This window comes from Solanum lycopersicum, chromosome 8 (genome assembly GCF_036512215.1).
Source record: "Solanum lycopersicum chromosome 8, SLM_r2.1".
Classification (NCBI taxonomy): Eukaryota; Viridiplantae; Streptophyta; class Magnoliopsida; order Solanales; family Solanaceae; genus Solanum; species Solanum lycopersicum.
Window position 1 is genome coordinate 59485652 of NC_090807.1, and position 117977 is coordinate 59603628.

The 117977-nt window shown below is 32.4% G+C and overlaps 13 protein-coding genes and 1 pseudogene across 23 annotated transcripts; 9 read left to right on the forward strand and 5 right to left on the reverse strand.

Moving 5' to 3' along the window:
* Window positions 1–979: 979 nt before the first annotated feature.
* On the reverse strand, window positions 980–2612 carry LOC101264239 (pathogenesis-related protein PRB1-3). Its single transcript, XM_004245380.5, has 2 exons — window positions 2246–2612; window positions 980–1483 (listed from the first exon to the last, which is right to left on the reverse strand). Exons 1-2 carry the CDS (start codon window positions 2495–2497, stop codon window positions 1190–1192), a joined length of 546 nt encoding a protein of 181 aa, XP_004245428.1. The 5' UTR covers window positions 2498–2612; the 3' UTR covers window positions 980–1189.
* Window positions 2613–5152: 2540 nt separating this feature from the next.
* LOC101246165 (uncharacterized) lies at window positions 5153–12295 on the reverse strand. The gene is made up of 4 exons (XM_004245251.5): window positions 10804–12295; window positions 7693–7772; window positions 5793–6057; window positions 5153–5699 (listed from the first exon to the last, which is right to left on the reverse strand). The coding sequence occupies exons 1-4, from the start codon at window positions 11558–11560 to the stop codon at window positions 5428–5430; spliced, it is 1374 nt and encodes a 457-aa protein (XP_004245299.1). The 5' UTR covers window positions 11561–12295; the 3' UTR covers window positions 5153–5427.
* A 4517-nt stretch (window positions 12296–16812) lies between these two features.
* Window positions 16813–30599, forward strand: LOC101246457 (pentatricopeptide repeat-containing protein At5g10690). Of its 4 annotated transcripts, none has more exons than XM_004245252.5 (12): window positions 16813–17217; window positions 18155–18337; window positions 18448–18580; window positions 20519–20616; window positions 20733–20894; window positions 20996–21064; window positions 21434–21569; window positions 24464–24696; window positions 26351–26428; window positions 27499–27567; window positions 28527–28703; window positions 30029–30599. In XM_004245252.5, the coding sequence occupies exons 1-12, from the start codon at window positions 16933–16935 to the stop codon at window positions 30302–30304; spliced, it is 1899 nt and encodes a 632-aa protein (XP_004245300.1). In that variant the 5' UTR covers window positions 16813–16932; the 3' UTR covers window positions 30305–30599. The 4 variants fall into 4 exon arrangements, with proteins under 4 accessions (XP_004245300.1, XP_010325188.1, XP_010325187.1 ...); XM_010326885.4 differs by having other exon boundaries at window positions 16817–17244; XM_010326887.2 differs by having other exon boundaries at window positions 16925–17217; window positions 18222–18337.
* A 726-nt stretch (window positions 30600–31325) lies between these two features.
* On the reverse strand, window positions 31326–33767 carry LOC101264542 (cell wall protein DAN4). Its single transcript, XM_004245381.5, has 2 exons — window positions 33638–33767; window positions 31326–32752 (listed from the first exon to the last, which is right to left on the reverse strand). The coding sequence occupies exon 2, from the start codon at window positions 32717–32719 to the stop codon at window positions 31457–31459; it is 1263 nt and encodes a 420-aa protein (XP_004245429.1). The 5' UTR covers window positions 32720–32752; window positions 33638–33767; the 3' UTR covers window positions 31326–31456.
* A 4710-nt stretch (window positions 33768–38477) lies between these two features.
* LOC101246744 (delta-aminolevulinic acid dehydratase, chloroplastic) lies at window positions 38478–49538 on the forward strand. Of its 3 annotated transcripts, none has more exons than XM_004245253.5 (13): window positions 38478–38680; window positions 39442–39767; window positions 40884–40995; window positions 41068–41141; window positions 43257–43325; window positions 43408–43491; window positions 43592–43661; window positions 45504–45559; window positions 46907–47028; window positions 47471–47542; window positions 47638–47719; window positions 47811–47888; window positions 48960–49538. In XM_004245253.5, the coding sequence occupies exons 2-13, from the start codon at window positions 39462–39464 to the stop codon at window positions 49125–49127; spliced, it is 1293 nt and encodes a 430-aa protein (XP_004245301.1). In that variant the 5' UTR covers window positions 38478–38680; window positions 39442–39461; the 3' UTR covers window positions 49128–49538. The 3 variants fall into 3 exon arrangements, 2 of the variants coding, with proteins under 2 accessions (XP_004245301.1, XP_010325190.1); XR_011211240.1 differs by having other exon boundaries at window positions 38540–38680; window positions 47811–48862; window positions 48936–49538; XM_010326888.4 differs by having other exon boundaries at window positions 38680–38787.
* A 1473-nt stretch (window positions 49539–51011) lies between these two features.
* LOC101247048 (peroxidase 45-like) lies at window positions 51012–53008 on the forward strand. The gene is made up of 4 exons (XM_004245254.5): window positions 51012–51895; window positions 52001–52201; window positions 52283–52448; window positions 52524–53008. Exons 1-4 carry the CDS (start codon window positions 51668–51670, stop codon window positions 52937–52939), a joined length of 1011 nt encoding a protein of 336 aa, XP_004245302.1. The 5' UTR covers window positions 51012–51667; the 3' UTR covers window positions 52940–53008.
* Window positions 53009–53184: 176 nt separating this feature from the next.
* LOC101247350 (ubiquitin carboxyl-terminal hydrolase 18) lies at window positions 53185–63081 on the reverse strand. The gene is made up of 11 exons (XM_004245255.5): window positions 62389–63081; window positions 60626–60788; window positions 60459–60547; window positions 60277–60362; window positions 60019–60181; window positions 59753–59876; window positions 58701–58858; window positions 57723–57807; window positions 56472–56684; window positions 55089–55150; window positions 53185–54971 (listed from the first exon to the last, which is right to left on the reverse strand). The coding sequence occupies exons 1-11, from the start codon at window positions 62646–62648 to the stop codon at window positions 54041–54043; spliced, it is 2334 nt and encodes a 777-aa protein (XP_004245303.1). The 5' UTR covers window positions 62649–63081; the 3' UTR covers window positions 53185–54040.
* A 7058-nt stretch (window positions 63082–70139) lies between these two features.
* LOC101247643 (beta-1,3-galactosyltransferase 7) lies at window positions 70140–75697 on the forward strand. The gene is made up of 11 exons (XM_004245256.4): window positions 70140–70867; window positions 71105–71213; window positions 71322–71368; window positions 71610–71821; window positions 71907–71970; window positions 73704–73776; window positions 73857–73977; window positions 74089–74176; window positions 74285–74410; window positions 74997–75106; window positions 75193–75697. Exons 1-11 carry the CDS (start codon window positions 70776–70778, stop codon window positions 75339–75341), a joined length of 1191 nt encoding a protein of 396 aa, XP_004245304.1. The 5' UTR covers window positions 70140–70775; the 3' UTR covers window positions 75342–75697.
* Window positions 75698–77377: 1680 nt separating this feature from the next.
* Window positions 77378–78655, forward strand: LOC101264848 (mitogen-activated protein kinase kinase kinase 20-like; annotated as a pseudogene).
* A 7937-nt stretch (window positions 78656–86592) lies between these two features.
* On the forward strand, window positions 86593–90079 carry LOC101247946 (uncharacterized protein At4g14342). Its single transcript, XM_004245257.5, has 4 exons — window positions 86593–86706; window positions 87045–87130; window positions 87255–87378; window positions 89720–90079. The coding sequence occupies exons 1-4, from the start codon at window positions 86701–86703 to the stop codon at window positions 89765–89767; spliced, it is 264 nt and encodes an 87-aa protein (XP_004245305.1). The 5' UTR covers window positions 86593–86700; the 3' UTR covers window positions 89768–90079.
* A 2321-nt stretch (window positions 90080–92400) lies between these two features.
* LOC101265156 (mitogen-activated protein kinase kinase kinase 20-like) lies at window positions 92401–93716 on the reverse strand. The gene has a single exon (XM_004245383.5). The coding sequence runs from the start codon at window positions 93621–93623 to the stop codon at window positions 92661–92663; it is 963 nt and encodes a 320-aa protein (XP_004245431.1). The 5' UTR covers window positions 93624–93716; the 3' UTR covers window positions 92401–92660.
* A 1285-nt stretch (window positions 93717–95001) lies between these two features.
* Window positions 95002–97806, forward strand: LOC101248224 (exocyst complex component EXO70I-like). 2 transcript variants are annotated; one of them, XM_010326890.4, is made up of 2 exons: window positions 95002–95260; window positions 95446–97806. In XM_010326890.4, exon 2 carries the CDS (start codon window positions 95584–95586, stop codon window positions 97597–97599), a length of 2016 nt encoding a protein of 671 aa, XP_010325192.1. In that variant the 5' UTR covers window positions 95002–95260; window positions 95446–95583; the 3' UTR covers window positions 97600–97806. The 2 variants fall into 2 exon arrangements, with proteins under 2 accessions (XP_010325192.1, XP_010325191.1); XM_010326889.4 differs by having other exon boundaries at window positions 95117–95260; window positions 95381–97806.
* Window positions 97807–100652: 2846 nt separating this feature from the next.
* Window positions 100653–105468, forward strand: LOC101248505 (trifunctional UDP-glucose 4,6-dehydratase/UDP-4-keto-6-deoxy-D-glucose 3,5-epimerase/UDP-4-keto-L-rhamnose-reductase RHM1). Of its 2 annotated transcripts, XM_019215074.3 has the most exons (4): window positions 100722–100860; window positions 101627–103177; window positions 103263–103675; window positions 105179–105468. In XM_019215074.3, the coding sequence occupies exons 2-4, from the start codon at window positions 101657–101659 to the stop codon at window positions 105273–105275; spliced, it is 2031 nt and encodes a 676-aa protein (XP_019070619.1). In that variant the 5' UTR covers window positions 100722–100860; window positions 101627–101656; the 3' UTR covers window positions 105276–105468. The 2 variants fall into 2 exon arrangements, with proteins under 2 accessions (XP_069144277.1, XP_019070619.1); XM_069288176.1 differs by lacking the exon at window positions 105179–105468 and having other exon boundaries at window positions 100653–100860; window positions 103263–103876.
* Window positions 105469–110358: 4890 nt separating this feature from the next.
* On the forward strand, window positions 110359–115467 carry LOC101248804 (serine/arginine-rich splicing factor RSZ22A). 4 transcript variants are annotated; one of them, XM_004245259.5, is made up of 6 exons: window positions 110359–110555; window positions 111492–111599; window positions 113126–113214; window positions 113405–113630; window positions 113761–113871; window positions 114066–114372. In XM_004245259.5, the coding sequence occupies exons 2-6, from the start codon at window positions 111511–111513 to the stop codon at window positions 114100–114102; spliced, it is 552 nt and encodes a 183-aa protein (XP_004245307.1). In that variant the 5' UTR covers window positions 110359–110555; window positions 111492–111510; the 3' UTR covers window positions 114103–114372. The 4 variants fall into 4 exon arrangements, with proteins under 4 accessions (XP_004245307.1, XP_010325197.1, XP_010325195.1 ...); XM_010326895.4 differs by having other exon boundaries at window positions 110381–110555; window positions 111495–111599; XM_010326893.4 differs by having other exon boundaries at window positions 110385–110555; window positions 113758–113871; window positions 114066–115467.
* The last annotated feature ends 2510 nt before the right edge of the window (window positions 115468–117977 follow it).

Genomic DNA, 117977 nt, shown 5'->3' on the forward strand with positions numbered 1-117977 from the left:
ATTAATAAACTATAAAAGGATTGTATAGAATAGTATACTCCTCCTCTAAACGAATTTTTAATACTTTTTACTGCAATTAAGTCTTAAAAATTTGCCAAGCATGGAAGCAAACAATAAATTTGTGTTGTAAAAAGTAATTTACAATTCGTTTCATTGTGATAGTATTTTGAAAATATAATGAAAAGGAAATACGACTTGTAGTAATTGAAATTGAGATTGAAATACAACGTGAACACAATAAATACTTACTTCAATTGAAATACATAAGTGACATTCTTGATATATTATTATGTACAAACTTGTATATATATACAATGTGATGTGGAAATATATAATGTGACACACTGATCATTTAACTATGTACTACTTCAGAAGATTATGCACTCGAAAACTTAATATAAGTGTCTCTTTTTTTTTTACGTGATACACATGTAAGATACAAAATTATCATGTAAGGTGTTATGTGAAATAAATTTGTTGGTTTATTCAATTTTATATAAATATAAATATTTATTTGTGCACACCAAATATTAAACCTTTCCTTGTTTAAATTGAAAATCCTCCATTTTCTAAGAAATCTCAAAAATCTTTCAGAAGATCTAACTCTGTCATGCCAATAATAAATGGGCATTGAACAACATCCAAGGAAGAACTCGTAAGAGGCTAAGAGCCTTACCTCAACAAACTCAATCGTACGTATAGCATATTTGTAAAAATTTAGTTGTTGCTGTCAGTGGCGGAGCCAGAATTAAAAATAAGAAAGTTTAAAATTCATAGTAATAGACACACGTAATAGCTGAAGGAGGTTCGACATCTACTATATATACATAAAATATTATTTTAACCATATATATATATAGTATAATTTTCCATCGAAGGGATGAACCCCCTTGTACCAAGGTGGCTCCGCCCCTAGCCGCTACATGTATATATTTCTAAAGCGTTTAGCGACATTGGTTCTAATGATACTTTACTAATGTTGATAAAGACTTTAACACTCTTTATTAATGTCAATATTTAATATCACCAAAAGTTATTTTTGTTGTAGTGTATACAGATAAATAGAACTTCTCCTCAATTCTACCAATGAGGGCGTTTCACCTAATTCCCCACATTTCCCAATTCACATTATTATGTACATTTCTCAACACAAACCCAACAATCATTGAATGAGATTCTAAATGTTGTGTTAGAAGGGCTTTTCTCCTTCTACATTACCATGAGGATCATAGTTGCAACTAATCAAAGTATCTCCTGTTTTGCATAGAACTTTTGCACACCCAACTCTTGTGCTTTGTTTCCAAATAATTTGTGTATAATGCAAGCATTGCTCATTTTTCTTGCAAGAATTGCTCTTATAATCATAATAAGGTCTTTCTTTCGCCCACATCGTCACAGCATCGCTTGGCTTCCAATCCTTTCCGCTCCCCCAAAAGAGGTTCTCCCCGTAGTCGCCACGAGAATGAACCAACTCACAACTCACCTGCAAAGCAATGAGTTCAACTGAATTCAATATTTTTACACCAAAAAACAAATATATATATATATACGAAAAGTTTTAGAAAATGTTAAGTTAGTCAATAACTTTAAGGTAATAGGAGAGAAGTTAATAAACATAGTAAATATAGTAAGTAACACAATGGACTAGATTCTCACTCTAAGTCAGTATTAATAATTTGAAAAAACGATAGACGTCTGATGTCTAATGTATTTGCTAGTTTTTTCCTATGTGATAGACTCATAGACTTTATTTTATTTACATTATAGCAAAATGAGATAATATTTGCCTACATTTATTTATTCATGATTGACTACTGGCATAATACATAAACATGATCCGGATGATAAATTATGACTTTTAACTTTGGTGTGTACAAGTAGACACTTAAATTTGTATAAAATTGAACAAATAAACACATTCGTCCTACATGACCTCCTACAAGGCAGTTTTGTGTCCAAGGTGGCGTCCTACGGGTACTATACAACGTAGAACACATAATGTATACTTGTTTAATTTTATACTAGTTTAAATGTCTACTTGTGCAAATTCAAAGTTGAAACACATATTTGTCTGTTGAAACCAAGTGAAGGGTCATATTTATGTTTTATGCCTTGAGTATTCTATTATATTTTTTTATGCATGTAAGATTTTAGAAATATCATTTCGTTCCTCTTGTCACTAATGTTACTATATTAGAGTATGAACTAATCAAATTTAAATTTTGAATCCACATTCTTTACTCACCTGTCGTTGGTGTCCCCACCAGCTTGCGTAATTTGCTAATTTATTGCTCCATTTGAGTGGTGGAAGTCCAAGTTTTGCTCTAGCTTTGTTGTGGGGGTTAAGGTATTGTTTGATTATGTTGCTTGGGGTAGTTGTCAAAAGGTGTCTAGAGGACAAATGTTGATGGGAAGAAGAAGAGAATGAAGTTTGGACTATGCAAAGGAGAAGGAAAATACTAAGTTTTCCTAAGAGTCTTGGTTGCAAATATGCCATTTTGGGGAGTTTTGTGGTAAGTGGGAGGAGGAGGTTTTGTATGGGTGGATGAGTGAATCTAATGGTTTATATAGGTGACAAGTTGCAACTTTTTTTAGTTGTTGCAAATTTGTTTTATAGACTATATGTTATAATGATAATAATAATAATATAGTTTGAGTTTTTGATTGGAAAAAGACAATGCATAAATGAATATTTAAATTTAATCTCAGCAGGTAATTAAACACACAATAACAAAAATGATCATTAGCGGCAATTAAGAAAATATGTATTTTTTGCGACAATTGATATTCTTTGTATATGTCCCTAAAGCCTTTAGCGACGTTAGTTCTAATGGCACTTACCTAATGTCAATAAAGACTTTAGCACTTTTTATTAATGTCAATATTTAATGTCGATAAAAATTGTTTTGATTGTAATGACACTTTAACTTGAAGAGTGCACTAGATACACCTTAATTAGTGTCAACTAGCAACTAAATATTTCAACTTATTCCTATTATGTCCTGAAGACACCTAATGCTAACGTGACACATAAATTTTTAAAATGCCTATATAATTATTTTATAAATTAAAATATTCGATTAACAAAGTATAAATGAAATAAGATATATAAACATACATACTCAAATTTGAATATCTATATATTGATTATACCCTAAAAACTTAATTTATTACGGTTTATAAATAACATCTAAATTAATTGAATCATGAAGAATGAAACATAGAGTCATCAATAATGTTAAAGCACTTTGACTTATTTATCATGACAGAATATTAATGTAGGAATAAAATGCACATGGTATAACATAGATTATGCACATCTTACTTTAATAATAAATAGAGTTCAGAATTCTGACAATATTTGTTATTAATATAATAACATTTATAAGTGCATATTACTTTTATAGTATAAGAGAAAAAGTAATACAGGTGGTGAAGGAATCATATCACATGAGGGTGAGGTGGAAAATCACGTTAATGAATGTGAAAAAATGCAAAACTTCAGAAAATTGTTCCAATCATTGGCATGTGACCAACAAACTCTGCTACCCACTTTAACTAAGAAAAATATTTTACTTATAAAAAAATTCCACTTCTAATTATCATATAAAATCATTGTGTGCCATAATTTATCTAATTATTGTTGTAGGAGAATATCTAATGAATAGTTAAGTAAAGTACTAATAATATAGTTCGTTTGGTAATCATTTTATAAAATTTATGTCTTGATAACACATTTTTCTAAAAGAAATTGGATGCAAGTTTCAATTTCATGAACCCCATTTCAGTACGATGTGCAATATTATCATCAATTTCTTTATTTTCTCAAATTATTGATTCAAGATACTTGTAACTTTCTCTCTTGAGGATGACTTGTGTATCAATCCTCACTTTCACATTTGTATTACCTCGTTGAACATGCATCTCTGAATACTCTATTGTAACCTGCTCAACCTGATTTAGACTCCTTAAAGTATGTCTTCAAACCTTTATCATGTTATTAATTTCGTTGAGTGTCTCATCAATCAATACTATATAATCTACAAATAACATATATCATGGAACATTACAAGGCCCAAAAGTGGCCCAAATTTAGGAATGGCAGTGGGGCGGGGCGAATGAGAGGCGGGTTTATGGCTGTGTGGAGCGGAGCGGATTTAAGGTTATGTGGGGTGGGCAAATACGGGACAGGTTGTTGGTACATGTAATTTTACATGAATTCAAGCTTAATTTTAACATTTTACATTTAATATAGAGTGATGGAGTATTATTTATTAAGATAATTTCATTAAAGCTACTAAAATATTTAAGATAATAAATGAAAACTGTTCATTAAAAAATAATACAATTTCTTGCGTGTTTTCTAATTGACCTCTAGAAATTAAAATTTTAAGTCACTATCCTATTAAATTAATACAACTTAATTAAACAATGAATTTATTTTTATGAATTTTATTTTTACTATCAAGCATTACTAGAAAAAGAAAATATCAAAAAAATTATGTGGGGCAGGAGGTATATGCAGGGCGGAGTGGGGCGGGTTGAAAATGAAAAGTGTTACTATGCGGGATGAATTAAATATTTTACGGGTTAAGCTCAACCCGCACCGCCCATCCTACCGTACACCGCCCCATTACCATTCCTAACTGATTAAAAAAAATAAACAAAATGGGGCATTGTCCTAAATCAGAAAAGGAAAGAAATCTAGAAACAACAAGAAACTCTCTTCAACTCCAATGACCATCTTTTTCAGATACTTAGTTTGGACGAATTATTGACCCGCTCATTTATTACCTTAACATATTAAAAATTGTGTTTAAATGGATTATTAACCTGCTCATTCATTACCTTAACATGTTAAAAATTGTATTGATATTCTCATGAGAAATCCTATCAAAATATTTTTAAAGAACATTTTTTTCTTAATAAGATATGTACTCATAATAAAGAGAGAAAAAAAACTTACTAGGTACTAAAATTTTAAGTTTGATAAAAATTAAGTTGGATTTTATCTTAACCTATTATCTAACCCATTTTGACCCAAGCTAATTTGTGTTGGATTGAATCTTGACCTGATTATCACCCGCCCAATTGTCATCCCTATTCCTAGTTTATGACAGAGAAATGCTCTCCAACCAGATCTTTGACTCCATTTGTACATGAATAAACTTATACATTCATGGATGAAGTAGAACAAAAGGTTATGAGTAAAAGATCAAAAAGAATTCTCTATACAAGCACAAGAGTTGGTAAAACAAAGGAAGACTTTGCTGTTACATCCATCGCATTTCAAAGTGCATGCATCTCGCGAAAAGGAGAAATCTTACCAAGCCAGAACTAATGCCAAAATTGATTCATGTTGGAGAAAGATATGAAGGAAGGAGCAGAAAACAGCTGCAGTTTTTAGATTTGCCTACCACTTTCATCTCAGTATAGTCTCAAGTAACCTCCCCTTTCATTTCTTTCCCTAACGCCAGTACTTCTTCTAAGGAAGGATCTCCGGTTGAGAGACCAGTTTCTTTTCATGTCTCGCCTTCTCTTCCAAGCCATTAAATGACTATAAAGTGCTGGAAAAAGGAAGCAGAGGAGAACCAACAGCAGCAGAACCACACACAGCATCATAACATTGCGGAACCCTTCCTTCAACTCAGGTTCTCTTTGGTTGGTCCAAGGAACACCTCCAACATTCATCCCAAACACTACAATAGTAGCAGACAATGTAGAGACGTCAGATGCTTTTAAACTATGAAATGGCAAAAATAATTTTTGACTTTATGAAACAAGTTCCTTACCTCCAGTTACTACCGACAAGGGAAGAAAGACAATGGAGAGGAAGGAAAGATAGTAAAGTTTTTTATTTATCTGCTCAGACTGCCAACTGTCGAGACCTGCCTGAATTGCTGTGACACGATTGGCGATAAATCCAACGTTCTCCTTCAGTCTTCTCAGCCGACCAATTAACTCTTCAAGTGAGTTGATGTCATCGCTGGCAAACCAGCCTTTTGAAGAACATTTCTCCTTGACTCTTGGAAATACTTGCTCCCCATGTGCAATCACCTGCAACAAGAGTGATTAAGATTAAATATGTCTTTCAAATCTAAAGATAATACATCTCAAATCATATGAAAACTTCATGAATAGGAGAAATTAACACAATATCGTATAAGGAATTTTACTGCCAATTGCATGACCAAAATGAGCAAGCTAGGTACTTTTTTTTTTGAGATGGATGAACGAAGTACGCTTTGATTAAACTATTGCCTTCCTTAATGGAACTAAATCAAGAAAAACGACAATAAATACAGGAAACGTGAGAAGATAAAATAGTTCATGCTCGGAAACCTACAGAAGTCTTTGGCTCATAGCAAGATGCTTAGTCTTTCCGTCCTCTTACATAAGTTCAAAAGAACTGACTTTTTTCGTCATGGCAAACTGCAGTCAAGAATGTCATTCTTCTATTGCCCTACAAGATATGACATTTGGGCCTAACTGAACTCCAAAAACCAGCTCTTACGGATAGGATTGTCCAAGTCCAGATAAGAAATCAGCCCGTTCCCCAACCGATGTGAGCCTCTAACTCACTCTAACACCCTCTGCATGCCGAGAACACCAAAGGGAGCATGGACGACATAACATTGAGTCCCAAACAGGAAGGGACCTGGCTGACACCATGTAAGATATGGTACTTGAGCCTGAGTCAAAACCAAAAGTTATCTCCTGAAGGGAGAAAGGAGACCACCAGTGTTCCTAACCATGTTGAACCCTAACCCACTCTTACAGGAATAAATCACTGGTATGCTGCTCAACAAGCAAGGAGTGGCATGCACATAGCAAAAGAAATAAAACCTAATATCATGAATATACTTTGCCTCTTATCTCCTCATCTTCAGAATGCATTTGCGCCACTTATTCTTTTTGTGATTCTTCATGCAACACTTATATTCTGTACTTGGATTTTCTTTCATTTGATTGTGTTTGATCAATATGTAAGGAATGGTGAAGAAGGAAACTAAAGAAAAAGGAAATGGAGCATCAAGAAAACAATGTACAACAGAACACCTATATTTGAATAGAATCTGCAACAAAAGCTTCGAGTATAAAGAAGTGATCACACTTGGGAGAAGAAACTGGAAACAATCAAACCTACCTCTTTTACTTCTACTCATCTATTTCTCACCCTTGACTTTATCAAGTACTAGCTTTGGAAGGTTTGTAATGTCTTTCTTCTGTTCCTTAAACATAAATCCACTTTACCATCCCAGGTTCAAGGAACCTGACAACGATCCTCATCCCCTTCACCCACCCACCACGCTTAGAAGTATCAACATGAAATTAGTTGTTTAATACGAGTAAAAATTTCTTAAACAACGGAAAATGCAATAAACAAAGAAAATGAACAAAAATGCATGAACGAATGCAAGAATCTAGAGTACTAGACAAAAAGCAGTAGGAAAACAGAGAGGGTTATATTAAACCAATCCAAACTTAAATCTTTTCAATAATTGTTAACAGCTAACAAAACGTAGAACATTTTTGTGCTAGTTAAGAAAATGTACTACTCTTTTTAATCATAACTAAGTCCACCTTTTTGTAATTGAAAATAAATTATTAATGAAAGTAAATGCAAACAGGAAGAAAAAGCTACTCCTTTCTTTCCCCTTCATGTCAGATTGATAGGAAAAGTAGAAGTACCTGGAGGAGGCGCTGCAGGTCAAGATGCATCTTCGGAAATCTTCTATCATCCAGCAATTGTTTCTTTAAAGCAAAACCTCCTGCAGCCAAAGAAGAAAAGAAGTCATTCATAATCTACAATAAATTTAAACAAAATTAATAAAATATGAAAGACGGCTTTAGGAATTAAATACATCAGCAATTTTTTTCAGCAAAAAGCATCACAAACCCACAAAATCAAAGCAAATAGAACATGTAATTCTGGAATAATGGTGCATTTGTGCATTGGGGGTGAGAGAGTAAAATGAAGAAGCAAATTCATGAGTGATTTAGAATCTACATTTTAGGAAGTAATGGTGATATTTCCTAGTCACCTTTAGTTGATATAGTAAACCCACCCACCCACCCACCCAAAACTATTGCACTCAGGAGCCAAACAGTGTCTCGATCTCATTTTTGCTCCCTTGGTAATTCTAACCCCCATCCTTGGTTAGAGGTGAAGAGTCTTTACCACTAGGCTATCCCTCATAATGTAATTCAGGAAAACTTTTTATGTTTGTTTAACTCAATAAAAATTCTAGTCTCCTGATCCCAATATATATATGCACTGGTATTTGATTTTTTTTACTCCTACTGCACATATGAATGTGCAAGTAGCTTCCAAATAGAATTAAAATGAGGGCCGATATTTGAAACAGGGATTACTTCAACAAGTTTAACATGGAGTGTCCATCAAACTGAATCATTCATCATGATGACCGGCATCACTAGTTGACAATATTCTGTCAGGTTACAAATATTCCCTGGACCTTGTGCCATGGAATGTGTTTTTTTATCTCCAAACGCAGAATCAAATGATAAATTTCATATTACACAAAAGGAAAAGAAAATCAGAAAAATGAAACAATCTTTAGCTCTAGTCAAGTTGTCTGCAGAAAAAAATACTACAAATGTCAAAATACTTAATTTTTTTTGTAAATTGGTCAAGACAATTAATTTCATGCGTGCTTACAAATTTAATTTGTGAATAGATTAAATCACAAATTACTTTTCTGATCAGCTCCAACACTATCTGCACACATAGTTTCACATTAGCAACCGACAACATTTATAACTTGACGGAAACAAAACAAATTCTAGAAAAATCTCTTATTATTTCGAGATAAATTAAGAGTGTCGTCTTCTCCTTGTTTGCCTACTGACCTCTTTCATCTACTTTGGTCCTCCTTCCAAACTATTCCAATTGTTCTCTCTTCTAACAGTACCCAAACATCTCTACCATTTCATTTTTATCCTCATTAAATGATTAAAGAACAAAGAGCTTCAAGTTTTGGAGACAACATACAAAGTTGAGATAGTTAGTCCTAAGCTATCAAGGCCAAAAGACCTAAAACAAAATATAGATGAAGGTGGAGAGAAGTATTTGTCATAGAAGTCCAAACAACAGGAATAAACCAGGAAAAAAAAAGGAGTGAAAGAGACGTAAAGTGGGAAACATAGAATTATCCAAATGAAATTATATAAGCATCATCGAGGAACACCATAGGTGTCATAAACTTAAATCACAATATTTGGGAGTTATAGACATAAAAGGCATAGAATAGTTATGGGTGTTAATAGAAGTGGAAGTTATGGAGATGAAAAATTGTAAGTTATAATGGTGCATCAACTTTTTAAAATATATAAAACGAATGAAGAAACAACATATACAAACACAACAAAAAGGCACAAGTTTAAACAACAACAACATATATTTTTCATATAAGTGTTAATTTGCAACAAAATATCAATAGTAAACAACGATAAGATGAAACTATCATGTCATTAGCCTTTAATTAGGATCATCATATCCAACGTAATTATTTGAAATATGTTGATCTATCTACTTTCTAAGGTTAATTTCGAACCATTACCGTTGTGTTTGACCTTGGTGATATCAATGAAATAAGTAAGCATTTTTTATTAACCAGATAACTAACCAGCGTATAGTGCTTGAGAATGAAAAAAAAGAACCTTTATGTCATGACTAGAGATCCCACTACCTTCGTCCAACTTCAGACGTCAAGAAATCGGGAGGACAAAAATATGATTTAAAAAAAGGTAGAAAGAAGATAACATCGAAACCATTCCTGGAAGTAAACTATCAGATCTTGAAATTCCAAAGCAGTTGTATCTGCTTGGAGAATTAAGGTGATAATAGATGCATAATCATAGAATTCATCACAGGAAACAGCAAATTTTCAAACCAATAGTCTCATAGCCAATAGCTACTTAACTAAACATTGACTACATGTTTTTCAGTCACTTTATAAAAAGCCTAGATGGCTGCAGATTAATAGCTGCAAATTAATGGCTGCAAATTAAGATGTCAACCAAACTGGATCATACAAGTCTGAAATTATAAACACAAATTGGTTGGGTATACCAAAAATACTCGACTACAAAATATAGATAAAACATATCGTCTAAGCAATTATTTTCACTACTTTTATTGCGTACAGTTGTAGTAAACCAGGTATAAGAGTTACTTTCAAGTCTCAATAAGATTCCTCAAGAGGAGAGGGAAAAAACTTCTTGACATACATTGACTACTCCTTACATAGCTTCGCTAACAGAGAAATAAAACATCCAATCAATTCATCTCTTCAACATAAATTTCATTTCACAGATGACTCTTAAAACAAGCCAGCACCAAAACACTGTCGAGCAAACAGCATGCATGAATTGCTCCGCATATACGGTAACATACATAAGCACAAGACTTAAACATATTTTAAGAAGCAACCTTTACAAACACATGCAAAATTCATGACCCCATAAAAGATAATTGCAGAGAATAACTTCCACTAAAAAGGAAGGAGTTATAGAATATGAAGTGTCTAAAAATGCAACATCTCAAAAACTACTGTATTTTCATTAATTTTTTTCCTTGAGTAACCGCTTTCCCCCTTTAATTGAGTAAATACCTAGGCACTTTTTGATTTTCTAAATTAAGAAACCTAAAATTAATGAGGAAAAAGCAAAAACAGAAGGGAAAAAAAAGTGTTCACTTGGCCAATGAGAGGTTCCAACTGCCAAGTCACCTTGTCTATGACCACAAATATATAGAAAGATAGGAAGGGAGAGATATACCTTTGTCAATTTCCAGTTCCATTGAGTCCAACTCAATCTCCAGCTTCGTCACAACATCTTGAAGGTGATCCACATGTGTATCTATGATGTGAACAACCAAATTAGACACAGATTTAGGTACAGGATTATCACCTTCCTCAGAATGATTCATCATCAATAGAAAATCAAGAACATGCTCCCTGATTACAGTCCCACCCCTTTCCTTCATTTCTCCGCCAACAGAACTTGGACTTTCCACAATGGGAACCTCTGAGAGAAGGGACTGATTTACCGGGGAGAAACCCAATCTCGGAACACGGCCTAATGACACAGTGATCACTGAATTCTCGGTAACTCTTGCTGCAATTCTAAATGTAAATTTGCTGGATGCAGGGCCAGGTGAATTAACTCGAAACACAAGAGCCCCATCTACATGTCCACAAAAGGGTCCATTGCTAACAAGTGACAAAATGTCTTGAAGCTTCATAGGAGGACAGAGTACATCAATAAGATATTGTGCAGACTCTGAGAGTCTCTGGTTCCACTTTGGAAGCTCAACATGGTACCAACAAAATTCTTTGCCTCTACCCTCTGTTAAATCCCATTCCTTATTAAAATAATTCCCTTCTCCATCAAAGATATAAGCTTTTTGCCTCACAGCACCAGAATATCTGGAGTTACTGTAACCATTGTCTCTACTATGCACCCGCGAGATCGTTTCTCTATCCATTTCATCACCTTCTCCTTCTATAATTGGATCTTTGTGACTAAGATCCATTACTCCTTACCCAACTTGTTTAATCTAGCTAATAATGACACAACTCTCTATAACCAAAACAATATTCAACGTGGATACCGACTTACACTCCCTGAAATTTCCGACTTTATATACATTTTTCCCAGAAACAATTCCAAAACAAAGAACTAAACCAACAATAATGACCCAAATGAAGATAGGCAGAAATGTAGATAACTCATGAAAACAGCACTATCAGGTTTTCCCCAAAGAAGGAAAAATCAGGCAAACCACATTAAGAATCCATGCAAATTTAGAATTCAATCTCATCACAGGCTCACCCCAATATATCATTATCCCATTGCATCAATAATCTGAGAATAAATTACATACACCCTCAAAAGTCAAAAGCTTCACCTTGTTAAAGATATCCTCAATAAAAGACACACAACACAATCAAACACAACTATTCTTCAAATCCAAGCTAATTGGGGTCACCCAAAAACACATCTGTTTGAAAAATGAAGAGTATAGGCCCAAACAAATTAATTTCTGCTCGATTCTTGGAAAAAACAATCAAGAATTGACAAAAAAGATTAGCGGAGAAAATAAGAAAGAATCAATTGGTCAGATAAAGGCAATGACTTTTCAAAATATTGGGAAGTTTCCTCGAAAGTTCTTGTTGCACCTGCGATTGTCAGTTGAATTTTTTAACATTTTCTTGATTATTTTTAAGATAAGAGTTGTCCAGTAATGGTATGTCCACCAACCCAAAATATAAAATTTGTAAAACAGAGAAGAAAATACCGCATTTGTAGCCTGTGTTCCATAGAATGCGGTTGCTGAATTTTCTGCTTCCTCTTGTAATGCTGAAAAGGAAGTTACAGCGGATTTATTGAATAGGATGGATGTGGTGGCACACATAGGTTAGGTTGTTGAGGTTTTTCGTTTCGATTCGAGTTTTAGATATAAAAACTTTTTGTTAAAGAGCGATAAAATTATTATTTTTTCATTCGATTCGAGTGCTGGTTGTAAAAGAATTCTTAATAGAAAAGATTTTCTCAAATGAAATCTCAAGTATATGTCAAATTTTAATGTGACTATTAAACACCTAACGAAAATCAAAAAGTAGTAGAGAATTAAAAAATTAATGCAACTCATAAATTATCTATCCTTATTATTTTCAAGATTATTATGGATAAATAGAATAATATTTACAAAATTATAATTGATAGGGAACTAGCATCTGAAATTGGTAGGTAACTAATATCTACTTTCTCTCATGATGATCAAGGATATTATATATTTTTATATTTATATATAAATTTAAAAATAATTAATAAATTTAATTAAGAATTTTAAGCTTATTGTTTTCTTTCGTTATCTACACATATTAAAATTGGCAAGTTCATAAAAACTGCATAAACTAGACTTTACAAGATTGAATATTTAATCGTTTATTTTTATCCAGTTATTAATAACTTTATTATTTTAGATAATAATTGATAGAATGAAGTATGAACGCTTATAACAAATCCTATTAATATAAAGAAATATCGACCTACTTTTATCATTCACATAAAGATAATCAGAGTTTTTACGAAAAAAATTTATTAATGAAAAAAGATATTTAACGGATAAAAAATATTAAACTAAGTGCTTGTAACTCTTTTATAAAAGTCTCAATCAATTAATTATTTTGAAGATTTTTTATAATTATTTATGTGATATTATTTAATTAGACATTAATTTTTTTTAAAAAGAATCTACGATTTGAAACAAATCTAAAACAAAACAATTTGACAATAATTAATGACAAAATAATATCTAATCACTGGCCTCTATTTCTTGGCATGTTTTTTGTGCAATTTGATGGGACCTAAAAAGCATCTAGGTTTTAGATTTTTTACTTTTGCGTGTACATGAATGACAAAGTACTGTTATTTTATGGGAAAAAAATAATTTAACTAGATTCTGATTCTTAAGTGTTTTTGGTGTAATATTTAATAAAAAAGTTTTATGTATATATTTAGCGTTTGTTTGAATTGATTTAAAAATTATTTTTAATTTAAAAATAAAAAGTAGAGGAAATTTATATTTTTGGTTTTAAATTTATTTTTAAGTCATTTAAAATTTGTATCAAAGGGACAAAAATGGCTCAGGAAGAAAATCAATCAAAGTTTTGTTTTAAGCCTTTAAATTATTTCATTGTAACAAATAAGTAGTAAAAAATAAAACTATTATTATGAACTAATACGAATAAAAATTCAAGCACGAATAACAAAAAAATACTAATATGATGTGATGATTGGAGATGCCAAATAGCAATTTCATGAACAAGAACGAAAAAAATTGAACAAAATAAGATATATACAAATATAAAGATTTAAGGAGTCAACGCTATTTTTATGCAACTATAATTCTAATTGATAAAGGAGATTTTGAGTTTTATACTAATTCTAAAAATATTAATAAAAAAAGACTATTAGATTTTGAATATATTAAACTTAAACTATAATTCTAATTAATAGAAGAGATTTTGAATTTTATATTAATTATAAAAAAAATTGTTAAATTTTAAATGAGAGTATGTATATTTTTAATGAAGGGATCTATTGCTTTGAATTCAAAACAAACACTAAATAATTTGAAAATAATAATAATCAAAACATGAATTTTGAAAAAAAACATTCCTTCCCTGGGAATGGAGAACCCATGACATTGGGCACGGAATATGTGGCAGCTGCTATTTGCGCTAGGCGATTTCTTTTACAAGGGATGTCCTTTCAATTATTTTATCCGTTATATATATGTGTATATATATATATATTGATATAATTGATAAAAAAATTTGATTAAGTCGTAAAGTTTTACGTGACACACTTTGGGTATGCCTAGATCTGCCCCACAGCCCAAGTGATCCAACTATTAAGATTTCACACTCTGTATATGTCTAAAATGTCTGATATAATTATTATTCTTTCCGTCTCATTTTACATGAGGTAACTTGATTTCGCATAAGTTTTAAAAAGAAAGGAAGACTTCTAAAATTCATGTTCTAAAATGAATGATATAAATTTATGTGTTTATTCATTCAAAGAATATAAATACTCCCTCCGTCCGAAATTGTTTGTCATGTTGTGCTTATAGAAAGTCAATTTAACTAATTTTCAAAGGTAAATTAGATCACATTAATTCGATATTTTAAACAAAAAAATTAGATATTCTAAAACTATATGGAAAATACTATAAATTACATTTTTTGCATATTAATATGATGAAAATAATTCTATTTTAAAATGTTAGTCAAAGTTTTTATAGTTTGACTTTAAAAATAGAAACCATGACAAACAAAAATAGAAACTATGACAAACAAAACCGGACAGAGAAAGTATTCTAAAACTGAATTATTACTTAAATATAGAAATATGTCATCTTTTAAAACCGATTAAAAAAAAGTAAATCAGAATAATATATATTTTTTAATATATATATATATATGAGTAACATATAATGTCAAATTACTAAATAATGAGAAATATTGATCAAACAAAAACATCCTATAGTAATTGCAACATATAATGAATACAAAGAGGAGAAACGAGTAAAAATCTCAAAAGATCATTTAATTTTGACAATTTATCTGCAAAATTATTGAGATATATTTTATATAAATTAAATCATTCAATTTAAATTTTTATATCAATAAAATCATTCAACTAAATTTATCACTATAAAACTTAAAATTAACATGAAAAAATAAATTCTTTTTAATATCACAATAATAATAATTAAAATAATGAATTCGGAAACTAGTAGGATATTTATTTTATTTCTTGTATTAATTAACATTCCCAAAAGTATACAGACAAGAGTTTGACACATTCAATAGACTGATTTGGAGAAACAAAATAATTTGGATACACTCCATCTTTTATATCAATGTTATTTGTCTTGAGTATTTTTTTTTATAAAAAAATCTATAGGAAAATATTTTCATTAAGTAGGCGTTTAGAGAGATTTTTTTTGTTAAAAAAAAAAAAAGTATTTGAAGTCATACTAGAAACAATAATACGAAAGTTAAAATTGTATTTTAATATCTCAAAATTGACATTTATTTTTTATTGTTTTATTTTATAATGACATAGTAATTTTGAAAAAAATTATTTTATTATTTAAATTATAAACATGATATAAAATTTAATTTATTTTGTTATGCCAAATTTTTTTTAAAAAGTGATAAATTTAATTGAGTGATTTTATTGATATAAAATTTTAAGTTGAGTGTTTTTATTGATACAGATAAAAGTTCAATAGTTTTGCTAGACAAATTTTAAAGTTCAGTGCCTTTTGAAATATTTACTTAGTTATAAACATCATAAACACACTTAAACTTTACACGATTATTAATTTTATTTTTAAATCTTAAAAATCTTTGTTTATTTAATTAATTAAACTTAAATTACTCCCGGTCTTCTAACATTAATAAGATATACTTTAAAATTCTCGACAAATTTAAAAGTGTTTTCAATACTTTTCTTGATTTTTTTATTAAGAGCTCGTTTGGCCATAGTTTTTTCAAATAATATTTAGGGGAAAATTTGGCAAATAATATATGTTCATACAATTTGTTATCATTTGACAAATTTTCAAATAATATTTTTTTCTAGTATTTTGGCTAAATCTCATTATTTGAGATCTTTTGAAAATTGATTTTTTACACCAAACTTTAATCTTTTACGAAAACACCATCTATAGTAGTTGTTTGCGTTATATTACATAATCTTTTTACGTGAACATCAAAGTAGTGATGAAATATTCTCTGAATATGAAAGTGATGATATAATTGTTGAATAAAATGATAAATAGTTAGCTCATGTGCTTTGTCTACTTCATAATGTATGGAATGATGCTTGTTGCACCACTTCAAACTACCACATTGCCTTAGTGTCATGAGTACTTCTTGCTATTTATTGTAATGAAGATCCAATTGATTTGTAATACGAATTTATGGTAAATTTTGATAGTTTAAAAAAACTATGGATAAATCATTTTTTTTTAAAAAAATGAAATATATTTCTTAAATAGATCAAACACATGTCTAGTTAAATTTTACCCAGATAATATTTGTAATATTTTAAAAATATATGACGAAATACCGATAAAGCTACTCATAATGTGTCACATGACATATCAAATATATATCTAAAATTAATTAGTCGAGTAGATAACATTTGTTACGAAACATTAGAAAAGGAATAAGAAAGAAAAAGTAATGGATATGTAGATGATATAAAATATTGGGAATCCTCACTTTACCCGCCAATTGTCCTTCTCTCTTCCACATTATCCATTAACCCCCAATTCCTTCACTCTTCAACCTCCAATTGCTGCCGCCGATCAAATGTGGAGCTATGGTTAATCTGCCAATGGACCAAATGCATCACTTTCAAGCCTTACCTGCTCATATTCATGGAGATATGTCAGTGCTTCTGTTTCCTTTTAGAAAATGCTGGCAGCAACAGAAACAAAACCATTTTCAGAGACCGGCATTGTCTTCTTCTTCCTCGCCGGTCTCCGGCTGTCAGCCCAGAAGGTATTATTTGGGCAGATTCAAAAGACGCTTCCGTTCTGAACCTAATCTAAAACCACTAACTTCCCGCATTGTTGATCTTACTCGCAGAAGGCAACTCCACCAGGTCTCTCTCAGGGTTATTTTCCCTCAAGTTCTGTTCCTACTGCTAAATTAGAATTTTTTTTTAATCGAGACTGCTTAGTAATGTATTATTAGTTTCAAAACAAGGAACATAAATTAACTGAAAATGTCTAGGCATACTACATCATTGATTTAAATTATTGAACTGAAACATAACACATGAGTTATGGTCAAAACATTTGCTTCTTTCGAAGAGTGGATATACGGCTAGTCCAAGTACTAAGAAGAAATGCTTTCACAGTACAAGCACTTCTTAATGCTAGAATTGGTAAGACTTATCATTGTTATGTTGCAGTTCTACCCTGTTGTAGAAACTTTGACAAGCAGCCTACAACACGATAACATCAGCTACTGTTGTTTTCTTCTCTTGTGGTTATGCCTATTTTTGTATTACATACTATCTTCTACTACTCCAAACATTCCTCAAGGTGGCAGATTGTTGTGTGACACTCAGCTGATAATTTGGACAGTTATGTTTGAGATGTCCCAAGGCATTTGAAAGATTTACTGGATAGATGTCCATTACATAAAACATGCATGAAGATCTATCAAAAGTTAAAACTTTTTCCCATAATCAACTTAGAAGGTTTAGAACCTGCGTTACACTAAGGAGTTCTAACCTGTCTTTTAAAATGTTGGCGGTCTTAGCATCTTTACCTCAACTTTTTACTCAGACTTAAATCTACCTGAACCATAATCTTGGGTTTAAATTATTATATTTTTGTAGCTTGAATGTTTGAATTTCTTTTATGAAGCATAAGTAGTGTCTCCTTGCTTTGTAAGCACCTTCATGTACTGACAAGTCACCAAGAAAATGTAAAACAATGCAGTAGTACAAAACTAAATTGAACTGTTATTTTTGAAATGCTTAATTTTTTTACAACTGGTTTTAACTCCCAAAATTGCTCATGGATCTCTAGATTTTTGTGGAAATTGAGATTGCAAAGAAGCGACATGGACAGTTGAACACCATTGTTATGAATGCAGTGATGCAGGCTTGTGTTCATTGTGCTGATATAGAATCTGCCTTGAGGCTCTTTGATGAAATGTCTGGCCCAGAGGGTTGTGGTGTTGATAATATCACTTACGCTACACTTTTAAAGGTATTTGTAACACTGTGGTTTCCATATAATTATTTTAAAAGTTGTAGCCTGTAATAGTGGAAATTGAAGTACTCAACATATCTATGCCTGTTAAATATGTTTCCTGGTAGGGTTTGGGTGATGCCCGAAGAATTGATCAAGCATTTCAATTACTTGAGGCTGTTGAACAAGGTACTGCTGCTGGAAGTCCAAAACTTTCACCTCCCCTTGTTAGAGGTCTGCTGAATTCTCTAATTGAAGCAGGTTAGTTTGTTCTTGGAGTAAATGGAATTCAGGACATGCTTTTATTGTTCTCCGAGATTATATTGCTGGTGAAATATTTGGAGATGTAGGAGTAGGATTAACCCCTTATCGATGTTTGATATCACTACTTAAAGAAGGATGGTAACTCCACGACATCTGAGCTATACAAGTGTAGAGGATTTGTATTACCACATCATATGTTTCTGAATCAATGTTTTTCTTTTTCTGGTTAATTGTTAGATTTTCCTAATTAAAGCTATCAAGTTCAAGTGACATTGTGATTGGAGTTCTTTCGGTAAGTAAGTGAACATATGAATACTGCTGTCCTAAAGATGCACCGGTCCATAGATGTGGAACTATGGCAAGTGAAGGTGTTAAGAGATGGGTAAACCAAAAATTACACAGAAGGAAGTGATCTAGAAAGACCTACAAATGCTTGGTATCAATACAAACTTAGCTAAAGATTGAGCATGATGGAAGTAAAAGATCCATATAGGTGATAACTACTAGTCGAGGATAGGTTTTAGACTTGTTAGAGAACTTCTAATAATAATATTGTTAGAGAATTCATATTTTTTTAAAAATTATTCTTGATAAAAATTATTACTATTATTTATGTGCATATAACTTATTTTTCACTTCTATTTTATTTAGTTTGATGATGATATGTCATGAGCTTAAATGAAAAATAGGGATTCATATAGCCGGCCTCAACTTGGTGGAAAATCAGTTAAGTGATTTCACTGATGATATCAAGGTCATGAGGTGTAGTTGTGGTTGTTGTAAGTAAGTCTAACATTTTGTTGAAATATAGAAGCACACAAATTGTGCTGTAGCTTACATCAGGATCCTTACAAAAAGAAATAGGTTTTGTATCTAGGAACCTTACAACAAAACTTCAGTTCCTATCTACTCTAAACTGAGGGTAAACTAAGAAAATTTTAGAAAGCTACATATACAATATACATACTGCATTTTGCACCAAAATTTTAATCTTCTAAAATATGTGGAAGATTTGGGGTCTTGAAAGTTGGTCTTCTTATCTCTGGATCCTTGTGCAAATTCGTAAATAAATTGTAGGATATGCTCTTTGACTTCTAGGGCACCTTTTTCCGTTTATAGTTTGTCAATGTGGTTATGTCTTCCGAGGATATTGCCCATCTTTTGGAAGAAACTAATTTTTATTACATTACTTTAGTCACAGACACTTAGATTTTTTTGTCTTGGAGATTTCTTCATGTTCTTCCACCTTGTGTAAGTCCATCTCTAGCCCTGCATCCTTGTTCTTTGATAGAATTCTTCTTCCTTCAACTCTCTACTTTCTGCCAGCCCATTTAAATCCAGTAACTCTTGAAGGATGTCATTTTTCTTTTTTGATGATTCCCTAAGGTCTTGTTATTCCATTCCGTTGATTTACTTTGCTGACCTTTTGGCCGAACTGAAATCAGGTCTGTCATTTATTTTTGGAATTGTTTAGTATCTTTACATCAGCTATACATAATTGTTTTTGGTGTAAACAATTATGTAGATGTAGATCAAATCATAGAACTGATTGGAAGCTTTGTAGGTTTTGTTTGGGTCATGGTTGTAACCCTTTTTAATGTCGGCCAGCATTTGAATACTACTTACCAATTGTTAAATAAATAAAATCTGAGATAGTTTTTCTAGCACTAGCCTCATTATAGAATCAAGTATCATGCGAGGGCTTTTCCAGAATGAGATGACTATGAGTTTGTGGAAGAAAATAAAACAAGAGTTTGACTCTTTATCATTCTTTACTTTCTCTACTAACTTGTCATTTTATTTCCCTTCTTTTTTCTTGAATGCTTTCCACACAAATGCCAGGTGGTGCTTAATTATTGGATATAGTTGTTTGTGTCAAGATTTATGTCTTGGCTTACTTAATATACCTCCTTTACTTCTGCCTTTCTAGTGCAGGGGATCTACGCCGTGCTAATGGTCTTCTTGCACGTTATGGTTTTGTATTTCACGAGGGCGGATATCCATCCATCTTGGTCTACAACTTATTGATGAAGGTCTTCTGCTTACCCACAAGTTTAACTTCTGGATTTGTTGGATCTCTGCATTTATCATTCTTTATAAAAAAAATCATACATCAAATTATTTCTCAGAGCCATTTCCTAAATTTCAGGGGTACATAAACACAGGTTGTCCTGAGGTAGCGCTACGTTTGCATGATGAAATACTAAGACATGGACTGAACCTTGACAAGCTCACATATAATACACTAATCCTAGCATGTGTGGAGTCTGAAAAGTTGGATGTTGCAATGCAGTTCTTTGAGGGCATGAAGGTTTCATCTCTGAACTCGAAAGGCCAGTTTAGAGCTCATTATTTGCTCAGATGATGTTGCAAACATTGTTGTAATCTGAACTGTATATTTGAATGGTGCAGGACAGAGCACAAACTGCTGCTGATGATGACATTTTACCAGATGTAGTTACCTACACTACGTTGCTGAAGGTGCGTGTGCATGATGCATTTCGTATACAGTTAAAAATAATCTTTTGTAACCTGTACTGAGATAAATAGGTCTCAGATAGATTGAGCAGTAGTTGAGAGTATGAGATGTTGTGCTATTGATCTTAATTCCTTTTTATTCTTACGAAGTTATATATCTTAATGTATACCATCTTTTCCATCAAAATTCACAGTGTAGTAATTCTTTCACCAGATAAGTATATGGTTTTAACGAAAGAGTATATGGTTTTAACGAAAGAGACTCAATTGAAACTTTGCCAGAAACCTGTTCGCTCTTACATTTGATATGATGAATTAGGTTCTCTACTGTCATTTCTTGTTAGTGTTTAGAATTTCTGCTCCTTTTTGCAGGGTTTTGGTCATGCCCAGGATCTCATTTCAGTTCAAAAGATTTTCATAGAAATGAAATTATCCAACAACTTGCATATTGATCGAGTTGCTTACACTGCAATCATTGATGCCTTCTTGAATTGTGGGACAATAAAAGGTATTCTTTATGCAGATATTACTAAACTTCTACAACTCAGGGTTATGAGGTATATTCAAAAAACTCATGTCAAGTCCAAATAATAATTAACATATGGTGGTTATCACTGGTGAAACTGAAGTAACATTTAACACAACATTGTCCATATTGAATCTTAGCATCTACAGATAAGGGTCTAAAAGGCATGCATACTAATTGCTTCCACAAAAAATTTACTATGTATGTCATGTGAATTCTTCTATCTATGTGCAAGTATATCAGCTTTCTTTGAGTTTCCTCCACTTACAATTTGATAAACTGATTCAGGTCACAAAGACCAAAATGTTCAGTTTGGAGATCAACTTTGAAAGTTAATTGCTAAGTCTTTTTGAAACAAAATTTTTTGATTTAGAAGTGACATATAAACATACCACCGGGGACTATATGCCAATGTTGGGATAATTGTGACATTTGGTGAACATCCTTCTTAGAAATTCCCTAATTCGCCTGAAATTAGTTTTACCAGAGTAGTATGCAATAATATGGACATGAATAAGGCGGAATGGTTACAGAAATTCCATATAACCGACCACAATTTTGTTGGGACAGAGTCATCGTAGTTTTACAGAAATCATGCACAGAGTTCTATTACCACAAATTTTAGCATCGAGAAACTTTCAAGAACTATTTGATAAGTTGGTGGTAGAAGAGAAATTTGTTTGACCTCTCGGTAGGTCCAGTAAAATAGGAACAGTGCCTATCCCTTAAGTCGCCTCAAATATACATTTCTCTATGACAAGTGAAAAATAACAACATACCCAGTATATTCCCACAAGTGGGGTTTGGGGAGGGGGGGGGGTGTCGCGACCTTACCTCTAACTTGTAGGTAGAGAGGACAAGTGAAAATACCAAGACAGAAAATGTAGAAATACAACTAACAAAAGAAAGAAGAGTAGCTTTCCTATTTGACTTTTATGAGTTTACTCCTCCTGTCACTGTCTTACTGGCCAATCTTTCAGTGATCTGTTGAGAGGAGTCCATTATTTGAGTTCAGTGCTTCCCTGGTCTATGTTTTAAATCTTCGAAAGTTGTTTCGCTAAAACATCAGTGCTTGAAAAATGGAACCTTTTCATCATTGTTTTTTCCTATTTGATTTTCTGACAATCAGACCACATTTACGTTTCAGAGTTTCTAAAAGTTAAACCCTGATAGGCTTAGTGGTTTAGAATTCAGATCTGTGTATCAGTATTTAAAAGTTATATAGTCAAATAATGAGCTTTCAGTTTAAGAATCATGGGTTTTAAAGAAAGTAGCTAAAAGGCTGTTAGCTGGCAGATCAGGGAACATGAAATGGGATCTTAAGAACCTTCACAAGAAAGGTTAGACAAACTCCAAATGTTCCATAATGTTAACTTCATATAACATGTCACTGGAAAATGCAGATAGACAATAGATCTACTGTTTATTTGGTGATATCAGTAAGCGATTTCACATTTTTAATTCATTCAGTATCGAGAAAAAGAATTGTGGTAAGGTTTTGATAAATATGTAAAACTTGCTAGAGTGCAGAAAACATTGTTAAGTTTTATTGGCAAGATTCTTTCTACAATGGTTAACTCTGTGACTAGTCTAAAGCATTTATGAGAGTGAGGCTTCTGTCCGCATCAAGATTGTACTTAAGAACAAAACTGTGAGTTCAATTGGGATCTGGGCTGAAATGGAGAGTGTCACCTCTCACACAACAATACATCAGACATTTTTCTTGATCTAGTAATAACAACAATATATCAGACATGTACATGGTGCTTGTTGCTAGGCCTCCTGGCTGTCACAGGTCATCCATTACTATATACAGAAGAAGGTATAAATAAGTCTTGACCACAGTTCTTTCCATTGGCAGGCTGATATCTGGGGACTGTCCCACATAAATAAGTTAACTGAAGTGTTAGTAACACCTTCATAAGAGTGAGGAGAATGTCAGTTCACTGAATTGCCTTATATAATGGAAAAACTAACAATAGCGGGCAACTCTGGTAATACCTCTCATATTGGATATAGATGCAGTCCATTTAAATCTATCATCATTTATAGAATTGAGTGTTGTCCATTTTGAAAGAACTAATAATTGCTTAGGTATTTATTGTTATTGGTATTATGGGTTCATGTAAATCAATTCTGCAATATGTGCCAAATGCCTTTTTTTTTCTAGCGCAGGAAAGAAAAAACCCATAGACTAATGACTATACCTCTAGACTAATGGGAAGTATTCCTAAATTCCTATAACTCTAGACTAATGACTTTTTGTCAGCATTAATTGGTTTATGTGTTCAGATTACCAAACAGATTGATGCACAAACTTACTCTGGCGGAGTGAATTAATCTCTTAATGAAGTATGTTTCTGTAGTATGAGTATGCAGCATATCCATCTCCTATGAAGTTGACATTTTTGTGGGAATTCATACTTCAATGCATAAATCAATGTGCACTGTCGTGTTGTTTAATTCTCTTCCAAGTAGCTTATACGGTATTGTTTTTGCTGATAAGGCTTAAATTCCTCCTTGAATGACTGGACCATCAAGTTGTAAATCCCTTGCTTAATTTATCCGTACTCACTATCCTGAATCTCACTCATGAATATCCGTGTTCTCCTTTGTTTCCTGCATTATAGTTATCCATTTTATATTTTCCGATGCATGGACGACTTCTACAGCGCAACTTGATCAATAATTTCTCTCGTACCATCAAAATTTTGCTTTCGTCATTATAATGTGCAATTTTAACTAATTAAAGAAAAGAGTATGTAAGTTATAACTTATAACTGTGTTGATTATTCTCGCACTGTAATTGTGTTGATGATTTTTCTGCTACCTCCATTGTCACTTTGCATATTAAATATTTGTGCACAATATGATAGGCGCTCTGACTGTGTATGGGGAACTACTAAAGAAAGCTGGAGAAGATTCTAGCTTGAGGCCAAAGCCTCATCTTTTCCTTGCTCTGATGCGTGCTTTTGCTGTTAGAGGAGAGTATGAAATGGTTAAAATACTGCATGGACGCATGTGGCTAGATTCATCTGGAACAATCACCTCTAAAGTTAATGAAGAGGCTGATCATCTCCTAATGGAGGCAGCATTGAGCAATGGACAGGTACTTTTTGCTTACACTTGGACCACGGTGGTAGTCCTAGTACTAAATACTAGATACTACATAATCCGGCCAGTCACGAGTGACATAATATCCTTATCTGCTTGTACACGGATGACTGCTTCATTGAAGTAGCTTTGCCTAACACCTTAGAAGTGCTACTTGCTCGCCTAAGTGACCACTTTCTAACTGCTTTTCACTCCACTGGATGATGGTCTTCCTTTAATGTTTCCAAGCTAACCATAATACATTAGATAGGTGAAGCAGTCAATAGCAGTTTGTCCCAGTGTTGTCAAAAGCTCGTTTAAGGTGCCATAAGTCTTGAAACTCAGCAGTAGAAGCAGTACAAGGGGGTATCTGCAAGCAATCTCTGTGACGGAGAAAGCAAGGGAGGAAAACTCTAACGAAACACTGGGAATTGAAAGCAGGATCTCTGATTCTGGCCAAAAATCAATGATTCCGGCAGAAAATCTGGGAGGGATTATCCTCCTTTCACCTCCACAAAATTCGATTTCTCCAATTTATTTTACCTAGTTTACAATTGATAAAGTAATTTTGTCCACAGCACTTAGTGTAACCTCTTTTCATAAATCAAGAACAATGTCAATGATTTCCACGAATGTGGAACATATATAACAGTCCAGTAAGATGAATTCCAGGGAAAGTGGAACATATATTGTTGTCTAGAGTTACTTGAGCTCTTCGTTATGATAGTGGTAATTCCTTCAGTATTGCAACTTTCAAGATAGTCTGAGATAGCAACTAAATAACAGTAATTTTTTTATCCATCTTCTTTCTGGGCTAAATCAATTTTATTAATTTTCTGACCATCGTGAAGGCATTTTCTAACTTAACCTGAGCAAATAGTGGATCCTATTAACTGGTTTTCTCTTAATGTCTAAACCTGGACTTTTCTACTTAACTTGACCAGATAGTGGATACTATTATCTGGTTATTTCTCTTTATGTCTAAACCCTTTTTGTCATTAAATAATCCATTTTTTCTTTCAAAAATCATGAGTGGTAACCACAAGCAGTTGCTATATTAAGTGTTTGCAGAGGCTCATTTATTTGTTTCGGCATGAATTTATCATTGTTCTTCCTCTATTATACATTCTGGTTTTTATTGAATGACTTTCCGGTTGGTTGCTCAAACTGACATTAAAATACTTTTCTTCTTTTTTGATAATGGTAACTTTTAAAAAGTAGTAACTTTTTAAGCCTTTTGTTTTTTGTTCAATTCTGTGAACTGTCTCATCTAAATGGTTTGATCGTTGAAGAATGATCAGTTTATATATTTTTCTTAGGTCTGCAACATGCCTCTTGTGACCTATTTCTTTCCTTTGAATCAAGCACTTGAAAATATTTTTATTGATGGGTTAGCATAGCAGTGAGACTTGAACTTAGAACCTCTGCTCGTAACGGTATCAAGTTGGCTTGCAACAACCTTGCATCAATATAATTTACATATTTTTATGAGATCAGTCATCTATTCTACTTGTTATATCTCATCTTTAAAGTTTAAATATGTTTCAAAAAGAGCACTCCTCATGTCATGGATCCACCCTATTGTGTATAATTTTTTTATTATAAATACCTTATCTAATTTTTTTCCAATGAGTATCTATGCTAATTGTTGCTCAACTGTCCTTTTTCAGTTGGATTTGGCCCTACAATACATGAAAGGCAATGTTGAGAAATGGAAGCAAATACCATGGGCTAGTCGGGGTGGAATGGTAAGCCTTAGTCTCTAATAATTTCATTTATTTGAGTTCCAATTATACAATATGATATGCTAGATTCAATTTGTGCTTAAGCTTAGCGTTTTTCAACTTCATGAGGCACATGTAGTGCCAACTGCCAAGCTTTCCAAAATAAGGGCTCTAGAAATTGCACTGGGATTTATCCTAGCAATCATATCTATATAGTGGTTGATGGTATTCTACATGTCATCCTTGACAGCTCTCCACATAAAAAAGTAATTTAAGAATTAATAAAATCACAGTAAATCTGTCTGGAGCTGGAACTTTGTTCCCTTGGAATATTTTTGGCCATCACCTCTAACAAATCTATGTTGGGGCCAGTATGAAACTGGTGTTTCCAGCAACCTGTAAGAAGTGACCACTGTGCAACAAGTATGCCATTACTCTTCCCTAGACCCACATCTTGAAACAGGGGAGCAAAATATAACATTTGGAGGTTCACAAAGTTCACGTAGAATTGAGGCAAGATCAGAAACAACTATCCTGATACATTGATTGAGAGGACTTGGAGTCTAAGACTTCCAAGTTCTTCTCAGCCTCATAAGAGAAGCTGAGATATGTCGAAGTGCTAATACACAATACTTTCTCCTCATTCAAGCAGTAGTTTCTTATGCTTTCAGATAGTTTAAGATTAAAAGCTTTTATATCTTAAACACATTAGTTTGCCAATATTGAAGGATCTTCGTTATATTTTTTTGAGCGATTAATCCTCCTGTGATTCCTAGGTATAGAGATTTATCAATTGAATCAGAGATGTTTTTTTTTTCTTTCTAATATTTAGATCTTATGCAGTATCTTAAAATCCATAAGATATATTCACATAACTAGGTAAGAGTGTGTAGATTTCAAGCAAACCAGGCAACCAGAAGCTTAGAGACACCACATAGCTATTTTTTTTTTAGTTCCCTTTCTCTCTCTAGTTTCAGGTGTTCATTCTGTTTGATGTTTCACATGGTACTTGTTTTGATCCTTGGACTTCCTATTCATATCTGTTTCATATCTTTCACGCCACCGACCTATATTGTGGTTTAATGCTATTGCAGGTTGCTCTGCGAATTGAAGCATTACTTGGTTGCAGTGTTTCTATATTTAGTCCTTGCATACTACCACAGGTACACAATCCCATTTTGCACTCTCAGAACCATTGATGTCAACTAATTCCTTTGTTTGCCAGGCAAGCACTGTATTTCTACTTATGGTAGAGATGAGCTTTCAGTACTTCTTCTGTTTCAAATACTCATCAAGATGGTATTTGTAATATTTTCTTTTCTGCTCCGAGACTGAGTTTGTGTGGAGAATTAGGTAAGTGCTCTAAAGATAATAGAAGTTGACCATGTTCAGTCTGATCGTAGTGTTGTTTGGAAAAGTGACTGAGAAGCTATGGAAATATTTCATTAACTTGAGAGGTATCACATGGACCTTGCCTAGAAATACTGCAGAAGTCCTAGCATGTCGGAATAGAGATGGAAATCAGTCTGGACACAAGGAGAGATGGAAGATTGTCCCTGCCTGCATCTGGTGGACAATATGGAGGGAGGGAAATCAGAGATGTTTGGAGAACAAGAGTATCCCTTTCCAAAGCATTAAAATGAATTGCTTAGTGACCTTCTACTTTTGGTGTATTCATACTATTCCCAAGGATCCTGGGGACGTCACCCTATTCTTAGATATTTTATGTGGGGGATAAGTGTTTAGATTCTTTTTGACAAACCCTCTATACTTTTGATGTAATTACTACACGAGTTCACTATTGGTGTACTTCTCTGTTTATAATACCAGTTAACTTTCCAAAAATATGTATATAAACTACTGGTTACTTATATTTTACTATTTTTGCTGTCAATATTTCTCTTTTCTCACTAGAGCTTCTTTCACCTTGTATTCTTTAAACCTGTTTTGAAATATTTTTCTTGAGGGGAGGGTCTATCAGAAACAACCTCTCTGCCTCAACAGGTATGGATAATGTCTGCAGACATCTACCTTCCCTAGACCTCACTTTTGAGATCACGTTTGAGTATACTGTTGTGATACAAACTATTGATAGGACAATTTCGTCTTTTTCCTGGTACAGGTGTCAGTACGCGATACTATTGAGCATATCATGGTTCCATTTACTGAAGCACAGCCTTTGCAAGCTACCCTGAAACTAAAGCAAGTGGTCATGCGTTTCTTCAGGGATTCGACTGTTCCAGTCATAGATGATTGGGGAAGTTGTGTTGGAATACTGCATTGTGAAGACTGCAATGAGGTACTTTATCTTCGACTTCTATGATCTATTTGGCTATCTTTATTCACTGCACGACTCTATTCTGTAGTTTTTCTTGGTGTGCTTCTGAAATATTATACACTCTTCTACCGCTACAACTCTATCTTAGTAATATCTTTATCATTTGGTTACATTGACATTGTATGTTTGAGGTGTTGTAGAGATTATTTATCTATTAGCAGCTTGCTTGGGAATCTTATCCCGGATGTCGAAATCTGATTACTACCATATTCATGCCGATAATAAGATTATATATCCTTAAGAACATAGAGTTTTTAGTGATGAGCTATTGAATTAGCTGTGGGCAGGGATTGAATTAGCTGAAGAGGGGTTTATGTAAATAAGAAAATTTTGGGATTTTAAAAATGTTTTATTAGTACTCTAATTAAAAAAGAGTCCCTCCTACCCAATTTTTAAAACTTGAGTTTTAGACTCTGAAATAAAAGCCACAAAAGGTTCTTTTGATTCAACGTCCTTACTATGTCTCAATTAGCAAGTTATAGGACATGTTTTTCAAGATGGTGCATGGGACCCAGTTACTGCTTAAGTGGCTCCTTTCTGAACGATCCAGTCAATGGCATCCTTGCAGACGGATCAGAGCCTTTCTCTGGATGCTTATAGAACCCAAGACAAGGAATTATCATTGTTCTAACCCAAGGAACTAAGCAGGAAAACAGAAACACCTCTTATTAATTCTGCATTGTTCATCCCTTACACTTTCTCCAACTTCAACGGAGAGGAAATTATGGTCAGTCCTCACAGATGAGGTCAACCTCCTTGTCCCTTGAAAATGACTGGTTGATCCTATCCAGACAGTTTGAAAAAATAGAAGTGAGTCAAGTGACTAAGGTGGGAAGTATTGGTCTTCATTTCAAGCAATTATCAGTCTACCTCACATAGAGATAGAGTTATCTGCTTCTACATGACATCAAACTCCAGAAGACTAGTATATGAGAAAGTTCAATAGTGGATCAGATTACTAAGAGTTAAACTTAAGGACAGCTATCCTAGAGCAAGGACACTGCTATGTGGTTGGCATTTTCTCAGTTCCACGCCTTTGTTCAGGCTGCATGGACTATTTCTCATTCTTCATTCTGTTTCCTGTTCATGTGAAATTGATCTGAACTTGTTATCTCAGAAAAAATGCTCGGGTTCATTGTGAAACGTAAAAGAAAAATAAAAACAGAAACTAATATTCTAAATTCCTGTGTCCATTGCTTTATTGAATAGTTAATTTGGTTGTCTGCTCAGAGATGACACACTTGGGTTGCGGAGTTCTTATAATGTTATTATACCTGTTGTTGCAGCTGGATGCGCCGCTTTCAGCCATGATGAGAAGTCCACCTCCTTCTGTGACAACCTCAACATCCATTGGTCGTGTTATTGATCTAATGCTAGAGAAGAAGTACAAAATGGTTATTGTTGCAAAATACGAAAATGTGCGCGGGATGTTTTACAGCTCCAGTGTAAGGGCTGTCGGAGTTTTTACGTCTGAACAGCTATATAAGCTTGCTCCAACTTCATCAGAGCTAAGTCTTCAATATTCTTCTGCCTGTAGAGAACATATTGAAATTTGTAGGTAGTATACCTCGAGAAAGAAGTTTGCTTGAACTTGCTCTTTTTCCACTGTAGAGTAGGCTATCATTTCTTTTGGGCTGCTGAGTTTTTCGTGTGTCACTTATTGCGTGCTAGATTGCAATACTATTGACTTTGAATGGTTTGACTATCTGTTCAACTTTATATAATGTTGGTGCTGGGCCTGACAAAAATATTCACAGTATATGGAAATTTTGGAGTTGTTGAGACAACTAAAAAACTAAATGTGTACCATCTGTGGGTATGGAAGAGCTTTGACTTTACCAGCATTAATGGAAAACAGGTTCCTCATCGCTCTTTTTAAATGAGATGATCCCAAAATTTAATATGTTATCAGAACATCCATCAGACTATATAATTTGAAAATGAAAAACACTAAAAAGAAGTGGAAAATTCAACTTATGTATTCATTCTATCTCCCTTGTATAATTTTCGTTCTTTTCAAGCACAATTTTGTATTTCTAAATGGTATAAATATTAGTGAAAAACCACTTGTGATGACGGTTTTGCTTTTGTCTTCAATCTTGGTCGAATTATAAACCTAATTTTTAGAACTTCCACTTCTATATCTTGTTCAAATTTCATCAGTTTCTAGTTCACATCCTGAGATTTAATGTACTACCAAGACCAGAAAATTTCTTAAAAGAGCCTACAACTTTTATCGTAAATGGACTTCCCTGTGGTTTTTTAGTGTCTATTGAATAATCAAAACTTGTGTGGCTGCTGCGTTTATTCATGTTATAGCGTGTCTGTTGTAAGTAAAAGAGCTCATGTCATAAATTGCTAATGAAGATCAGACCCCGTTGTAGACAATTAAGCGTGACAATACATGCGATGCAATAGATATATCAGTCAATTACGTGATCAATGACAAGGTAATTGTTTTTCTCATCTTTTCAAGACATTGCATAACAAATTTGTATCTTGCTGCCTTTTTTTTCATAATCATGATATATAAATAGTGTTCAAACTTATAAAAGTAGCATAGAAAATAATTATTGCCCACTATTTCACATCATATATGAAAAATAATTACTATTCCCACTTGAAGAATTCAATGCGGTACAGTATTGCTTTTGGAAAACTACAGTAAGCATACAACAAGAAACGATTCACAAACTAAAACATTAGATGAAAATTCATTTGTGGTCTTGCCGGGAGATGACAGTTTCAAAAGCACCAGCCAGTGCTCTCACTTTGTTCTTCCTTTGCTCCCTAAGTTTGGTTGCAGTCTCTTCAATTACATTATTTGAAACGACAGATTCATTATTCTTACCTTGCACCACGTGATGTAGAGATTTTGATGATGCTACATTCGTATTTTTCACTGGTTCTGCTTCTGTAGTTTCTTCTACACCGACTTCAACTTGCTTGGAACTGAGACTTTCAGTTTCTTCTACTATGGGAGTTTCTTTCTCTTGGTTTGTTTCTTCATCCTCCTCTTTCGATTCCTGATTCTCCTCTGTTGCATTTATAACGGTTTCTTCTTTTTCCTTCTCTGATAAATCAGGCTCATTAGGCTCATTGTTGATTTCTTCTGGTTCTTCAATTTTGGTTTCTGGATTTTCCACTAGTGTGGCTGAATCATCTGGAGCGTTGATGTCCTTCAATTCAGCACTGTTTACATTTTCATTACTAAGCTCTTCAATATGATCCTCTGTGGCTGAATCGTTTTCATTTTCATTGTCATTCTCATGCTCCCCTGCATCAGAATCAGCAATCATTTCGTTGTCACTTATGGTGGTTTCCTTTTCCGTTTCATGAGTTGTTAGTTCTTGATGATCCTCTGGTTCTGACTGTTCACCCTCATGAGAAATGACATTCTGAGCTATATCTGGAGAATTTGCTGTTACTGATGCTTTTGTAGTTGAACCACTAGCACTATCATGCTTCCTGGTTGTGGTTGTGGTCGTCTTTCTTTTGGTCACTGGCCTAGAATTTAGGCCAGCACTGCGTTGTTTGCCAATGGCATCCTTACTAGTCGTAGTTTTTGATAATCTATCCAAAAGGGGTTTCTGGGAAGTGGAAGTCTTGGTTGATAAAGAAGACGATGAACGAGGAATTCTCTCCTTAGGACTAGGGGAAATTCGGGTTTTTGGTGAGGAAGAATGCAGGGGAGGGTTATTATCGAATGATCTCCTTCGAGCTAGATTAGAAGTTTTGGTACTGTGAGTGTTGTGCAGGTCACCTGAAGATGCAGACTTCTTAGCTTGAGTAATTGTTGGTTTGAGGTAGCTAGGAACATTCTTGTTTAAGGAACTAGTGGTTAATGTTGGATCAGTTTGTTTTCTAACAGTTGATGTTGTTTTTGATGTGTTTGTTGTGCTTCTTTGGTGATGTATTGGTGATGTTCCTCTCTTCTCCTTCCCTGCAGGAGCTGGCTCTCTTGCTCTTGTTGCCATTCTTTTTGCTTTTGTCTAGAATAGATTCTATATCTGCAAAACGAAACAGATGTTCAATAATTTTTGGAATCGCCCCACCAAATGGGTTCTGCAGTATGCGATCCGATTTAGTCAAAGTTCCAAAGCAGGCACCAGACAGGGTCCTTTGAAAAACCTATCATATATTTTAAAAGGACCTTTCAAACTTATCTCCTGAATTGGGGCATATGGTTGTCACTCGTCATGCCCCTTAGGCACTTTTGGACGCACTCAAATTCTGAGTCTGCGTTAGCTTGAACTAAAACTTATATATATTAAACGCAAAAATTGTATATAATAGACACATCTTACACAAGTCTTTAAAATAGCTTAGGTAGAGGATTCTTTTTCATTTATTAATTTTGCCCCAATTCATATATAATGGTTATTTTATTGTATCTTCTTTAGTTATTAACCAAAGCTAAAAAAGAGGGCATGCAAGATACAACTTCTACTTTGAGAAATTTATCTATTTACTTTTGCACATTACAAATATAAGTATTAATTGCAACAACAAGAAATTATACTTTTAAGATTACATATCACCACTATATTCAATAATGGAAAAGGGCATCTTTTTCTTTCTTTATTTCTTTCATGCACTTTGATCTAACAAAAAGACTTGTCATAATTCAAACCTTCTCAGTACCTTTAAAACATCAATAATATATTTAGCGTAATCTAACAAATGACTTTTTATTTTTATGAGATAAAGAGACTGTTTTACCAAAGCCTAAACCAATTTTTCAACCATTCCTATTCTAAATAAAGATATAAAAAAACAAATAAATAGTAACTAACAATGTTTTGGGTAAAAGATGTTTCAATTGGTTATTCATTTAGAAAGAAATATCATAAAAATTCATGAAACAAAATGCATAAACAAGGAGAAAAACACACCTTTTTGAATGAAAAGAGATTATGAAAAGCCTTTCATCAATAGGGATCTTTTTGTTTTTCTATTATTTTGGGAAAAACAAACTCAGGTATATGGGAGTAAACGAGCTTAAAACAAGGAAGGAAATGAAAGAAAGGAAGGAGAAAAAATGTTGATTTCAAAGGAAAAATAATATTTCGCGTAAATTATGAACAACCTAAAAAATGTTCAATTTCTCATGACTCACTAAATTTTATCCTAGATCATAATAAAGACATATTTATTTTTTTACGTATTAAAGTAATTTAACTTTATCGACTATAACAATAAATAAGAAACTATTTATAGCAGAAAAGTAATCAATCTCTATCCATTATTCAATTAAAGCAACTGAGGCTATGTATGAATTGCTTAAAAGAAAAACAAATAAGCGAATAATTTTTTGGCATGTGCTAATAATATTTTCTTCTTTTTAGTGTGGTTCGTTCATAATTGTCTTTTGTTCGATAAAATTAGGATAGTAAAGGCGAGGTTCAAACGAGGAAAGGCTTACGGTGGATACCTAGGCACCCAGAGACGAGGAAGGGCGTAGTAATCGACGAAATGCTTCGGGGAGTTGAAAATAAGCATACAAATTAAAAGAGATTTCCGCCTCCGGGCGGGGGTTCCCCGCGGGGCTATTACACGTATTCCCCCCGAGGGTAGCTACAAGCATAAACCGGTTTAATAAATTACGTAGAGTGATTGCTTCCATTACTGACCAGAAAGACACCAAATTCTCCTTTAGGTGCTTCAACTGCGGTATAGGTAGAAGGAGCTGGTACGGAAAAACCTTCTGTATAAGGTTCGAAATGGGGCCTCAACTTTGATTATATTATCGGCGTCAAATGTACCGACGCATCAAAAAATACGGTGAAGCAAACAATAAGAGCTTAAAGCTTCGTACACTAAGAACTCATTTGTTTTTATTAAGATTAAAAGGTCTGAATCTGAATATTAAGATTTACATTAAGATTCAAGTGTTTTGATCTGAATACACATCTAAATATTAAGATGTGGTCTCTAAATCTAAACACTAAATAATTAATGTTGTTTGTTTTTAATATATGAATGTGCATGTAAAATTAACATTAAATTAATAAAATGTCATAAAAATTTCATTTCAACAAAATATATCACTTTTGATAAAAAAAAGTTTTGAAAGTTTTAATAATCATGATTTAGAGTACAATTATTCAAACCTTGATAAACACCAATACACAAACAGTGTTCTTGACACAGTCAATACAATAAAATTATTAATATAAAAAAAACTTAAAAATATTTATGAAAACTTACCAATTCAAGAGGAAAAAAGGGTGTTTGATTGAGAAAAGAAAGAAAGAAAGTTTTTAGTTATGAGATAAAAAAAACACGCCAAAGAAGCAATATTATTATTTGATAACTTATTAAATATTCTTTTAACTATCAAAATAGCTTAAAATACTCTTCTTATTAACTATGACTTTAAAATAAGAAAAATAGGTCATTTTTCCCTTCAATTTTGCCTTAAACTATTTGAAATGAGAATTTTTTTTGGCTCCCCATTCAAAATTCGGATTCTATGCTTTTAAGAGTTAATATCTTAAAAGGTCACTTAACTTTGAGAATTTATATAGTAAAGTTATTAAACTTTATTTTATATCAATAAAATTACTCAATTTTAATATTTGTATCAATAAAATTATTTAACTACATTTATCATTAAAATTGTTAACGTCTTAAACCTAACTAATAGCAGTGAATATGGAGAAGTTTGATAATCAAATTAGTTTGCGCGTTTTTACACGAGATTTTTTTTTCTTTTCGTAGTTATTTTTGAGCCATGTATACATTTATTAATGAAGTTTAATTACAAATTTTTCACTGCAAATAAAACGTGACAACCATAATCATTGTTGTATTCGCTTAATTTATAATTATTATTATTTTATGCACTTAATTTAATAGAATTAACACACTAAATCAACATTTTACCCGTGATATAGATCCAACCCAGGAGCCCTTTATTTGTTCCTTAACTAAATGCATGATTATTAGATTTCGTTGATGTACACTTGACATAAAAAAAAATATACTATTTTGTGATATAAAAAAAATTAATGATAAATTTAGTTAACTAATTTTATTGATACAAAAGTTTAAGTTGAGTTATTTTATTGATACAAAACAAAGTTTAATGATTTTGCTAGAAAAATTCTTAAAATTGAGTGACTTTTTAAGATATTAACTCGTACTTTTAATGGTAAATATTTGAAACTTTTATATGGGAGATTATGTGATTATTATGACTATTTTAAAGAGAAAATGGCCAAAAGTCCCCCTAAGCTTAAATTCCCAACTACACACTTATTCTTTACGGAGGTCCTATCACCCCTGTGAACTTTTTAAATGTAAAATATCTAGCCCCCTATAAATTCACGCTCAGATTTGTATTAGGCAGTGGTCTATATACGCTGCCACGTAATATTTACTCTTTTTTGTAAAAAAAAATTAATAATTCTTTGTATATTTTTTTTTTTGCTTTGTATATTTTATTTATTTTTTGCTTTGTATGACATGTGATGTTGACAATTTATCATAATACAAGCTTTTTCTGCAAATGTGATATATCCTTATGCAAAAATTAATGACTATTTTCACGACTCAAATACTTCTAAATAAAGTTATTTAATGGAGAGTGCGGGGGCTGCGTGCCTTTGAAGTCCTAAAAGCAAAGATTTTGTAGAAATATATTGAAAAAATAGTTTAGAATTAATAAATGATTTGGTCTTAACTAACCACCTTATTTAGAAGGCCAATTATTGATAATTTTTTATTAAAAAGTCATACTAATTGTTTAGTGATTGAAATAATTTTACTCTCCAGGATATACTAAAATTTGCCAAAAATTCCGCTTAGCTTAACGAGAAAAGAACAAATACACCTTCGAACTATCGTAAATGGTATATAGATATCTTTGAAACATTGGTGCCCCTGCTGTCCAAAAGCTAGAGCAAATATGTTCTTTACACTAACTGAAGACTAAATTGGGACACGTGACACAATTTTACCCGTTGATAAATGTCGAATCGGTGGATAAGATTATGATACGTATATGTCCGTTAGTATAAGACTATATATGTTTTAGTTTTTGAATGGCAGCAGCACTAATGTCCCAAAATATGACGGATGATACTTGCATACTGAAAGATGGTCGATTTATTTTACCGAACACCACCCTAGGCAGTCTTACAAACGTCTGTAACACTCAGCCTATTTACACCCACGAAATTGACTAAGTATAGAAATATTTTAACAGCAAAGTTAAACAACAAACAGACTTTACAGGAACTCGTCCCAACCTTTATTAATCTGATAATTAATATAAAGGAAAGCTTCACGAATTTGTCTATGGCTAGAAAACACTCTCCCAACCTTAGACGAATTTTCACCCTTAATAAAATTTCTGCACATGGCAGTTACATGCGGCAGTTACAAATGACACATGTCCGACACTTGTCATCACAGGGTTCAAACTAAGTTTCCAACAGCTATATTTCTAACAGATAAAATCTAATTCAAATTACATTCTTATCTACACGAAATACTAATATTCTAACACTTAGAATATTTCAGTCAGCTTCCAACACTTAGAATATTTTAGCTGTCCTCCAACACTTAGTTTTATTTCAGCAATTCACGCGAACTGCCTTTGTTCTTGCCATTATCAAGTCTTCACAGCTTTGCCTTGTCAAGCCAACACGCTGTCTTGCCAATGACTCTAGCCCGCACGTAAGCCTTGCACGTTCAAGCTGCCTTGCCAACACTCAAGCATCTTGAACTTGTGTTGCACTGTTTTGCCCTCATCCATGTCAAGACCAATGCCTAAGATCTTGACATGTCTGCACGTAGTTAGATCAAATAGTTTACGGGTCTAACACATACCATTTATGATAGTTGGTGGTATATTTATCCTTTTGATGAAGTGACGATTTAGTAAGCATTCACTCTCCCTTCTCAATTTTCATGTGTCAAAAAAAGAAGGGAAAAGGGTCTGATATACCCTCAACTTTGTCATTTAGAGCTGATATACCCCTCGTTATAAAAATGGCTCATATATGCCCTTACCGTTATACAAACGGCTCACATATACCCCTGCCGTTACAAAATGGCTCACATATACCCTTTATTTAACGGAAATTAAAAAATTAGTTTTAAATTTATATTTGTTACTTCTAATTTTTTTAAAAAAAATTATTTAGGGGTATATATGATTCTTTTATCAAAGTTTAAGGTATATTTTAATTTTTTTCATACATAAATTATTTTTTGACTTCTTTTATTATAATTATTTGAGTTTCTTGTTTTTTCTTTCATTCCTTAGTTTTAAAAAAAAATTTAAACTATTTTTTTTGTGTGTATTGTAATTTAATTTCGTATTCGAAGAAAAAATTTGGTCATCTATAATAAGTTTTACAAGAATATTAGTGAAACATAAATAAATTTGATTATCAAAATAATAGTTATAAATTAGTCATTAAAACAAAAAAAGTCAAAAAAAATATGTTTGACAAGAATTAAATTTACTCATATGGGATTATATTTTTTAGAAAAAAATAATAAAAATTTAGATTAAAATTATTATTTTTTTCATTTCCGTTAGAGGAAAAGGGTATATGTGGGCCATTTGTTTACAAGTAGGGGTATATATGAGCCACTTTTATAACGAGGGGTATATCAGCTCTAAATAACAAAGTTGAGGGATATATCAGACCCTTTTCCCAAAAAAAAAAGTTACACCAAAATATTATATAGATTAAAAGAAAATACAATTCAAAGCTTATATTCCAAAATTCAAGATTTTTTTTTTTTCTTATAATAATAGGGTTGGTAACAACTAAAGCAAAGAGGGCCCAACAAGAAGCATACGACATTTGACTCGACAAATTTTTTACATTAAATGACAACTGAAATCTATCTTCTTCTCTGAATTCGCCATCTTATTCATCTTCAGATAAGATTATTCAACTCTCCTTCCTTCAAAGGTAAAATTTTTTGCTCCTCTTTTACTTGGTGTTCTGTAAAATTACTTGAGAAAAATCACATCTTTTGGCTCAATTTTGCTTTTCAATACCTCAAATTGTCAATTCTTGTAATATTAGCTCTTTTGGTTTTACTCTAGTTGATTTATACATTTTGAATTCACTTTGTTTTGCCAATTGATTGAGAAAATTATATGTTAAGCTCAATTATGGTTTGGAATGCTCAAAATCATTTTTTTTTTGGGTAGGTGAGTGGGTGGGTGGTAGGGGTTGTTTCTGTTATTGGGTTTGCTTCAGTTGGAGAGATGAGTTTGAAAGTTCCTATCTTTTTTGGGTTTTATCCAAATAGCTCAAGAAATCATATATTCATCTCCATTGTGCTTACAAATGCTAAAATTTCTAATTTTGTAATGAAAGTGTTTCTAGGTTCTTGTTGTTATTGGTTTTTTTAACAGTATCATTAGATAAAATTTGGGTTTGGGCCAGATTTTTGAGAAAATCACATGGTATGCTCAATTATGTTTTGGAATGCTCAAATTCCAATTTTGTGATGTACTGTTTTTCATATTTTTTTTTGTTATTATGTGTGGATTTGTTGCAGTAAAATGATGCATTTGAAGTTCGTAGCTAAATTATGCTTTGTAAAGCTCAGAATTCCATCTGTAAAATATGATCTTTTCGGGTCTTCGTGTTATGGGATTTTGAGTTGTGTGCATATTATGGGATTTCAAATTGTAATATATGCACTTTCCCTCATATTGTAGTGCTGCTTATCTGAGCAATCATGGCTTCTGCGGCAATGTTGAATGCACCTTGTAATATTGGAGCTGTAAAGTTTGAGGTGAAACTGAAGCCATCGCCAAATTTGTTTTGTGCACGGCCTTCTGTTAAGTTGAATCAAAGGAGGGTGTTAACCATTAGAGCTAGCAAGGAAGGGCATGATAATGGGTCTAGCTCAGGGCCCTTGAGAAAGATGGGGTTGACTGATGAGGAGTGTGAGGCTGCTGTAGTTGCCGGAAATGTACCTGAAGCTCCTCCGGTTCCACCAAAGCCGGCTGCACCTGACGGTACCCCTATTGTGTCTTCACTGGTTAGTTTTCAGACATCATTATTTTTAATTATGCCAATTTTGCCATTTTAGAGATGGCGAGGAAGTGTTAAGTGGACCACCTTTTTCATTAGTTTTGGAGGACTGTTTTGATTGCTTATTGGCTTTGGTTTTGGTGGCATATTCTCTAATCTGCTAAACGTTATTTTCTAATCTCCGTATCAAATTGTTACAGGAATTAGATGTTTCATGAGTCCAGAGTGTTTGATTTGTTTGTAATTGAACTAGCCAGATGTAAGTTGGATACTATGGTGTATTTTACATGTAATATACATTGTTTCTGAATTACAAGTAACTTACCAACTGTCAAAATAGCAGAAGCAGTGGAGAACAAATTGCTCTGACAACTTAGTCATAATTGAGTACAGGCATCTCCATAAATGATAACTAACTTAGGATATTAAAAATGGATTCATCTACTGAATTGAGGCAAAAATTTCATAAAATGCTAGTACTGTATTGGAAGACTGCTTAACTATTGTTGATGGGTGTTATTACATTTGAATTCAAGATTCTTTCAAACATTTATCCAGAGTTCTAGTTACAGAAAGGCGAAAGCCTTATAAAGGAAAGTGATCATACTTTGAGAAAATTACACCGGACTATAAAATCTTGAAATTGACAGATAAGGTCTAACGACAACTTCTTTGAACATCTTTGACTATTCTTATCTGGATGGAGGATGCTGAATGTTGATGCGATACTTGCAAATTACATGATATTTACTTGTAGTGTATTTCTGGTATTTTTAGAACATTGAGGGTCCTTATTCCATTTACACAAGATGATCAGCGATCTTTGTGAGACATCCCTATGATTACTTGACTCTGAAGTGGTGTAGTTAATATTTTATCCTTCAACTTCTAGAAAAAAATATCCTTCAACTTCTACTCTTCTTGTAGGTTGTCAGTGGGTACTACATTTATAATTTTGTAAGTAATAGTGTTAACTTGTTTAGTTTGTATAACTGATAGCATCTTGGTTGAATTGTTGGATGGTATGGTGATAATGCTTTAATATAGACTCAACACTGCATCAGAAGTTGATAGATTGATTTGCTATGTGCCTGTAGCTAATGACTGGATGTTGCTTGTATAGCCAATTAATAGGAGACCACGCCGTAATCGTAGGTCGTCAGCAGCAAGAGCTGCATTCCAGGAAACAAATATAAGCCCTGCAAATCTTGTATATCCACTATTTATTCATGAGGGTGAGTACTTGTCTGAATTCCTCTCTGCTTATAACATGTATCAATCTGTTCTTACGAATCACACACTTGCAGGTGAAGAGGACACACCTATTGGAGCAATGCCTGGATGTTATAGGCTTGGATGGAGGCATGGTCTTGTTGAAGAGGTCGGTGAGCTATCCCTAGGATTCTTTGTCCTCTATAATGTCTTTTTTTAGATCAGAATTTCAGCATTTTGGTTCCTTAATTCAATTCTTCTTTGTCTAATTGATCTTGTCATATAATCCTGCTCCCTGTTCTTCCAAATTTTAGCTGGTGATAATGAAGTATCTGATGCATTTGATCACATAAATAGCGAGCAATGTTCTTTATCAAGTATCTAATGTTTATGATAGGTGGAAGGTAGTTTCGTTTAAGGCAGCCTGACCACCGTAACTCTACTTTGGGCCATAAGTAGCTCTCTCCTTGATTAATTTTGATATGTTGACCTTGTAGCCCTGCTTTGTATTGGTTCACAGTGTATCTAATTGATGATGATGTGCTGCATTGGTCTTGTTGCTATGATTTTGCTATATCTTGAGGGTGATTTGCTTTCCATTGTCCATTTGTTTTCCATTATGTATGTTATTATGACCAGACCAGTATCATTACAATATTGCTAGTATTAATGATAAAAACCATTATCATTACATTATTGCTGGTATCAATGATCAAAGTTTTACCATAGCATTAGGGGTAAAGTGTCTTTCTTGTTTGGTGATCAGTCAACGAAGTCATTCTGGATAAACAAAACGCTATCCTCGTAATTTGTTGTAGGTTTTTATTTTTCAATTTTCGATGTTGTATTTATTGGAGAGGGGTAGAGGGGCAGAGGGGCAGGCCCATTATTCACTTTGTTTTAAACCATGCTCCAAGGGCTAGGGGGATTTCTCTGTTACAAAAAAAAAAGATTTCCTCTTTTTGGGTTGGGAAAATACATCACCGGATTTTAGGCTAAATAAAGACTATGATCATTTGTGGGTACCAGTCACACATGTCAGGATTATCAACGGACATGCCTGTCTAGATTCTGACTGCTCTTGTTTGGCAAAAATAATTAAAATAACGCTGTCAAGAACTCTGCTCTCAGATTCCTCTGAGGCACTCGCGATGTGTAATAAGAGAGGTGTGTGGTCTGGACATATTATTCAGTATTTTAAATATATTCAAGACTTCAATTACAGATACCAGAACAAAGTATAAATTTCGAATTCAGGTCCAATATTCATTGTAACTTTGTTAGGTTGGGTAGGATGAAAGACATTATTTTTTCAAAAGAAAGAAAGACCTGCAAAGAATTCCTTTTCTTTTTTTTCACCAAAACAGTATTTAATTATAATCTTCCAGTGAATAAATCGATCTTTTTTTCCCATCTCAAAAAAGACTGATTTATTCACTGGAAGATGATAGTTAAATTCTGGTTTGGTAAAAAGGAAATCTTTGCAGGTCCTAGGTGCAGGTTTAACTTTTAAGTGTAGATATCAGGAAAAAGGGAAGGACAATAAACAGAGAAAAAGAAAAAGAAAAAGAAATAGAAATGCATACAACAACTATTAAAATTTACTACTACACCTCAATCACAAGCAAATTGGGGGATCAGACAAGCTACCATGTATACTCACGTATATACTTATTTGCTAATGGGTTGAGAATGTATAGGATGCTCTTTTAATTGGAGGAAATTACCTTGGAGGCTAATAAGTACTTTGGCGATAATTGGTACTTTTACAATTCTTTTGTCCATGTTATTGACAGCCTCATGTACAATATTCAAGGAAACCTACATTTACTTGAGTAGAAATCAAACAAAGTACTTGTAAGCTAAAATTAGTTGCTGTAAATCTGTTGTAGCAGAAGTGGAGTCTCCAGTGGATGATACATGGGTAGGCTATTATAGATGGGTCTGTATTGCACTCAATTGCTCATCTGCAGTTGCCGCCTCTGATTGAGAAGTAAATACCAAATGGAACTTGAACATTTCTAGAATTTTACCAGCTTCCAGAATATGATCATTCTTCACACTTACTGTCATATGCTTTTAGAGGGCTCATATAAGTCTTGTCGATGATTTGGTTCCAAGCTTGCTGTCCGTGACACATAATTTTCAGTACTTAACAAAACAACAAATTGGCTTGGTTAAAGATACATCTAGATCATATTTAAGGATTCAACTGCGATCATAGCACCTTTGTAATACTTCTGTGCATTCTTTTGAGCAAGTGGATTTACTTTTTCTTATGCAGGTCGCAAAGGCAAGGGATGTTGGAGTCAACAGCATTGTGCTCTTCCCAAAAGTTCCAGATGCTTTAAAGGTCCTCTTCTAGACTTCTACCAGCATAAATTTCCATGTACCATCTGACTTCAGATTATATAACTTGTTTCCTGCAACTTCAGACCTCTACAGGAGATGAAGCTTACAATGACAATGGATTAGTGCCCCGAACAATACGTTTGCTGAAAGACAAATACCCTGATCTTGTATGTCGATACATATCATCTGGTTTCTTTTATCTGCTTAAACAACTTTTCTGTGGGAAAATCCTGGCGCTTCCTTTTATGTTTGATGCGTTTTCAATAGGTTATCTACACTGATGTTGCTTTGGATCCATATTCATCTGATGGGCATGATGGCATTGTGAGAGAAGATGGTAAGACATAATTTTGTGTTCATACCAGCCTAATGAGAAAACCTTTTATTGCCAAATTACATAAAAATTAAGAAAAAACAGTTCTAATAGATATAATACACATGAACCCATGGAATCCATTCTGTAAATTCTATCTCATATAGCATATCCTATTATTGTAGCTTATGTTTATTATCTCTGTTAACTTTGAATTGATGCTGATGCAATGAGGTAAGTTCTCTTTCTTGGTTATGGTGATAGCTGTTAGTGTACTTCAGTCTTTAGCTTCTTGAATTATTATATGAAGGAGTAAGTTGTCTTGTTTACTGAAATATTTGGATGATGATCTTTTCTTTCATCACTTCGGGTCACCATAAAGCATAAACCGCCAGTAGCAAAATTCCTCTTCAACACAAAACCATTCTTTTTTGTTGAAATCATTTCATCAAACATGAAAACTTCATACATCTTACTTTTGTGACTCCTATTTGTAAGGTAATAACTGATAGCTTTTGAAACTATACTGATTCTTGATGACACTTTATCTCTATCATGGATGCTTCCCTGGATTGCAATCTGAAATATAAATGCAAGTTATATTTATCAAAAGTAATTAAAGCTGCATTTATCATTGCAAATAATTTTACAGAAAATATTTGCTGTGAAGATGAGGAGAAAATAACTTGTATTGGGCTTTTTAAGAGCTTATGATAGATAAACCTTTTTCTTGTTTTCTCTTTCTATGTATTATTTTAAAAATAAAGATATGAACAAAAAAGGCCTTTATTTGGAAAAATTGGGAATGCTTTTAATTCCTGTTGCAGTATAGTAATCTTTGTTTAGCAGCTGTAGGATTCCTAAAGCACCTTATAGTTTTTTTTAATTTTTGGGTAATACCACTCTCAATTAGGAGTATCTATAGTTCTGTTTGATTTAGTTTTAACCTAAAAGGAAACCAACAAACTATGTTGGTTTGATAAATAAACAAACCAAACTAAATCAAATGTTTTTTTTTCAGTTTTTTTTCTTCGATTTTTTAGTCACGTGAAACACAAATTCAATTCACAGCAAAAGGTAAAATCTCTCAAATGTCAATACATGTTTAGAAATAATCAAGCAGATAGATTAACTTATCATCTATTGAAACATCCACATATGGGAAGTTCACCTTGAGACATGATAATTATCCACTTCCAAAACTAATAAAACAAATATACATCCATCTATGCTGCCAAAATTAATTAAACTTAATGATTTAAAAATAATATACAAATCACGCCTAAATGACTTCAATATATGTGAATAGAAAATTCAAGCAAGCATCACGAACATGTTAAGACAAATTTAAAATTTTTTTGTTATTAAAACTATATAAAGTTCTAAAAGAATATCTACCAGATATTTATGTCTGTAGAATTATACAAAATCCAATTGATACAAGTCAATGAACAAGTTTTTTCAGTCAGTTTGGTTTGGTTTTTTAGTAACACCTAACTCTCTTGGAAGTTCTAATACTGCAGTTTGTATGTGTTTGAGAAAGGCTTCCAACAGTTGATACCTTTAGCATGGCCTTAGTTATGAATGTTTGTCAAAGTTTTGTTGGTGACATTTGTACTTGTTTCTCTGTTGTTAATTGTGTATCTCCTCTTTTGCATCAATGGTATTTTATTTTCCATAAAAGGATTAGAATTGGATGAATTTCCTTGTTAATAGAGCTTGAGCGAAGACAAAATGTTTAAAGACGAAGATAACACAAAAATATTTGCCTTTATGTGTTTAATAAAAATGAATGACCACAAATGTACAGAGTTAATGGCTTTTTGAATACTTAAGTTTGGTTTTGGTCTTCTGAAATGGCTGCAGGAGTTATCATGAATGACGAGACTGTGCATCAGTTGTGCAAACAGGCAGTTGCTCAGGTTATCTTCTATTTCATATGATAATGTTTCTTCACAACAGACAAGCTTCCATCGCTGTTTCTACACTTGCTTATATACATATTTCATTTTGAACTTTGTTGAGCTGCACCATTTCGTGTTCTTCGAGAATAATTTCTGTAATGCTGGCTGAGTGTTTGACTTGAGAAGTTGAGATATTATTCTTACTTTTGCAAGTAGTGTGACCTTACCGGGAAAACTATTCACCATGTCATTTTGCTGGATATAGAGATTAGAGGCTGATGGCTAAATATCTAGTTGAAGAACAATTATTATTGATGGTCGCCATCTCTTTCTTTTTATTGTTTTTATTCCTTTCTTTTACCTGCTATTGTTTCTTTTAAGACTGAACATGATTGTAGTCATTATGATTACTAAGTATAGAAGCTTACAATCCCAAAAAGGTTTGATGGCCACCATCTCTTTCTTTTTATTGCTTTTATTCCTTTCATTTACCTACTATTGTTTCTTTTAAGACTGAACATGATTGTAGTCATTATGATTACTAAGTATAGAAGCTTACAATCCCAAAAAGGTTAATTCATCCCAAGTGGGGATACAGCGACATTGGTGGAATAATGCTAGTCATGCAGGAAAACCAGCCTGAGTGGGTGTAATAGGTTGAAGGCAATGGCGCTGAAGATTTGGGTGGGTGGGTAAGGGCATTGTCAGAGAGAAAATTGGGAAATAACACATCATTTAGTTTTATTTTATGCGGCACCACATGTAGTACTGGATGTTACTCAGGAATTAATTTTCAAATAGTATCATGTTAGTAACTCCACAGGGGAGTGTCTGTGTGACTACTACTCTCAAATCTTCAATAACTAGGCCATTAGATTGCAAACTAAGTCATTTTGCAGTTAGTCAAACCAGGTGGTGATGAACACTTCTAGGGTTCTCAATAACTGCTCTTATGTATACTTGTTTGTCTGTGTATCCACAAGAATCTGAACCAACAACTTGCAAGTTCAATATATCAGCATAGAAGCCCAATACGACCTCAAACAACAGAAAAGAAGAAACTAGCTGTTGAAAAACAGTCTTCTAACTTTAAAAAAAAAAAACCGGAGTAACCAAATTACAACACTGAATAATATATCCTAAAATATGATTAAGTTCAGTACTCTTTCCAATTGATGATGCTAGCTCTTGAACTTGGTTTTGTCGTTGTGAATAATGAATATAATGCTTTTCTAAACTAAAGCCAGGTATAAATTAGGTGTCTGTTCATTTTCCCTTTGCTCTTTTATGCTTGCATGCATTTTATTGATAATCTTTTATCAAAATGCAGTGTCTAATCTTGTTATTTCTCTTCTTTTATCTTAGGCCAGAGCAGGAGCAGATGTTGTCAGTCCAAGTGACATGATGGATGGTCGTGTCGGAGCAATTCGAGCAGCTCTTGATGCTGAAGGATTTCAGCATGTGTCAATCATGTCATATACGGCAAAGTAATTTTCAGAACTCATAAGTTCTGTCAATGTAGATATTATATATAAGTCCTGGAAATATTTAGTTGTTTGCAGATAGATTCAGTATTCAATAGATTCAGTATTCAATGAGGCCATTTTTCTATGTTTGTGCTTTACCCCTCTTGTATATTGAGAAGTATATCTTACATCTTAGATCAAAGCCTAAATGGGTTAGCATCATCATATGGTAACTTCTCATTTTATTTTTTAATGTAAGCACTCAGAGGCAGCTAAAGATCTTATTCTTTTCATGTAAGAGAATTTGGTGATCAGTCTCTCCAATGGTTCCGGATATTATTGGTCTAAGAACTTAGAACTCAGAGCTTTGTTTATTTTATTTTTTTGCTTTTATGGATTCTTTAATATTGAAACTCAACTTCCATCTTTTTTTTTTGACTTGTTAGCTTGAATTATATTGCAGGTATGCAAGCTCCTTTTATGGACCTTTCAGAGAGGCTTTAGATTCAAATCCACGTTTTGGAGATAAGAAAACGTACTGAACAACAGGCTATTATTATTTTCCTTTCATCAAATATCATTCATTATGTAGACAAGATGAGTGTCTTTGAACTTGGTTTTCACATGCAGTTATCAGATGAACCCCGCAAATTACAGAGAAGCATTAGTTGAGATGCAAGCAGATGAGTCTGAAGGAGCTGATATTCTTCTTGTTAGTATCACATTTGTTGTTCTGCAGAAATTTGGAAATATACTATTCTTCTAAAGTTGCTGCTGCTTCTTTTTTTTTTTTGGCATATCAGGTTAAACCAGGTTTGCCTTATTTGGATATTATTAGGCTTCTTCGGGATAAATCTCCTTTGCCCATAGCTGCCTATCAGGTACTCAGATGTTCATTTAGTTTGTTTGTCATCATCCTTTTTATAAGTAATCAAAGATTTTATAAATGTTTGCACTAGCCACTGCGAGAAAACATCGCTACTGATTGTGCAGACTTCCTCTTGTATCTAAAATTGCATCAACATCCTGTACAGTAACCAGGTTGCACCAAAAAACTAGCAAAATAATACTGAATATCTTTGTATAAGGCTATGTAAATTTCTCCTATGGCCTTAAAAAGTTCTTTCATTTCTTTCAAGCCAAAAGTCCACCAACTGGCTTGAGGGATGCAATGGAACCCTAGTTTGTTTTTAAGTTTGTGCTTAAGAAGAGTTGCTTCATATTCAGCATTGTCATTTAGATGAGTTGCAATAATAAGTCCAAAAAGTTCACTCAAGGGTTTTGATGCTGCTGTGTGACAGATTTGAGATCTCTTCAATTTACCTGCACGTTATTTTCTTTCTTGAACAATATATTTGTCACGAATTTTGGAATCTGAAACCTTTGTACAGTCTAGACTTGAGCTATTGGTATGCAGAATTTAGGAAGATTTCTGGGGCTCTATGCTCTCAGTATATCTCGTCACCGCTGCACCTAGTTTTCTGACTCTTGCCCATTTGTTTACAAGCACAAGGGACTCTGAGGGTAAAGAAAACTCTTTTTCCTGATAAATGACCCCTTCTTCCAAATAGCTCTAAATGCTTTGCCAAGTGAATGATTAAGAGTTCAAGACTTGTTTTTGCAGAATTGTTGAATCGTTCAGTTCTGTTAAATTTAACAGTTTGACAAAGTAGCACTCTGGTGTATTGAATATAATTGCTAGTGGACTAATTCACACACCATCAAGCATCATAGAGAGCGTCTTTTCATCGTCATGCAAATTGGGAGTTCATTAAACAAAAAAATGGAACTTGTGACATGACATATCCATATTCTTTATATGATACCCTATCATCGTCTTCTTTTACAGTTTCTGGTATCTGAAAACCAATTTCTGCTAATATCCTTCTAGTTTTCGCCTTCATTTCTACACTATAGTCTTCCAACAGTTTCTCGGGTTTCTTTCTTCACAGGTTTCAGGTGAATACTCGATGATCAAAGCAGGTGGGGTTCTAAAAATGATCGATGAAGAAAGGGTTATGATGGAATCATTGATGTGCCTTCGACGAGCTGGTGCTGACATAATTTTGACCTATTTTGCTCTGCAAGCCGGTAGATGCCTGTGTGGAGAGAAGAGGTAAAAGCTAGCCGGATCATAAAGGAATTTGAGACGAAGAAGATTTTCAAGTGAACTTTGTAAACTAGTTGGTGTGAGCTTTGATTTAAAAAAGTAGCAGAACGACTATGTTAGCCGAGGGTCAACGGGAACAAGTCAATCTCTCTACCTCACAAAGGTAGGGTAAGGTGTGCGTACATCCTACCCTCCCCAGATCCCACTTGTGGGACTACACTGGGTATGTTGTTGTAATTGAGTACGTTGTGTCTCTATTTTCTTGTTTACTCAAGCACCAAATTTGTTTAGATTATTTGATGTGAGCTTGATTTAGAGGATTCCCTTTGTAACCATTTTGTTCATTTCCTAGCTCTAACATTTTGAAGTTATTAATGAAAAAAATAAAAATAAAAAGATGAGTAAAAATTGTTTCAACTTACACACATGGTATGTTGTTTTTGTTGTTTTCCCCACACTGGCAGTGCTACCATATTTGGATTAATTTCCCTAAAGTCAATTGTTTACTTTTGTAGGTTGTCATGAAGCTCTACACCTTTAAATTGATATTAGAAATGGACATAGTTCAACACCAAATCACTAGTTCCATAGGCTTTTGTGTTTTGGCTCCTTTCTTCTTTTATTATTGATATATATCATAAATTGGGATGGATCTGACTTTGATATCACGATAGATATGGATTATAAGTGTAATTCAATCCCAAAAGTTGATTCATGAGGTGAGAATTGTTAAGAACACATACGAGAAGATTAAATAATCCATCACCAATTTTTCGAGTTTAATATTGTGAGAAAATAATTTATTCAAAAAAAACATCCTTGTTGACTATGCTTAATTTGTGTGTTATGTATAATTGTCACATGCAGGCACATTAAAGATCACTTTTATAGATTATAGATTGATATTTATTGTTCACTTGTGACAGGCAAACCAGGCCATGAGTGAGATAATACAAACAAAAAACAGGCAAAAAAACTAAGTGCATGCATGTGGTGCCTCACCAATTCATCATGTTGGGACTTTTTTTTTTTTTTAGGTATAGTTTTATTATTTCGATATTTTCGTTTCATCGAGTCTCATTTGAAGGAAAGTACTTTCAATCACAAATTTTGGAGGATTTTTTTATCTTTATTAAAGGGAAGTACTTCCTAACATTTAATTTATGAAAGAATTGTTGTAGTTATCTTTTTAAGTAATTTGATAGTGTCAAATTTCTTTTTTACATTGTCAATATGTAAAATTTAAAAGTTTTAATTTCTTTCGTTTTTCCTGCTTTATTTAATATTCCTGATTTCCAATTACTTTGTTGAAAAGAGAAAGTGGAGGGTAAGGGTAAAATAATAAAACAATGTATAAATGTTAGGTTATTAATTTTTATAAGAGGACGTAGACTATAGTATTTTATTATATTGAATAAAAGTACATTTAGAGACGTGGATTAAAGTAACAATCTTTGAATTATTATAATGAGAAAAATACAAAATTGTGAATAGGATTAATTGATAATATATTACATTTTTAATCCAGAAAAATTGTTCAAGCCCATTCCCCAAATTGTACCTCATGGGATAAAATAATCATGTTAAAGAATAATTATGGTATGATAAGATCACATTAGTTAGTTTGATGTGAGAAGTATAATTTTAATTTTTGAAAAGTATTTTTGCCCTTTAAAATCATAAGAAAAAACTATAAATATCGAGGGAGAAATCAAATACATATACAAGAAGGACTACAACTTTTTAAATTGCAACAGTACTAGAAATTATGTTTAATCAGATCCCAATACTTATACAAGATATCGAGGGAGAAGCTAAAAAAACAAATAAAAACATCAAATTAATGGACAAAACATATATGTCCATATATAGTGTGGTAGTTAGAAAAATGATAATCCCCTTTCTTATGTCATTTTGTAATATTAATTTCTTCTAATTAGTTATTAGTACATCTCAATCTTATGTAAGATTTTCCCACAATTATAAAAAGATAGATGTCAAATCATTTGCCAAACAAGTGTTGGGCAAAAATAAGAGGAAATAAGCTGTCATTTGATGTTTTTATTATATTGGTGCATGCATGTGACTTCTTTAGTGCTTTCTTCATCCCTAGTCACTAACTAACAACTTCCTATATTTGTTTTTGCTTTTTACTACTTTTTTTTAAAAAAAAATGTCAAATTGAATATTTATTTTGTGTTGTCTTTATAACATTCCCAATTCATCTTTTGCTTCTTTGGGGGAATGTTATAAATTTTATTAAAAGATTTGCATGCCATGTTGGAACAAATACAAGATTTAGATTACTTTTTCTTTTACAACACAACAACAAAAATTACTATTAGTAGTTATTGAATTGATGAGAAGGGAAAAAATATCAGTATTTTCACACTTGAATATTTTAATGAAAATTTGTTTATTTTTTCTCAGTGAATTGTTTTGGTGAAAAAATTACTATCTCTTGACAAATTAAATATTAGTGAAATTAATTAGTACTACTATTTATATAAAGTCACACTAAACCTTTCAAAAGAAATTACACAAGAAATAATGGATAGGTTGATCAGTAGTAGTCAGCTTCTTCACTTGATCCTCCTCCTACTCTCTATCATGTCAAATACAAGCTGTATTAATGCTCAGCTCCATCGCGATTTTTATCGGAATTCGTGTCCGAACGTAGAGTCCATCGTCCGATCAGCAGTTGAACAGAAGTACAGACAGACCATTGTTACAGCAGCTGCAACTCTTAGACTCTTCTTCCATGATTGCTTTATTCAGGTATATATAAATAAAAAAGATTCTTGTAACAAACCGTTGTACATGCACCACCCTCCCAGACCTGACTTGTGAGATTATACTGAGTATGTTATAATATACCGTCAGGGTTGTGATGCTTCGATCATACTGAGATCTTCAGGAAATAACACAGCAGAGAAGGACCATCCAGACAATATATCACTTGCTGGAGATGGATATGACACTGTTATTAAAGCTAAAGCTGCAGTTGATAATGTTCCTGCTTGCAAGAACAAAGTATCATGTGCTGATATTTTAGCCATGGCTACTAGAGATGTCGTTGCGTTGGTAAACGATATACTCTTTACTTCTGTTTCTCAGATGTTACTATACTCGAAGACGACTAATCTAGCTATGTATAATGTGTAGGCAGGAGGACCACATTATGCTGTTGAATTAGGAAGAAGGGATGGCAGAGTTTCTTCACAAAATAGTGTACCTAGCAATTTACCTCATTCTGAGTTTCACTTGAAGAAGCTCCTTCCTATGTTCGCGTCTCGCGGTCTCTCTATCAGACATTTGATTGCCCTCTCTGGTACATTACCCATCTCCCTATTTTCTTCTTTCTTCATTGGCAAAAGATACTAAAACATTATCATGATTTACGCAGGAGCACATACCCTAGGATTTTCACATTGCAACCAGTTCTCAAACAGGATATACAGCTTCAACAGTAAACGCAAGGTTGATCCAACAATTAATGAAGTTTATGCTAAGGAACTACAAGAAATGTGCCCACAGAACGCATCTCCTGGAGTAGTTATCCCCTTGGATCCAGATACCCCTCAAGTTTTCGATAACATGTATTTCAAGAATCTTCAGAGGGGGAAAGGGCTGTTCACTTCAGACCAGACACTGTATACTAAAAGAGGATCAAGGAATATAGTCGATTTGTTTGCATCAAACAAGACAGCTTTTGAAAGGGTTTTCATTGCTGCCATGACAAAGCTTGGAAGGTTCGGGGTCAAAACTGGAAATCTTGGTGAAATTCGAAAAGATTGTGCTGTAGTGAACAGAATAGAGTAGATTCTAGGACCATTGTGCATCACTTGTTTCAAATTCCAATAATCTCGCAATAAGGTTTAATCTTGTTAATGAAGATTCGAAGTAGGTAAAAACTGACTTACTTGCAGTCTTCCCTTGCCGCCCCTCACACTAACAACTGCTGCACAATCGCTCAGGAAACTCCCTGAACCCAATGCAACCCAACACAGGAAAAAGAAAGGAAAACACACACGAGGCCTCTCCTCATCACCATGCAAAACTTAAGCTGAGATAGAAAAGATACATTCAATAACCAAATGGACCAGTATAAATGATTCAAACAGTGTTTTCTCAATCTTGGAGAACAAATGACTATATGAGTAAGTTCAGTGAAAGTCGAACCTAAAACGTGTGAAAGATGGCAGACCTGCCAAACGACTTACAACTAGCTGTATACTCCACTTCCATCCCCTTAACCACATCCCACCTCGCAATCTTCTAAACTTTGCTGCTTAATGAGAAGTAAACAAGAATTATCATTCTAAACTACAGCACCCAGTGTAGAACAACGTTAAGAACAAAAGAATTAGCATTTACAACAGATGCTTAGGCACCAATAACAGCATCCGATTAATGGAACTTCTCAAAATTATGGCACTTCTATCCATGCCACAAATGTATTGTGGACAATTCCTTCTCGATAGATGAACCCAGCCAAAAGGACACAAGTTTATCCAAGATTCCTTCAAATATTGAAATCCTGGAAAAAAATTGCAAGCTTGTTCTATTGTGACGAGGAGATATCATGATTTTTTCCAGTTTATTGTCAACATCTGAAGAAGCTCTCTGACAATGTTGAAAGAGAAAGCTATGCAATGCCCCCTTGGTAAAGAATTAGATCTCTAGAAAACTTAAAAAGGGGTTAAATGGGAAAACAATCATAATATATAATTTTGACACAAGTTATCCTCTCTGAATTCTTGTAGTCGCTATCCAAACTTCTTCCTTGACACTTCCGAGGTTCTATTTCAGCTCATCCATAGGATTTCTAAGCCCAGGCACTAGCTATTGCTGATAGCTGATTGAAGACATTCAACAGGGATAGCAGAATCTCCATTCTCAAGGTGACTTGATTCCCCAGATTTACAAATGGTTGGTCTCATTAAGAGAAACTGCAGCTTGTTCAATTGACACATTAGACTCAGAATTTTTTATTTCCACATTAGCATCTTGGTCATCCTTATCGATGTGGATTTCATGAGACAATTCAGGCATCGTACAGGAATTTGTCAGACCATTAAGTGTGCTATTGCAAACTTGCCATGAGACATCTTTCTTGGCACATAGGTTCAATGGACGTTTCCCAAGAAAGCCAGGGGAAAACAGTGGCTTCGATTTTGCTCCAGAGATACTCCCTCCATCTGATTTCAAGACCACATTGCGGATTCCATGAGATGAATTTTTTTCTTTCTGGTTAGCTATGTTTGGCATTTCAGAAGAATTTTTCAACTTCTCATTGTCTGAGATGTCCCCAAATTTTGACGCAGAAGATGAAGCATCCAGAATTTCACCATATGTGGCTACAGAATCCTCCTTAAAAGAAGAATTCAAAAGACAGTCATTTGTGGTTCTTTGACATGGTTCAGTACCATCTTTACTGTCAGAAACAGGGGATATTGTTTCACATTCTTGAATGTCAGCTTCAGCCAAAGAACTAACCCCAAAGGAACTACTGGATACCACTCTAGGGAAAGAAGTTCCTACAGCTCTAATGTATGGTTTAACATCCTGCAGCTCCTGCTGGACATAAGAACTTGCCACAAAATCTACCTCCATTCTGTCCTCGGGGTTGGTCAAGGAGAATAGCTCCTCTTTGGCACCAATTATCTTAGATTCTGAACCATTAAGAGTTGGCGGTGAAAAAGAATCAACAACTGTAGCTGGAGACCCTGTTTCACTGAGACATTCAACATGTTGGTCTGTGGAACCCGGTTTGTTTTCCACTTTAATTGTATCCTGGTCTTCTTTCTGTAAAGGTCCAAGAGGAAATAAGGATGTTCGCCGAGGGTAGATCCTGTCGAAAGCAAACGCGAATCAAGATCATTTGCTTACAAAGGCAATACAACATGTTAAATAGACGTGATATATGTACAGATGACTGATCAATCAGATCATGGTCAAAGCAAGTTACCTGCTATATAAGAGCATGTATGCTCCTTGAGAAAGCACTTCATCCAAATCAACCTTAACCACCTAGTAAAATTTGAAAAATAAGTCGCACGTGAGTATTTGAAGTGATAACTGAAGAAGTATGAAAAGGAAAAATAATTGTCTATACGAAGGAATATCACATTATACTGAGATTATGCTGCTTGAGGTAGAATATCAAATGATGACCTTTATCAAGGCTCATGCACTTTCACATTATTTATTTATTTTGAAATTGGTACTGTTGTATAACACAGCATTGAGGGGTGCTAAAGACCATCAAAAGGCACACAGAACATATTGCAGAAGGGAACAAGACTACGTACTTTACACCAAAAGTAAAAAGATATTAACACAATTCCACTTAACTATTTGTTGCACTCAAGCAACATGAGATTCAATAGCTAAATAGAGAAAATGGAGTCACATCCTCACATACTACATGACAGGGACAATTTCTGAAAGGTGGCACAACAACGGGAGGTGCCAATACCATCTGTTGCTTATACTTTTTGTTTGTGTATACATATATACCCAGGCAAGTTTGTAGTAGCTAAAAACATGGAGTACATTCCAATCAAAAGAATAGAAACAGTATATTTCTCAGATTAGATACATCTACTAAACAACTTTAAATCTCTAAACACAAAATCTAAAGAAGGTAAGTTTCCTAAAGCTTCATTTTTTACTTACAGTACATTATCTTGGGAATGGGCACGTATATGATATGAGAGGGCAGTTTCTAATAACTTTTAGTGCATGCACAAAATACCATAAGCATGTCACCCATCTGACACATGTACATAAAGGTAAATGAAGGAGCCAACAAATAAGACAACTAAGATATGAGAGAACACAACTAGCTGGTAGCCAATATACCTCTTCAAGCTACTCCCCCGTTTAAAAAAGAATGACCCTATTTCCTTTTTTGTCTGTTACAAAAAGAATGACCCCTTTCCTTTATTGGCAACACTTCAGTTTTAACTTTCCATGTGGCATGTTTAAGACCACAAGATTAAAGGGCATTTTGGTACATTTGACATAACTTTAATTTAGAACCACAAGATTAATTGGTCTTCTTTCTTTTCTTAACTCCGTTCCAAGTCAAACTAGGTCATTCTTTTTTAAACGGAGGGAGTAATATTTTTATTATTCAAACAGATCTATTGAGGCAAATGTAGCATTTCACCGCATATAGCAGCTTATTAAATTTTAAAGCTTCAGAGATGTAGTGTAGATTATCAGCACAAAAGAATATAAATGGAAGTCCAACATGCCACATTCAGCAATCAACCAATGTATTTTGTGCATTGGGACGACATACAACAATAAACAAGAGGGTGTAGAGAAAATGAGATGTTTCTACCTTGCAGTCATCGATCCGGTGCCAACTTCCACGAAAATCCTTGATATAGCATATGTAATGGCCGAAAAATGACGCATTCAACATATCCACATGAACAATAACTGCATATAGCTTGTAAATATCATTGCCATCTCCTGTTTCGCTCATGTACGGATGGAGATCTAGTGTTTCAGGGAAAGTCACTCTCTTATTTAATTTGCCAAACCTACCACTCTGCATAGAGATATTGGACATAAATAAACAAAACTAGCAGATTTTGGAGCACAAACACACAGAGTTGCTTCCAAGAATAAAATGGAATTTAGGGGGAGAAGAATGTTAATAGAGAGAAAGATGGTCCATAGTTATTGTAATTTACCCAAGAATAAAACGGTATTAGGGATGAGGAATGTTAATAGCAAGAAAGACAGTCCCTCAGTTATTGTAAATCACCCAAGAATAGAATAGAACTTAGGGGTGAGGAATGTTGAAAGAGAGAGAACATCCCTGATTTATTGCAATTCACTCATCCCACATAAAAAAGCAAATTCTATTTCACAGTTCTAAAAGAGATATAATAACAACAATTAGAAACGCTACACTTAGGGATCAAATTATCCTTTTGCTTTACAAGCTAGGATATGCTTGGTATTCATACAAACTGAGCTAAAGATAGGGCACAATGGAAGAAAAAGATCATCTAGGTGATAGCTACTAGTTGATTAGCATGCATTCGATTGTCATCAACTCTTGGTCAACTCATCAATTCAGAATCTGGTTGTTGCTGGTTGTTGTTCACACTTTTTTTTCTATCTTTCACTTGAAGGATTGAATGGATTCCTTAAACGGTTCAACTCTTTTGAACTAATATTACATAGTTGCCATGTGGTTGGCTATTTGTCTTAAATGAAAAGTTAAAAATGCAGTCCACTATTTGTAGTATTTACATCTGTTATTGGAATATGGCCAAAAGAATCCCACCGGGGAAGAGGACCACCTTGATGTGGGGATGACTTGCTGGAGAGATGAAAATTGGAAATGAAACTTTCTTCTAATACTCTCAAGTGCAGGACTAGTATGACTCACTTTTTTCACTGGAGAGAATAGAGATATAGGTCATTGACCACTAACTAAAGAAGGATAGGTCCTATAAAAAGATCAAGGATCTTTCATTTACATGTTTGGAAAAGAAAAACTTGTTTAAGGGCTATAGTTTATAGTTCACTTAACCATAGATGATTGAAGCACAATAAATAGCAAAATGAAACCAACCTGAAACCTTTTCAAGGCAATTGTTAAGATATTTGGTGCCCTCCTGACCATAAGGCGCTTCCATGCTTTGACATAGTCATTGCATCTGCAAGTTTAACCGCATTTGTTGATTAACGATTAGGTAGCAGTATCAATCAACTGTGCCTTGATTGGTTGTCAACCATCAGCAATTTAACTAGTGAGCTTTAAATAACTCACACATGATAAAATTAAGCATGCCACCCAATAGAATTAATGCATAGGATAAATTGGAAAACTAACATTAAAGTTACTGTCCAACCACAATTTTTGAAATATCTTTTTATGATGTATGTGACAATTATCCTCAAAAACTCTCCAAATAATAACTAAGCCAAAGAAATAGGACAGAAGAGTGACATATGTGAATCAAGATCTAGATGGATCCCTATCTTTATCTCTATCCACGGAGATACCTATCTATATGGCGAGAGATTTATCTATGAATCGGCCTAGACTATCCTCTATCAGGATAGATATGTCCCTCTGAGCGACTAAGCTGATCTTTATATGTTTTGGCCACCTCCCTTTCCGCTCCGAAGAAGAAGGTTTGGATCTTTCAATCTTATATCATGAGGTATGTGACCTATGTTAGGTCCATAAGATACCACAGCCTTAGGTGTTCTATGATTCACCTCTGGATAATGAGTAGGTAGTTCGAACCTTTTTATTTTGATCTTTTTAGTAAACTGATGGGGGGTTGCGGAGCAATAGGTCAAATTACTATACAAAGAAGAGTTGTAAACTATAGAACTTCTTGTTCAAGTAGGAATATTTCGGTTTTAATGTCTGTATTAATCCACCATGCTATTAGATACAGATGAACACAAAAATCTGAGAATGGAATCAATCAGCATTGTAAGGTAAACATAAAACTATACATCATTGCTCAAAGAACACCAAAATGGCACTCCAGACTGTAAAAAGGATGTAATTAATCACTGGCATGGGAAACCTCACCCATCACATTTATACAAGTTATCGCCATCAAGCCATTCTCTAGCAGTGAATTGATCTAAGCACTCCTCCAAAGATTCAGCATCCCCATGAATCTCTACTGTCAGATCCATCATATTTTCAATCTGATTTGAGACATTACTGCATTCTGTACATATGACCTAAAAACAGAAATAACTCATTTAGGAAGAGAAGGAAAGGGAAGAGATCAGAATAATGTAAGAGCGAAAACACATATGCAGCTTGAAATATCAAAAAACACAAAATACTTGGCAGAATACCTAATTATCCCCTTAAACTTGACACCATTTATTCGGTGGATGCCTAAATTATTTGTAGTCCCAATTACACTGGACTTGGCTAGCATTCCATTATTTTAGCCAAATAAGAAAGGTTTAGCCAAAATAATAGGTTCCAAATGTGTATTTCTTTATCTATTTGGTTTAGATGCAGTGGCTATTTATTCCAAACAATTCCTTTTTTTCTGTTTGACACAAATCTGTATTGGCTAGAGCTCCATTATTTTTAGCCAAATAAAAAGTTCGAGCCAGAATAAATAATTCCAACTATGTACTTCTCAATGCAATGACTATTTGTTTCAACTATGCAATTCTTCTTTTTCGGGCCAAATGCCCAAATCGAAGTTTGATCAAACTCCAATATTTTTAGCCAAATAAAAACTCCAGTCTACAATAGAATTCCAACTAATTTCTTTTACCAATTTATACTGAACAATTAATGAAATAAAAAAAAGGTTAAAGATATATTTTATTTTAATGAGAAGTGCAACGTAGCAACATCTGTATATCACTTCCATGGGATGAGATCGTCAAGGCTAAGGGCTATTAAATAACCAAATCTAAATGGGGTAATCAAGACTACAAATAGTTAAGGTGTGCACTGAATAAACGGGGCCAAGTTTAGGTGGGTAATTTGGTTACTAGCAAAATATTTTCATGATGCAATATTTAAAGTATATAGGAAGTGTCAAGTCCTATTATGATACTTTGGATAGTGACATGCTTATGTCTTCTCTTATCATAAATTAAAATTACCTGAGATTGCAGGTGACCACCAAATATGTGCTGAATAAGTGTTGTCTCCTGTGTGTTAGGAGGAACAGCCTTCTCTCCACCAAATTCATCAAGACACACAGACTGCATCATGTCAATAGCAAACCTACAAAAGAACAAATTTTTCATTATTTTATGTACCATAGCTTCTGGACATTAAACACGGCTGATTAAACACTATAGCAGAAAATACATATCAGACTTCCTATAAGATACTCAACAAATTTATTTTCTGAAAAGAAACATACCTCATAAATTCATGCGCATCCTCCTGCTTACCATACCCGAGATTACCACCAATATTAGGCAACCGTGAAAGTATGTTGATTGGTGAGAAGGGCTGCTGACTCCGACTAGCCCGTTCTACATGGTGTTGAAATTCACAAAGGAAGCACCAACCATTCCGCCTACCTGAGGGAAGAGAGGGAAAAAGTGCATAACATAAAGAGCTATTCCAATTACTTCAAAAAAAAGGCAGTAGCTTGTATACTTTCTAAATGGATTACATTCTCTCAGATGGCCTTTTTCCAACAAGTAGGCAACAAGTGGCTTGGTATATGTCAGACATTGCAGAACCACATTAGCGAAGCAACTGCACAAGAACCAAAAATACATTTAAAATACAGATACAAAAGACAGATGGCATATTAAACAATTCTTGGTGGCTGGAGTGTAACTGAGGGAATACCTGTTTCCACAATTAAGGAGCCCACAAGGTGGAAAACCTGGGCTATCCCAGTTAAAGAGTTCCAAGAATTCCTCATATGGGAAAAGAACCTAAACGATTTAACCAAACTTTGGTCAGGTGCTGTGACATAAATGCATAGTTGTGTAATTAACTAAGACGGAGAATACCTTCTTCGAATGGTCTAGAACCTTAGAGGTTCCACTAGCATGAGAGAGTGAAACAGCAGAAGATTTCCTCCCATGCAAAGAACTGCCTTTCCCAGATAACTGTAAATCCTTGCATTTAAATTTGTGCCCTGAGTTCCAATGAGATCTCTGGCAAGCTTCAGAGCTATGAGAGGAAGAAAGAGAGAGAGAGAGAGTAGAACCAATCATTAGTTAACCAACACGGCACTCCAGAGTCCTGACTATATAAGGAAAAGGAAACAAAAGTATGGTCACCCCTGAGGAGTGTTTTAGAAGTGAAACGTGCAAAACAACAAGGTCAAATGGACTTTAAGCGACTAGTACAATACACGTTTTTTTGAAGTGAAGAGCACAAGTTACGTAAAATCACAAAAAGGAAAACGGAAAAATTTCCTTGTACTATACAAAATTGAACTGTCATAAAAAAATCGACCGCACTGATCAAGGTCACAATTGTTTATACTTTGGATATATTCAAATCCTGCCGTTAGAGAAAAATCTTTACCAATATATCGTCACATATTGTGTTTATACCGTAAAATAGAAGATCCTGTTAAAAAGAAAACAGAAGTAACCATTGTGGACACTAATTGATAGAAGTCAAGTTACTTTGTCAAGGGGCTCTATATTACAATTTAGTATAAATAGTAGTATATCAGATGATGCTAGATTGTCAGTTATAAAATTAGACACAATAACTGGTCACTGTTGTCGCCATAGAGAGAAAGGTATTTTATGGAATCCAAAATTAAAATCTTCGTAAAGATATTGATATTGTTGTAGATTGTGTAAACATACAAAAAACCTATTGTCTGGGCTATAGATCCCTGTGTGTGTATATATACATAAAGAGAGAGAGAGAGATGCAATCATAGATCGTATATGTGGCCACAGGAAATTGTGCTGTCAAAGGTGAAAAGAGAGGGAAAAAACAATTAGGCTTGTTGAGGCAATAAGTGCATAGCACAAATAAAGCATCGCTCTAGTGAAGAAATTATGAATACCTAGATGTAGTTCAAAAATAGTAACTATAAACCCAAATAACAATTATATAGACAAAAAAATAACGAAAAAACTAAGTGTAGGTGAATTACTTATAGTTTAGTGCACTCTCTTTTGAGGCAAACACGTACATCCTACTTTGCATCTAACTTGAGGGCTTGAGCACGCCTCAACCGAGCTTTTGACAACAATGCCGAGAAGTTATTTTATATAATTAGGGATCTATATAACAATATAGGAGAAAAAGCAGAAAAGTATAATCGTGCATTTATAACCAACCAAATTGCAGACTCGCAAAAGATTGACCGCTGTGGAGTGTGCACGATAGAACGTATGTGGTTCAAGTACTGTTATTATGAGATTAATAATAATGTACAGATTTTCATATGGTAACTAATAATACTTGAATTGCTATGCAGGGACTAACAGTCTAGTAGTTAATATATATATTCTTATTCCATATTCTTCCCCACATAAACACAATATATCAGCAATGCAGAGCTTAATCCACAAATCAAGTGTTGCAAGTTTTTGTACCAACAACCAATATAGGTTTTAAATTAGTGAAGAACTGTTTTCTTGTTCCAAATGAGGGATTGAAGCTAAGTGTGTGTATATATACAGCTGCCGTCAACACCAATACCACTAGTATTAACAGAAAAAGTAAAAAAAAAAAGTGAGAGAAATTAATAATTGTATAGATATTATCACCACATTGTATTTGTGTTTAGGAATAATCATACCAGTACTTAACCATCTTGCAACGAGAGCATTGTTTTTTGGTGACATTACTGCATACGGCGCAACCTTCCGGCGTTGCCGGGTCCATTCTGCGATCAACAAAACCGGCCGTCGGCGAAGCAGAAGACTCAAAATTAGAGTCGTCGTCAACGACAAAGTACTTAGAAGCGGTGCTCTTAACAAGGTAAACCAGTGTTACTATGACGGCTATGGCCGTCAATACAAATTGCAAGTAGGAATTCAGATCCACTGCTACATGCATTAGAAATTTATACTTTTTCCTACTATGCGAAAAAACACTTTCTTCTTCCTCAGATAACAACGCTCTCTCATAAATTGCAGCCTAGGGTTTCAATTCCTCCATTGATGAATTCGACTAATTTGGGGGAATCTCCTATGGAATTTAAATTTCTGGAAAAAGAAGGAAGGTCTAATTTATAATTTTTTTCCTTTTCTTTTTTTCGATTGTCAAGTAAGCTAATGTGCACCTTCTCAAACCAAAAAAAAAAAAATACTAGCTTTCAATTAGTTTTTTGTTTTGTTTTTTTTTCTTTGTCTCTTCGGAATAGACTCACGATTTATTGTTAAAAATAAAAGAAATTTATTATCCGAGGCTTTACTAAATAGATTTACAATTTTATTATTAAAAATGAAAAAAATTTATTATTCGAGCAACTCCTTTAATTCTCCTATTTTTCTTTTAACTTTGAAGCTAATGAAATAATTTTAATTAAGTATGAATCTTCTTTTTGTTTCCAGAAGTATGTGGCAAGTTTTAATAATTATTTTTTTCTTTGTAAAAAACTAGCATTGTATAGTCTTTGTTTATTCTTTGCAAAATAAAAGTTTTATAAATTGAGCTTTTATGTTTTATTAAAAAAAAAATTAATAGTTTTAGGAGTGTGATTGGTATTGGTTATTGCAAATAAAAGTAATATTCTTTTTATATAAAATGAGCTTTATTTTTATAAAAAAAAAAAAAAATAAGATGTTGATAGTTTTAGGAGTGTGATGCACGGGCCCAATAGCATTCTCAATAATTTTCTTTCATTTGGTTTCTTAATTATAACCTACTCCAAATTCCAATCACTTCAATAATAAAGTAATAAGGGAGAGTTAAAATTACTCTTAAACTATTAAAAATAGTTATATATATTTTTATTTATGTTTGGGAGTGAAATCATACTTGTCGTTTATATTTTGAATCACAAATATTTTTAAGACGTTATCTTTGTCATATGTGCTAATATTATTGTTCACCTAAACAATCTAGCATGACAAAAATATCTTCCTCTCAATTATGTTGTTCTTCCTTGTTCATCTCTATCACAATTTTTTAAAAAAAATTATCAAAAATAGTTCTTTCATTGTTTATGTATGAGATATAACTTGGATTTTGAAATCTCGTTTTCAAAGTGCGTTGAAGTTCATTTGAAATAGTAATTGTGTGTTGAATGATCGAGTTCACTATTTGGATTTTGATGTAATCGAATCTAAGGCTAGAAAATTAATTCTCTAAGTTTAAAGATGTAAAAAGAACTTTTGAAGTCATTGTTTTTGTTAGTGAGAAATTTCTAGTTTTTGTTGGGTTTTTGAAATGCAAAATTTTAAAATAAAATATTTAATTGAATGTTATTAAAAATTGCTTGGATATTGCAATTGAAGATGGAATTTGATATTTAACTGTTGATTTCTTAGTTTGAAGATTGAAATCTCTTATAGTTGAAATTGCTAAAAAATATATGAAAGAGTTCTTAAAACCTTGAAAATCTAATTAAAATTGTTTTTGTGAATTTGTGACCCAAAAATCCAAATAATAATCACAACCTCAAACAAATCTCAATACATTTTAAAATCAAAATTTCAAAGTCCGAACTGATAGAATATGATAGAATCGATAATTCATGTTTTGATGATAGACAAGAAGCACAAATAATCAGTAGCAAATGTACGCAGCAAAAGAAGCCAAGCTCGAGTAAAATGGGTCAGCCAAGTAATCAAGAAAATAGAGTTATTTGTCAAAGCCAAAAATAATATATTAAAGGTATAAGTTGATACAAAAAGGAAAACCTTAAATATATTATTAAGGATTGTACTTTAAAAGGGAATCCTTGTTTAACAATAACTTCTTTACCTTATCTGATAAGGACTGAAGGCAAAAGGAACTCTATAAGAAGAAGAAGACGCTGATTGAAAATTTCACGACTTCACGCAGAGAACAAGGGAGAATTATTCATCAAATTGAAGTCTTCAAGGTTGATAGGATTACTACGTTTAAAACATTCTTGAGTAAGAAGGTTTTATCGTATATAACTATTTGCCTTGTTTTTGTTCTTAATTGTAGTTTACAGTTTATTGTACAAAGGGTGGGTTTGGCTCTTTGTAGGGTTGAGTGTTAGTAAGAGTTGTAACAAAAGGTGGGTTTGGCCTTTTGGAGAGATCGATTGGAGTCAATCGAGGGAGTAGTAGAGATAAGACTTTTGATTATTGAGTTGTAATCACAAAATCTTATAGTTGAATTAATAAAACGAGGTTTTTCCTTCCTTGAGTGAGGAAGGTTTTTAATTCAATAAGTGTTTGTGTCTTTACTCTGTCTTTACTTAAAAGCAACTTACACGAACCTAGTTCGTGTTCTGGGGTTAGGTTTCTTCACGAACAACAACTCAGACAAGAAAAATGGAAGAATTAAATTTGATTTTCTTTTTATGATAGAGATGAACAAGGAAGAACAACATCATTGAGAGGTTTGGCCATGTTGGACTGATTGGGTGGACTGTCATGTTAATTGTAATTGCAACGATAACGTTCAAGGGTATTTGTGATCCAAAACATAGACGACAAGAGTAGTTTTGATTCCAAACATAATTAAAAGGTATATATGAATCATTTCATATAATATGGGGGGTAAAATGGACCTTTTCTGTATATAATATAAAATAAACAAGAGAGAATTATTGACAACACTTTTGAATTTGATAGAAATTATTAGTTTTATTCTAAATTGTTGACATCCTAAAATATACTTTTCTATTTGATAAAATAAATTTAAATACACTCTCGATCTGCCACATGACATAGTAAGAAAATTTCAAGCTCTTGTAGAAGCATGCAACTCTTATTAAAAATTGAAAAAAGTGTTGAAAATGCCCTAAACTTTGGTACGAACTTTGAGGTGTATGTCACTCATGTTACAAGATCGGAGGTGTATTAAACTCAGTCAGTCAAGTAAAGGGGTGTTTTAAGACTGTCAATAGTTTGAAGATGAAACCAATCATTTACGTTGAATTTAAGAGTGTTTTCATTACTTATCACTATATAAAATACTTCATAAGTTTATATATATATATATATATATATATATATATATATATATATATGGCAAAATGGTGTGGTGGACCCTTATTCTTGTATCAGTTTGTATTGTGACCATATAAATGTAGAATTAATAAATAATGACCATATAGATGTAGTTTAAGAAAATACATAACCAATTAACAGGATAAATTTTGAAATAGTATAAATATATGGAATCAAAAATTAATTTGTTATAGAATTATGTATCATATACTTAGGAAATTTTCACATTAGATAAACAACGGATTGACCTTCATATAATAGTGAGTTGCACATTTTAGTCTTGATTTCTACTTCTTACAATCTTGAATTATGATAAATTAGTGTCATTCGTCGAGAGTAAAACACATATTAAATATTAGATTATGAATGTTTTACAATTTATAAATAAATATTTTGTCAATTAATATCAATACTTGAATTTCAGAATTACGTTACTTTGTTACATTATTCATATTAAAAATTTGGTTATTATCGACTAGATATTGATTAAAAAAAAACTATAAAACATACTTGTGAAAAAGGTTTAGCATTTTCATTTTAAATTTTGTCAAACAAAAAAATAGTTTTTTTTTTAAAAAAAAACTTAACTAAAGTTTGCACTCACTCAATTTCGATTTATGTAATGTTTATTTGACTTAAAATTAAGTTTTTTTTTTAAAAAAATAGTTTTAAAACTCGTGATCTAAAACAAACCATAGATGTTCATATGACTATAAATCTTCTTACTAAGAATAAAATGTATATTTTAAAATTAAAATGTTATTAAATATATTAATACATCATTCTTTTGAAATTGACTACTGAGAAAAATATGTCACATAAATTGAAGTTAAAATGACATAAATTTTCATAGTTTTAAGAGTTAATACAATATCTCTACTCCTTTTCAAATTACAAAAAATTAGATTTATCAGCAGACATGCAAATATATTGATTATGATACGTTTTTATTCAGGAAACTTGTAGACACATAGCTCACAAATGAATCCGAGAAGAGAGAGTTATATTTGAGAGGGAATATGGATGTACCCGAGAGGAGATAAATGTATCCAAGAGACGATAGAGATGTATTCAAGAGGGGATGAAGATGTATTCGAGAGAGTATATGTATGTATTCGAGAGGAGATAGTGATGTAACTGACATAAGAGAGAGATGTATCTGATTGGGGATTTTTGTAACTTTTTTGAATGCTAGAAAAATTTAGAAATCATAATAAAATAATATGTGAATTTAGGTAAAAATAATAAAAATTATACAGATAATTAAGGTCAACTTTCACATATAGCAAACAAAAAATTCATATTTGTATAATATAGCAAACTTTGCATAATTGCGCTCCATAGCAAACATAAAAACTGTATAATTCGCTATACATATACAAGTGTATAATTCGCTGGCCTAAATTGTATAATTCGCCGGCCTAAATTGTATAATTCGCTAGCCTATTTCGCTGAAGTTGTATAATTTGCTTTGCATATAGTTGAATCGAATTAAAATGTATGTATATTGCATAATTATAAGTTTATAGCAAAAAGATATATGTTTTTCTCGCTTTATACAAAAACAGAAACACAATATATACACTTCTGTTGTATAAAGCTAGAGAAAATTGTATTTTACTGCAATTGTATAATTCGCAATTGTATAATTCGTTGGCCTTTTTCTCTGCAATTTTTGAAGTAAAATGTTTGTAAATTGTATAATTAAGTGTATAACACGAAGATATACATTTTTGCATTTGTATATACAATTTTCTCTCGCTTTATACAAAACAGAAACAAAATTATACACTTCTGTGTATAAAGCGAGAGAGGCGAGCGAGAATGGAAAGTGGCGAGCGAGATTCCTGGGAGAGAGACGCTGGCAAATTTTAGATAATGTTTGCTATGGAGCACAATTAAATCAAACCCTAACTATTCTATTTAATTTAGATTATTAGTTTACTATTTTATACAATTTTCCCGATAATTAATTATATTGGGCCCGTGAATGGGCCTTCAATTATCTAGTATATATATATATATATTAAAAGGTTGATGAATATACTTAGCTAAACATGTATTGATTATATTGACCTAATTTTTTTTAATGTAGTTTAAAACTTGCCGGCAAAAATCTTCATATAACGCCAAAATCTTACTCTTCTTTTTTAGCACATTATGACATTTTATGTTCTCGAAAGATAATTCGATTAATATTTAAAATTAAATTGAATTAAATTACCTTATCTTATTAGAATAAAAAAATTATATTAAAAAAAACTTAACTATAAGCATTGTAACTTACACTTTCTTTTTGAGATATGTCATTAATCGTAGTGTTGTAAATGTGGTTTCCTCCATGTTCATCAATTTTTAGAAGCCGTAAAGGTAAACTAAAAAGCATACTCCACCATGCAATTTTATCATTGTCACTGGCATTTTATTTATTTCAATTAAATATTTAATAGAGAGCTAAAATTAAAATTGATCCTAGTAAATATCACCAAATTAGTCATGTGGTCATTATAAATCAAAGGCTTGAAACTAGAAGATAAATATCTCATATATTTTTTAAAAAACCATATATTTGTATTTTTGAAAGGACAAATTAATTCGATACAAGAATCTGAACGGCAGCCACAATAATTCATTTAGGTAACCAATTAAATTATTATTTTTTATTTGTATTGCAAAAAGAAGCCTTTGAGGACTTTTCCGTCAATTCCTGGTGAGAAAATATCTAAGCAATACAATATATTAAATTCGAAAATTTTTTAGAGGTAATTTTAATTGACTTGAAGTTGAAATCAAGTAGAAAAATGTCATTCTTACATTGTATGTCACATGTGTATCATACATCTATACATGAGAATATACACAAAATATACATGAAGATATTCATAGATATACACCTCCCTTTGAAATCCATCCAATATATCTCTCCACTCAAAATTATTGTCGCAAATCCAATACCAATACACAATTAAAATTTCTTAAAGGCATGTAAATATTAAATTGAAAAAAAATGTTACTGATTTATTCAGTTTGATCGTATGAGTATTTTTTTTATTAATTAAAAAAATTAAACTTTAAAATTGAAAATTAAAAAAATTAATAATAAACAAAAATAAATCGAATCAATTTATATACGCCACCCCTGAAAGAAAAAGAAAAAATGAGTTGGCCAAAAAGAACCTAAATGACACGGCATTTGTTTCAATGAATAGAAGAATTTGTTTGTTTAGTCGTCGTTTACGACTATCCAAACACTTACCCAATTTTGACTTTTCTTAGCCGTCTTTCTCAGCATTTTTCTAGCTTGTTTCCATTTTCATTTTTTCCTATCGAAATTAACTTTCTTGTGTTGATTTGGTATTATTTATTAATATCTACTTTTTAATTTTATAATTTTAAAAAGATATTTCATTATACGTAAAAATAAGAAATGTTTATTATCCGAACAACTCTCTTGTATATAGAGTAGTTGGTGATTGAAACTGACAGAGGACCTGGTGATGACATTAAATATAGTTATTTTATTTTTTTAATAGAAATTTCTGAACGTGATTTTTGAATAGCTTCAATTGGTGCATGTGAGATAAATAAACATCGAAAAGTGTGGAGCAATCGGGACTTTTGATTTTTAATAACAAAAGTGAAAGAAAAATCAATTGATTCTTAAAATTGAGATTAAATTCACTATCTTTTTGATCGACCCCCCTCTACTTGCTTATATTCACAATTAATAGCATAAAAATATCGCCAAACATTGGCTCTAAAAGACTTATGCATTCCATGTCTTTCTTATGTCATGAACTTTCAAAAACGAAATTTAATCGTCAAAATCTTAATCACTAAGCTTAAACCTTTTTCCTTTCTTCTATACTTTTTTTTGTTCAACAATTAACCATATTGCTGCTTAATTCTATTGACATTTGACACATAATTACAATTATGAGTTTATTAAACCATGAACGTCAATTTATGTGGATTCCATAAGCTATTGTTGTTTGTGTTAAATGTAAACAATTGTTGATAATTATTTTTGGCTTTATTTTACAATCATATTATTCAATCTATGTAATGAAATTTTGAACGTAAAAAGATATATATCACCGTAAAAAGATGACACGAGATTTTGTTATTATAGAGATATATTATAAATATCTTTTTTCTTATCAATCTTATAATTTACGTAATTCAAAGTTACCAATAATTTTGTATCATCTCCGAACTACTATATGCACATTTACGTTTGAGTATATTATGTTATCAATCATTTTAAATTTTAAGTAGGATAAAGCCAAGAGTTTTATCTCCTAACAAAATTGAGTTGTGTTTTTTAATTTGACGAAAATCTACTAATGAACTATGTTTCTTATCTTATATTAGTCGTCTATATAATTATTTTATTAATTTATTAAATCAATCATAAGAAAACAATTATTTTTCTTTTCTATTTTACTTATATAATTAGTATTTTCTTTTTGTAAGTCTAAACAAGTTTATAAGTTCCAAAGACTTTCTTTCTTCAAAAAAATAAATAAAAGATACATTAATAAAATGATCCATTTTATCTACGATTAAAGCATAACAATAATAACATATGGAATTACATTCCTATTACTATCTCATAAAAAATGAATTTTTCTTTTTGAAATATCTTCGACTTTAATATAATAAATCAACTAGAATATAAGATCGAAGGGAGTGCTATATTTTTTTTAGTTTCAAACTTAATTTTTTTTTAATGCAGCTAGCCCACTATCTGCCCACTTTATTTATTATAATTCCAAAACATAAAAAAAGATACTACCATTTGGCATTATTTTGCTCATTTATTATTATATATTTTGGACAAAATCTAAATACTCAACTAACAAATAACAAAAATCGTTAATTTCAATATATAATACATACAGGTAAAAGATAGAAGGACCTCACCCCACCCCCACCCCACCCCACCCCTACAATCTTCTCCTTTGATGATTCAATAAAAACACAAGAAAACCCCGCGCTCTTCTTCCTTTCCTTGTCCCCTAAAAAGATCATGAAGAATCGAAACAGAGCCAAAATCTCAACTAAATGGATTGCTATTCTTTGTATTTTTAGCTTTGCTCTTGGTATGCTTTTCTCTAACAGGTAAAAGGGTCATGCAAAAAGTGTTTTTTTTTTTGGTTATGGGGTTTGAATTTTTCATGGGGTTTCAATAAAAAAGCTCTCTTTTTTCATCTATTTGTTCTTCAGAGATTTGGTTCGTGGGTTTTTTTCAAGAAATAGGAAAAAGATGTTTGTTTTTTTTGCTGAAAAGATTTGAATTTTATTGGCTATTTTTTGTGGATTTTCATTTCTTGATTTTTTGTTTTGTTGTATAATTAGAGTTTGGACTCCTCCAGAATCAGATGGAAGGAACATATTTGGAAGGCGCCAGACGCAAGAAAGAGTCTTGCCTTCTGTTTCTGATGATTGTGAAACCAAAAACAGTCAGGTCTAACCCCCCACCCCCCAACAAACAAAGATAAAACTTTTTTTTTTTTTGTCATTGTTATAGTTATTATTGCTGTTTTTTTAAATATGGATGATGTTTTATGAGCAGAAGGAGGAGATGATGGGAGAGTTTAACAAAGCACAAGTAGCTATCCAGTGAGTTTCAGAGTTTTTCATGTGATTACCTTAGACTTTATCTTTTTTGTACTTAACATGACAACATATGTTACACCACATAAGAAATATGTTAATAATTTTTGTTTGTTTGTGAGCTCGACGTTGTTTTCACAAATTTATGGTAAAAAAGAGAAGTAGAGAGGAGGTGTTGTTCAAAACTTATGATGTTTTACTTAAATCTGTTCTTGATGTTCCTTCTCTTTATTGGAGCATTGAACAGATCGTTGGATGATTCAATTGCTAAGATTCAAAGTGAGCTGCCTTCAACTAAGGATCCTCTAATTCCACGGATAACTGAAGAGGTTCCTTCCTTGAGGACAGATTCTGGAGGAAGTGGAACGAGAAAGAAGACATTTATGGTTATTGGGATAAACACGGCCTTCAGTAGTAGAAAAAGGCGCGATTCTATTAGAGAGACTTGGATGCCTCAAGGTATTAATTATAAGATTATTGATGTATATACTTCTTCGGTTTTCATTTTCTTCCTCCTTTGACAACATTTTGTGTGTTTGCGTAGGTACAAAGCTACATAGATTAGAGCAAGAAAAGGGGATAATTGTGCGTTTCATGATAGGCCACAGGTATGATCTGCAGTGCTCCATATCTTCTCCATGCCAAACATATAGATTCTCATTCATCAATGAGTTTCTGCTGGAGTCTCATATTCTTTCTTGATAATATGCTTCCTGTTCTTTGTTTTAAATATCCTTTGTTTCACTTAAAAGTTGAATGTATGATTAGCTTTTCAAGAGATATACGAAGGAAATTATCAGAAGCTTTGTTAAGAGTTAGTAATTCACTACTAAAGATGAAATGGAAAGATTTAAGACAAGGTATAGAGAACTGCCAGTGAGTGATTATAGAATCATCTGTAATCTAGCATTCTGGCACCTTTTTCCTTTTCTATCTGGTAATGTGCAGCATGCCACTTGTGAACGAAGCTGTAAGAAGTTCATTATGCTGCTTAAAGGGACCTGCAAGAACTTTGAATCTTCTATAAAACACTATTTGTCTTCATATTTCTTAGAACAAAATACTAAAGGTATTTAGAGTTGGTATTCTAACTAAATTGGAGGGAGCAGCAACTCGGAAGTACTTACTTCAGTCCCATCACTGAAAGACGTGACTTTCGGACTGGGAATGCCATTTGTCGCATAAGTTATGATGATCCATGCTAATTTTCCTATTGTAGCTTCAAAATTATCAAATTAAAGGATATTAGCTTTTGTTGAGGATGTAGATTTGAATCAATGACATTCAACGCTTCAATTTACTTCTGTCTTTAGAAATGTCAAAGACGTGCAAATATCTTGCCATGAGCAGTGTGATGTGCCTCTTAGTTGCTTAGTTCTTACTTGTGAACACTATTCCATCGATCAATTTAGTTGGAACTGAATTACGCTGTTATTGCATTTGTACTTATATTGCAACTGTAAAAGGCAAAGTAATAACATCCTTTATGAGTTTCATGTTTGATGGCTTCTATACTTTTCAATCTTGGGTAGATATATCACAAGCCCTGGAGTATGGCTTTAACTTGATGCCCAACATGATAAGAATAAGTGCAGGATAAGTGTTTTCTTTTGTCTTCTTTTTTGTTTCTTTTAATTGAAATTTTAAACAGCAGCATGAAAGGTTACTGTTTATCAGAGTATGAAAGGTTTTTTCTAGGGCTAAATGGTGCATTTGGATATAAATGTGGGAGATTGGTTCTCTTGTGGAAATTGTATCTTCCATGATACTAAGTCATAGATAAGCCATGAGAGGTTCAGACACAGTATGTTGCACATTTTCTCACCTATGATAATCTGCCAAATGCTTTTTGCTATCCTTCTGGAGGCAGTTTACAACTTCCTAATTTTCGAGGTGTCTGTAAATTGAGTGATAATTACATTTCTGCTTAAGGGATAAGCTCAGTCACCAAAAGTTTCCATCTTTTCTTTCTGTTCACTTTGTTGTGTTCAGATCATGTTATTGAATTTAATCCCGAAGAAGTTTGTACTAAGTTCAAAAATAGAAGTTCAAGTTATTACATCACATTAGGTTCAAACAAAAAGACGAGTAGAACCATCTAAACTGATGAAAGTTATTGGATTGCCCAACAAACTGGATCTTTGATCACTAGTTCTCAATAAGGATACAGCCAGGAAATTCTATGTTTGAGGTTTACAACATACTTAAACGAGGAAAATGTTTCCTATTCTTTCACTTCCTCTCTTTATTTTTTGATTGTTGTTTTGTTGAGCCTACACCAATATAATTATCTGAAATGTCGTAGGCTGTGCTCTAAAAGTTCTTATACTCCTTAATACAGCGCGATATCGAATAGCATTTTAGATCGAGCCATTGATAGTGAAGATGCTCAGCATAATGACATTCTTCGACTTGTAAGTAAAAAATGTTCTCTGATTTGCTTCCGTCTGATTGTTTTATCTTTCTAGTTTGATCTCATTACTATATTTTACAGGATCACGTAGAAGGCTATCATGAGTTAACTGCAAAAACGAAAGCTTTCTTCTCCCTTGCAGTTGCGAAATGGGATGCTGAGTTCTATGTGAAGATTGATGATGATGTTCATGTCAATTTAGGTACATCTCCCTTTTTTTCTTGCCATATGTACATTATAGTTCCGGACAACTGAAAGCTGATGATTTTCACTTATTTGGAAATTAATAGTTGAACACACCATGGTATTGTAGGTACACTAGCTGCAACTCTTGCCAGGCACAGGTTGAAACCCAGGGTGTATATAGGATGCATGAAATCTGGACCAGTTCTTTATCAAAAGTAACTTCTGTGAAGCTATTCTGGCCAGCTGAATTAACTATAAATTTTGAAGTTCAAAATTTCAGGATTTTTTATTTACTAGTATCTTTTCCATTTTTTCCTTGATAGGAGTGTTAAGTACCATGAACCTGAGTTCTGGAAATTTGGGGAGACGGGGAATAAGTACTTCCGACATGCAACTGGACAGATATACGCCATCTCGAAAGAGTTGGCAACATATGTTGCCAACAACAGGTGAGATTTTTGTTCATACTAGGCTAAATGCTCTCTTGCTGTAGCATTCTATTTTGAACATGTTACCTTTGTAGAATATGATGTATGCTGATTGTAGTTTTGAAGTTCTTTTGCGGTTGGAATTGTTTATGCAAATGATAACAAGGAAACATACACTTGAAATTGGGGAAAATGGACATTCCTGCTCACTCACTAACAGCCACTCCATCCAAAATTAGTAGATCATTTTTTACACGCATATAAAGATATCATAAATAAGAAGCTAATTTTACTAATTCACCTCTTAAAAAACTTTTTTGAGAATTTTACAAATAGATGCAAACAGTGTCAAAAAGAATTAATTGCAAGGCTAATATATGAAAAAAATTAATTAATGATTTCTTGATTTAGTAAGATGGACAACCAATATGGGAGAACTATTTTAAATAAGATAATCAACTAATATGGGATAGAAGGGTATAACAGATTTATCTAGATTGCGGGTTGCTCCTGTTTCAAACTTTCAGTTCTCTAGTATAATGCCACTAATCAGGAAGTGGATATGAATGCTTGTCCATCTCATAGTGTGTACCGTGGTGATTTTCAGACCTATTCTGCATAAGTATGCTAATGAAGATGTGTCACTCGGGGCATGGTTGATTGGTCTAGAAGTTGAGCATATTGATGATCGGAACCTGTGTTGTGGAACTCCGCCTGGTTAGCACTCCCTAAATATTTGTCATTTATCTTAGATATCTTAAAATCTCAGTACCTAAAGTCTTTTAAACCCTCCGCTGTGACAGAATGCGAATGGAAAGCACAAGCAGGTAATGTTTGTGTGGCATCATTTGATTGGAGCTGCAGTGGAATCTGCAAATCAGTCGAAAGAATCAAGCAAGTACACGCTAAATGCAGCGAAAGTCCTGCTACTCTATGGGGTGCTCTTATTTAGTCATCTTTTTCATCATCAGAAGCTATTCTTCAAACATGATACCTATCCTCTCAACTTGAAGAGAAGTAAATTGTTGATCATTTACGAGCCGGAAGAGATCACCCAATGCTACAAAAGATAGTTGCAGATCTTGATGGAGAACTTAGCTCTGTTGTTTATACATATCGCTAGCTAGAAACTGTTGACAAAATGAGAGCATAAATAGTAGGAAGAGTGTAGTCTTCATTAAGTATAATTCCATCCACACAGATTAGAGTCAGTTGGATGTTAGAGCTATTAGATTTGTACTTCCACAGTATACTGTGGTAAATATTTTTGCCTAATAAGAAATTTTCCTCATTTCCACAGGCTTTTCATATGTTATTGCACATTGAGAAATCTTGTCATCCCTATAGTTTAGGTTTCTGATTTTGCTTTCACACAAATTCAAGAATCAGAATCTATTTTGATATGAACATGTGTATAATAATAAAGGACTTCCTTATGTCACTGAATGAAACTGGTAAACTATTAGTGGTTTGGTTTGACTTGATTTGAAATTGGATAAAAAAAAAATCTGGCTATATTGAACTGGTTTTGGTTTTAACAAAAAAAATAAAATAAATCAACACGAGATCAACAAACCCGACATTATATATGTAATTTTAAAATTTTATTTTTTATATAAAAATATTTACTTTGGTATAATTTTAAAATATATCTTATACTATTTTATATTTTTTTTTTATCTTTCAATGTATTATTTCAAATTTAAAACTTAGAATCTGGACTGGTCCAATAAAGATTATAGTTCTTAGATGTTGATAATTATGGTAAAACTTAAATCAAAATCAAATTAATACTAATGCAAAAAGAAAATCAATTCAACACTAACACTGACAATAATATTGAATATCTGTTCTTTAATTTTACATTAATTTAAATAATTAAAATTTATAATCTAATTTTAATTTTTCTTAAATATTTAGTAATGTAACTTATACTTGTTAAACTTATTTTAACATGATTTAGTACTTTTAAATTATGATCATTTTCATTATGACTTTACAATATTTATTTTATATGATGATTTTATTATTATTTTTATTGAATATTTTTGTGTCATTAGTGCTCATCTCATATTTTATTATTTTTTTAAGAAACACCTTAGATAATTATATGTTGGTTGGACTAAAGAAATATTTGAAGCATAAGTTAATTCTATGTTTATATGCAATTTTTACCGAAGAAATCTAAAAAAAATTTGAGGTTTATTAGTTTTGTTTGATTTATAAATATAAAAATTTGATACAATGGTTTGGTTTGGTATTAAAAAAATCCGAACAAATCCGAGGTTGAAAACCCCGTATTTTATTAGTTTGGTTTGATTTACAAATTTAATATTTTTACACAAATAATTTAATTTAATATTTAAAAAATCCGAACCAACCCGGTCATGTACCCTGCCTAGCCTATGCCAGTGAACATTGGCATGGTGTAGCATATAAGAGGTGTCCTTAATAATTTGAACTTACACTAAAACTTTGCTTCTTTAGCCTTTCCTTATTTGAACTATACTAAAGTTTGTAATATTAATTAAGACCTTAAAATCAATATTTTTATCTTATTTAAATCTTACTTAAATTATAGCAAACAAAATAAATTAATTAAGTAAAAATATTTATGAAAGCGAGGTTCATAATGGAGGTTCAATAACAAAAATAGGAATAGTTCAAATGTCTCCTTTAAAAATTTAGTGAGTTGCGTACTCATAATAAGGAAATATTTGATCATTTAAATTTTAGGTAACTTCAAAGTCTTAAATAGTAGGTAAATAATATAGATACATATGGACATAAGATTAATTTGTGAATTTCTAATGGAAAATAACCCTTCATATGATAAATATTTTTCCTTACGTATAAAGTGAAGGATATTGTTAGGACAAAAACAAAATTCTAATTAAAACCCAATAAAAAATAAAAATAAAAAAATTAACAAAAGTAATCCAAATCTATAAAAGGTATTCCTAAATAGAACATGAATAGGAAAAAAAAAAAAAAAGAGTACTACATACATATATACACTTACTCTACAATTCACATTAAGGCATCAAAACCTACACAATCAAAATTTAAGAAAATTTTAGTTACTGAATCGATAAGGTAAAGCCTAACCCCCCTTACTGCTACATGCATTGGAGAAAGGTTAAGGTGTTGGGCTCGGGTTCTTACGGTACGGTGTCTCTTGCTAGGCCGATGAACGTACGTTCATCGTCTATGATATATGCAGCAGTGAAATCTGCAGAATTTAATCGTTCATCTTCGCTTCGAGAGGAAGGAAGAATATTGCATGCATTGAGAGGGTCAGAGTATGTTGTTGAGTGCTTTGGAGAAGATGTGAGCGTTGAAAATGGCAACAACACTTATAACCTCATGCTCGAGTATGCTGCTAGAGGAACTTTGGATGATTTAATTCACAAGTCGAAGATAATGCTTGGAGAATCTGAGGCTGCGTACTACGCTTTTCAGATCTTAAAAGGCATTTCTCATGTTCATAACAAAGGGTTTATCCATTGCGATTTGAAACCAGCTAACATTCTTGTTTTTCCTCCTACTGAGGATTAAATTAGCTGATTTTGGATTGTCGTTGATATCAGATGACAGTTGGAAGAAACATCACCATTTTAGAGGGACTCTGGTGTATGCATCTCCGGAATCTGTAACTAGTGGGGTTTACGGTAAACAGGTTGATATCTGGGCTCTTGGATGCATAGTGGTTGAGATGATTACTGGAAAGCGAATATGGTCAAGATGTAAGAGTAAGAAGGAATTAGCATGGAAGATAGCACGTTTAGAGCCTGCGCTACCGTATAATATATCTAATGATGGGAAGGATTTTTTGAAGAAGTGTTTAGAGAGAGATAATAATCAGAGATGGACCGCGGAGATGTTACTTGATCATCCATTCATGAAGAACATCAATGCTAAGAATATGAACTGTGGATTGATCCACAAATGTAATTGGATTTCAACACAGCACTTGTTTTCAACAATTAGTCCTTATTATCCTAATCAGTACTCATCCTGCTGCTCAAGAGGAACAAGCAGTAATAGTATTAGTTCTCTAGAGACTAATAATTATAAGGTACATCACACATCAGATCATGAAGATTTTGTATTAGGGTTTTGGGACCTCATCAGCTTTTTATTTGGATGAACATTTTAGAGACCCTATAAAAAATATATATGTATAAGAAACTAGTATATATATGCAGCTAATTGATGTTAAGTATGTTTTTTATTATATATTGAGATGAGAGTTTTTGTTTTTGTATTTTTTGTTTCCTATTGTGAATGATCACTTTCTTAAATTTGTTTTGTTCATTGGGTAATGTATAGCTTTGATATGTAGTCATTTGGTGTAAAATAGAAATTAAGTTTGTGCTAATAGTTATTTGGTTTTCAATTGCATCTTCAATTAAGTTAATTATAACTAGCTAACAACACATGATACGACTTAGTATTAGAATGTTCAATGGATCTCTTAGTTGAGATTCAATACAAGATTTGAACTAAAGCGTTAAAGGCTATACAAAACTCGATAGTTTTACTATACTACAATAGATTTGTCAAAAATATTACTATTAGACGAACTCGTAAGCTTTACTATATACTTCACTAGGTATGTCAAATATATTAGTGATCAACACCTATTCTTTTCTGTTTTGAATGTTTTTCTTTTTGGTGTTTGATATCTTTTATTGGATCGATCTGACTAATTATCTAGATTTATGTATCGCCCATTTAAAGGGAGAGCGCTCCCTAATAAAATTTGTTTCATACCGAATCGTGAGACTTCTAATTAATATAATAATAAAGAAATTTTATTCATTTCACCACAATCCTCGTTGACGGTGTTTAGTGTGCATTCCAAGAATATTGACTTACTCTTTGCATGAAAGGGATTTAGCGAATTCGAAAGTCAAGAGAAGTAAACCTTGGTAAATGTGCATGAGGAAATTAAACACATTTAGCTTCAATCCTTCTATTAAGCAAATGAAAATGAAGTTCATTCTTCTTATTCGAGAAAAAAAAATCTTTTCTTTTAAGTCTTTTAATATATTTTAAATTATATCGAGTCCAATTATGTGAAATAAATTAAAATATATAGAGTATAATTTTCATTCATAGCTAAATATATTCCTACACTTGTAATATGTAGAAGGAATCATTACACTTGTAATCTATTAGGGAGATGAACTCACCTGAGGCTAAATATATTCCTACACTTGTAATATGTAGAAGGAATCATTACACTTGTAATCTATTATTATAATTGCTATTAGTTCCTTAATTGAGACACGTTAAAAAGTTGATTTTTGTATATCATATTCTTTTATTTACTCAAAGGGCAATGTCACACTAGCTAATTGTTGAATTATTAGACTATTTTTTTGAATCATTGAATCCTAAAAGATGAGTATCAATTATTTAGTCCTAAATAAACATAAAAGGAGAAGTTCAATGTTTCCTAATGACTTTAACCTTTTTTCCTTTTTAAAAAATTTGGTATATTACACTCTTTTAATAAGCTATTATATTTGTTAAATTTAAATTTTAGATTCACTTCAAAGTCATCAAATATTACTCCGATAACTAATATAGATAGATATGGAAAAATTTTAAATTTCTAATGCAATAAAACAATGATATGCCTTAGGAAAATATATTCTATTTAAAAAATTAACAAAAGTAATACTTACTATATATATCCTACATTCCCAATCTGTAACGAGCAAATATATTATATTGTATTCCTAAATAGAACACGCAAATCTCATATCATTTTTAAAAAATAAAATAAAAATTTGTGGTTCTAAATTAAAATTAGATCAAATGTATAAAATTGTTCTCTAATTTTATAGCCTTAAATATGTCACGTGGAAAGCGGAGATTAAAATATTTTTTTTAAAAAAAAGATCATTTTTTTCTTTTTAAAGGGAGGGAGTATATTATAAACACTTACTCTAAGAAGCCATAAGGCATCAAAATTTTAGAAAATTCATCGATAGATCAACAAAATATACTGTGGGAAAAGCTTAAGGTGTTGGGTTTGGGTTCTTACGGTAACTCCTCAAAAGGATCAAGCAGTAATATTAGTTCTTCAGAGGCTAAGGCACAACGCACAACAGATGATGAAGACTCTGTACTAGGGATTTGGGACCTCATCAACTTGTTATTTGCATAAATATTTCTAAAATCAACAATAAGAGATTTAACTTGATGAGTTCGATTTTTAAAGTTTTAGGTATGGAATTTATTGTAATTATAAAACTATGTGTTCATCTATTGTATGTCTATATTGAAAATTAGTGAGTTTTCTCACACACACGTACAAATACAGAGGAGGAGCGCGAATTTGAAATTTATGAAATTCGAAATAAATTTTTCATTCTGTACTAAATCATCAAACTCTGTATTAATTCATTCAGTTTTAAGTATAGTTTTTCTCTTTCGTAAAATTTAAATAAAAAAACCTTCAGTTTCCTCTGCTTACATACAATAGGAACTAATCCTTCTCACCCTCGTATTCCTACCGTCTTAATTTATGTGACACATTTAATTTTTTGTGAGTCAAAATAGTTTAAGTTTAATTCAGAATTTGCTTATGCAATCTTCAAATATTTTAAAATGAAATTTATATAGTATTATAAACTATATAAAAAGTATAAGTCTCAATAACTGATAATTCAAAATAATTAAAAGATATATGAAAAAATTACAATAAAAAATAGATTTGTTTGAATTTCGAAAATTCGAAATATGTCACATAAATTGAGACATAGGGAGTAATATTCTTCGCCTTAGCTATCTCTAGTTAGAAAGTTATTGATGTCTCTGTTTAAAATAACTTTTTTTTAGGCATAATACATATATTAGACTTTAAACATGATTTCAAATTTTAACTTTAATATTAAATTTTCATAGTGCACAAGTAGACACTTTAATTATCCAATTTTTTAATAAATGAACATGCGAGCCTTACCTAGCAAAACGCGTGATGTGCGCATATTTTGCGCGAGTTAGGATTAAATTTTGATGCCCACAATAGTAAAAAAAAAATACTGAAATGACAACTCTACCCTTGATGAATCCGTTTTATATATTGTACATTTTTATATTTTCAAATCAAAATCTCATTTTATTTTTTTTAATTCTGAAATGGACGTGTAAAATATTTAATTAGTTGGCATCCATTGACTTACTAATATACGTGGGAGCATTTGCATTTCATTCTCTTTGGCTCCAAAAGTGATGTGTTTATTTATTTAAAAGTAGGATAGTTAAAGTGCATGTTTGTACACTATAAAAGTTGGAGGTTAAAGTTAAAATTTGAAGTCAAATTTGAAATCCAATATATGTAATATGTCTTTTTTTTTTTTTAATTAATCTAAGAAAGGCCAATATGATCTTTATCCTATTGTAAATATATAGTTGTCAAATTAATTCACTTTGTATATTTGAATTTTTAGAAAGACAATATTATCATCTACTCATTTTCTCTATTAGCTTCATTGCTCTTTTGGCCATAGATTTCTTAAATAATATTTGAATTTTTTTTTGTAAAAGTGTTTGTTCATACACATTGTTATTATTTGATAAATATTTTTGATAAATATCTCAAACTTTTAAATACTAATTTTTTTTCGTATTTGAGTCAAATCTCATTATTTGGATCTTTTAAAAATTGAAAGTTTACCCCAAACTTTTATCTTTTATAAAGTACCCTTTATAATTGTTGCTTACGTTGTATTACATAATTTTTTTACATTAATTCCAAAATAGTGATGAAATATTCGGTGAATGTGAAATGATAATATAATTATTGATGAAAATGATGAATAATCGGCTCAAGATAACAAAGTCAAGTATTTTGTCTACTTCACTATGTATGAAATGATGCTTGTTGCACTCACTCAAAATTATCACATTGCTCTAGTGTCATGGACACTATTTGTTGTTGTAACAAAGATCTAATTGACTTGTAATACAAACTTATGGTTAGTTTTGATACTTTTAAGACTTATGGATATAAATTATATTTTTCTAAAAAAGTGAAATATATTTTTCTAATACTATGGCCAAACACATGGTAAAATTTCACCCAAATTTTCACATAAATAATATTTACTAATAATATTTAAAAATCTATGATCAAACGCTAGTTTTATGTCGTTATAGATGTGACACTCACCTAACTTTACCAATTCCCAACTTGTTAGTAATAACAAGGAGATTATTTGGTTTTACCTCCCCTTTCTTCACGTGTTCTATTTTGTATTTGATAATACTCGCCAGCTCAAGGGAGATTTTATTTAAAAAACAAGAAAACATTGAAAATGATATCATCTCGATCTGTACCATGCAAATATATACTACGAAAAGTTACAAAAGAATAAGATCAAAGATGGATTGCTTCTAAATCATATGGTATTAAGCATATCAAAGACTACTAATAATTTATGGTATTTAAATAGAGAAAAATCAAAACTCGATATTTAAATAGAGAAAAATCAAAACTCATTCATTTGAATACAAAATGAGAAAGAAAAATAAGTATTAAAATACAAAATAAGAATGAAAAATAAGAAGTAACCAGAGGATCTGTTCATGTATGATTGTTTAATTCCTGTATTGTCGCGTCCCGCCACATGATAATTAAATTTTACGTTCGAGTGAGGACAGAAGGGTCTAGAGTTGTGGAGAGGTTTGCGGAGAACTCTAGAATCTCCTAAAAGATCAAGAAGGCTTGAGAATTCCTTAGAATTTTCTAGAATAACTTAAATATTTTCTTGGAAATATTTAGAAATTTATAGAATATGTAGACTGTTGAATGCCTTGAATCGGACCCGCTACAAACAGAAAGGACGGGGGTCTCGCTGACCGGTCGTTAGGTCCAGGGGGGTGACGCGCCCCCTGGCCTGGGGGTTCGGGGGGGCGGAGACGCCCCCGGCCCGACGGTATACAATGTTGTTGTATTGGGCCCTTAATTTTCTGTTGATTCTGTATGTTGGGCCCAAGCCTTTTAGGGCGTAGCTTAGCACTATATATAGACGCTATGTCAAACCCTATTCTGTAATTCTGTTTTTGCCTCTCCATAATAAAACTGCTCCCTCTCTTCCCGTGGACGTAGCCAATTTATTGGTGAACCACGTAAATATGTTGTCTTGTTTTTCGCGTTTATATTTTCTCGTATTATCTCAAATTCCGCACAACATAGACTTTTCTAGAGAGGGATCAGAGTGTAAATAAGGAGGGTCTAGAAAAGTAAATAATATTTATACTTAGGTCCTTAGGAGGTAGTATAAATAGAGGATGTCATTCATTTGCAAGACATCCAAGCTTGAAACAATCAATCCAACAACTTGTAAGCAATCTTCCAAGCAATATTATCGATCTTAGCATACCTTTTATTTATTAGCGATTTTGCTTGAGCTTACAAGATCGTGAAAGATTCGTGAGTAAGTTGTCAAGTGTCTCACGGAGTAAGATTCTAAATTTGTGACAGTATATTTAAAAAATACAAGTATCCGAACATATTGAAGCTAAGAAATCTGTAACAAATTGTTGTTGTTGAGGATAATACATGCTAACGATGTTCATACACTCTCGAATGAGAATTTCACCATTTTTTCCGTTCGTTGAACAAACAGAAGGCAATGAATAGGCAAGTTGCAAATGTTCCATAACCATTTTCAGCCATCTTGTTCCATAATCCATACTTGCAATTCTTTACGTTTTCCACCATATAAACTAAGACAAAGTAATCAAATGAAAGTAGTCTTCCTCGCCTATGAAATTTGATATTGAATTTTTTTTTTACTTCATCTCTATAAAATTTGATACTAAAATTTTTTTTACTTTATCTGAAATCACGTCAAAGTACTGTTGTATCAACACGTTAACCAATTATATTGTTCATAGAACAAAATATACCATAGCAGTATGTATCAGTCCTTGTCCAAGAATGTTTAGATAAAAGAGTTAACAAAGTAAAAAGATTTAAAGATTAATATAACCATGTCATCGATTCTAGAACCATAGCACATACCACAATAGTTTGGAGGATCATTTCTATATTTCATATACAGACATTCAAGAATTCGATATTCTCTTGTGGATGAATTAGACAAAAGATAAGATTTGTACGCCTTACGATTCTTTAAAAGAAAGTAACCATCATATGAGCACGAGATATTAGAGTAATGGAATCGTTTTAGAGAAAAAAATTGATTAGAATCATCTATAGTAATTAATTTGAGATCTCTAAATACAAAATCACAACCAATGGAAGAATATCTTGAGACATTATTATGTCTGTTTTTTTCTTTTTCTGTTTCTGAGAAAATTAAATGGTTAGGTTAAATTTAATATATGAAGGTATATATATAAAAGGGAACTATCTGTTGTGATACAAAAGTTTCATGCTTGTATTAGGAATTAGGATTAGGATTAAATAAATTATTATTTTTATTATATTAGTAATAAATATTTCTGGATTAAATAAATTATTATTTTATTTATATATATATATATATATATATATTTTTTATTAGTATTAAATACTTTCCTTTAGCGACTTGTGTTATGATTTAATGTAAGATTTATATTCGTCTTCTTTTTTCAACTGACTCACAATAATAATCAAAATTATGATTTTACATATTTGAAAACTACACATTGACACATTTTACAATAATTACTAATAACATGAAGTATTCAACCAAAGGCTCCTAAAAGTGATACAATTATACTACGGAAAAATAATAGTAGTTACATTCATCCTCAAATTAACACACATGAAAATAAAATTTTCTTTACATTAATCAAGGATCAAAGCTATTTCTTTCTCCGTTTAAAAAAAGATAATTTAGTTGACTTAGAACAAAGTTTAAAAAAGAAAAAGAATATTTTAATCTTGTAGTTCTAAATTAAAGTTATATCAAATATATCAAAATATATTTTAATTTTGTGACCTTAAACATGCCAGGTAGAAAGTTAAAGTTAAACTGTTATAAAAAAATAGAAAAAGACTCATTTTTTTTTAAAATAGACTAAAAAGAAAATTAGATCATTCTTTTTTTGGAAAAATTACGCGGTTAAGCAAATTTATATTTTTTAATTATTCATCATAGTTATAGTTTGCTATAATCACCACTCACGACTAATATTACATTAATTATGTTCACTGATTTCGAGTTTCTATAACTAGCTACATTTGTATATGTATAATTCGTTAGAATATACAAGTGCATATGTATAATATACAATTATTTAATCAATATCATATACAATTCATCTCTCTCCCACTCTCTGACCACTCTCGCTTGCTTCTCTCCTCCCTTTCTCAATCTCGCTCGCCTCTCTCCCAATCTCGCTTGCTATATGTACAAATGTATATGTATAATATACAATTATCTAACCAATATAAATATATAATTCACCTCTCTTCTACTCCCTGCCCAATCTCGCTCACCTCTCTCCCAATCTTGCTCGCCTCTCTCCCAATCTTGCTCGCCTCTCTCCTCTCTCTCTCAATCTCGCTTGTCATATATACAAATACATATGTATAGTATACATTTATCTATCCAATATACATATACAATTCAGCTCTCTCCCACTTTTTGCCCTCTCTCTCGCCTCTCTCCTCTCTCTCCCAATCTCGCTCACCTTTCTCCTCCCTATAACATGTAGCTAAGAATTGTTATTATCAAACTATAGTTATGAAAAATAATTAGGCTATTTTTTTAGTGGCGGGAGGGAGTATTTCTGTAATTATATTGGCGATATTTCATATATTAATGTAAGAAAAATTACATAAATTGGTACATTTTGATAAATAATTACTTATTTTAGCAATATTTTTTATTTATTACCATTTATAATAATATTATGTTAAATCTGCAATATGTATTAAAAGTAAATTATGTATCTAATATATATGAATTATAATTGTTTTTAAAATATATTCTATTTGTTTGGTAAAATTTGACACATTATATTATAAATGTATTAAAATGTGTGATAAATGAATTATCTATCACTAAAATTTATATTATATATGAATAAAAAATTATTCTTTGTAATATGAATTAAACTTGTATTTAGCTAAACTAAAAGTGATTAAATAAAAAAAATATTATTATAATAAATAATAAATATTTTTTAATTATAATATATTTACGTAAGCTTCTTGTGTATGTACCCGAAAGCGTGACCCGCTTCACTCCCCGTCTTCGACAGTATATTTTAGTCCATATCGCGCTCTGCTTTATTCATCTCCTCTCCTTCAATCTTCTCACTGTACAAAAAAAAAAATGCAGGTAAATTTACACCAATTTTGATTATCATCTCCTTGTTCGATCAATTTCGCTCCTCTTTCTTAACCAAAACCCTAATATATTTTCCCTCTTTGATGTATATGTTTTCAATTTTGATTTTTATGTCCTTTCGTGATTTTTAATTTCATGTGCAACTTATGTATGTTTGTGAAGTTTTATTTTTACCTTCATATTCAAATTTGATTATCATCTTCCAGATCTCCACGAACACCCGATGTTTTCTTCCCATAACCCTAATTTATTTTGTGTAGCTCAGTGTACATGTTACTGTAATTTTTCTCTGTTTGTAGAATGTACAGTTGATTAATGAGTGTATACAGGCTAGTGACAGGTTCAACATCAACTCCCAGCTTGAGCACTTACAAGCTAAATATGTTGGAACAGGACATGCCGATTTGACTAGATTGTAAGTTGCCTACTTTTGCATTTTTTGAAATTGATCTAATTTATATATTTATTTATTGTCTCTGTTTGACATTTATCGTCAAACAATTATAACTGAGGTTATGGATGTTTTGTATTTGGTTTAGTGAGTGGGCGGTAAACATTCAGCGCGATAGCTATGCGTCCTATGTTGGGCACTATCCAATGTTGGCGTATTTTGCCATTGCAGAAAATGAATCAATTGGAAGAGAACGTTACAATTTTATGCAGGTTTGTGCTTTGTTGAAAATGTTTTATCTTGTTTTGCAATTTGGTGGTTATTTTGTTTTCTTAGATCTTAATGTGCTGGCTTGTGTAAGGAATTGTTTTCAGTTTTCTCGTTGACTTGCATAATGAGTGAACTCAGTGCTATTAGTGTACTTCCGTGCGTTCCTTTACCAGCTAGATGATTGAACTTGCTGTTGCTTTGATGTTAAGATTATAGGTTGTGCAAGAGCATTGTCTTTTGTTGAAAAAATGAATTATTTGCACTAATAAGTTGTAGCACCTTCATGTTGCCCTTTTTTTTGTTTTTCTTGATTAAAATAATACCAGTAACTAGTAAGAAAAACGTTTACTATTTCCTAACCAAATATCAAACTGGCAAGGTTTCTTGCAAATGAGCTTTTAAGAAGGATGGTTGTCAATCTTAGTTTTTGGGTTTTCCCTATTTATAACTTTTTGTCATCCGCCCGTGTGCGGGGGGTTGAATGTGCGGGGGGTTGAATAAACAAGGTTTGTGACGTTGGATCAAATTTGAGTTGAGGCTCCAAAAGAAATTACCAAGGATCTGAACTAACACAAAAATTGGAGTAGATGCCAAGACCATGAAGTTGGAATGCACATGCAGTTTCTGGGGAGCTTTTGATTGGTCAATCTAGGATATTAAGCTAAGTTGCCGGTTTAGAAAATGTAGAGGAGATACTTGATGATATGTTTAATCATTAATTAGGGTTGGAACATGTATATCTATAGTTTAAGGGTATGTCAAGGAATTAGTGTTATCAGTTCTGCCACCTTTTTGATGTATTGTTTATCCTTTTGCTATATGCTTGCTAGACTTGAGTGAGTTAGCTCTAACTATACCTACTTTGTCCATTTTCTTAGTAAACCTGCCACTTGAAGCCATTCCACTTTGTCAGCTAGAAAATATGATTTCTAGACTTCCGCTCTACCTAAAGCAAGTGTGTCATTTTTGTGAGTAAACATAGAACTTGAAACCATTCAACTTCATCCGCTAGAGGAAGATGCATACGAAGACATCATATTCATTTTTGAATATCTCCTAGCAGTTCACCACTTTTCAGTGCTTAAGTGTGAGTGTGTTATGCCTTTAAATTTTGAATTGCATAGAGCTAGAGGGAACTGTTTGGGTACTAGTTTAATGTTGTGCTCTATTTGGCCCTTTATATAAAGGTGTAGTACATACACTCTGTCATGCTGATTCTATCTGCATTCTGGAAAGACCAGTCTTTGAGGATTCCCAAATTTTCCTCTGGTTTGAATCGTTTCAGGTCAAGTTCTACGGAAAGAATTGAAAGGGAAGATGTGTTTCTTGAACCTTTCTGTAGGGACTGCTTATAATCACTGTCTAGCTTCCAACATATAAAGGACATCCTAACAATAATTTTATTTCCTTACCTCATAGGGTGGTAGGTAGATGGAAGTTAACATTGTTGAAAAGGAGGAAAACATGAAGTCCTTTGACTGACATTAACAAGTGGAGTTTTTGTGACGATATACTAGAAGGCTGTCGCACTTCTTCGACTAGAAACTTCCAAAACAATTCTCCTTCTGTCCCAATTTTTGTGGCGATTTGTTATTGAGCATGGAGTTAAAAAAGATTTTGTGTTGTAAAACAATCTATAGACATTTGTGTCGCTATAAATTGTCTCATTAATGGTAAAAAATAGTAGTTAAAGTTAAATTGTTTCTAAATAAGGAGTATGACATTCTTTTTTGAATAGACTAAACATAGAAGTATGCCACATAAATTAGGATGGAGGGAGTAATTATTTTTGTGAACTTAGAAGTCTTCAAGTCTGTGATGTAGAGCTACAGTTCGACTTGCCTGTAGTTATTTGTAGTGGTTAAACCTTGTTAAGCCCAACAACCATTGTTATGTTGCCACTTCAAAAAAATTTATAGGCTAGAGGTTAGTCAGATAACATTAAGAAAGCGGACTTATCTCCAATGTGTATGCCTTTTGGAAAGGATAGAATAGATATGCAGTTAATCGTCATCTCAACATGATCCCACTCGTGGGTGTTTGTACGACCATTTGTTAAATGCAATAATTTTAATGCTACTTATCTGGAGAGCCAGCCACTTCCTTAACAATTTCCGTGTTGATGAAAGGGTTAGCTGGTTCACGTGGAAGAGAGAACGTTCAAGTTTATTTATCACCGGACATGGAAAGATTACAATTTGTTAATATTCTTTCCATTTTATAAGAATAGAACAAGCAAAAGTATTGAATTTCTATATACATATGATAGATTGTGAATATACGTCCTTGATTTGGTCTTATACTATTATTACTAACAATGCCTAGTTGCTTGTGCTTGTGCAGAAAATGCTTTTGCCGTGTGGCCTTCCACCTGAAAGAGAAGATGATTAAGAGTTGCAATAAATAAAGGCAAGATGCAAGGATCATAAACCATAGGTTTTCGTTATCTCCAGCCTCCTTACATTCTTTTCATATCATGTCAACCCTACATTGAAGTGTAAATGGTCAGTTTGGCAGGCCATTTATGGATACTGATTAAACCTTAGGAATTATAAATCGTTTACATTTGATCACTCTATCTAAAACCTCTCTTTGTGATGGGTCGATTTCAATTCATCATTCTTTTTTGTTTTCTTGTATGTGTATCAAGAGCACATATAATAATTGATCAATGGGAAAGGTTAGCATTATTTGATGTCAAAATGGACTGAAATAGATAGTTGGGCTCATCAACACACAAACTGCATGCAATGAATAGGTGATTAACGTCGAATCCATATGACAGGAAATATCAACCAATCAGTTTAATTTGTTGAATAACTAATACAAAATTAATAACCTAGATTTTAGCATTGATAAGTCGCTTATAATTTGCATATAGTTATGCTGCTGTGAATATAATTAATTAATATAAGTCTTTGAAAAGAATTACAAATACATATAAACTATTCGAAATCAATCATATTTACCCTTAAACTATATTTTGACGGAGAACTACTTTTCTCATCAAACTATTTGGTCAAAAGTGTCTTCCTTATTAACTTCAAACTATTTGGTCAAAGTATCTTCCTTATTAATGGAAGTTGTTAAATGCCATGTGGATGTCATATTGCACAACAATAGGGTTCCACTGCCATAGAGATTAAACGGAAAATGATTAAAAAAAATATCATTAAATTATCCGAAATAGCTCATATTTACTCTTAAATTATATTTCGGCTTAGAACTTCCTTTCCTGTCAAACTATTGGGTCAAAACTACCCTTCTTATTAACGGAAGCTGTTGAATGCCATGTGAATGCCACATTGCATGTCAATAGGGTTCCATTGCCACATAGACTAAATCCTAATTACCCTCCCCCCCCCTCCCTCGTTTCATTATTTTTCAGAAACACCCATTCTTTTTCAGTTCGTGGCTAGGGTTTCAAAGTTTTCTTCCTGGATGGGTTTCAAAGTGAATACTCGTGGTGATAGGTTAGTAATTTTTTTTTTAATTTTATATGTTAACGATTTCAAAGCATGACAGTTAGGATTTCACATCTTTCCCCTCATTTCGCAGCTAGGGTTTCATAACTTTCTTCGAGGATAGGTTTCAAAGTGAATATTAGTGGTTGTAGGCTAATAATTTTTTTTCTTATTTAATTACATTTACAATTTCAATGCATGATAATTAGGATTTCACAACTTTCTCCTCATTTCACGGCTAGAGTTTCCTAGCTTTTTTGGGGGCTGAGTTTCAAAGTGGATATTCCTGGTTGTAAACATAATAAAATAAGAAAAAGTTACTAACCTTCAATCACGAATATACTTTGAAACCCAACGACGAATAAAATTGTGAAACCCTAGCCGTGAAATGAGGGAAAATGGTTGAAATCATTTCTGAAAAATAATGAAATACGGTAAAAAAAAAGAGTAATTAAGATTTAAGGATTTAGTCTACGTGGCGGTGAAACCTTATTGACGTTCAATGTGGCATATATATAGCACCCACATGGCATTTAACAACTTTCGTTAATAAGAAGGACATTTTTCACCCAATAGTTTGATGAAAAGGGTAGTATTTAGCGAAATTATAATTTAATGGTAAATATGAGCTATTTCGGATTGTTTAAGGGTAGTTTTTTTTTATCCTTTTCCTTTTAGTCTACATGTTAGTGGAACTCTATTGGTGTACAATGTGACATCCACATGACATTTAATAACTTCCGTTTATAAGAACACTTTTGACCCAATGTTTGACGTGAATGGTATTTTTGAGCCAAAATATAGTTTAAGGGTAAATTTGACCTATTTTGAATAGTTTGAAGGTATTTTTGACATTTTTTCATATTCCTAATAGCTTAAACTTTTAGATGACATGATTATACACTTCAACGTGATATTTGAGCAGACCCATCCTAATTTGTTCTTCACTAATGATTGAGCCCATTTAGAAGTGTTCACACTTCAATTGAGGTCTGGGTGTGCGGTGAATATTAAGATGTCCCTATATCGATAGAGTGATGTGAATTTTGTCTCCTTATATGGACCTTGACAAACCTTTCCTCATGAGCTGATTTTTGAGGTTGAGCGAGGCCTTAGGTGTTACATCTTTACACAGTGTTTGAGTGTTTGAGAATATAATTAATTAATAAAAATTTATTTTAAAGGTATGTTCTTGTTTGGAAATCAAAGTATTTTGGTTCTTTCTATCTCATGAACAAAATTCAGTCACTCTGTTCATAAACTAATCAAAATTATCCTCAAATTAAATGAAATTTCTAATAGAAGGTACATATTTGTGAACCTTTTTGCCAAATAAGTTAAACCTAACATGAATAAAATGTTTTAATTAAAATTCTTCAGGAATTAAAAAAAACTTAATTCCTAAATGCATGTTTTTATACCAAATGACTGCAACAAACTATTAAGTAGTTACCAATTATAGCCATTCCTTTTTATGTTCACGAATAAGGCAAAATCAATGTGTATATGTAGGTGAATAAAAGACATAAAATTATAGATCAAAGTCTAACATTATCAAAACTCATATCCACCTTTTGCATAAAAAAGATCACATCAGAACATATAAAATGAAAATTTATATAACTTTCAAATTATAAATCTAAACATAACTGGTAGAAAAGTTAAAATCTCAAAAATGTCCTTGCAGATCAAAATCACAACTTCATTACCACCAAGCTATCAATCAATCGATTTTTGTTAAGAGATTCACGAGTTAATATACATGTAATAAGTCTTTCAAATTCAATCCGAGGCCCCTCTTATACTGCATATCAGACTTTTTATCCTCTGAAGTTGCTGTCACGAGGACTGATTGTCGAAAACAAGTGCTCTGATGAAATCCAATCTCCGCATCCCACACTAACAGAAGGATACATCAATCGATGTTCCATCAGGTTCTTATAACAACTTTTGTTGATGAATGGATGATGAAGCAACATATCAGCGCTATATCTCAAACAGTTATCCTTTTCGAAACACTTGCTTAAAAAGTCCTTTGCTTCCTCTGATAATCTTTTTGGAATCTCTGGTTTATGATGCGCAATCATGAACATTAACTCATCCTTGTTTCTATCGACGGGCCATAACCACTCCCCAGTAAGCATCTCCACCACAATGCAGCCAAGTGCCCAGATATCAACGGCTGTACTGTGAATCCCACACACTATACATTCCGGAGCTGCGTACGCAAGGGTACCTCTATGGCTATAATAGCCACTGTTCTTCAAACGCTCTCCCCTGTAGGTAAGTGATTCATCTGATGTCAACGACAATCCAAAATCAGTCAACTTCAAATGTGGAACTTTGAATTGTGGACGAGGAAAAACAAGTATATTAGCCGGTTTCAGATCACAATGGACGTAACCTTTACGATGAATATGAGAAATTCCAGATAAGATTTGAAAAGTATAGTAAGCAGCCTCTGATTCCCCCATGATCATATTAAAGGGGTTGTGAATTATATCATGCAAAGTTCCACCAGCAGCATATTCGAGCATGAGATTATATGTGTGCTTATCGTTTTCAATGCTCACATCTTCTCCCATACATTGTACTACATAATCAGATCCATCCAACACTTTGAATATTTCCCCTTCTCTTTGGAGAGAAGACGAATGAGAAAGTTCAGCGGATTTAACAGCTCCGTAGATCGTAGTTCCTGAATAGTATTGTGGTAACGGCGTTGCAAGAGACACAGTTCCGTAAGAACCAGCTCCCAACACCTTAAGCTTTTTCCAGATCATACTTGATCGATGAATTTTGATTTTGATTCAGTAACTCTGTTTGTGAATGCTTAATGGCTTATCAAAGTATGTATTTATAAGATTTGTAATGATTTTTCCCATTCCTAATGTTATTCTGTTTTGGATTAATAGCTTTTTTTCGTATCCTATTCCATTTGGTACTTAAAAGAGTTTATTCCATTACATTGTAGGTTAAGGATTAAACATGTTTTTAGTAACTTTTTTCCTAATCTTTTTCTGGTTGAAAATATAGTTAGTTATTATGAAAATTTTGTTAGTATAAAATATTTCATATTCAATACTTTAAATTAATTAATATATAAATATAGTTCTACACGTAATTTTCATTCAAAAAGAAATTTTTCATTCACGCCTATTTTTTTTTTGTCACTAATGAATGTTTAAATTTGTTACATGTCACGGAAAATTGTAGAAAAGATATTATCCCAAAAATTTGGAATTACATATAAAATATCCTCGAGGAAACAGTCTTTTTAGTAAACAAATAATGCTTTATATCACATTCAGGAAGATGAAAAGGATTAAAAAAGGTTTTCATGGCAATAATTGACCAATAGAAATGCTACAATAAAATTACTATGATCTTTATTATTTTTTTAAAAAATTATGTCAAGTCAATAATAAACAAATAAATTCGAACAGATCGAGTAATTCATGTGTAATAACTTATAAATTAATCTTTAATGGAAGTTCTACGTTACAATCGAAACATTATTAATATTTGCTTTATAATTACTTCCTCCGTCATTTTTACTTGTGCATTATTAATTTGGCGCAATCCTTAAGAATGACAATTGATTAAATCGTCTTTTGAATATAATAAAGATATTTTTGAACTAAAAGGTAAGTATTAGGGTATTTGGGAGTTGAATTATATTCAGAGAATAGTTTTATACCAATTCAAATAGTTAGTCGATATTTTAGGTCCTTTTTCGTCAATAATAAAAATAATTAGAAACTAAGTGATCAGGTGCGATCTTTCAAACTTTAGAGAATATGCACGACTAATATCTCACTTCATCCATATCCATATGTGTAAAAGACATTAGCCGTACTTAAAAATCAAGTACTCTATCATTGAGTTATTCGCAATCCAAATAAAGTATAAAAAAAAATGTGTGAATCCAATCCCAATTTTTAAAAAAAATAAAATTAGACAAGGCAATCAATAACTATTAAAAATGAACATCTTTAGAGTCGAATTTTCAACTATACACTCATAATTTAGAGTATAAGTACGTAGTTGAACCTTCATACTTTTATAGATTAAGGGATTTTTTGACTATTTTCTCATTTTTAATACAATGAAAAAGTAAAAATAAACCAATTAAATATTACACTTAATGGTGCCCAACTTGTTTGACGACCAAACAATCCCTAATGTTTTTATTTTAGGAAGAAGACAAAGTAGAATCATCCCAGTATTAATTTTTTTTGTTCTCTTTAATATTAGCAAGTCTTAACAAAAACTTATTGTATTTGCTGTCAGTCAGTTGCACTTTCTAGTATAAAAAAGGGGGCAATTCCCAATTTTGGCTTTAGGTCATCCATTTCTTGCTCTGGGTCTTGGTCAAGATTGTATTTTTAATCTCTGTTTTGGATTGCTGACAATTTTGGTGAGTTCTTGGAAGCCATATACCTCTTCTGCTGTTTCTTGTTTGATTAACTTTTGCTTTTCTTAATTTTGACAACTAGTTTTTTTGTTTCTGCTGCTTACTCTTTTGGGTTGTTGAAAGTTTGCTGAAGCAAACCATGAAAGTTCACTTCTACAAGAATCCAGATTGATTTTTTGTTCTTTCAGTTTCAGTTTATTGTGTGCATTGCATATATGCCAAAAGGGATACAGAATAAATTTTTTGTTGTGGAAGTGGTTTGAGATTTGAAATTCAGTGGTGGGGTTTGTGTTTTCAGTTGGTTTTTGCAATTTTTGATTAATTTGATGATGGAAAAAGGTGTTGAACATTTGATATCTGCTAGGAAATCCATGAGGGTTAATTTAGAGAAATCTAAAGACATAGGTTTATCCCTTGAAAAAGCTAGGCCAAGATTAGTTGAGATTAGTCAGAGATTGCCTTCTTTGGAGGCTGCGATTAGGCCGATTAGGGCTGATCAAGATGCTCTTGGGGCTGTCGTTGGGCATATTAATCGTGCTGTGGTACCTGCTGCTGCTGTTCTTAAGGTTTTTGATGCTATTCATGGGCTCGAGAACTCGTTGTCTGATCCTGAATCTGACCTCCCTGGGTACTTCGGTGTGCTCAAGAGGCTTAAAGAGGCGTTAAAATTTTTGGGGGAGAATTGTGACATGGCGATTCAGTGGTTGGCGGACATTGTGGAGTATCTAGAGGATCATAATGTTGCTGATGACAAGTTCATTTCTAGTTTAAAGGAGGCGTTGACTACTCTGAAGGAGTTGCATCGTGGGGAGGATTGGAGTTGCCTTGATGGAGGACTTCTTGAGGCTGCGTTGGATAGATTGGAAAATGAGTTTAGGCGGTTACTGACTGAAAATAGTGTACCGTTGCCTATGTCTACTCCGGACTTACCAGGTGAACAGGCCTGCATAGCTCCATCCCTTTTGCCTGTGGCTGTTATAAAGAAGCTACAGAGTATACTTGGCAGATTGGTTGCCAATAACAGGCTTGAAAAGTGTGTGTCAATCTATGTTGAGGTACGGAGTTCTAATGTCAGGGAAAGTTTGCAGGCACTTAATTTGGATTACCTTGAGATTTCAGTCTCCGAGTTCAATGACGTGCAGAGCATAGAGGGCCACATTGCTAATTGGGGTAAGCATCTAGAGTTTGCTGTGAAACATCTTTTAGAGGCTGAGTATAAACTCTGTAATGATGTCTTTGATAGATTCGGATTGGATGTGTGGATGGGTTGTTTCGCTAAAATAGCTTCCCAGGCAAGTATTCTTGCATTCATTCAGTTTGGAAAAACTGTTACGGAGAGTAAGAAGGATCCAATTAAGATGTTAAAACTGTTAGATATCTTTGCATCTTTAAACAAACTGAGATTGGATTTCAATCGGCTCTTCGGTGGAGCTGCATGTGCTGAAATCCAGAGGTTGACGAGGGATCTCATCAAGAGGGTGATTGATGGGGCTAGTGAACTCTTCTGGGAACTTCAGGTTCAAGTTGAATTGCAGAGGCAAATACCACCACCTCCAGATGGTGGTGTCCCGAAACTTATCATCTTTATCACCGACTACTGCAATAAGCTGCTTGGAGATGATTATAAGCCAATGCTCACCCAAGTTTTGGTAATCGAAAGAAGTTGGAAGCGTGAAATATTTCAAGAGCGGCTTCTCTTTGATGAGCTACTGAATATTATGAGAGCTGTTCAGCTTAATCTAGAGACATGGTCCAAGGGATACAAAGATGATACCTTGTCATACGTGTTCTTGATGAACAATCATTGGCACCTTTACAAGGATCTGAAAGGCACAAAGCTTGGTATTCTTTTGGGTGATTCTTGGTTGAGAGAACATGAACAGTACAAAGAGTACTATTCTGCCGTTTTCTTGAGAGAGAGCTGGGCGAAGCTTCCAGCTCTATTAAGCCGGGAAGGTCTCATTCTCTTCTCTGGTGGGCGTGCCACTGCTCGCGATCTTGTTAAGAAACGATTAAAAGCTTTTAATGAAGCTTTTGATGACATGTATAAGAAGCAGTCTAATTGGATCATGCTTGACAAAGAGCTAAGAGAAAAGACATGCCAGCTCATCATTCAGGCGATTGTACCTGTATATCGGAGTTACATGCAGAACTACGGGCCGTTGGTTGAACAAGAAGGAAGTTCCAAATATGCAAAATACACTGTTCAGTCTTTGGAGAAAATGCTGAATTCTCTTTTTGTTCCAAAGGCCACGAGACAGGGTAGTTTCAAAGTTCGAGTACCTAGTGGAAAGTTCAACAATAGCGTTGCTGATCAGAATCAAACTGCGATCGTTAAATAACTGTGAGTTTTTTATCCTCAAGACGATAAAGGACTAGTCAATTAGACCTATTCGTTTTGCTTATATATTTACTCATTCATTTATTCACAAACTAAGCAATAGTACCGTCTCCTGAATTTTTGTAGTTGTCTTGTACACTGGATTAGCAACTGTACAATATTTCTTTATAATGAGACGATAATATCATTTTGTTTGGCCTAGTAGACACATCTACTTGTCTTGTTCTGTGATCTCATATCCTCCTAACTCACAAGGTTTTATCAATACATGTATAGTAGTCAAAATGCTCTATTTTGAACCCCTTTGACTGTTCATCGAGCATATATGAATATGAATATTTGGTCCAAGACTAAAATTAAAGATGAAATCGTCCTGTGAAGTAGAGGGATCACGATGAGAGGAGTGTATTAAAGTATTCGATTGACCTTATTGTTACATGAGATCTTACCAGCAGTGAAGTTTTGGGAGAATTTATGTGATTTAATTTCTAATCATTTAGCATAGAACATTAGAAAGAATGGTGATTACGAAAAAGTTGTTGTAAAGTTTCATTCTTCGTTCCTATTTCTTGCTTCTTCTTTTTCTGGTATGCCTCTCTGTCATTATTTGATTTTTGGTTGTCTGATCACATTCAAAATTATGTATCGTATTTTTACTTTTGCTCGGTAGTTTTGTAACAGGTTGTTTTGGGCGTTTTCTAGGAAAAAATGATAGATAGTAAAGGTGTTTTGACTCATCCATTGCTCATATGTCCCATCTCATGTGATGATTGAATGGATTCTTTCTCCAACGATATCAAATGAGCGAATTGAATTAAATTTGAAAATATTAAAATGGGCGGATCAATGATCCATTTAAATGTTACTTGCTGATTGAGATAATTTAAAAAGTGAAGGCATAATTTAATCTGTTTATTTTAAAAAGTTTTAAATATAAAGTTTGATTTCTTATAATTTATTTGAATACCTAATAATAATAAAAAAAATGTTATATTATGACTTTGCATATCAGTCCATTTTGAAAATAAATTAAGCTTTAAGAGATCAAAATGAATCTAATTAAATAAGTGGATTACGAGTTGAGTGGATCATGATACTATAAGCTTATTTTGTCATCCCTAATAATCTCCGTTAGCTTTTAGGATTTTGTTTTATATATATTTTTTTGTATAAAGTATTAGATTTTCACTTATTTTATTGATCATTGGATCATGTATGAGATTGTTTGATACTGAGAATGGAATCAAAAAAATTATAGCATTCATTGAAATATTCCATTAAATTAATTATCCCAATGCAGATTATACACACTTGTTATTCATCCGCAATGTCTCCTATTATGTTGAGACAACTATTTCCTCTGTTCGGTATTATTTATCATGTTAGGTTAATTTAACTAATTTTCAAAGTTAAATTAGATTATATTAATTCGATATTTTAAATTAAAAAAATTAAATATTTCAAAACTATATGAAAAATACTATAAATTGCAATGCATATTAATAAAATGAAAAAATTCATATTAAAATATTAGTTAAAGTATTTATAGTTTAAATCTAAAAATAGAAATTATGATAAATAATAGCGGATGAAAGGGATAATATTTATGCTAAATAAACTTCAATCTCTATTATAGATTTTATGAAAATATTCTAGGCCCTAACCATTATAAAGGCAGCATTTCATAAGCGCTAGCTGTCAACATTTAATGAAGTGAATAAATGGTTGAATTAGTGGATAATATCATAGGAATTGAACAATATATTGTCTTTAATGACATTTAGAAAGAGATAAAGAAAGGAAAATAATTGTTAGCACGAATGGTAAGATTGGTGATTGATGGCCATTTTTAATTTTGCATTATTTTCTTTTAATCTACCAAATAAACCTTGGAATATTATTTTTAAATTGATAAAAGAATCTTGAAATGAAGTCATTTTAAAACTCGAACTGTTAAACAAAGAATAACATTTGAAAAGTTAAAAGTAGATCCTACCATGTGACCTTTTTAAAATATTTTGAAAGTCAAGTTTCACCTAGTGTATTATCAAAAAGAAATTTTATTTCTTTATTTTTATTATTTCTCAGTAAAAGCAAACGGACAATCGATGATATAAATAATTTTAGTTGGAGGTGACTCAATATGAGTTATATGTTTACACCCTTAAAATTGGAGGTCCTAATTTTTTTGAGTAATAATACAATTTTTTAATGAAAAAAATAAAATATATGGTAAATTTTTATTTTTTTAGTTTGATTCAAAACATTAAAGAATGTTTCTATTTTATGGATCAATTTTTAAATTTAACTTCCACGTGATATGTTTAAAATCATAAGATTAAAAAATATTTTTGTATATATATTTTTAGTGTAAAATCATAAAAAATAAAACTTTTTTTAATTAAAAAGAAAAAAATAACTTGAATCTACGTATAAAAAATATTTTAAATTTAGGGCTTTCGTTATTTTTGGCTTTAGCCACTAATTAACTTAAGTCGTCACTAATTCTAGTGGTAGACTAAGTTCATTCTTTAATATAATTCAATTCACTGTGTTAAATAATTTTAATTTATCTTCGATCTCAAATTTAATAACTATTAGATATATTCTCAATTTTACTTTTTTTTCTAATCTAAATTGCAACAAATTTTTTTGATTCGGTTATAACTAGAGGGAAAAACTTCATGGAATTAGTAAATAAAAAAATAATCTCGCCTTTTAATGGACATAGAATAATAACGTAAGTAGCTATACTATCAAAGATTTGGTAAAACTTTCTATTTTAATTATATATAAGGTATTTTTTTTGGGTATATTTCTAGATTTCTCAATATCTTAAAAATGTGAGATCATATTTTTAACAAATTAATATGATTTATCAATAAATAGTTGCTTATCAATATAATTTTTGGTTGTTCATATAATTTTATGGATTTCTTATTTAAATATATATTTGACTAGCGGTCATAATTAGTTTGATGTGTGAAAATGTTAATATATAGATTAGGCTGAAAAGAAGGAACTAAAAAAAGGGTTAATCTCTACTACTTTTGCTATAATGACGCATCAACAGCCATTCTTATCCCTTTTCACTTAAGCTTTTCTCTCCAATTAATTAATCCTCTTCAATCACTTTCACTAAATTGATACATTTGCCAAAAATGTATGAATTGCTCTGACTTTAATTCTTCTTTTATTCTTATTCTGCAATCTTTATAATTTCCTAGCAAAAATTATTCTGAAAATTCCATGAAGTGAAAATGTAAGTTTTTTTATTTTTTCATTTTCTTTTTGGTTTATGGTATTGTGATCTATCTGTGATTACTCTTGTTGATTTTGGCAGTTGCTGGATAAGAAAAAAGTTATTCATGTATTAATTTTTGTATAATTTATGCGGCGTTTGATAGTTATATAAAAAACAAGTTATTCATATATAAAATTAATAATAATATTTAATTGTCATATCATAACTAATCAATGTAATCGTGAATCTATGTACTATGTTATGCAGTATAGAAGGTGGTGGAACTAATCTTGTATTACTAATTATACTTGCATAATTCTAACCCGCTACCAACAATCCTTGTTACGTGAAGAAATTTGTGATGTTGAATAATTTTAGCCTATGATCAATCTCTCTTGGAGAAAAAGACTGAATTTAATAATTGTCAAAATTTAGTGTTTTTTCACTTATATATTGTTCAAAAATGTTGGGACTTTCTACCAGAATTGCTTGCTAAGAAGCCAAATTCAATCATATTTGAAATACTACATTCAATTTGCCAGTGTCTCGCGGTACTTAATCCCTCAAAGATACTTAAACTTGTATAAAACTGAACAACTAGATATATGCGTCTTATGGAGCATCCTACTTGGCCATTTTGCATCCTACATGGTGTCTTACTTGGGTAATTGTGTATTATGTCACTTAGAAAATGCGTGTCTATTTGTTCAATCGATAAAGATTATGTAGGTTGTTGTTCTGTTTTTCATGAGCTAACATGTCACTTTCTATCATTTTGTAACAGTGCATTGAAATAGCAACAAAAAAAATAAGGATGTCGTCCGAACCAGCTCCTTATGTACCCAAAAATGTCCTCATAACGGGTGCAGCAGGCTTCATTCCGTCTCATGTAACCAATAGATTGACCAAGCTATATCCTAACTACAGGATTGTTGCTCTTGACAAGCTCGATTATTGTTCGAGTCTAAAAAATTTGGAGCCAAGTTACTCGTGTCCGAATTTCAAATTTGTCAAGGCTGATATTACTAGTGCTGATCTTATCAACCATCTTCTGGTTGAGGAGAAGATTGATACAATTATGCATTTTGCAGCACAGACTCATGTGGATAATTCATTTGGAAATTCGTTTGAGTTCACCATTAATAATATTTACGGTACTCATGTGCTTCTTGAGGCTTGTAAGTTGACTAAATGCATCAAGAGATTCATTCATGTTAGTACCGATGAAGTTTATGGCGAGACTGATTTGGAAACTGACATTGGCAATCCTGAAGCTTCTCAACTCCTTCCTACTAATCCATATTCCGCGACTAAAGCTGGAGCAGAAATGCTTGTCATGGCTTATAATAGGTCTTATGGCCTACCAACAATCACTACTCGAGGGAATAACGTGTATGGCCCAAATCAGTTCCCTGAGAAGTTGATCCCAAAGTTCATTATTCTAGCAATGAAGGGTGAGCGTTTGCCAATTCATGGCGATGGAACAAATGTTAGGAGCTATTTGTACTCTGCTGATGTTGCTGAGGCATTTGATGTGATACTGCACAAAGGGGTTATTGGACATGTGTATAACATTGGTACTAAGAAAGAGAGGGCAGTTTTGGACGTGGCTGCGGATATATGCAAATTGGTTGGAAAGAATGCTAAAGAAGTTATCGAGCTTGTACAAGATAGGCCTTTTAATGATCAAAGGTATTTCCTGGATGATCAAAAGCTTAAGAAGTTAGGGTGGCAAGAAAGGACTACTTGGGAGGCAGGACTAAAGATGACACTCGATTGGTACACAAAAAATCCCGATTGGTGGGGTGATATAACCGGAGCCCTTCACCCACATCCCAGAATCTCAAACATCGCGCCTTCACATGATGAAGGGTGTCTGTTGCAGCTTGTAAAAGGAAGCAAGAAAGCATCTGGCTCAGACTTAAAGTTCTTGATTTACGGAAAAACAGGTTGGATTGGAGGGTTGTTAGGAAAGATTTGTGAAGAACGTGGAATAGCATACGAGTATGGATTAGGACGACTACAGGATAGGAGTTCTCTAATGCAAGACATGATAAGAGTAAAGCCAACTCATGTTTTCAACGCGGCTGGTGTTACTGGGAGGCCTAATGTGGATTGGTGTGAATCACACAAAGTAGAAACAATTAGAACGAATGTTGCTGGTACACTAACTTTAGCTGATATCTGCAGAGAGGCTGATATCTTAGTGATGAATTTCGCGACAGGTTGCATATTTGAATATGATGAGCAGCATCCACTAGGCTCAGGCATCGGATTCAAAGAAGAAGACAAACCAAATTTTACAGGATCCTTCTACTCGAAAACCAAAGCCATGGTAACACTAGTTCATTTCCATTGGCCTATTCGTCTCATATTTCACATCACATTTTTGTTTCTCATAGCGTAATTAACATATGCAGGTGGAAGAGCTTCTAAAAGAATACAACAACGTTTGCACTCTCAGAGTAAGAATGCCAATATCATCAGACCTTAGTAACCCAAGAAACTTCATCACAAAGATCACGCGTTATGATAAAGTGGTAAACATCCCAAACAGCATGACAGTTCTAGATGAGCTACTACCAATCTCTATCGAAATGGCAAAGAGAAACTGTAGAGGTATATGGAACTTCACAAATCCGGGAGTTGTGAGCCACAACGAGATTCTAGAGATGTACAGAGACTACATTGATCCTAAATTCAAATGGCAGAATTTCGATCTTCAAGAACAAGCTAAAGTGATCGTTGCACCGCGAAGTAACAATGAGCTTGACATGACAAAGCTGAAAAATGAGTTTCCAGAATTGCTATCAATCAAAGATTCAATCATCAAGTATGTTTTTGGACCTAACTAAAAAACATAAACTTTCAAAAAAAATGTATTTTTGGGATAGTTTTTATTTTTTTTCTTTTCATCAATCTAAGACTGTTGTCACAGTTACTTGAGATTGTAGTTTATGATACATAATGTGATTTAAGAAATTCTAATTTTCCTTTTTTTTTATATATATATAAACAAAGTTTAATGTATTAATGTTGCATGTATCTAACAATTCTTTTAGAAGTAGCTATATGCCCTTTTTTGTTTATAAGAATAAAACTTTGTAGAATTTCAAGAATCTAATTTTTGTAACTTAAATTGTAAAACAACATCTTGAAGTTCAAAAAGTTTATTCACAAAGTTTGAGCATTTATCACTCATCAGTTAAGACTTTACAAATAATAATAATAATTGATGTTTGAATAAATCGTGCAACAATTATTCTAAATATTATAGTAAAAGTTTATATTATAAAGCCTTTTTTTTGGAGATTTTTATTAGTAAGTCAATAGTAACATTTGATTTTTGAACCTGTTGATGTATAGATAAACTTTTTTAAAATGGAAATATATTATACTTGCAGAATTTAATGGATTAATAAGATAAAACAATTCATTATCAATTAAATTAGATAACTCAAAAAAAATTGAAAATTCTTTGAAAAGTGAAATAACATGTTTTATTTTTTCAAGTAATAATTTAATGTAATCATTATTAACCATTTTATATGATTTGATGAATTTATTTATCTATTTTTAAAATTTATAGATGGACTGGACTACATCTTAAAATTTTAATTTTTTATCTTTCTACTATGGCAAAATGACTTCATTTGTAGAGATAAAATTGAAATATCAAAAAGCACAAAATAATTAACAAAAGATGGAAATCTCTTTCCATTTAAGTAGTATATAGACATTAAGTAGCATATAAAATTATATAAAAGTAATTTTACTTTTAGGTAACAGAAAATTTTAGCCTTTTAAATGCATGTTCTGAAACTTTTAACTTGTAAACTTCTCACTTGTAAAATAGTATAATAAATTAATTATTATTATATATATATGTATGAATGGAGATTCAAAATTTTATGATAGTGGATGACCAATCTATTAGTCACTCTTGTATGACAATAGTTAATTCAAATTTATTTATTGTACTTAAATGACAAAAAATCTACAAATGCAGTAAGTTGTGGGAATGAAATTGGATGAAGTAATTGAATCAAAGATATATAAGAGTCGTATAATAGAGTAAAGTAGTTTGTAAAGTGGTTAGTTCAAGTGGCAAAGTCATTAAAAACCCACTTGATAAGTTTATGACAGAGCGAATAAATATTGCAATAAATATGGATGAATTAATTGAAGCAAATATTTAAAAGAGTTGTATAATAAATTTGATTAATGGGTGGTTATTCGTGCGGATGATTCGGGATCGATTTCTTTCGATGTTTTTTGAGTCGAGTCTGTCGCAGGGTTTGCCTAGTGCAATTTACATTTTCTGTGTGATTTGCAGGCTATTATACAATGAAGGATTTATCCGGTGCGCACAAAGTGCTTACCCGAAAAGCAGATGCTCCGACAGAAATTATAGCGGTTACGGATTATCCTGAGATTTCAAAAAGAAAAATAATGTTTGAATCTTCAAACTGTATTCATGAGTTATTCTGAATCAAGAAATAGAGTTGATGTAATTAATTACTACGTTTTTATAGGGTAAAAGATACTAAGAATTAATACTTGTTTAATGTACAAGTATTATCAATATTATGTGATTATAAAAAAAATGACCAGAGTTAGTTCAAATCCTTCATATTACTACGGATCAATTTGCGCCAACTCTCATTATTATTATTTTCATATAATGAAGTGCGATTGAATTTAATTATAATAATTTGAATCTTCAAATTGCATACACAAGATATTTAAAAGCAAGAAATAGAGTTAAAAGAAGTTGATTACATGTTTATTGTAGTATTGTTTTTTGTTTTTTACTGTTTTTTTAAAAAAAATAAATTGATATAGTAAAAGATTTCACGAGTATGATCATAATTGAGTGTTAAAAGCATTAGAAATGATGAGATTTAATTCAAACAATTAAAAAAGACTATCACTATCGATTTTTAATTTAAATATGTTTACTTTACTGAAACGACAAAGCATATGTAATTGTAATTGCTATAAAGAAATTGGATGAAGTAATGGAATAAGAAAATTATTAGAGTTATATGATAAAAGAGAGTAGTTTGCAATGTGATTAGGCCAAATGACAAGTTTTTGAAAAGCCACTTAATAATTTTATAACAGAGTTAATAAATATTGTAATAAAAATATTTAATAGAAAAATAAAAAGTATTTAATTTTATAAACTTTTTATTTTTTTAAAAAAATTAGTTTTAAAAGGAGCCACACATGTTGTTATCACCACAGTTTTATATAGAAAAATAATGAAATGATGGGTGTTACTTTCAAGGGAAAATTACGATGGATAAATTATGCATCGATTCTCGTTATTTTTTTTAACTTCTAACACTATTGTAATTGTACTTGTACGTGAACGTAATAACCCGCTAGGTCGTTTTGAAAATTAGAACTATTTTTACTCTTTTTGAAAAAAAATTAAGGGGGTATTTTAACTATTGATAACTACAAGTACCTGATGAAACTTTTATTCAATAAGTAATATAGATAATAGATTAGTGGGTTTCACGGTTAACATACTCTTGTTCAGAAAATAAAAGGGGTGGAGGCAGAAACTTACCGTAAGCACGAACAAGAGGAAAAACAATAAGAATTGCTCAGGTAAACGCAAGCAATTTTCATTCTTTCTCAATTCTGCATATTAAAATAGGTTGTCAGAGGGCATTAGATTGTTGTTATTATTTTATTCTTATGTTGTTATTTAAGGGTATTTTTTTTATTTTCATGGGTAAGATGTAGTGTATAGTGAGTTGAGAATTTATTTATTATCACGGATTGGGATTTCTAGGGACGTTAGTGTGGTTATTAGGTGATAGTCTAATAAAATCCTAATCGCTAGACGTATTGGGAAAATCTGTAAATTTGATCTGCAAATTTTCCTCCCGTATAATTAAATTTTGCATAAGAATGATGGGGAAAAGTGTTGAGCCAATCATTGGACAATGATTGCCAATGATTGGCATGTGACAAACAATTTGGCCAAATTGTCACTTGTACAGAATGACAATTTGGAGGAAACGTTGCAGGCTTGCGACGTTGTGCATCGTTAATGGGTGGAATTATTCTTATTTTATTCATTTATAAAATTAATTTACTAGTTTGATATATTGAGATAGGTAATTAATTATTGAATATATATTATATGATCTAAAATTGAATTTTTGTGTATTTAAGAAATTAAGGTTAAATTCTTGGCTTGAAATTTAACAAATTGGCATATAAATTATATCAAGATTTGACGTTTGATTAGAGATATGAGTGAGTTTAGGGTCTATGATATACCTATAATAATTTGAATGTCCACAAACTCGCTTACTTATGAATATTGCATCATTGGTAGATCGTGAACGTTACGGAACTTTGCAAAAAGGGAAGGAACTATCTTAAAGATTCGTGACACGAATTCGGCACTTGAGGTATGTTAAGGCTTTTTAGACTTGTTGAAGGGCGTTTTCCTAATTAAAGATTAAAAATGAAAATAGACCAAGGGGTAAGGGCGAAAGATGGGGGTCTCGTATCAATGGTGTGACGGGCATTGGTACGAGTACTGGTGTTATAAAACGGAAAGTTACTACTATAGAATGTGGTTTGTAAATTTGAGTATTTACCAAAGCATATGGGCATTAGCTGATATATTATTGGCTTGAAATCCTTGTGTGATTGTGTTTTCTTTATTACACCCGTATAGTTGTGATAATCGAGGTGGTTATGTAGTATGTCGATATTTGACTGATTCAGGTGCATCATCATCCCCTTTTATTGATATAATATATTGTGTACATGCATTGACATGAGATTGACTATAAGTTGGGCACGTGGAGATCGTCCGTGCTGGGGATGATGAGATGTTAAGATTGTAATTTGGGCACGTGGAGACCGTCCGTGCGAAAATTATTTGATATTATGATAGTGCGTTGAGATTGTCCGCACAGACACGTGGAGATCGTCCGTGTCGGTATATGAACCTCGCGAGTCCCCCATGGGTCATGAACTCTCGATGTATTTCCGAGGAGTATCATGTATATACGGTTGAGTGAGTACTGGGTATTCTGAGACATATCATTACATGGCATCATATTGCATTGCATTTCATCCCATCATTCATTCTTGATGACTATATGTTTCGTTTGGTGTTTGGAAAATATTAAATGTTGATTTCCTTTATTGATGAAACTTAAATAGTAAGTGTAATATATATATATATATATATATATATACACACACACTTGTATAATCTAAGAATTTATTTTCTTATATAACTCCCGTCACTACTTCTTCGTTGTCGGTCAATGAGACATACTGGGTACACGTGGTTTCGTACTCATACTACGTTTGTTGCACTCTTTGTGGTGCAGATTCGATTCCGAGTAGAAGCACATCTCGTGGAGCAATTTGAGTCCGAGCTTGGAGTTGTGGTGAGCTGCTTGACTGTTCCGTGGCCCACACCTCCCTCTATCTTTTATTTATTCTGTTATTAGCATTCAAACAGGATATCCCTTATGTTAGATTTGTCATTTAGTTTCAGATTTGCATCGAATTTTAGAAGCTCTTGTACTTAAGACACCAATTCTTGGGGTGATATATTTTATCTTCCGCATTTCGTACTTATAAGGAACTCAATGTTGGAGATTCTTACTAAGCGTTGATCTTTTTTTACTCATTTGTTGGTTTAGTTGGGTTAATATGTTGGATTGGCTCATGTTAATGATCATAATTAGTATAATTTTACTAATATTATTTATAAGGTAAATAAGTCTGTTAATAAAAGGTGCTCGTAATAAAATGGATAATCTAATAGAAGCTATAATTTAAAAAGGTTGTACGATAAATTTAATCAATTTTAATTTTTACACTATCATAATAATGAAAGTGTTTAAATCTTTAAACTCTGTTCACGAGTTATTCTGAAACAAGAAATAGAGTTGTAGTAATTAATTACTACATTTTTATAGATATAAAGATACTATAAATTAGTAGTCGTTTAATGTATTAGTATTATCATTATTGAGTGATTATATTAAGGATTAATTTGCACTAGCTTTTATCATTTTCTTTTTCATTTAACAAAATGTGATCGAACTGGATTATAATAATTTGAAGATTTCAATTATTATAATTCAGTACAATCATATTGCTTTAAATGAAAAACAAAATAACGAGAGTTGATGCAAATGAACTGATTCTTATCATTATTTTATAATTACTAGATAATATTTGTATATTAAATGAGTACAAATCATAGTATCTTTAATCCTATAAAAATTGTTCTAATTAATTACTTCAATGTGATAGTACTGGATAATTTTTTTTCAATTTGTTAAACTTTCCCTAACTCTGTTGATATTTTTTCTGCTTAGTGAACATATGACATACTTGAAATGTGTTTTTTCAAGCAAGTAGATGATTCATATCAACAACAAATAGAGAGCAATTTGTGAGAGAATATTTCATTCATCAACATTGTTACACGATAATATGGCTATATAAATTTAGTGGCGGATCCAAAATTTTAACAAAGGGATTGAGGCTAGGAAAATTAAGCCCTCTTCATCACCGAGTCAAGGGCCGCACTTGTGTTAGTGGGGTCAAAAGATAATATATACATATAAATTTTAAAAATTGATCAAATATATATATATATATATATATATATATATATATATATATATATATATATATATATATATATATATATATATATATATATATATATATATATATATATATATATATATATATATATATATATATATATATATATATATATATATATATATATATATATATATACACGGTGTTATTTTTCAATGAAGTGGGCTTGACCCTATGTGGGTTCGCCCCTGTATAAACCTAATCGCTTCCTAACTGTCTAACCTTGAGATAAGCTCCTATTCTGGGCAGTTATAGGACAATTCTGTCAGCTTAACAAACTGTTTCGTTACCAAATTATCCTTGAATTCTTCTTTATACTCTTAACACTCTCCCCTCAAGCTAGATGCATGTTGAACCCCACAGGCGAGCCCTGAGCGTTGAGCGTTGGGTGTGCTTAGGGCGTGCAATCGGACGCTTAGGGCGTAAGTCTTACAAAATTAAGCCCCACAGTTGAGTTTCAGAGCGTTTTGCTGGAGCCTGCCCCAAGATGAGCCCCGAAGCGAGTCCCAATAGAATTTTTTAAAACACTGGATGTAACCATAAATAAATCAAAGTCACGAAAAAACATATATGAAAAGAGTGTATGATTCAATATCTAAGAAACAATTCATATTGAAAATATCCATTTACCTAATATATTTTGTAATTTTTACTATAAATCAAATTGAGAACTAAATTGTATTTCATAAAACATGTTTTTATTTTGATTGGTATAACAAATTTTCCAATTTTAAGGGTGTTTTCAAAAGATCTTTTTTTTAAAAGGGTAAAATTGTTAGGTAGAAATTGAATTTGGAGGAATGTAAATATCTATATCTATTTTTGTTGACATATAAATTCATTGTATTTCGTATTTTAGACTTGAAAAAAAAGTACTACTCATTTATGATGATTTGATGGAGTATTTGACCCGTGACTTTTGATGGAGTAATAAAATCCAACAATTTGCATATTTGGGTCAGCCCACTTTTTGTTTCAACAGAACACCAAATCGAGCTCTTTCTTCTTCACTGCACTGTTGTTTTCCGCTAGGGTTTCAGGTATGCTTCTCCTTTTCCAATTTCTGCAGTTTTAAGCTCATCTTGTATTGAAATTATTGCTGATTTCAGTGAATTGGAGGAAAAATAATCCGTTTTTCTCCTGGAACTTTAACGGTGTTACAGATTTCTGGTGTAATAAATCTCTGAGCAGGTTCTACTGATTTTATTGACTTGTTAGATTCTTCAATTTACTTGAAACGTATTTAGAACTTAGCATAGCTTCAACAGTTTGCAGTAGATTTTTTGCTGCGTTTTAACCATTTTTCTTACTTAATTTTTGGTTGATTCGGGAAAAAATGTCTGTCTTCACCCTTCCCTTTTGTTTCCTGTTCTTATTTGTCTCCGGCGGAAATTGGAGCAAGGATTTACTGAGCTGTTGATGTATCTAGGGTTTCATTAGACTGAACTCATAAAATTCTGATAGCTAGTTAAGATAATTTAGGAGGAGCTATTTAGTTTTCTTGTCTAAAATTTTCAGTAAATTTGAAATAAAATGTCTCGAACTCATCTTTGGAAATGTTACAGAATTTAGATTAGTGGTGCGAAAGTCTAGTTTTATTCCTTTGGTTGCGTTGCCTTTTTTTAGTTGTTAGATTTGTAATTTATTTGTCAAACTTGGTTAATGGGATAAAATCCATTTTCCTTTTAAAATGTTGGTGTAGCAATCACATGTTGTTTCATTTACTTAAAAATCTTCAATTATTTATTTGTCTTTTGCCTATGCCATATATATGAGGTGCATATTTTGAAGTAGTTCTCTGAAGGCATTTTTCACACTTCCAGGGATGCATAAAGTTTGTATCTTTAAGTGGAAAGAATTGCTTATAGTTTGAGGATATTGTTATGTTACCAGGAGCATGATGTTTTGTGATTGGTGTTAAATTTCTTGATGGTCTTGTTAATGTTGAGAGTTGATATACTTTTCTGTTTTCCCAGTAGTAGGTGTGTATTGAAAATGTCAAGAGTCTATGTTGGAAATCTGGACCCTAGGGTCAGTGAAAGAGAGCTTGAAGATGAATTCCGCATCTTTGGAGTTATAAGAAGGTAAAGGAAGTTCCAAGATTTACATCTCTTCATGATTAATATGAATGGCTGTATTTGACAACTGAATCTTCCCCTTATTATTTCCCTTCATCCTCACCATCCCTTGTTGAAATTGAGTCATTAAATTACCCATCATAATTGACATTTGTGCAATTTGTTCTGTTGTTGGTTTTAATTTGTTGAGGCGTACCACCTTAGGCCATTGATGTTGCTACGTAAGCCCATTAATACTGATTCCTTTATCTCCATTATATGATGCTTATGATTATTTGAAATTTGGTTCAAATTGGTTCTTTTAGGAGTAGGGTGGAAGACATAAACAACTTATAATAATATTATTTTACTTTTTTTTTTGGATAAGAATGATATCTAAGACACTGTGTCCACCTCGATTATTCCACCCAATACTTGCTACAATCTCTCATCAGTAAAGGTACCAGTTAATTAAGTCTACCGAGGCTTAGGCAGATGGGAAGAAATGATCTAGTTTTTTTTTTGTCTCTGTGGGTATTTGAACCTTGGTCTTCAATGAAGGTTTCTCTCCTGGGATTTTACAAAGGATGGAAAGATGCTTCATGTCTACCTTTCTGGCCATGCATAATTTTTTATTGAACTAAATTTTATTCTGGTCTTGGTTGAAGAGGAACAGGGTTGTGATGAGCAAGTTGAACAGAAAGAAAAACAAGTTGACCTCTCTCTGTATTGTTATTCTTTGCAAAATGAGTGAACATGTTACAAATATTGTTCACCGATCAAAAAAATGAACATGTTATAGATATTGTGGTTGAGCAAATTAAGTTGCATTTGCTGGAAAAGTCTAAAAGTGGAAAGAACAGTTTAGGAGTGACCCATTGAAAAGAAAAGAATCCTGTAAGCAACCAGAAGGAAATGAACATATTTTTACATTTTAAATTAATTGGCAGGGGGGGGGGGATTCTTGAAGGTAGTTCATACGAGCTAAAGTTTTACTTCAGTCTTCAGTTGAATATCATCAGAAACATTATCTGTGATTGTACTTTTGTGGAAAGAGGAACTATCATGAGAATGGTTATTGAAGTTTATGCTTTTAGCAAATGCTTATGTAAATAGTTCTGTGAAAATAGTGCTTGGGCTAGAGTAGTACTAGAATGGGTGACTCCATGAGGACAGGGATAGAGTAGTACTAGAATGGGTGACTCCATGAGGACAGGGATAGAGTAGTACTAGAATGGGTGACTCCATGGGAAGTCCTCATGCTCCATCTCTGCTTTACATAGTTACCATTCCCCGAAAAAGAAAAATGTAAAGATCACGTAATCTCAAGTTATTTTTTTGCATGAACATTATCCCTACCATACACAATGAAGTCATACATTTTCCTTTGTTAGATGAAGACCTGGGAGTCTAGCCTGGCTAGGTGGAGCCATTTGCTCATAAGTTTTTATCTCTTAAGAGACTTAGTTGCAGTTCACCTACAATCTTAGACATATTTTATGGTATTCAACTGCTACAAGTCCATCATTCCTAACTCACAAATTTGTTTACAGTGTTTGGGTTGCAAGACGCCCCCCTGGCTACGCTTTTATTGACTTCGATGATCGGCGGGATGCACAAGATGCAATCAAAGAGCTGGATGGTATGGCTTTTTGTCTTTGTTCATGGTCATGCTATAATTGGCCTTTCTCTGAGATAAAACCCCAATTTAGTTAGTCTATACATGTGTTTCTGTCTATTTGTTTCTTGCCATAGCATTTCTAAACACTGGTGATATGTTGAGCTACGAAGCAATCCTTTGATGGAAATTTATCCCTGCTTCTATGACATAGGTAAGAATGGATGGAGAGTGGAGCTTTCACATAATTCTAGAGGTGGAGGTGGTGGGGGCCGTGGAGGAGGTCGAGGTCGATCTGGAGGCTCTGATTTGAAGTGCTACGAATGTGGTGAATCAGGTCATTTTGCTCGTGAGTGCAGAACGCGTGGGGGTCCAGGAGCTGGAAGACGTAGAAGTCGGAGCCCTCCTAGATACCGCAGGAGCCCAAGTTATGGTCGTAGGTAAGAAACTGATGTATCATTGACTAGGAATCTGTAACAATTTGAGATCCTTCCAATATATGTGATATTCTTTACATGGAATTTGCTGCTGTTCTCTCTGTTTCTTCTGATTTTCATCTCCCTGAAGCAGGAGTTACAGTCCACGTGGGCGTTCCCCTAGGCGCCGAAGCCCGTCACCACGTGGTCGCAGCTATAGCCGTTCTCCATATCGAGGTCGAGAAGAAGCTCCATATGTTAATGGGTAAAGCCTCTATTTGAATATTTAGGGTTCTTTTCAATGTGAACACAACTGAGACCTCTCTTTTATAATATATATACATAGTTTAAGTCTTTGGATATGCTACAACTTATTTTATGAATGGACATTTAATTGCTTTTTCCTAAAGATTATGATTAAGGTTCCCTTTTTCTTATTTATGCGCTGCTTTTATGCAGAAATGGACTTAGAGAGTGTCACAGAAGCCGAAGCTGAATGAAAGAGATGATAGCCTGACATGTCCTGGAGTCTTTCGATTTGTGTTACTGTCCTTGACTTAATCACAACTGTGTAAGTGAGGCCATGCCCTCAGCTTAAACTGGTGGTTTTGGTTAAGTTTAAGTTCTTGCTTTGGTGTCGTTAGTGTTAGTTTTATTTTTACTCAATGTTACCCTTTTTAAGAACCTAATATCATAGGGATTTATATGTTGGATTTTATGGTAGTTGTTATTTTTTATGAAGAAAATCACAAAGAATGTTGCTAAATATTAATGTTTTGTTTTCTTGTGCCGAGGTGTCTTCCTGGTACTGCTTCATTGGTTTTCTGCTTCTACACTCTGTGGTTTCATTCTTCACTGCCCTGCTGCGGGATCTTCAATTTTGAGGATTGTGGATCCCAGCTGGCTACATTGCTAGATGCTTCTGTTTCTTGAATCTCTGTGGATATGACGCGCCTCTCCTCAAATTATAGTGGTATTTCTTTAAGTTCATATTAAGGATGAGGAATGACATGACACGCGACTGGCAGGTACAATCTGTTCCAAGGAGTTTGGGGATTTGATGTTCTCCTTTAAACTAAATTGTGAATGGTGCTCCTTATGGGTTCATAGGGCAGTGTCCGAGTCTATGCTCCTGAGAGTTCTGGTTCCCTTTTGACTTTATATGTTAGCTGGCTTCATTTTGCTTTTTTGCTCCTTTTCGCCCACTCTTTCAATATCACCTGTCATATATCAGTCCTCTTTTAAAAGAGTATTCTCCATAATTTCTTTCTGTCTATCAGGGATAAAGAGTTGGTTACAATTTTATTTAAGTGTTCCCTTTGAGAGTGACTGATATCTTTCAAAAATTTTACTTTTTCTACTTCTCCACACAAAGCTAGTGTTTTGTTTTAAAGGTGCCCCTTGTACCCCCCTCCCTTTTTTACCTTAAAAAACAGTCATATCTATTTCTGTTAAACTTCATCGTTCTTTTATCAATTAAGTTCTCTTTTTTCATTATCTGACATACATAGTGTTGGGTGTCTGTTAGTAGTTTCGCTTATCAAAGTTGTAGAACATGCATGAATGTAGAGGACCGCTCGCCATTGGCCTTTCCAGTAGGAGAGTTTGCTTTGACTGCCTGCACCCAAGATGTTCAGCTGATTGAGATTCTCGTCTTTGAGATATGGCCTCACTGCTCTGGGTAATTCTTACACCAGTTTACATCAATTATTCTAGTATATCTGTGCAGTAATTCACTAGCGATTGACTGAAGTTCAATCATGTACGTCTCTTTGATTGCTCCAGTCCTTTTTCTGTCCATTTTGCTAGAAACCAATTCTATATTGATATATCTGGATATGTTCTAAATTTCTGTTTCCTACTTCTTTTGTCTGTTTATGCTCTTTATAAGCATTGTTTTTCTTGATTTGAATGTGATAGAGTTTGGATTGGAACTCCTTTTTCTCTAATTTCATTGCGTCCAAAGGCGTATGATGATAAATGCTTTTACCCTAAATTGTGGTTGATGGGATTTTTGAGGAATTAAAGTCGTATCTATGCCAACATTCTTTAAATGGCTGTATCAAGTGAAAATCCCTATTGGAATAGCTGAAAATATCTGTATGGATATTTAGAAGTTTTTCCACTTACCACCAGTAGTTGTGCGAGTGGAATTACCCAACTAGACCTGAGTCAGCCTGAACTGTTTTGCGGTTCTTATGGTTTGAGTGAGACTTTACTATCGACTATCTTCAATGAAGGTCCTATAAAATGTAGCAATGAATGTTGTATAATAATGCATAATTAGCAGAGATGATAACTTAAAAGATTGCTGAAAATTAAGTTTATGAATAGGACTGTATGTGTATTAGGAAGTGCATGGCATATAATATATTTATGTTGCTTGATCTACTACGTTTGTCAATCAACATCGACTTAGGTGATCAATCAAATACACCATTAAATTGCATTCATTATTAATGTACTATTGACCATCCATAGGCTTCTTAATGTTTGCTCATGTGCCACATTGATACAAAATATCCTCAAAGTATTGGAAATGATACAAAATTATCCTCCATCCACCTATTGGCTCCAAAATATCCTTTTTACTCACCTATTGGGTTCAAAATACCATTATCATCAATCTTTTGGTTTAAAATTGATCACTTATTTAACGATTTTATATTTAAATATTTTTTTAAATACATGGCGCTCAACTATTTGTTATAATATAACTTATTAGTGTAATTTATAAATCAATCAACTATCCACCCATTACTAATTAAATTTGTCTAAATTAATAAACCCGTTATATTATTAATGCAACAACAGATTAGTTACTGCCAATTGAGTGTTTTTTTAAAATTTGATGCGAAAATATCTATAGAAGTAAATTATCATACATTAAGTATCTAAATAAAAATTACCGATAAATTTAAAAGTCTGACTATGTTCATCTTAATTATTCTTACATCTCAATTATGTGATGTTGCTTCATAGGTAATTTTTTTTCAAAATAATATACTAAAGGTTTTAAAACAAGTCATAAATATTTATAAAATTATATTTTAAAAAAGTGCATGGTATAATTCGGGATGTATTACTTCTTTACCTTTAATCATAAATTTCTAATTCAATCTTGAAAGAAAGTGTCCTTCTAAATAAGCGGCTCAACCTAAATATAATTGGGGCTTCGATTCGGACTCGAATAATTTTGGATGTATCTATAATTTCATCGTGTTTTAGTAGTGTTTATGATGATTTTGATATTATAATTGGATTATTAATTGGGTGAGGTTTAGTTAGTAATGAGTGGAAAGTGGGTTGGTTTATAAATTATATTAATAAATTAAATTATAACCAATTGTTGAACGCCAAGTATTTTAAAAAATATTTAAAGACTTTAATTTTAAAACAATTAAAAAAATTGGTCAATTTTGAATTCAAAGGTGGATGACAAGAGTATTTTGAAGTCAACAGGTGAATGAAGGGTTATTTTGTACCATTTTCAATACTTTAAAAGTATTTTAGGCTCTTTTTCATCTAAAAATTATGTTAATTCTTGTTTGCACTTAAATAATGATTACTACTAGTCGTATAAAATAATGGATTCTCTTTTGATCTCCTCCCACTTCAAAGCTACTTAATATGTCCATTAGAATTGGTCTTTAACTCTTTATATACCATTTCAATTATGCATTTTTTGAATGATTCTCCTACATAATACATAAGAATAAAATCCAATCGTAAGCTTAGTGCATTTCGTACGTGAAAGCAACTTCGATTATCATGTACTTTTTGTAGATAAATGTGTTTGGCTTAAATATTTTATTTTATTTGTATTACAGGACAAACAGTCATGGTAATTAGTAAATTTTGTAATTAATTAAGGTAAGTACAAATTAAAAAATGAAGCAAAACAATTAGTTAAAGTGCTTCAACCAGTTGAAATTACAGATAAGATGAAGGAGATGAAGAAACAGGAACATGGTCTGAATTATGACTCATTAGTACGTGGCAATCATCAAGACCTATCAAGGAAGATGTTTAATCTAAGCCACACATTTAAGAGATCAAATCCCAACCATCCATCTTAGAAGACCTAGAAGTATCTACAAGGTCACGTGAGAAGCACAAAAAGGAATAAAAATTTGTTATAGAGGTTACATAGACAACCAATAGGATTTAGACAGATATATTTGTATTTAGAATAATTTTAATTCTTTTAATTAGTTGAGTAGTATTTAAATACATGTATGTTGTACAGAGAAATACACAAGCAATTCTTCTTCAATCTTCCATTGTTCTTCAATTTTTTCTTCATCGTATCAGAGCAACAAATCAATTGATCAATTTTAAGATTTCGTTTCAGCAATGGTAGGAGAAACA

What these genes read in the sequence shown, in the direction of transcription:
- LOC101247350 (XM_004245255.5), bottom strand. Translation starts at nt 62,648, where the DNA reads ATGCATGTAGCAGTGGATCTGAATTCCTACTTGCAATTTGTATTGACG. An exon ending in AAAAGGCCATCTGAGAGAAT is followed by an intron (nt 60,182 to 60,276) that starts GTAATCCATTTA and finishes CTCTTCCCTCAG; the next exon opens with GTAGGCGGAATGGTTGGTGC. An exon ending in ACCGGATCGATGACTGCAAG is followed by an intron (nt 55,151 to 56,471) that starts GTAGAAACATCT and finishes AAATTTTACTAG; the next exon opens with GTGGTTAAGGTTGATTTGGA.
- LOC101246457 (XM_010326885.4), top strand. Translation starts at nt 16,933, where the DNA reads ATGGTTAATCTGCCAATGGACCAAATGCATCACTTTCAAGCCTTACCT. An exon ending in AGTTCTTTGAGGGCATGAAG is followed by an intron (nt 20,895 to 20,995) that starts GTTTCATCTCTG and finishes TGAATGGTGCAG; the next exon opens with GACAGAGCACAAACTGCTGC. An exon ending in CCTACACTACGTTGCTGAAG is followed by an intron (nt 21,065 to 21,433) that starts GTGCGTGTGCAT and finishes TCCTTTTTGCAG; the next exon opens with GGTTTTGGTCATGCCCAGGA.
- LOC101264239 (XM_004245380.5), bottom strand. Translation starts at nt 2,497, where the DNA reads ATGGCATATTTGCAACCAAGACTCTTAGGAAAACTTAGTATTTTCCTT. An exon ending in GGTGGGGACACCAACGACAG is followed by an intron (nt 1,484 to 2,245) that starts GTGAGTAAAGAA and finishes ATTGCTTTGCAG; the next exon opens with GTGAGTTGTGAGTTGGTTCA.
- LOC101247643 (XM_004245256.4), top strand. Translation starts at nt 70,776, where the DNA reads ATGAAGAATCGAAACAGAGCCAAAATCTCAACTAAATGGATTGCTATT. An exon ending in ATAATGACATTCTTCGACTT is followed by an intron (nt 73,777 to 73,856) that starts GTAAGTAAAAAA and finishes TATATTTTACAG; the next exon opens with GATCACGTAGAAGGCTATCA. An exon ending in TGATGTTCATGTCAATTTAG is followed by an intron (nt 73,978 to 74,088) that starts GTACATCTCCCT and finishes ATGGTATTGTAG; the next exon opens with GTACACTAGCTGCAACTCTT.
- LOC101248224 (XM_010326890.4), top strand. Translation starts at nt 95,584, where the DNA reads ATGATGGAAAAAGGTGTTGAACATTTGATATCTGCTAGGAAATCCATG.
- LOC101265156 (XM_004245383.5), bottom strand. Translation starts at nt 93,623, where the DNA reads ATGATCTGGAAAAAGCTTAAGGTGTTGGGAGCTGGTTCTTACGGAACT.
- LOC101248505 (XM_019215074.3), top strand. Translation starts at nt 101,657, where the DNA reads ATGTCGTCCGAACCAGCTCCTTATGTACCCAAAAATGTCCTCATAACG. An exon ending in ACTCGAAAACCAAAGCCATG is followed by an intron (nt 103,178 to 103,262) that starts GTAACACTAGTT and finishes TAACATATGCAG; the next exon opens with GTGGAAGAGCTTCTAAAAGA. An exon ending in ATCAAAGATTCAATCATCAA is followed by an intron (nt 103,676 to 105,178) that starts GTATGTTTTTGG and finishes TGTGATTTGCAG; the next exon opens with GCTATTATACAATGAAGGAT.
- LOC101247946 (XM_004245257.5), top strand. An exon ending in CATGCCGATTTGACTAGATT is followed by an intron (nt 87,131 to 87,254) that starts GTAAGTTGCCTA and finishes TATTTGGTTTAG; the next exon opens with TGAGTGGGCGGTAAACATTC. An exon ending in AACGTTACAATTTTATGCAG is followed by an intron (nt 87,379 to 89,719) that starts GTTTGTGCTTTG and finishes GTGCTTGTGCAG; the next exon opens with AAAATGCTTTTGCCGTGTGG.
- LOC101247048 (XM_004245254.5), top strand. Translation starts at nt 51,668, where the DNA reads ATGGATAGGTTGATCAGTAGTAGTCAGCTTCTTCACTTGATCCTCCTC. An exon ending in TCCATGATTGCTTTATTCAG is followed by an intron (nt 51,896 to 52,000) that starts GTATATATAAAT and finishes ATATACCGTCAG; the next exon opens with GGTTGTGATGCTTCGATCAT. An exon ending in ACATTTGATTGCCCTCTCTG is followed by an intron (nt 52,449 to 52,523) that starts GTACATTACCCA and finishes TGATTTACGCAG; the next exon opens with GAGCACATACCCTAGGATTT.
- LOC101264542 (XM_004245381.5), bottom strand. Translation starts at nt 32,719, where the DNA reads ATGGCAACAAGAGCAAGAGAGCCAGCTCCTGCAGGGAAGGAGAAGAGA.
- LOC101246165 (XM_004245251.5), bottom strand. Translation starts at nt 11,560, where the DNA reads ATGGATCTTAGTCACAAAGATCCAATTATAGAAGGAGAAGGTGATGAA. An exon ending in GGAACTGGAAATTGACAAAG is followed by an intron (nt 7,773 to 10,803) that starts GTATATCTCTCC and finishes CTTTGGCTGCAG; the next exon opens with GAGGTTTTGCTTTAAAGAAA. An exon ending in ACCTGCAGCGCCTCCTCCAG is followed by an intron (nt 6,058 to 7,692) that starts GTACTTCTACTT and finishes CTCTTGTTGCAG; the next exon opens with GTGATTGCACATGGGGAGCA.
- LOC101248804 (XM_010326893.4), top strand. Translation starts at nt 111,511, where the DNA reads ATGTCAAGAGTCTATGTTGGAAATCTGGACCCTAGGGTCAGTGAAAGA. An exon ending in TGCAATCAAAGAGCTGGATG is followed by an intron (nt 113,215 to 113,404) that starts GTATGGCTTTTT and finishes TCTATGACATAG; the next exon opens with GTAAGAATGGATGGAGAGTG. An exon ending in GAAGCTCCATATGTTAATGG is followed by an intron (nt 113,872 to 114,065) that starts GTAAAGCCTCTA and finishes GCTTTTATGCAG; the next exon opens with AAATGGACTTAGAGAGTGTC.
- LOC101246744 (XM_004245253.5), top strand. Translation starts at nt 39,462, where the DNA reads ATGGCTTCTGCGGCAATGTTGAATGCACCTTGTAATATTGGAGCTGTA. An exon ending in GCAAACAGGCAGTTGCTCAG is followed by an intron (nt 45,560 to 46,906) that starts GTTATCTTCTAT and finishes CTTTTATCTTAG; the next exon opens with GCCAGAGCAGGAGCAGATGT. An exon ending in TGCCCATAGCTGCCTATCAG is followed by an intron (nt 47,889 to 48,959) that starts GTACTCAGATGT and finishes CTTTCTTCACAG; the next exon opens with GTTTCAGGTGAATACTCGAT.